This window comes from Orcinus orca, chromosome 9, assembly GCF_937001465.1.
Source record: "Orcinus orca chromosome 9, mOrcOrc1.1, whole genome shotgun sequence".
Taxonomy (NCBI): domain Eukaryota; kingdom Metazoa; phylum Chordata; class Mammalia; order Artiodactyla; family Delphinidae; genus Orcinus; species Orcinus orca.
The window spans coordinates 2,857,370-3,000,865 of NC_064567.1; the positions used below are offsets into that span (position 1 = coordinate 2,857,370).

Here is a 143,496-nt window from a genome sequence, read left to right on the forward strand (position 1 = left end):
TGCTGGGCACTGTTCCAAGCACTGGAGTTATAACAGTGAACCAGCACATGATAACCTTGTTTACACTCTAGCGGGGAACGCCACTCTGACCCTTGTCCATATTCTGATTGCCTGCAGCCCATGTGACCACGGTGTCTGTGTCTAGTTTAAGGAGTCTCTGTTCCTATTTTTGGTTTCCCTCTGGTAGATGAGATAACCCCAAGGTTATGGTTTAACTGCGCCATCAGCCTTTAACCATCTTGTGACACTTTCGTATAATAAGACAGCCCTCTAGAGTAAGGCTGGCAAACTTCTTCTAAAGGGCCAGATAGTAAATATTAAAGGCTTCATGGACCAAGGGGCAAAACTGAGAGTACTGGGTAGGTACCTACAGAAGCCTGTAAGGTGTGAACATTTACAAATGGAAAAGCCATCGTTGGCTCATAGCCCGTGTGACAAGCAGCAGGCTCTGGAGGGTCCCTTGCCGGAAAGTGTATCTGGCGGATCGAGTAACAGTTTACAGTCCTTCTCTCATCTTCGGTCTGAGAATGAGGTGGGCTCTTGTGAGCTGCCTCGCTGCCACAGGGAAGCAGTTCCTGGACCTGGTGCTCTGGCCGCCCTTGGGCATGAGGTCTCTCCATCAGGAATCTGTATGCAGGGCCTTCATTGTCTTCATCTGCATTATGCACCTTTCATTGGTGACTGCCCAAGGCTGCCTCCAGAACACAGTGAGATCTGCTGTCCTAGGCAAAGAAAGGAAGGGGATGGGAGGGAGGGAGGGAGGGAGGAAGAGTATTAAGCATAACTGGGGTTGTACCATATGACTTAGTGAGCTGATCAAAATTAATACTTTGTCATTTGGTTGTCATTAATTAATACGTTTTCTTCATCAGTGGGGCAGTTCAGTAGCTGCCTTTAAGCATCTTTGTCCTATAACAGAACTTTCATTTTGGGGTAACTTTTAATAATATTCATTTGCATGTTTTCCCCTTGGACATTAAAAATAAGTGAAAACTTTGCCCAACGAGTAGACAAAGATCATTGACTACATTAATTGAAGTTCAGAGTTTTGTCTGTGACTTCAGAGGCATCAACTGAAGGCAGATTAAAAGGTTTAAAATGAATGTTTCAAACTCAATTGAATTTTTGAGTCTAAAACTCCAATACCACTCAGTGGTAAGCGAAAAGTGTTGCCTTTATATACTCTTACCATAATTGCATATGTAATTAATCACCTTCAAAATAACCTGGGATAGAAGCAAAGGATTAAAACACCATTAAAACATCTCCTCTTTATATTCATCAATTCAGAGCTGCTCCATAGGACAGTCCAGTCTCATAAAAGGAAGTCCTGTCAACACTTTTTTGTATTCTTATGTCATGAATATTCCAGTGTTTTAAAAAGTCTTAGCTAAAAGTAGTTTGCTATCAGCTAGGGCTGAGTAGTCCTCTGCCTTTCCCCCCGTTTTATCTACTAAGGTCCTCTGTAAAATGCGTCATTCCTACCATGGGCTGATGTGCTGGCCTCCCGCTCGTCTGTACTGCGGACCTGTCCTCCTCACACCTTTCACCCTGGAATGCCTTCCCCTCCCTCACCCTGGGAGCCTGGCATAAATCTCATTTCACTCTCTTTTTCTAATCTCTTCAGCACACAGAAATTCCTACCTCCTCAATTGCCATCACTTACCTCCAGGTTGAGATTTTGCGGTTTTGGGGGCAGGGGGCACTGATTTATAAGCTCTCATTTATTCCACAACCAGTAACATCTACTTAGACACCTGTTAGGTTTAACTGGAATTCATTGCTATGCCTTTTCCAAATCCTTCAGTGCTCATGTTCTCATTCAAATATTTGAAGATGAACCATGTGCTGGATGTTAGCAAGATGGAGGGAGCAGAGGCTGCCTCTCTTAAAAAAACTTACAGTCGGGCTTCCCTGGCGGCGCAGTGGCTGAGGGTCCGCCTGCCGATGCAGGGGACGCGGGTTCATGCCCCGGTCCGGGAAGATCCCACATGCCGTGGAGCGGCTGGGCCCGTGAGCCATGGCCGCTGAGCCTGCGCGTCCGGAGCCTGTGCTCCTCAACGGGAGAGGCCACAACAGTGAGAGGCCCGTGTACCGCAAAAAAAAAAAAAAAACAAAAAACTCACAGTCTGCTGAGATGAGTGTTATGAGAGAGACTTGCCAGTGTTCAGAGGCGTGGAGAAGGGTCCCAGAGAGGAGCTTATGTGGACTGTCATGGTCCATGGCTGCAGGTGACTCCTCAGTGGTCTTGCGGGGTGCAGACCTCATATCCAGGGCCTCACATCCAGCCTAGTGTGTTCTCATCGCTGTAGAGCCCAGGTGTGTTTCCTCGCCTGTGTGTCACAGGACGAACTGGTCCACTGAGAAGCTCTGCGAGGGAAGGGCGGAGTTACCTCTCAGTACGTTTAGGCCGGTGTTTCTCAACCTCAGCACCGTTTACCTTTGGGGCCCAATAATTCCTTGTTGGGGGTGGTCCTGCACATTGTAGAATGCCACCAGCGTCCTGAACTCTGCCCACTAGGTGTCAGTAGAGCACCCCTTCCCCCCACAAGCCCCCATTTTTAATGAAAAAGCTGTCTCCAGACGTTCCAAATGTCCCCTAGGGGAGAAATCCCTTACAGAATCTCAGAAGTTCACAGTGTAGGCTTCCACAGGTTTGGTTTTTTTTTTCTAGAAACTTAAAAGTGTCATTTTACTCAATATTTCCTAAACTTATTTGGCTATAGATGCGGAACACTTCTGTTCGCATAGCAGCTATTAACATTCCTTGGAATTAGGGTTTTATTAAACACCTTGAAAAAGGGCTGGTTTCTTCCATCTGTAAGGGTTATGATGGAAGGTCATATGCTGAGGAACAGTATTGCTAAGTGCTACTCGGAGAGCATCCATCAGAGGACTTTCCTGAAGCAGCTGCTGCAAGGAGCATGTCTCATCTACCCTAAGCTTACTTTCCTTCAAACTGTTCCTTGGAAACCCCTTCTCCTTCTGCAGGTGGGCACACTGACATCAGGACAATTTGCATTCTCTTCCTGGGGAGGAAAAGTGTGGGAGGAGGTAGTCTTATCAGTGTCCTACTGGGACTCCAGTGCCCCATGCAACAGCCAGATGCTCTCCTCTAACTGCAAACCCCTCTGGGGACACTTTCTTCTCCTTTATCTTCTTAGAAGTCTTCAACTGTTGTCTTAAAGGCCATATTTCACTATATAATAATGTTGTGGGGAGATTTCCCCTTCCCACCCCAAACCCTAAGAACAGCCTTGAATCTGCTAAGGGGAGCATGGCTGAAATTGTTTGTTAGCATCATCTTATCCAGGTGAAATCCTGCACGGGTACTCACACACTGATGTGTCTCAGCTGGACTTTCATGTGAAGTGTCAGAAGATTCTCTTCTCCTGCAGATCTTGGGCCCAGGCAAGAAGAGATTTGGGGTTGACAAGTTGTTTTACTCCATGAAAAAGTACTTTTTCTGCCCTACATAGAGCATTAGGGAAACCAGATGTATCCCCTTGAATATTTATGGTTGCACAGCTTCTGCCATGAATAATTCATCACACATAGTACTGTCTACCCATCAACAAGGCTGCACAGGCGAGGATAAGGAACAGAAAAAGCTCCCTCCTCCCCCTTTCCCTGGAAGCCCCAGTGCCCGAAGCAGACAGATGGCGAGCCACATGCCTTGCTTGGATCACCCTGTGAAAGAAAATAAAACACACTTCGTTGGAATTTTCTACAACAAGCCTTTATTACTTCAGTAAATCACGGGGGGCAATCGTCAGGAAAAAAGCATTGCTTTTCCAGCCAAACTTCTAAGAGGAACATTTGGCTTCTTTTCTTATTATGGGGCCAGATATCGTTGCTAAATCAGTCTATTTCAAATACATAAGGAAGCTTTCTGCCTCATAGAAGTGAGCTCTGTCTCCAGCTTATATAGCTCTTAAAATTACAGACATCTTTGTTTCTGATTGTAATCACTGCAAGAGTGTTAGAAGATATTTTAAAAGTTAAGATAAAAAGTCACCTGTAACCCTAACACATAAAGATAAGTACCCTTTATGTCTTGTTCTGTAACTTTCTAGGATATACAACCCTACTTATATAAATATGTGCTTAAAAACAAAAGTATTTTTTAATACATCTTTATTGGAGTATAATTGCTCCACAATGCTGTGTTAGTTTCTGTTGTACAACAAAGTGAATCAGCCATATGCATGCATACATCCCCATATTCCCTCCCTCTTGAGCCTCCCTCCCACCCTCCCTATCCCACCCCTCTAGGTCATCGCAGAGCACCGAGCTGATCTCCCTGTGCTATGCGGCTGCTTCCCACTAGCTATTTCACATTTGGTAGCGTATATATGTCCATGCCACTCTCTCTCTTTGTCCCAGCTTACCCTTCCCCCTCCCCGTGTCCTCAAGTCCATTCTCTACGTCTGCATCTCTATTCCTGTCCTGCCCCTGGGTTCTTCAGAACCTGTTTTTTCTTAGATTCCATATATATGTGTTAGCGTACGGTATTTGTTTTTCTCTTTCTGGCTTTCTTCACTCTGTATGACAGTGTCTAGGTCCATCCACCTCACTACAAATAACTCAAATTTCTTTTTATGGCTGAGTAATATTCCATTGTATATATGTGCCACATCTTTATCCATTCATCTGTCGATGGACACTTAGGTTGCTTCCGTGTCCTGGCTATTGTAAATAGTGCTGCAACGAACATTGTGGTACATGACTCTTTTTGAATTATGGTTTTCTCAGGGTATGTGCCCAGTAGTGGGATTGCTGGGTCACATGGTAGTTCTGTTTTTAGTTTTGTAAGGAACCTCCATACTGTTTTCCATAGTGGTTGTATCAATTTACATTCCCACCAACAGTGCAGGAGGGTTCCCTTTTCACCACACCCTTTCCAGCATTTATTGTTTCTAGATTTTTTGATAATGGCCATTCTGACTGGCGTGAGGGGAAACCCCATTGTAGTCTTGATTTGCATTTCTCTAATAATTAGTCATGTTGAGCATCTTTTCATGTGCCTCTTGGTCATCTGTATGTCTTCCTTGGTGAAATGTCTATTTAGGTCTCCCGCCGATTTTTTAACTGGGTTGTTTGCTTTTTTGATATTGAGCTCCATGAGCTGTTTGTATATTTTGGAGATTAATCCTTTGTCTGTTGTTTCATTTGCAAATATTTTCTCCCATTCTGAGGGTTGTCCTTTTGTCTTGTTTATGGTTTTCTTTGCTGTGCAAAAGGTTTTAAGTTTAATTAAGTCCCATTTGTTTATTTTTGTTTTTATTTCTGTTACTCTCGGAGGTGGGTCAGAAAAGATCTTGGCTGTGGTTCATGTCAAAGGGTGTTTTTCCTTTGTTTTCCTTTAAGAAAAGTGTCTGGTCTTACATTTAGGTCTTTAATCCATTTAGAGTTTTTGTGTGTGTGTGTGTATGGTGTTAGGTAGTGTGCTAATTTCGTTCTTTTACATGTAGCTGTCCAGTTTTCCCAGCACCACTTACTAAAGAGGCTGTCTTTTCTCCATTGTATGTTCCTGCCTCCTTTGTCATAAATTAGGTGCCCATATGTACGTGGGTTATCTCTGGGCATTCTATCCTATACCATTGGTCTATATTTCTGTTTTTGTGCCAGTACCATACTGTCTGGATTACTGTAGCTTTGTGGTATAGTTTGAAGTCAGGGACCCTGATTCCTCCAACTCCATTTTTCTTTCTCAAGATTGCTTTGGCTATTCAGGGTCTTTTGTGTTTCCATACGAATTGTAAATTTTTTTAGTCTAATTCTGTGAAGAATGCTATTGGTAGTTTGATAGGGATTGCAATGAGTCTGTAGATTGCTTTGGGTGGTATAGTCATTTTCACAATATTGATTCTTCCAGTCAAAGAACATGGTATATCTCTCCATCTGTTTATGTCATCTTTGATTTCTTTCATCAGTGTTTTGTAGTTTTCTGAGTACAAGTCTTTCGCCTCCTTAGGCAGGTTTATTCCTAGATATTTTATTCTTTTTGTTGCAGTGGTAAATGGGAGTGTTTCCTTAATTTCTCTTTCTGATTTTTTGTTGTTGGTGTATAGGAATGCCAGAGATTTCTGTGCATTAATTTTGTATCCTGCAACTTTACCAAATTAATTGATTAGTTCTAGTAGTTTTCTGGCGGCATCTTTAGGATTTTCTGTGTATAGTGTCATGTCATTGGCAAATAGTGACAATGTTACTTCTTCTTTTCCAATTTGTATTCCTTTTGTTTCTTTTTCTTCTCTGATTATGGTGGCTAGGACTTCCAAAACTATGTTGAATAAGAGTGGAGAGAGTGCACATCCTTGTCTTGTTTCTGATCTTAGTGGAAATGCTTTCAGTTTTTCACCATTGAGTATGATGCTTGTTGTGCGTTTGTCATATATGGCCTTTATTATGTTGAGGTAGGTTCCCTCTGTGCCCATTTTCCTGGAGAGTTTTTTATCATAAATGGGTGTTGAATTTTGTCAAAAGCTTTCTCTGCATCTATTGAGATGATCATATGGTTTTTGTTCCTTAATTTGTTAATGTGTTTTGTCACACTGATTGATTTCCGTATGTTGAAGAATCCTTGCATCCCTGGGATAAATCCCACTTGATCATGGTGTATGATCCTTTTAATGTTCTGTTGGATGCTGTTTGCTAGTATTTTGTTGAGGATTTTTGCATCTATGTTGATCAGTGATATTGGTCTATAATTTTCTTTCTTTGTGATATCTTTTTCTGGTTTTGGTATCAGGGTGATGGTGGCTTCGTAGAATGAATTTGGGAGTGTTTCTCCCTCTGCAATTTTTTGGAAGAGTTTGAGAAGGATCGGTGTTAGCTCTTCTCTAAATGTTTGACAGAATTCGCCTGTGAAGCCATCTCGTCCTGGACTTGTTTGTTGGAAGATTTTAAATTATGGTTTCAATTTCATTACTTGTGATAGGTCTGTTTATATTTTCTAATTCTTCCTGGTTCAGTCTTGGATAATTGTACCTTTCCAAGAATTTGTCCATTTCTTCATGGTTGTCCATTTTATTGGCATATAGTTGTTTGTAGTAGTCTCTTATAATCCTTTGTATTTCTGCAGTGTCAGTTGTGATTTCTCCTTTTTCATTTCTAATTTTATTGATTTGCATCCTCTCCCTGTTTTTCTTGATAAGTCTGGCTAAGGGTTTATCAATTTTGTTTATCTTCTCAAAGAACCAGCTTTTAGTTTTATTGATCTTGCTATCATTTTCTTCATTTCTATTTCATTTATTTCTGCTCTGATCTTTATGATTTCTTTCCTTCTACTGACTTTGGGTTTTCTTTGTTCTTCTTTCTCTAGTTGTTTTAAGTGTAGAGTTAGATTGTGTATTTGAGATTTTTCTTGTTTCTTGAGGTGAGATTGAATTGCTATAAACTTCCCTCTTAGAACTGCTTTTGCTGTGTCCCATAAGTTTTGGGTCATCATGCTTTCATTGTCATTTGTTTCTATGTATTTTTTTAATTTCTTCTTTGATTTCTTCAGTGATCTCTTGGTTATTTAGTAGCGCTCTGTTTAGCCTCCATGTATTTGTGTTTTTTACAGTTTTTTTCCTGTAATTGATTTCCAGTCTCAAGTGTTGTGGTCAGAAAAAATGCTTGATATGATTTCAATTTTCTTAAATTTTCCGAGGCTTGATTTGTAACCCAAGATGTGGTCTATCCTGGAGAATGTTTGGTGTGCACTTGAGAAGAAAGTGTATTCTGCCACTTTTGGGTGGAATGTTGTATAAATATCAATTAAATCTATCTGGTCTATTGTGTCATTTAAAGGTTGTGTTTCCTTATTTATTTTCTGTTTGGATGATCTGTCCATTGGTGTAAGTGGGGTGTTAAAGTCCCCTACTCTTACTGTGTTACTGTCGATTTCCCCTTTCATGGTCGTTAGCATTTGCCTTATGTATTGAGGTGCTTGTATGTTGGGTACATAAACATTTATAATTGTTATATCTTCTGCTTGGATTGATCCCTTGATCATTATGTAGTGTCCTTCTTTATCTCTTGTAACAGTCTTTATTTTAAAGTCTTTTTTATCTGATACGAGTATTGCTACTCCAGCTTTCTTTTGATTTCCATTTGCATGGAATATCTTTTTCCATCCCTTCACTTTCAGTCTGTATGTGTCCTTAGGTCTGAAGTGGGTCTCTTGTAGACAGCATATATATGGCTCTTGTTTTTGTATCCATTCAGCCAGTCTGTGTCTTTTGGTTGGGGCATTTAATCCATTTACATTCAAGGTTATTATCAACATGTATGTTCCTATTGCCATTTTATTAATTTTGGGGGGTTTGTTTTTGTGGGTCTTTTTTTTCTCTAGTGTTTCCTGCCTAGAGAAGTCCCTTTAGCATTTGTTGTAAAGCTGGTTTGGTGGTGTTGAATTCTCTTAGCTTTTGCTTGTGTGAAAAGTTTTTGACTTCTCCATCAAATCTGAATGCGGTCCTTGCTGGGTAGAGTAATCTTCGTTGTAGGTTTTTCTCTTTCATCACTTTAAGTATATCCTGCCACTCCTTTCTGGCCTGAAGCATTTCCACTGAAAAAATAAGCTGATAACCTTATGGGGATTCCTTTGTAAGTTATTTTTTGTTTTTACCTTGCTGATATTAATATTTTTTCGTTGAATTTAATTTTTGTTAGTTTGATTAGTATGTGTCTTGGTGTGTTTTTCCTAGGGTTTATCCTGCATGGGACTCTCTGTGCTTCCTGGACTTGGGTGACTATTTCCTTTCCCATGTTAGGGAAGTTTTCAACTATAATCTCTTCAAATATTTTCTCAGACCCTTTCTTTTTGTCTTCTTCTTCTGGGACCCCTGTAATTCGAATGTTGGTGTGTTTAGTGTTGTCCCAGAGCTCTCTGAGACTGTCCTCAGTTCTTTTCAGTCTTTTTTCTTTATTCTGCTCCTCGGCAGTTATTCCCACCATCTTGTCTTCCAGCTCACTTATTCTTTCTTCTGCCTCAGTTATTCTGTTATTGATTCCTTCTAGATATTTTTCATTTCCGTTATTGTGTTGTTCATCTCTGTTTGTGTGTTCTTTAGTTCTTCTAGATCTTTGTTAAATATTTCTTGTATTTTCTCAATCCATGGCTCCATTCTATTTCCGAGAGTCTGGATCATCTTTACTAGCATTACTCTGAATTCTTTTTCAGGTAGACTGCCTATTTCCTCTTCATTTATTTGGTCTTGTAGGTTTTTACCTTGCTCCTTCATCTGTGACATATTTTTTTGCCCTCTCTTTTTTTTTTTCATGAGTGGGATTGTGTTCTGGTCTTACTGGATGTTTGGCGCTGAGATGAGGAACTCCGTGTGACCTCACTCCGATGAATATTCCCTGGGGTCTGAGGTCCTCTGTTAGTCCAGTGGTTCAGACTGGGAGCTCCCACCACAGGAGCTTTGGCCCAACCCCCGGCTCGTGAACCAAGTTCCCCCAAGCCACGCAGGGTGGCAAAGAAAAAAAAAAGAACGATAACAAAGTAAAAAATAAAATTAGACCAGGAAACTAACAGGTATGTTAGAAAGAATATAAAAATAAAAGTGTAGATGAATCAACATGTGCAGGGTACAGTATCACAATAGTAAAAAAGAGGAGGAGAGAAAAGATAGATAAATAAATTAATTAAAAGGGGGGGAAAAGGCCTAATAAGCAAGCGTGAGGTTTGGGTGGTGGGCAGGGCCTATGCTCAGGACCCACAGGGCTGGAAAAGGCCCTGGGGGCTGTGGGGGGCGGGGCTTAGGCTCAAGGAGCAGAAGGGCCCAGGCCTGCCCCCCCACCCCTGGCCTCAGAGTGCGGGGACCTCTCCTGGGAGCCCAGCAGACTTCCTGTGCCCGAGTGGGCGGGGCAAACGCCCACCGCTCCTCTCCGGTCCTGGAGGGCCCCTCCCGCCTGCCTCTCCTGAACTCCCCCGCCTCAGGGGCGCCAATCCTGTCTGTCCCCCACTTCTCCCCACCCTCAGTTCTCCACGTCCTACCGGTTCACCTTGGGGTTCTTCCTGTTTCCTCGGGCGTCAGAGTCCCCCACCAGCGCCGGCAGGCGCCCTAGTTGTGGGGAGACACTAACTCCGTGTCCTCCCACAGCGCCATCTTGACTCCTCCGAGCTTACGGGTTTTATTACAACAGTTATCTTATTGTCTGGTTTTCTTACAAGCTGCCTCAAAATGTTCCAAGGACCAAGGAAGGAATTTTTTTTTTTTGGCTAACTTAACACTTCAAGTAAAGCACAGAAGCATAGCTAGGATAGGAAGTGGTGAATGAAATGTTTATTATTTTTTAAAGTAGTCAGCCTTCACCAGGGAGGAATTACTAGTTCAGGCTAGTTCTTCTCCTCCCAAGGTGTTTATATTAGAAGCCTACTTTCTTTTGTATCTAGAGAGAGAAAATTCATAATTTTTAGGACGTCATCACCTCAGAAAAGTCTGCATTGGGATTGTGGCCACACGGAGCAGAGAAATACTGCCTCAGTATTCGTGAGGCAGTAACTAAGCCAGCATGCTTTATGGCTCCTTGTTATCCAGTGATGGGAGAGAGGAAACCCGTCTGAGCACAGTGTCTAGTTTCTTCTATTAAGACTCTTGCAGAGAAGGTATGCACTTGATGGAAGGGTCCTATTGCTAAACCAGTTTGAAAGCCAGTCACTTGAGCTGTTGATCTCTGCCTAGAGGGGTCACACCAAAATCATCCCTAAAATGAAAGCCAGCTGCCCTGGGATGGGAGCCCACCTCACCGGCTTATCCTTCCACACCTCGCTCGGCCTGGGCTTTAAGACAAAGCTGGGGTTGGGCCCTGTGGGTCAGAGAAGACGTCTCCTTCAGTATATTCTTCACTTCTTGCTCCCTTCAAATCACAGACAGGGTAAAATTGTAGGGGGTCTTCTTTTAAATGGCTTTTCTTTTTCTATGTGTGTAAACAGGTAGAGCTCTGGCTCCCGTTCCCAGTCTGAGCCTTTCGGGAAGGTTCTCCCTAAGCATCAAGGCTCCATTTATCTTCTAAAACCAGGCTCCAGATTCTCTTGAATAATCCCCCAAGAGTGAAGTCTCAACGTTCCTTGCTTCTCCTCCCCTGATGGAAAACCCTGAGGCCCAGCATCCCAGGAGCGGTCCGTGCAGGGTGGCCCTGATCAGTGGGGAGTATGATTTGAACAGCCACTGGCAAGGTGGCATATTTTGGGTGATGTGGGTATTGCCCACCACCCACAGTTGCTGGGAAATGCTACAGCCAACTTCTCAAAAGGAACTGCCCTGCTGATTTCTAAATAAGTTCAGTCTGGGTTGTCTGTGCCATAAGCCACGTGTTAAGCCCCACATCCTACTGCTTGCTGTGGAACTTGGTGCTGACTGAGGGGTCAGAATGGCCATCAGTAACAGGTGAAAATCCTTATAAGTGCTGTGTGATGGAGCAAGGCCTGCTGGGAGGAGGGGCTGTGTAATTCTGGCTTCTACTGCCAATGCAGTGACCTTTTCATGGGCTTAATCTTGGAGTCAATTCAAGTTTCCTAATGGCCTACCATGAACTTCCGAAGAATTCATGGGAAAGGAAGGTGGCTGCTAAAGGAAGATGAACCCCTGTTCCAGCATCTGCTGTGAGTCAGGAGCAGGAAAGTGACAGGTAGACATGCTTTTCTTGCTCCAAGTAGCAACACTCAAACTTTGACTTAAATATGAAGGGAAATGTATGATCTCTCAACACAAATTTGAGGGGCAGCTGGGCTTCAGGCATGAAAATTACAGTTTTGTTCCTTCCATCTGTGGAGAGAGAATAAGCCGGCCCCCTCTTTGTGAAAGGAAAGCCGCTCAGGTTCTCTAGAGGTAATGCTTACTGAGGGCTCGGGTTTGAAGACTAGCTCTGCCTCATTGAGACTTACCCGTTAGTAATCGTTATTCAGGGTTCACAAGGCTCCCCACCTCAGCTGAGGGCACGTCATAAAGATGACAGTCTTCTTAAGTCAGTTTAAGCATGCGGGCATTTTTTAATGCAATCCTCATTAAAAATGCCGACAGCATTTTATCTGGAGCCAGACAAGTTGATAGTAAGGTCCAGCTGGAAAATAGTATTTAACGATAATGGGAAAACCGTGACCATGAAAAACAATAAGAACAATACCTTGATACCTACCGGGAATCCTAAGAAACCCTGAAGGCTGTGTGGGCAAAGAGCCTGGCACCGGTGCAGGAGGAGAGGAGTGGCCCAGCGGAGGAGAAACTAGCGCCCGGGAAGAGAGAGTGTTAGGCTTCACGGCTGGAGCCGACGGCTCAGGGCTGCAGGTGTTGAAGCCGCTCTGCTGCACGGAGGGCTTCGGCGTGTTCTGCTTCTTGTTTGTGTTGAAGCTCACACAGCCTGGGGCCCTCTTCCTGGCTGTTAAACTTTGCAGCCTTGTACGTTCTCTGTAAATCACACGTGTGTTTGCGTGCGTGCGTGCGCACGCGCACACACACACGAGTCATCTTCACATTCACCGTATTTTCAGTGACCTTAAGAAACCGTTGGCCCACTTCTCTCTCATATACACCTGCTGGCCTTACTTAGTACCACAACTTAATGGACAGAAGAGCTGGGCTGTTATTTGTGTTCCTCCAGCGTGGCTTTGGGCTAACCGACGGCACTTTTCTCCAGCTGCACTTGTGAAACGTCCTGCGCGTGGCAGGAGTTATTTCCCTAGGTCCTTCCTTTCTTTGAACTGATCAGAACATTAGATTGGTCCTAAAATACAGAAAGAAATTTCAGCTCATAAGATAAACGGCGCATTGTCAAAAGGATTCTAAAAGACTATATTTAAACTGGTCCTGTCAAAAGGCTTCCTTGAGAAGGAATCGTGTTAATTAATGGCGTGGCTTCTTGCTGACCCTAGACCAGCAGGGTGGTTATAAACGTTGTCTGTTTGTCTTACCTGTCCTGCGGCCCCCGTAGTCCAGCCATAGGAATAACTAAATGTCCTGGGGAAAACCCTACCCACCTCGAGGAGCAGGAAAGAGGGGGAAAGCCAAGTGAGAGACGGCCCCTCCTACTCACCTCTGCCCCCTCATGCTGCAGCCCACCTTCTCCAATCTGGGGCCAGGACCTCCCTCGCATCTTAAGGTGCCTGGTCAAGACAGAGGCACCCTTGGTGGGAGACAGGCAGCCTGCCTGAGGCCAAACAGGAGGCCTTGGTGAGCCAGACCCGCTTCTCCTTCAGCTCACGGTGAAACTCCGACTTGTGGGACTCCGACCTGCCCTCCTTGCAAGTGAGGATACACCCCCTGCAGGAGTGTGCCCGGGCTGCCTCAGCAAAGCGCCACAGACCTAGCAGTTTAAACAAAAGAACTTCATTCTCTCGCACTTCTGGAGGCTAGAAGTCAAGGTCAAGGTGTGGGCAGGGCCAGTTCCTCCTGAGGCCTCTCTCGGCACACGGACTCCATCCTCCCCATGTCCTCACAGGGTGTCCCTCTGTGAGTGTCTTTGTCCTGATCTCCTCTTATAAGGACACCAGTCTTATAGGATCAGGGCCCCACCCATATGACCTCATTTACCTTAGTCACCCCTTTAGAGGCCCATCTCCAAGTACAGTTAGATTCTGAGGAACTGGGTGTTAGCACTTCAACATATGAATTCTGGGGGCACATAACTCAGCCCTGGCAACCCCCAAGCTTCGTTTCCAGCAGAGCCGACTGGAGAGAAGGTGAAGACGGGAAGATTGAAGTGACCATGTTAGGCCACCACTCTCAAGGCCTCCCGTGGATGTCAGGGACTCGGCACTCTTCACTCCTGTAAACAGAAGCATCCAGAATACAGCCAGAGGCAACGTCTCTGCCCAGAATACACGCAGGAAGTGTGAGCCGCTCTGCAGCCAAAGGGCACGACAAAGCAGTGCTTCCGTGCTGCTGGGACAGAGCCTGCAGCAGCCAGACACGGGTCACCCGGGAAGGACACAGCCCTCGTCAGGGCCGAAGGGCTCCCGAGACCGTGCAGGCCCAGCCTGCGAGCTGCGCATGGCCCTGTCCCCTGTGTCACTCAGAGGCTGGCTGGGACAGAGGGAACTCAATATGAAGAATTGTGCATCAGGTAGCAGAGAGCCGAAGGGGCCAAAGGCTCGTGTCAGTATCACAGAGGCAGTGACTAGAGGATCAGCTCATCTCAGGGCTGTGGGGAAACAGGACGAGCTGAGAGGAGAGCCCAGGCGAGCCACCGCTGAAGCCTGCGAGGAGGGCCGCACGATGGCTCACTATAGAGAGACCCGTGGAAAAGGGTGCTGCCCCCTGGAGCTTGGGGGGCCTCTGCAGAGCTGGGATTAAGACCTCTGAGAGGAGCTGCGGCTGGCCGGTGCTGGCATCTTCGAGGGAATCCCACGAGGCTAGGAAAAACAGCAGCGTGGAACCCACCGCTGATGGCATCACCCCGTTGCTGCTGGGGTGAAGAAGCACGCTGTGGCGATGCCGGCAGGGCAAGAAGTCCTCCTTCCCCTCCAGTCTCGCAGCTGCTCTCCGGTCCTCCCCAGGGCAGAGTGTGACGCATGGGGGGGCTGGTGAAGCAGGAACGTCGTCCGCAGAATCTGAGCTCCGGCCGCTCAGAGCAGAGCTGCTCCTGCCACCAGCAGCGTGTTTGCAGAGTGAACAACAATCTAGAGAAGCTTATTATGAGGCGTCAGGGAGAATCTCCAGCCTATCATTTCATAGAAGATGGGAAGGGCAACACAGCACACTTCGCCGAAAGTCATGTGGTTTAGGCATTTGTGGTACAGAAGTTAACCTCAAGTATCCTTGCGTATCAGCACAAGGGGGCCGGGTCACTTTATTGACGTGATCTACAGCAGCTGAAATAAAGGGCGCAGGAGAAGTTCGTCTTAGATACCTGTTTGAGGACTTGCTAGAAATCCGCCCACTTCTCTGAGTACTTCATCCAGTAGAAGTGGTTATGACATCATGGCACAAGGAGTAGGGGCTGAGCTTTTCACGTTACCTACTGTTTATGATTCACACTGTTTACCTGATAAGACACTAGCAGTCAAAAGTAAGTGACAGTGTTTCACAAATACTGGAATCTCACCCTGGACACCCAAGCTCAGTCACCATTTGCACCTTGTAATATTTCCTACCCAGACATAAAGAATTTTTGGTATTGAAATAGAAGCAAAATAACTCAGTAATTGCCACTTCCTCCTTCTTATGTTTCTTGCTCTGGGTCGCACATTTGGAGTGTGTTTTATACGACGTATGCGTTAAGTAACACCTGGGAGGTGCTAAATATATATTGAACAGCAATAGTAAAGGGACTTAACTCATCTTATGGAAATACTAGTAACCTCAGTGGGAGATTGAAATTGATATTAATAACATATGTCTCCAACGAAGTGTACAGAATCCTGGAGAAGTCAAGGAGTATTAGAAGCCACCAGACAATGTGGCACATCCTCCTAAAGCTTCACTTTAGTAAAAAGTTTGAAGGAAATAAAGCTTTTTTTAAAACAGTAAGCATAGGTCAGACACTGAAATTATAGAGTAAGATGAAAAATTTCATGTGGACTTTCAGATAGAATAGACTTGAAAAAATTTTACCCTTGATTCTGATGTCGTATCTCCAGGTCCTCATGTCTGAGTTTATTCTTCTCTGCTGTGGGGGACTTAATGAAGTTTTGGAAGTGGGGAAGGAAACTTGAATAAGTGAACAGTTTGTATTTTAAAATATTTGTGGGTTTAGTGCTTCAAGTGATACATACAGAAAGAAGGAAAAATCTAAGGATTTTTCCAAGTAAATTCTTCAAGGAATTGCTCCAATGTGTAGATAAGATATCTGCATTTAGCACTGTCAGCCACTATCAGACTTCACAAGTGGTGTAACATTTCCTTATCTGATCACATTCTTTGAATAAAAGCCATCTTTGCAGTAAATGCAAGACTAAACTTCAAAGCAAGACCACAGATGGACATAAATTTCTTATTTTTAATATCTTAATTGATATAGCTTAGTATGTACAAAATGATACATATAATAATATATATGTGTTGTAATAATTCAAAGACTTATAATACATAATTTTTAAATCCATGCATTCAGAGAATCAGGAACATAGCAGACCACAAGCGGTTTTATTGTCCAAGGTCTTTTTAAAGTTCTGTATAGTGGCTAGGGTTTTGTAAGATCATATAAACACTGCATCTTCATTTAATTGTCTTGCCTCATGGTTATATAAAAGTGTTAATTTGCAGAGGACTGAGGCCACCTTTTACCATTTTCCTGCTTTCTCATTAGTTACCAGTGTTGGCCTCACAGCAGGTATTTACCTACCAATGAATAATAGCAGCTATAGCCAGTTAATCAGCGATCTCCCTGCAGTGCACGTGTTTGCTGAACATGCCTTCATAGTCCTTGGGTACGAAACTATATTTAAGAATTCAACAACTTCGTGACAGTTGTGTTACTCTAATTTCATGATCTGAGGATAAAAGTCTTTGTTCAGCAACATTTGAATAAATTCCACACAAATGGAACCCATAGTAAGTAAGCAAGTTTGACAGATTCTGCGGAACTAGTAGATATTTCTGTGTTGTGAACAGTTGCTTTAAAATAGAAGGAGGTATTTGATTTGACTTTTAGTTCCTGTTCCAAGTTGATGGCTTGCATTTTAGAATAAACTCGCCAATTGGAACATTTGTCTCCTCAGTAGGTTTGGTGTGTGTGTGTGTGGTTGCCATAAATAAAACCATAAAGCCGTATTGCTTGGTCTTGCAGGTGCGGCTGTGTACTTTAGTATGTCTGGAGACAATCCTTTGTGGCCAAATATTGGGACACACACAGTAAGTATTAGGGTATACTTCCTAGGACTGTAGGATGGAATACTCGAAATGGGGGCTCTTCCCCGAAACTTGCAATTATGGTTTCCTGTTCCCCAGATGTCCCCATTGTGACTTCTTATTCATTGTTTCCTGTCTGTTCTCAACCTGCCTATATAGATTTATCTCCTCCCTCTCATTTGCCTGGTTGGACTTCCCTGGGACCAGGACAGTAAGCACGCTGGAGTGGGTTTTGTAAAGAAAGGGCACTTTGTGGGCCAAGTCCGTGGCTGTTCGGTGAGGAGTGAGGAATAGCAGATAAATTGGATAAACGGGGTCCCCAGTACTGCCTGTGGAGACTCGCGTTCCTGCCCGGAGTGCAGAAGTGAGGTGCTCAGCTCCGAGGACCACCCTGGGGAACTTGAAGGCTTGTCTCTTCCAGGTGGTGCCGGGTGGGGATGGGGAAGTAGATGGAGCTCGGGGAGACTTCCTGCCTGTGCCGGCCTCACAGTCACTGGTGCCTGGAGCAGAAGTTCTTGAAGGCGCTGTTGTAGTTCTTGTTGAAGGCCGTGTAGATCAGGGGGTTGAAGAAAGAGTTGGAGTAGCCGAGCCACAGGAAGACGCTCTTCCAGGTGGCGGGGATGTCACAGGAGCACAGGGGGCTGATGAGCTCCGTGGTGAAGAAGGGGATCCAGCAGAGCACAAACACCCCAATGAGGATGCCCACCATTAGGGCGGCTCTCTGCTCCTTCTGTTCTCTCCACGTGGCCCCTTCTGTCTGGAAGGTGACAGTGGCGTGGCGGACGGTGAACACCATCTCGGGCTGCCGAGTGGAGGCCTTCACCTGGAAAAGGTAAGCAGAGGCTTCAGGAAGAGCCGCCTCTTCACGCCTGCTGGGTCTGGGCGGGCTGAACCTAGATGCGGGTGGGCGTGAGCCCCGCACATCCACTTCAAGAGAACGTCCTCAGTTGTCCGGTGCAGGGACCGGGCAGCATGTGGGGACCACCCTCGGCTATGAAAACGTGCTGACAGAGCTGGGTGTTTGCTTACATCTTAGAAATGGAGGGAAAATAGGAACGTCTGCAATAATGCAACGACGATGGAGTCCCTGTTGCCGTCTGTTTAACAGGGAACAACAGAAGTAAGCAGGTCATGCGGTGTCTACAGTTTACGACCGCGGAACACTAGTAATCAGGAGCCCGCTAAATCCTTATCAAACCCCGTACACGCAGGACCCAGTATTCCAAAATCTAGAACTTTCTGAGTTGCTGTGAATCCCCTCTAAAAAGTTAGAATTTTCTAGAACTTTTCTTCTGGTATAAGGTTCCTACTGCTGTGCTTCCAGAACATATTCTACTGTTTGGGACAGTTCACTCACCAGGATGTTTATCTCCCTGTTTATTCTGTGTTCCGCCCCCTCCCCCGACTTTTATGGAAAACAGAGGCTCTAAACTCAGAGTCCCTCCCCGTAGGTTCTCTCAAGTCCTCTGGAAGGCAGGTTCCCACTGAACTACGTTCTCCAGCTTCACACCCCTTCTCTAAGGGGGTGGAATTCCTGGGAAAGGAAGCTCTTTCTTCCATTCCAGCCCTATTTTTTAGATCTTTGGGGAACTGGAATAAGGGGTGTCTGATGATGAGGCCCCCTAAATATAAGGAAATTGCAGTGGGCTGATTTGCTAAGTGAGCAAATTAGTTGCTCCAGTCACAATGTGGGACAGTTTCTGGGTCGATCAGTCATTCACTACTGGTGAGACTACTCTGACATTAAATCCTCTTCTTCCCAACTCCAGCCTTCTGTGACCCCCGTACGCTTGAAAAGGAGAATTACCCAGCTCGCGCCCCAGCAGCTTCCCTATCGTATAGAGTAAGTGAGCTGAAAATAGGAACACTATAGTCAAGGGAATGTTAGCTCATGTATGAATTATTAAATTTACGTGATAGCCTTCCTGTCATCTGTTTGAAAAACAGTGAAACCCCAAGCATTATACAATTAAACAGAAGATCGTGAATATTGAAACAAATAGTTCCTTTCTCTGCAACCCTTAAAAGCACATATAAAATAAGAAGTGAAAATTTCTCTCTCCCAGTCTCACCCCTGGTTGGAACCATAGTTACCTTTCTTATTTATTAGTGTATATCTGGGAATGCATTTCATGGAGTTAATTTATAGAAATGCAAACACAGTTTTAGTTTCAATTTTCAGCATAAAGAAAATAGGGAAAACTACCCATTTCTTTAATAAAACTCAATCCCAAAATGGCATCAAGGCAGCCATTTCCCAAAGATGGCAATGGAAGAATAATTCTGGTCCTGACTCTTAAATCCCTAAGAAATTCTCCTTCCTTTCAGACATTTTCGCTGCTAAGACTGGCCACTCAGGGTTGTGACGCCATTGTGACCACCCGTTAATTCTCTATAGCACACCTGGTGTAAAAGTGGAACATTTAAACCAGACTCAAAGGCCCTGGGGTAACAGGAGAAATAAATACAGCAACACATAACTAGATATTCTGCCTTTTGAGCTATGACACACTCTAGGGAATCTCTCCACCCCTCCCGTCCCCGCTCCCTGTCTGCCTTCCCTGTGGTCAGTGCCTTTTCAGGTTGACTCCAGAAGCCCATGCTTAGTCCTTTAGATACTCAAATTCCAGTGGCAAGACACAGTGAGCCCCACGATTGGACTACCAGTGTATGACCAGTCTTCTATGAAGGGTGAGATACACCCCCAGTGCTACATGTTCTATTAGTAGGAGTTTGCTCTTGCATAATGGAAAAAGCTGCAAAGTTTCCATTCTGAGGAGCCGTCTTCTCTCCTAATGATTGACACTGAGAATGTCTGCCTCTTTTGAGACTCTGCTGGTACCTTCAGACACAGTCCTGACCTGTATCCAAAGGGGCTGCCGTATCAGAATGTAGCACAGTACCTCATCATTCGTCCGAGAGACACAGGATCACAGGGTTGTTTGTTTTCCAGATGTAGCGTAGGATATGAATATTTCTATAGCCCAAGTATTATAAGTCTGTTTTATGGAAACCCATCACTTCCAATCTTGGTCCTCGTAAGGGAATGTTAAGTGCCGTTAAGTGTGGGCCTGCTTGTGTGGGTATTTGGCAGCTGTACTATGAAATCCTGGATTCTTCCAGTATAAAGTGCCCGGGTTCTTATGAGCTGTTGCCAAACATAGCATGCATTCATTGTATCTACAAGAATTTTCCACTGTGTGATAGTTCTAATGTTGCATAAGTGTACTCTTAAAGACTTCCCAGTTACTTTATTCCTAAGCTTGTCTTCAGGATGATTTCTCTCTGTCAGTAGGACCCACAGGCATTCTACCCACCGTCCTTTTCACTGAGTTCTTAGCACAACACTCTGGGAGCACATTCGCGGGGCCCCTTTCCAGCAAAGAATCTAAATTCATTTTTAACAGTTCTTTTAATGTCCCATGGGGTCTTCTCCCACTTCTTAGAATTCTATTTTGAATTCCAATTAAACTTTTTTCCCTAAATACATTGTTTTTATGGTTTGCTTTGAGTAAGGAATTTTCCTAGGTTAGAGAACTCCATGTTTCTCAGAAAAGCACACTCTCTATGACCTTGGTGAGAAACGTTGAGCATTTTATGGGTCCCTCTCTTGTGTGTGTGACATTCAATACCAGCTCCCTCGGTGAGAGTGTCATTGGTCTGAAGTGGCTCTTCCGGGACAGCAGAGGCTCAGCTGCGGGAGGTGCTTTGCTGTTGGGGAGTTTCGGGCTCCCGATGCTGGCAGGTGGTTGACTTGGCTGCTCACCCTATGGCTCTCTGACTTACAGACTCCTTAGCTCTTTGCTCATCGACGACTGCAATAAGGCACTTAATCAAGTCTGGAGAATAGACTCTATTGATTACTCTGTCAATTACTCATCATGGTCATTAGTAGATTTGCAGAAAGAGAGGTAACGGGGCAAAAAAAGGTGAACATTCAAGCCGAATTGCACCTTTCCCATCTATCTTCGAAGTGCTATATCATTTAAAGCACAAACCTCACAATTTAAGATTCACATGAAAAAATTTTCTAAGTGAACACTTAGCCTCACATCTCCAAATAAGTGAATTTTGGTGGGGGGACACGTACCTATGAGTTAGACTTCTCATTCTTCCAAAATGGTTATGTGTTAAATAACTATTTACTGGTTAATCATAAATCTAGCATGTTCTTTTATTTCCTCAAACTATTCTGCTTCACCTCCCTATTAATATCGCAGATAATCAATAGATTATCATCAGTAGTGCGTATTGAAATTAAGGGGTGAAGACTCTTACCTTGGAAGTGTGGCTTCAGGTGACTTGCAGGTGAGATCAGGTCACTGTCACGATGTAAGATGTACTGATGAGTCAGGATGTTCAAGCTAGAAATGATCTTACCCATTTAAGGAGGGCTCCACGAGGGGCAGAATAAGAACGTCCCCACAAACTCAGCAAAAGACCAACTATTCTGTAGCTGTGGCAACAAAGAGCCTTGCTACTTGCTTAAACCCCTTCAGTGGATCAAGGACAATGCAGCTCTGTGAATATACACCTGCAAACCAACCAGTCGGTGTCAGCCCTCACTTCTGAACGTCAGCCAGTTAGGGCAGGACTCACCCCAATAAGTGCATCTCTGAGCTGCAGTCAACCAACAGCAGTCTCACGCAGTAACCCCACTCTGGGGGTGTCAGCTCACTGCTCCCCTCCATGTCCTCCAGTCCCTGAACTCAACGCTGTCCCCAGTCCCCATAGATGATGGGCATTCTGCTCTGTCAGACAGTGCCTGACAAGTGTAGCTTTCTCTTACTATATAGTAAGGAGTATTTTTATTTCAGATACTGTGTGGTGGTTGTATCATCCTTGGACATTCTAGAGAGTCTACCGAGATCATTTTGTGGATCCTCCCCAGGATCCTCGGACTGCAGGTGCATTCACTGTACCCCCGACTCCAGTTGCCTTTGGATCTGCAGATGCGCGTCATTCTCAGTGAGCTGAGTTCCAGCCAGCTCCACCGGGCTCTTCTCACTCTGTGTGTTTTGTTATACAAGGATTGTAACCAAGTGTCTTTGAATAAGATCATTCAGCTTAGGTCTTTGTATCAAGTAACTAGACCTTTGTTTGAGAGGTGCACCATTTGGTAATTGACTTACGTTTTTTGTGTAAGGCTATTAGATCTCTTGTCTTGGAGGTATACCATTTAGTGAAAATTTTTATGACATAACCTACTTACTATATTGTTGTTTTCTTTGTTTTTGCTGTTGTTTGTCTAAATATGCAAAGCTTTGTTTTCATAGGTTGGTTGGTTTGTTTGTTTTTTGTGCTGGAATACCTTTTTTTTTTCTGTTGAATATAAAAAGGATTGTTCTGTAAGGCATTGGCTTGATAAGCTCTAATCCATTCCAAGGCAGATCTGAAGGCTAATGATTTGGGGACTGTTAGACTTATGACCAATTTGTGAAAAAGCAGTTGATCAAACTTTGCTTTGGGTTCTTCACAAAACTTAGTGAGAGCACTTGCTATCATGTCAATTTATGAAAAAAATGGCACCTTGTCTAGTTGGTATTCCAGCTCATTGGACTGGTGGTCATATGGCCCCCTCTTGGCCTGTGGTCAAGGATTTGAGACACCATTCACAAGCACAAACTGTTGGCCAACTGTAGTGGCCTTTTTCTTGTGTGTCATGGTTTGTCTAAGTCAAAGTCGCAAACTTCTCCTTTGTGAACTTCTATTTCCTATTTTAAATTGCACTATAATGCTAATTCTTGCATTTCTCTTGATAAATGTGAAAGAAAATTTTTTTACTTAATGAGGAATTTCTGAAAGTCAAAATCAATAAATTAACATATTTAAGATCAACTCTAGAAAAATTAGAAGACAAACACTAAACAGTTGAGAGTCAGCTTCTTTAGTTCTGCTAAGACCTTAAAACAAAACTCTAACTCTAAGTTAGTCTCAAAGATTTTGTAACTTTCTAAAACCTCCCCACCTTGCACATCTACATCTCCCATATTTCTACTCAGCTTTACCTGACCTCCTAAATGAACTATCCTTTCTTCAGGGATTTTCTCAGGAAAAACAAAATCACATTGTAAAATTGCCAGACAAGAAGTCAAATCTGTAGAATTTCAGTTAAAACCTTGGTCTAGAGCTAAGATATAGGCTATAATTAAGAATTTTTCTAAACTTCAGGGAGAAGGGCAAAAAATTGCTGTAGAATTTAGACTTCCTCTCCCGCTGCGGAGCACAGGCTCCGGACGCGCAGGCTCAGCGCCCACGGCCCACGGGCCCAGCTGCTCCGCGGCATGTGAGATCTTCCCGGACCGGGGCACAAACCCGTGTCCCCTGCATCGGCAGGCGGACTCTCAACCACTGCGCCACCAGGGAAGCCCGAATTTAGACTTTTTTAAAGAGTATTGAACAAAATTCTTATTGTCCTGGACTACAGATCAGCAGCAACTAGTTAATTAAAATCTCCCTCAGATGAGGAAAAGTATTTAAAACTAGAAGGATAGAAAAGAGAAGAGCTATATAACCCAGCTGTGGAAATTTAAAATACATAAAGCAAGTTCAGAAGGCTTTTTTTAAGAGAAGATTAAATAAGGATTCAAAATTATAAACTAAGTATAGAAAATAGACTTCAGAAAACTTTCAAGCAGTATTCTGATGTAAACCCAACAGCTGAAGTATAATCTTGTTCTGTCTTTCTATAAATGGGCTCAAACCTGAATTAGGGAATTTAATAAGAAAAAATAAATTTAAATGTGAAATTGCCAATTTAGAAAATATCCAATATGGGGCTAGACATTGCCATATATCCTTAGAAAGTAAATAATACAAGATATGGCTCTCTAGATAAAACATTCAAAAGCACCTCTGTTTTCAAAGATTTGGGAGCCTAGACAAGAACACCTGTAAATATTGTCAGCAGAAGAATCCTTGAAAGAATCAATGTCCCCTATTGGCTAAAAATCAAAATGACAACTATCTAAAAATCTGTCCAGTGAAGTCACTCCAAGGGAGATATTATCACCCAACAACTTCCTGTCCTTCTAAACTTCTAAGGGGAATTGCCTATAATTACAGATGTACAACAGTACAGCTTTCTTGTTTATATGGGTGTCACCATAACTACCATTATCCCCACAATTATAAAACAATAGATCCTTCAGCCTAAAATTTTAAAGTCATCTGAAAAGGAAACATGCAAATTAACTTGTAATAAGTTTTAAAAAATTGAAAACAATGATTGGTTGTACAGATGCTTAAATAAGACCATGAGAGACAGGTTTATGGTGTGGCTATTTAAAGGGCTTAAGGGAAAGTAGACCTTAGTTAATACAAAAATTCAAGCAGTGAAAATCTTTAACAATCCTGTGTGCCAACTTGTAACTGATATTTCAGGATCATTATCAGAATACTTTAGTTTCTGTAACACAACTGCAAATTTAATAAGTAGAACCCGCTTCCAGATAAAATGTACTGCTGTCCTTACACATTATGAGATTATAGCTGGTCTGTACCTGAAAATGTGTACACTGTATATAATTCAAGACATTACTGAAGAAATAGCAATGATCCTGGAGTCCTTATGGACAAAAGACACCACAGACAGAAAGATTAATTAGACCAGAATGCATGAGAGTCCAGATTGATTCTTCCTAGGTTATCATGAATGTGCCTTTTTGTACCAATGTGAAAAGGCTGGGCCGTACTCCAGGTGGATTAATTCAACCACATGACACCTGTCTAAGAACTATTGCCTACTGAAGCCCACCCCTTAATTCAGTAATTAAGGCTTTGACTCCTTGCCTCAGAGAAATTACAGGCATCAATTAAACTAGTGTCAGCACATCTTCAGAACTTATATTAAGCCTTTGAATCTTATGTTACCATATGTAGTAAATCCCCATTGCTAACTGAAACCAGCCAACATTTTTCTACTGATCGGTTCACTGTGATTCAGTATCTGTTGTCCAGAGCTTTAAAGGCTTCTGCACAGCGCTGTTCTGACAGACGGATATGTTGATTGCTGTGCAGTCTGAACATCAGGTCTCCACAGATGAAACTTCATCTTCAAGGAGAAGCAACAACAGTGGTGACGATCTGGACAGTCCTTGATGGTCTCTCTTGAAGCTTTGGCTGAATGAGGACCCAGATCAGGGGGATGAAAACTAAACTTAGGGCGAGTCTGCGTGTTCTGCAGCCTGGGTCCAGTCTTGAACGTACTCTGTTGGTCAAGGGCAGTTCCTCTCAGGGGACTTGGTCTTGCAAGCCGTGCCAGTCCCTCACTTCTGAAATTCAGGCATCCACGGACGGACTCGCTCCAATAAACTCCCACTGGAGTAACGCCCAACAAACAAAGCTGCTCATACAGGTGATGTCAACCCACTCAGACCTCGAAAGTGCCGCAGTCCCTTACACTAGCAAGGCACAAATCCAGCTCTGTCTTCACATCAGCTCTTCAGTAGTGGCTTCATCAGACTTTATCAAGGGTGCAAGGCCTGCCTCTCTTGTGTTTCCTGTTTTCATCTTGGTATCTGACAAGGGTTAGGCTTTCAGTATGTATTTGAATAAAACTCTGAAGATACAGAACAGGGAAGAAGGGTTGTGTTTCCCTAGGTAACATAGCTAGTTGGTGGTAAAACTGTATTTAGAAACGTTGGCACCTGCTACCACCGAGAAGTCAGGAAGCCTGGTTTTTAATTAACCCTTCACAGTAACATGAGGACAGAGGCAGTGCCGCATTTTATGCAGAGCCCTGGATCACTTAGAGGCTTTGCAAAGCCAAGGGACCCATTTTTGAAAGTTATCCGGCAGAGAAGGAACATGAAACAATGCTTTGCTTCTGCTCTCTCCAAAGCTGAGCAGTGAAAACCCCTCTTCCTTCCACACTAAGCCCTCTGAGACAGAAGTATAATTGCTTTTCCCTTCTAAAGCTGTTTGGTATTAATTATAAATTGTGTTTACCTGGATAAGCGCCCTGGCAGAAGAGGATCTGTGTAAGGAGGGCCTTGGTGGGCAGCCAGCCTCCTGTTCCTGACCTGGAGTCGGGGTGGATGCACACACATGGGCACTCCAGGCAGTTTGGCGGCACTCTTACCCATCAGCACTCTGTGTCCAGTTTAGAAATCTAACAGGTCAGGGTTTCCCAAATTTGGCACTATTAACATTTTGGTCTGAATAGTTCTTTGTTGTTCAGGGTGTCCTGTGTGTTGTACCACGTTTAGCAGCATCCCTGCTCTCTACACGCTAGATGCCATTAGTACCCTGTCCCCAAGTCTTGGTAATCAAAAACATCTCCAGACATTCCAGATGTTCCCTGGGGTAGGGGAGGGTAATTTGGGTGAGACTTTTGTTCTAGATAAAAGGACAGGTGCCCTCTGACCCCTTTTTCCTTCTTGTTTCTAGAATGATGCCCTCCCCTTTCTCCCATACCTACACCTCTGGTTCCTCTAAGCTTGACTGACTGGTTATACTTGGAATTAGCTACTGACTCGAAAAATACAATCATATTGCAATGTTCACAATGCATGTCTCTCTCACTAGACCAGACTCTTCATAGGCAAAGATGATGTCTTTATCATTCCTTGACCCCTTGCAGCAAGCCTGTAGTATGTGCTCAGTGTGCTTAATTGAATTTCCTTTTTTGTCCCAGAACCAGTAACAGAAATGGGTGCTGCATACTATTCTGATCTAACGTAAATGTGTGAAGCAGGTTCAAGGGATCACCCTTGGCAATGAGTGCGGTAGGGGGTGGGCAGCCTGCACAGCCGGTGGATTCATGTGAACTCTTATGGTCCCTGAATCTTGAATCATAGGGTCAGATTACCAAGAGTGAACAAAAAACAGGAAAGCGTGGATGGAGAGAAGATGAGAAAAGAGCCCTCACGGGTGCTGTAGCAGTTGCCGTACCTTAAATGCCACTTGTAAAGAGCTGGGGAAGTGTCTGCCTTAGCGTTTTAATTTCCTCCTGCAGCTTTACTCATGTCCCGGGAGGCAAGCAAGTGGTCCTCAGCTGTATGGACAGTCTGATCAGGGGTGGGGACAGGCCCAGAAAGCAGCACCACAGGCAGTGTGTGCATATAACAAGGGCAGAGGCTCTGAGACAGGTGTAAACAGTATCTTTAACCTTGCGTGAGGACAGGAGGATGCTGGGCACGACAGTAACCCAGGAGATACCACACTTCGCAAAATTAATTGGCAGAGAAAATAGACTGGGTTGAAACACTAACCTGCTTTGCCTGATGTATGGCAGTCTTCCTGCCAAGTCAGATGACCGTCCCTCCCTTCCCACCTCCTCAAACACCCCCCACTGTAAATGCAGGAAGCTGCACTTTTCTCTAGTGCAGCCCCAGACACCAACTTCCTCAGGCGTTCTAAAGGATGTTATAGATCCATAGAATTTTCAAGCCTAGTGGGACCCTGTAGAATTATGTAGTCCAGATCCCTCGTTTTATATATAGGGAAAGAACCCATGAGAGATGACCTGCTCTGTGAATCTGAGCATGTCAGAGCAGAGTCTGTGATGCTTTCTTTCTCTCTCCCAGTCTACCTCCGTCCCTTCCCCACCAGCCCCCACCAAAATACTAAGAAGTCCCACTTTCTACGGATGTGTGGGGAGATGTGCTGGGGATGAGGCCTGTGCAAATGCAAGCAAAGTTTTTAAAGGATCACGTTAACACCCACCTCCACAGCTTCGGAAACGGGGGAGACGCTGTTGGCCTTCCAGGGGCCCACGCGGAACTTGGCCGCCTTGTAGATCTTCCAGTATACGAAGAGCACCACGCAGAGCGGCAGGTAGAAGGCGCCCACGGTGGAGAACACGGTGTAGGAGGGCTCGCGGCTCACCTGGCACTCCTCGCTGCCCTCAGAGTAGGTCTCGCCCCAGCCGAAGAGCAGCGGGGCTAGGGAGATGACTGCGGAGAGCGCCCAGGTGAGCGTGATCATTACGTTGGAGATGCGCTTGCGGGCACGGAGCGTGTATTCCAGGTGACGGGTGATGGACCAGTAGCGGTCCAGCGCGATGGCCGTCACATTCCAGATGCTGGCCGTGCAGCAGAGCACGTCGCATGCGATCCAAAGCTGGCACAGCCGCCGGCCCAACTGCCAGCGGCGCCCGGACAGCTCGTGCACCAGGCTCAGCGGCATGACCAGAGCAGCCACCAGCACGTCCGAGATGGCCATGGATGCCACCAGGTTGTGCGGAACGCGATGGAACGTGCGCACGCGGAGAATGGTCGCCAGCACCAGCAGGTTCCAGGCGAGCGTCGCGGCCACCAGGAAGCCCAGCAAGGTGAGGACGAGCACGCCGAAGACGGAGACCAGGGGCAGACTGGCGCGCGGGTCTTCGGCGTCGAAGCTGCGGTTGGTCTCCAGAGGGGCGGGGGTGGGGAGGATAAAGTAGGTGAGGTTCGGCGGCAGATCCATGTCTGGGCCAGGAGACGGGCTCGCCGGTGTGCGGAGAAGGGGCGCTCGGGAGGAGGGGTGGTGACCACTGTGTCGGAAGCCACTCCGGATGTTTGTCACCTCTGGCCAGTGGCAGGGTTTCTGGAGAGTGTCTTGGAGTTTGCCCCGACCCCCCGCCAGCGAGCCTCCGTGGGAGACGGTGTGTCGGAGAGGAGAGGAGGGCGCTGGGCTGCGAGCCGCGGCGGGTCTGAATCCCTCAGGCGCTGGGAGAGCAGAGGCGAGGGGCTGTGTCTCGCAGCCGGGGCCCGTCTAAGCTGTCACATGACCAGGGCTCTTCGCCTCGGCGGAGACAGCAGTCTGGTCGCCCAGAGTCGGGCATCTCCCAAATGGAGGAGGAGCTGGGCGCCCCCGGAGCGTGTGGGCGCCGAGAGACGGGCTGGTGCGTCAGAGCGGCAGTTCTCGCCGCGCGGCCTCCCTTCCCGCCCCTCTCGCCCGCGGCGGCAGCGGGCTGCAACCTCAGCTCCGTGCTGGGAAAGCCAAGCAGGGACCTGCTTTCTAGGTCCTGCCTTCTGCTGTTCGCCCGCCCCTTCCCCGCCCCGTCTGGGGCTGCGGCTGCGGCTCCGGCTCCGGAGAGCGAATGCTGGCGCGCCCACCCAGACCTGGCTTACCGAGCTGGGGATCCAGCCTACGTAAGGCATCAGCTGATAAGACCGCCTCGCGCCCGGGGTTCGCGGCGCCAGCGCTGGCGCTGTCCCCGGTGCTGTCCCCGCCCCAGCGCGCTAGGCTTGGTGCTGTCCATGGTGCTGTCGCTTCTCCCCGAAATGAGTTCCCCCGGTGGAACAAGTTTACCAAAGAACTTTCTTTGAAACGTTCCTCTAGCCACCGCCTACCCACGTCCTTCTAGGGGCGGTCTGGATACCTTGAGCGGGTTCTTAGCTTTCCACAGGTCTTAACCTTTGCTACGTGTGTTCCCAGTTAAGGGTCTAAGATGATTTCGCTGGCTTTTTTTGCTCTGGATGAGTTCAGTGCATGATTGCGTTCTTACACAACACCTGGTTCTTCCCTTCAAGGGTTGTTTTCTTTCCAGGAGAAAAAGCAAGATAGCAGTTGCTGCTGCCCTAGAGGTGGCTGAGGTATTGGAGCTAGAACGTTTAACCCATTTCCTCCGAGTCACAGAGAAGGTGCACAGTCTCCGGTGCGTTCTGTCACGTTTGCTTTTTGCAAAGGGAAAAGCTGGATACAAGTTGCTATGAAAGCTCCATCTCACTCGCAGAAAGAGAGGGCGCGCGTAACTTTTCCCCACACACAGTCACATGACCATACCCGTATCCACAGCAACTGAGAAAATATCAAAAGTTCCTACCCAGAAGCTGTGACGAAAAATAGACACATGATATAGCAAGATATAATAAATTAAAATCAGGAAAGTGAGATGACAGAAAGGAAAGTAAGGTGGCGTTAAGCTTTCTTTTTTTAAAAGTACATACAATGGGTGTCATGGAATCCTGTACATTTACAAGTGGTTGGCCACAAATTTGGTTGGAAGCTTTTTAGCTATTTGAACATGAGAAAAATATTTTGTTACAAGATTCCGTTTCTAACAGAGTAAAACAAGCATCAGGAGACTGCGCTGAGAAGAGAGAAGCTCCTCCACTGGAACCCAGAGGAGAGGACCCTGTTAGGAAATGTTGAAGAGAACGTTATTCATTAAATAAAGATTGTTCGCAGAGCCGCTTCACCAAATATCTCGTAAAAACAGCTGACAGTGGCTGCTTTGCGCACTGCTACTCTGTGTGGCTCTAGTCAGGGGGCCGACATGCTCATTTAGAGCACATCCCCTTTTTGGAGTCACAGAACTAATTAGAATGAGTTGTAAATGATTGATCCCCTTCTTTCGGGGAAAAAAAAAGGTCTGAACAATTCTGCATTCCGTTTCCAGGGCCCATGACCAGGAGGAGTGGATGAGCTGCATTTCTGGTAGTCAGGCCTTGATGATGATACCTCTCAATACAGAGCTTGGAAGGCATCATGGGCTTGAAATTATATCCCATGCCCGCCCCCTCCCGCAGCACTGCCTGGCACAGCTGTCTGTACTGATAGTGAAGTGAGTAGCTGTCCAATAAGGGACCGAGCCGGGGATAACTGAGTATACTGTGTGCAGATCAGAGCATCATAAACTTAAGAACTGAATGGAACGTTCTAACAAAGAAGAGATCCATTGGTGTATTTCCAGAAGAACCAAATTCTGTTGAGAAATTCTGGTTTATCTTCTTATACAGACACAAAGGAAAAATCAGAGCATTTCAGCTTTTTAATCCTAAAGCATGGTCACACTTACAGCTTGAGAAAATGCAAACTCCCATCTGCCATAAAGCACCTCTGAAATGCCAGTTTTGAGGAAAACACTTTCTTTTTTACCACCTATAGGCTGAACTGTATCCCTTCTCTCTTAAAACTCACGTGTTGAAGTCCTAATCTCCAGTACCTCAGAATGTGACTGTATTTGGAAATAAGACCTTTAAAAAGATGATTAAGATAAAATGAGGCTGTTAGAGTAGCTCTAATTGAATCTGACTGGTGTTCTTACAGGAAGAGGAAATTGGACACAAAGAGACACCAAGGATGTGCGCGCACAGAGGAGACAACGTGAGGGCACAGCAAAAAGGTGGCCATCTAGAGCCAAGGGGGAGGCCTCGGGAAGCCGCCCTTGCTGACACCTTGCTTTTGGACTTACAGCCTCCTGAACTGTGAAACTGAAAGGAAATTTCTGTGGCTTAAGCCACTGCATGGTATTTTGATATGGCTGCTCTGGCAGATGAATACACCATCCAGCAAAAGATACTTGCAAAAGGGCTTCCCTGGTGGCGCAGTGGTTGAGAGTCCAACTGCCGATGCAGGGGACACGGGTTCGTGCCCCGGTCCAGGAAGATCCCACATGCCGCGGAGCGGCTGGGCCCATGAGCCATGGCCGCTGAGCCTGCGCGTCCGGAGCCTGTTGCTCCGCAACGGGAGAGGCCACAGCGGTGAGAGGCCCGCGTACCGCAAAAAAACACACAAAAAACAAAAACAACAAAAGATACTTGCAAAAGATGCAACCAGATTACTAAATAAGTAAGGTGACATGCTGTGTGGTGGTTTTACAGACATGTTAACAAATTACAGGACACCTACTAAAACATGTCTTTATAAAACATACTCTGTGGCCATTCTAGCAATAATTAGATTGCAGGCTCAATTGCCTATTGAAGTTACTTACAGTTTGTGATTAAGCCAAATAAGCACATAGAAAACTGCTTATTTTACGTTTTCTCGTTTTCTTAGTGGGAAAGTATGCATCTGTTTCATTCAAGTAGGAGCTGATTCTGAACTAAAAGTTTGAAAGTAAGAAAAAACTGGAAACACAGAACAGAACCTTATTCTACCCCACTTGCAAGGATCTGATGGGTAAGATTATTCCTACCACAATTTTATGAAATCAATAATTCGTTAAAAGGTCACTCTTAGTATATAAAATCTATATTATATACCAGGCATTAAATAAGTGTCCCTGTATGATCATACCACAAAAATTTTGTGAGAAATTGTTATCCCTATTTTATAATTGAGGAAACTGAACCTTGGAGATAAAGTAACTTGCCCCCAAATCACATAGTATTTGAACCTGAGTGTGACTACAAGCCTGTGCTCTTTTTTTTTTTTCTCATCACCAACCATTTATATTGTGTATTCCATCTCTTTTCATAAGTGTCAAAGGGAAAAAAACAACAATACCACCAAATGCTAGCAAACTCTCATCCTTAACCCTTCAGATAGAGGGAAACGCTATCACTAATAAAAATAGTAAGTGTATTGTTCACATAACCATTACATGGAAATGTCTGTTCTCTCATAACTTGGATGTTTAAGGTTGGATTATGGAAGCTCAAAGTGTTCATTAACATTACAAACACAGGGCTGTGGCAGTAGGCCTGGTGCATAATCACATGGATAAACTCCTTTCACTTATAGGATCAGGAGAACTCACGTTTCCATCTTCACATAACAATACAGACCTGTGCTTCATTTTATAATCACAGTATGATGACCGTCTCTGAATACAGAAGAATCATAAGGTGTAGAATGTCAGTATTTCCTGGGTCTTGGGCTCATTATACCTCTGAGGGCATACCAGAATGAAACGGCTTGGTGGACCAAACATTACAACATTTTAGGAACAAGCTGAAGTAAGACAAATAACTTCAAAAATTCAGTTGAGAAACAAAGCTCTATAAGACCAACATCAGCAAATTAGCTGATGATAAAGCAATATTGCCATTCCACCAAAGAAGCTTCTTTATAGAACCTTGTACCAGCCACATTCTGGGGTGATTTTTTTTTTTTTTTAACATCTTAGTTGGAGTATAATAGCTTTACAATGGTGTGTTAGTTACTGCTTTATAACAAAGTGAATCAGTTATACATATACATATGTTCCCATATCTCTTCCCTCTTGCGTCTCCCTCCCTCCCACCCTCCCTATCCCACCCCTCTAGGTGGTCACAAAGCACCAAGCTGATCTCTCTGTGCTATGCGGCTGCTTCCCACTAGCTATCTATTTTACGTTTGGTAGTGTATACATGTCCATGCCACTCTCTCACTTTGTCACAGCTCACCCTTCCCCCTCCCCATATCCTCAAGTCCGTTCTCAAGTAGGTCTGTGTCTTTATTCCTGTCTTACACCTAGGTTCTTCATGAAATTTTTTTCCCTTAAATTCCATATATATGTGTTAGCATACGGTATTTGTCTTTCTCTTTCTGACTTACTTCACTCTGTATGACAGACTCTAGGTCCATCCACCTCATTACAAATAGCTCAATTTCATTTCTTTTTATGGCTGAGTAATATTCCATTGTATATATGTGCCACATCTTCTTTATCCATTCATCCGATGATGGACATTTAGGCTGTTTCCATCTCCGGGCTATCGTAAATAGAGCTGCATGAACATTTTGGTACATGACTCTTTTTGAATTATGGTTTTCTCAGGGTATGTGCCCAGTAGTGGGATTGCTGGGTCATAGGGTAGTTCTATTTGTAGTTTTTTAAGAAACCTCCATACTGTTCTCCGTAGTGGCTGTACCAATTCACATTCCCACAAGCAGTGCAAGAGTGTTCCCTTTTCTCCACACCCTCTCCAGCATTTATTGTTTCTAGATATTTTGATGATGGCCATTCTGACTGGTGTGAGATGATATTTCATTGTAGTTTTGATCTGCATTTCTTTAATGATTAATGATGTTGAGCATTCTTTCATGTGCTTGTTGGCAGTCTGTTTATTTTCTTTGGAGAAATGTCTATTTAGGTCTTCTGCCCATTTTTGGATTGGGTTGTTTGTTTTTTTGTTACGGAGCTGCATGAGCTGCTTATAAATTTTGGAGATTAATCCTTTGTCGGTTGCTTCATTTGCAAATATTTTCTCCCATTCTGAGGGTTGTCTTTTGGTCTTGTTTATGGTTTCCTTTGCTGTCCAAAAGCTTTGAAGTTTCATTAGGTCCCATTTGTTTATTTTTGTTTTTATTTCCATTTCTCTAGGAGGTGGGTCAAAAAGGATCTTGCTGTGATTTATGTCATAGAGTGTTCTGCCTAGGTTTCCCTCTAAGAGTTTGATAGTTTCTGGCCTTACATTTAGGTCTTTAATCCATTTTGAGTTTATTTTTGTGTATGGTGTTAGGGAGTGATCTAATCTCATACTTTTACATGTACCTGTCCAGTTTGCCCAGCACCACTTATTGAAGAGGCTGTCCTTTCTCCACTGTACATTCCTGCCTCCTTTATCAAAGATAAGGTGACCATATGTGCGTGGGTGTATCTCTGGGTTTTCTATCCTGTTCCATTGATCTGTCTTTATGTTTTTGTGCCAGTACCATAGACTATCTTGATTACTGTAGCTTTGTAGTATAGTCTGAAGTCAGGGAGCCTGATTCCTCCAGCTCCGTTTTTCGTTCTCAAGATTGCTTTGGCTATTCGGGGTCTTTTGTGTTTCCATACAAATTGTGAAATTTTTTGTTCTAGTTCTGTGAAAAATGCCAGTGGTAGTTTGACAGGGATTGCATTGAATCTGTAGATTGCTTTGGATAGTAGAGTCATTTTCACAATGTTGATTCTTCCAATCCAAGAACATGGTATATCTCTCCATCTATTTGTATCACCTTTAATTTCTTTCATCAGTGTCTTATAGTTTTCTGCATACAGGTCTTTTGTCTCCTTCGGTAGGTTTATTCCTAGATATTTTATTCTTTTTGTTGCAATGGTAAATGGGAGTGTTTTCTTGATTTCACTTACAGATTTTTCATCATTAGTGTATAGGAATGCCAGAGATTTCTGTGCATTAATTTTGTATCCTGCTACTTTACCAAATTCATTGATTAGCTCTAGTAGTTTTCTGGTAGCATCTTTAGGATTCTCTATGTATAGTATCATGTCATCTGCAAACAGTGACAGCTTTACTTCTGATTTGCATTCCTTTTATTTCCCTTTCTTCTCTGATTCCTGTGGCTAAAATTTCCAAAACTATGTTGAATAAGAGTGGTGAGAGTGGGCAACCTTGTCTTATTCCTGATGTTAGTGGAAATGCTTTCAGTTTTTCACCATTGAGGACGTTGTTAGCTGTGGGTTTGTCATATATGGTCTTTATTATGTTGAGGAAAGTTCCCTCTATGCCTACTTTCTGCAGGGTTTTCATCATAAATGGGTGTTGAATTTTGTCGAAAGCTTTCTCTGCATCTGTTGAGATGATCATATGGTTTTTCTCTTTCAATTTGTTAATATGGTGTATCATGTTGATTGATTTGCGTATATTGAAGAATCCTTGCATTCCTGGAATAAACCCCACTTGATCATGGTGTATGATCCTTTTAATGTGCTGTTGGATTCTGTTTGCTAGTATTTTGTTGAGGATTTTTGCATCTATGTTCATCAGTGATATTGGCCTGTAGTTTTCTTTCTTTGTGACATCCTTGTCTGGTTTTGGTATCAAGGTGATGGTGGCCTCGTAGAAGGAGTTTGGGAGTGTTCCTCGCTCTGCTATATTTTGGAAGAGTTTGAGAAGGATAGGTGTTAGCTCTTCTCTAAATGTTTGATAGAATTCGCCTGTGAAGCCATCTGGTCCTGGGCTTTTGTTTGTTGGAAGATTTTTAATCAGTTTCAATTTCAGTGCTTGTGATTGGTCTGTTCATAGTTTCTATTTCTTCCTGATTCAGTCTTGGCAGTTGTGCATTTCTAAGAATTTGTCCATTTCTTCCAGGTTGTCCATTTTATTGGCATAGAGTTGCTTGTAGTAATCTCTCATGATCCTTTGTATTTCTGCAGTGTCAGTTGTTACTTCTCCTTTTTCATTTCTAATTCTATTGATTTGTGTCTCCTCCCTTTTTTTCTTGATGAGTCTGGCTAATGGTTTATCAATTTTGTTTATCTTCTCAAAGAACCAGCTTTTAGTCTTATTGATCTTTGCTATCGTTTCCTTCATTTCTTTTTCATTTATTTCTGATCTGATTTTTATGATTTCTTTCCTTCTGCTAACTTTGGGGTTTTTTTGTTCTTCTTTCTCTAATTGCTTTAGGTGCAAGGTTAGGTTGTTTATTCGAGATGTTTCCTGTTTCTTAAGGTAGGATTGTATTGCTATAAACTTCCCTCTTAGAAGTGCTTTTGCTGCATCCCATAGGTTTTGGGTCATCATATCTCCATTGTCATTTGTTTCTAGGTATTTTTTTATTTCCTCTTTGATTTCTTCAGTTATCACTTCGTTATTAAGTAGTGTATTGTTTAGCTTCCATGTGTTTGTATTTTTTACGGATCTTTTCCTATAATTGATATCTAGTCTCATAGTATTGTGGTCAGAAAAGATACTTGATACAATTTCAATTTTCTTAAATTTACCAAGGCTTGATTTGTGACCCAAGATATGATCTATCCTGGAGAATGTTCCATGAGCACTTGAGAAAAATGTGTATTCTGTTGTTTTCGCATGGAATGTCCTATAAATATCAATTAAGTCCATCTTGCTTAATGTATCGTTTAAAGCTTGTGTTTCCTTATTTATTTTCATTTTGGATGATCTGTCCATTGGTGAAAGTGGGGTGTTAAAGTCCCCTACCATGATTATGTTACTGTCGATTTCCCCTTTTATGGATGTTAGTATTTGCCTTATGTATTGAGGCGCTCCTATGTTGGGTGCATAAATATTTACAATTGTTATATCTTCTTCTTGGATTGATCCCTTGATCATTATGTTGTGTCCTTCTTTGTCTCTTCTAATAGTCTTTATTTTAAAGTCTATTTTGTCTGATATGAGAATTGCTACTCCAGCTTTCTTTTGGCTTCCATTTGCATGGAATATCTTTTTCCATCCCCTTACTTTCAGTCTGTATGTGTCTCTAGGTCTGAAGTGGGTCTCTTGTAGACAGCATATATATGGGTCTTGTTTTTGTATCCATTCAGCCAATCTGTGTCTTTTGGTGGGAGCATTTAGTCCGTTTACATTTAAGGTAATTATCAATACGTATATTCCTATTCCCATTTTCTTAATTGTTTTGGGTTCGTTGTTGTAGGTCTTTTCCTTCTCTTGTGTTTCTTGCCTAGAGAAGTTCCTTTAGCATTTGTTGTAAAGCTGTTTGGTGGTGCTGAAATCTCTCAGCTTTTGCTTGTCTCTAAAGGTTTTAATTTCTCCATCAAATCTGAATGAGATCCTTGCTGGGTAGAGTAATCTTGGTTGCAGGTTTTTCTCCTTCATCACTTTAAATATGTCCTGCCAGTCCCTTCTGGCGTGCAGAGTTTCTGCTGAAAGATCAGCTGTTAAGCTTATGGGGATTCCCTTGTGTGTTATGTGGTGTTTTTCCCTTGCTGCTTTTAATATGTTTTCTTTGTATTTAATTTTTCACAGTTTGATTAATATGTGTCTTGGCATGTTTCTCCTTGGATTTATCCATTTATCCTGTATGGGACTCTCTGTGCTTCCTGGACTTGATTAACTATTTCCTTTCCCATATTAGGGAAGTGTTCAACTATAATCTCTTCAAATATTTTCTCAGTCCCTTTCTTTTTCTCTTCTTCTTCTGGAACCCCCTATAATTCGAATGTTGGTGCCTTTAATGTTGTCCCAGAGGTCTCTGAGACTGTCCTTAGTTCTTTTCCTTCTTTTTTCTTTATTCTGCTCTGCAGTAGTTATTTCCACTATTTTATCTTCCAGGTCACTTATCCGTTCTTCTGCCTCAGTTATTCTGCTATTGATCCCACCTAGAGTATTTTTTAATTTCATTTATTGTGTTGTTCATCGTTGTTTGTTTCATCTTTAGTTCTTCTAGGTCCTTGTTAAATGTTTCTTGCATTTTGTCTAGTCTATTTCCAAGATTTTGGATCATCTTTACTATCATTATTCTGAATTCTTTTTCAGGTAGACTATTTCCTCTTCATTTGTTAGGTCTGGTGGGTTTTTATCTTGCTCCTTCATCTGCTGTGTGTTTCTCTGTCTTCTCATTTTGCATAACTTACTGTGTTTGGGGTCTCCTTTAAGTAGCCTGCAGATTCGTAGTTTCCATTGTTTTTGGTGTCTGCCCCCAGTGGCTAAGGTTGGTTCAGTGGGTTGTGTAGGCTTCCTGGTGGAGGGGACTAGTGGCTGTGTTCTGGTGGATGAGGCTGGATGTTGTCTTTCTGGTGGGCAGGTCCACGTCTGGTGGTGTGTTTTGGGGTGTCTGTGGACTTATTATGATTTTATGCAGCCTCTCTGCTAATGGGTGGGGTTGTGTTCCTGTCTTGCTAGTTGTTTAGCATAGGGTGTCCAGCACTGTAGCTTGCTGGTCGTTGAGTGAAGCTGGGTGCTGGTGTTGAGATGGAGCTCTCTGGGAGGTTTTCACCATTTGATATTATGTGGAGCTGGGAGGTCTCTTGTGGACCAGTGTCCTGAAGTTGGCTCTCCCACCTCAGAGGCACAGCACTGACTCCTGGCTGCAGCTCCAAGAGCCTTTCATCAAAAAGAGGAAAAGGGGAAAAAATAATATATCTTGCTCTCAAAGTCCACCCCCTCAATTTGGGATGGTTCGTTGTCTATTCATGTATTCCACAGATGCAGGTACGTCATGTTGATTGTGGAGCTTTAATCCGCTGCCCCTGAGGCTGCTGGGAGAGATTTCCCTTTCTCTTCTTTGTTCCCACAGCTCCCGGAGCTCAGCTTTGGATGTGGCCCCGCCTCTGCGTGTAGGTCGCCGGAGGGCGTCTGTTCTTCGCTCAGACAGGACGGGGTTAAAGGAGCCGCTGATTCGGGGCCTCTGGCTCACTCAGGCCGGGGGGGGAGGGTGGGGCACGATGCGGGGCGGGCCTGCGGCAGCACAGGCTGGCGTGACGTTGCATCAGCCTGAGGCCCGCCGTGCGTTCTCCCAGGTGAGTTGTCCCTGGATCCCGGGACCCTGGCAGTGGCGGGCTGCACAGGCTCCGGAAGGGGGGTGTGGAGAGTGACCTGTGCTCGCACACAGGCTTCTTGGTGGCGGCAGCAGCAGCAGCCTTAGCGTCTCATGCCCGTCTCTGGGGTCCGCGCTTTTAGCCGCGGCTCGCGCCCGTCTCTGGAGCTCCTTTAAGCGGCGCTCTGAATCCCCTCTCCTCGTGCACCAGGAAACAAAGAGGGAAGAAAAAGTCTCCTGCCTCTTCGGCAGGTCCAGACTTTTTCCCGGACTCCCTCCCAGCCAGCCGTGGCACACTAACCCCCTGCAGGCTGTGTTCACGCCGCCAACCCCAGTCCCCTCCCTGCGCTCCGACCGAAGCCTGAGCCTCAGCTCCCAGCCCCGCCCGCCGCGGCAGGTGAGCAGACAAGCCTCTCGGGCTGGTGAGTGCCGGTCGGCCCTGATCCTCTGTGCGGGAATCTCCCCGCTTTGCCCTCCGCACCCTGTGGCTGCGCTCTCCTCCGCGGCTCCAAAGCTTCCCCCTCCGCCACCCGCAGTCTCCACCTGTGAAGGGGCTTCTAGTGTGTGGAAACCTTTCCTCCTTCATGGCTCCCTCCCGCTGGTGCAGGTCCCGTCCCTATCCTTTTGTCTCTGTTTTTTCTTTTGCCCTACCCAGGTACATGGGGAGTTTCTTGCCTTTTGGGAGGTCTGAGGTCTTCTGCCAGCGTTCAGTAGGTGTTCTGTAGGAGTTGTTCCACGTGTAGATGTATTTCTAGTGTATCTGTGCGGAGGAAGGTGATCTCCGCGTCTTACTCTTCCGCCATCTTCCCCTCGTCCCAAGCCTGTGCTCTTAATCAGTATGTTTTACTAAACTAATTAAAAATCAGGATTTCAAAATAGTTGTAAGCTAAACCCTTGTCTTAGTTGGTTCAGGCTGCTGTAACAAAATACCTTTGGGGCTTAAAGAACAGGAATTTATTTGCTCATAGTTCTAGAGTATGGACATTTGAGACCAGCCTGGTGAGATTCTGATGAGAGAGGTTCTGGTGAGAGAGAGAGAGAGAGCGAGAAAGATCTTCCTCTGATAAGGCCACAGTCCTACTGGATAAGGGCCCCGCACTTATGACGTCCTTTAATCTTCAAAGTATTCTATCTCCAGATAACAGCCACATTGGGGGTTAAGGCTTCAACATAAGAATTTTGATGTGTAAGGGGGTACAGTTCAGTCCATTTGCAGCCCTAAAAGGCCAGTTACTGATAAGGGAATGAGCCAAACAATTTACAGAACTTAAGGTTATTTTCCCAAAGGTGATAGAAGATAAGAATAGCTGGAGAAGCCTTTCCTAATGTTGATCTTTTCTATATGCCAAACAATGGCCAGAAAAATCCAGGCTTGCTGTTTTGTCAGGAAGAAAACAGAATTGTATTATGGATGGAATGACTAGTGTGCATTCAAGCTACAACTTGAGACATGGTGGTCCCCACGCTGTCTTAAAAAGTTGCTTACCCCTATTTATATATAAAAAGGCTGTTTTCTTGTTCATTTAACTCATTTCAGAGTAGAAAACAACCGTATGTCACAGTATACTGAAAGGTAAAGAAGGGGAGCATACTGTCACCTGGCGGGGAATCCTACTTTCATTGAGGATATCTTAAGCTCTATACACACTGTGTGAGTAACACGGAACAGTGTGCTAGTCACAGTCTAGATTAAATGCGATAAAGTGGCATTTTTTCCTTTTTTCAAAGGATGAAAATAGAAGTTATTTTCAGCTGAAACCCCCATTGAGTGCCTTGCCCACACCTGCGCACATGTCCTAGTTTGGGACTCTGTGGCTCCTACGCAGGGACCTGGTTAGAGTGAGCGCAGTGTGGCCAGGGGTCATCATTCAGCACAGCTCCAGGGTAGTAAATCCCCTGCTGCACTGTCTCAGCTTGAGCACACAGTGTGGGCCCCTAAGTCCATGTCTTCCTGAATCTGCAGAACGGTTTTTGACTGCGTGAACTGGTCAGATGATCCCAGCCAGCCGTAGGCAATTCATTAGGCTAAACAATTTCTCGGTCGGAAAACTTTCCTTGTTATTTTCCTATCACACTCAGCAAAGAGCCTTAAATACATTAGACTCCATAAATATTTGCTGAAAGACCAAGAAAAGTTTTTTTAATTATCTCTTGAGTAAACTACTGATTTTGGCTTAAACATGGGCAGGATATCTGAGCAGAAGCGTTGTAATATAGAAATTAAGTGGGAACCTCAGAACAGTGATGCTTTACATTTTTAAAACAGTTGTTACAAGGAAGGTGAAATGTTAGGAATGAGTAGATGCTAACTTTTACTGAAATCCTATAAAATAAGGTTAGGACATGGTTATGGAAATTGCACCTCTTGGGTTATATGATGTTCCTCCCATAATTATGGCAACAAGTCACAAGAGCAGAGTGGCAGCCAGAAGCCAATTCACAGAGAGTTATGGAGGTGGTAAAAAGAGCACAGTGACCTGAGAGGCTGGATAGATGGGCCATTGGCAAGAGCATGGCTCTTAACTTAAGCACTCAAAACAAATCACATGTGGATGGTTAGGAGGCCTGAAGTATTTAGCCTAATAAAGAAGCCACAACCCCCTGCCCCGTTGTCAGACCTAAACCACTTCTCAGGCCCAGAACCCGTTGACCGAAGGAGAGGCCATGTGCCTGTGATGAATGATCCTGCAACACAGTACTAGGTGTAGTCACTAGAAATACCCTCAGTCCTTCCCCCAGAGAACTTATGGCTGTGTTCAGTTTACTGTGCGTGGAGGAGAGGAAACATCCATCCTTAGAGGACTGATAGGCACAAAATCTGAGCTGACACTAATACTCAGGAATCCAGAGTGCCGCTAAGGTCTCCCTGTTGGAGCAGTGGCAGTTGGAGGCCAGCTTATAAATGGAGGCTGGTCAGGGTCCGGCTCAGAGTGGATGCATTGGGTCAGTTAACCTCCCCCCCCCCCACCTGGGGTTATTTCTCCATCCCAAGTATATAATTGGAACGCACTTAATGGTAGTTGGGAGACCTCCACATTGGTTCCTTGACCGGTGGGGTAAAAGATGTTTTTTTAAGGAAGGCCAAGAGGAAGTCTCCAAAACATCTTCCCCAACCTGGCAGGCAAGACAGCAAACAACAAAAACAGCAGCAACACAGGGAGGGGAAATGGCAGAGGTTATCGCCTCCCTGTCTTATCCACATGCAATCCACTAGTTGGTCCCTACAACACCAGTTGGGTCCTGGCAGATGACAGTGATGTACCACAGGCTCAGTCGCGTATTAGCACAGTTGCACAGGTTGTGCAGGGCTGGTAGAATTGCATATTTGCTAGAGTCGGGGAGCATAGCCTTCAGTACTTGGTATGCAGTCACTGCTCTGGCTACTGAGCTCTTTCCGTTCCCATCAGACAGGAGAATCAAAGCAGCTGCAGCTCACCCGGAACAGCCAACGGCAGCCATTTATGTTCCTGTTCCGGGGCTGGGTTAACTTGACCTCCCTCTGTCATAACATGATCTGAAGGACCCTGGATCGTCTAGGTCAGTGGTTTTCAAAGCGTGGTGCACAAACCCCAAGGAGCCCCTGAAGGCCCTTTCAGTGGGTCTGCAAGCTCCAGACTGTTTTCACAATAATAGATAGATACTGTTTGCTCTTTTCGCGGTGTTGACATTTTCATCGAGGGTGCAGACGTGATGAGGAAACCTGTGGGCACCTGAGCACAGATCAGAGCAGCGGTATGAAATTGCAGCAGTGATCACTGGCGTTCCTCACTGCCCTGCTCACAGGAAGAAAAGAAAAAGCTGCCAGTTTCACTTAAGGATGTCCTGAGGAAGCAGTAAAGTTATTAACTATATTATCCTGACCTTTGAACACACATCTTTTTAATACTCTGGTAACAAACTGGGGTGTGCACACAGCATTTCCAGTGTGCTCTGAAAGAAGGTGGTTTTCTTGAGGAAAAGCACTTGTGTGATTGTCTAGGTTTGAGCAGTAGTTGCAGCTTTTTTTTTTTTCTGTCTGAAACACCTTTTTTACTTGACAGAACTACCAACAGAGAGTAACTGTCATTATCCAGTCTTCGGTACTTGGCAGATACTTTCTTAAGAAATGAATAAAGTGAGCCTTCACTTCAAGGAAAATGACAGACAGCACTCACTGCCCGTAATAAAATGTGAGCTTTCAAGTGAAAACGAGGATTTTGGAAAACTCATATCCACCATGGTGAACCACTTCCCAGTACTTTAAGAGTTTTCTGATGAGTTTGGTGGTGATACTAACAAAAGTGACTTTCTGATATTATATAATGAAAGGTGTCAGTATCTGGAAGATCTGGGTAACTCAGTGAGCCTTTATTATCCAAATGACCGGTTCATGATGCTTACAGAATCACAAGAGGGTGAAATATCCATTTCATAGAGCAAAACAGATCAGTGGATTTTAATCTAACAGAGTACGAAAGGTGCATGATATGGTTTCAGATTCCACATAGCAATAAACCTTTAATAAACCACCACTTACTGAGTTTTGATGTACCGTCACAGAAAAATATCTATAATTGTCTGAAAAGACTATTAATATAGTCCATTTTTCTGCTATGTATTTCTATGAGCCTGAATTTTCCTTATAAACTTAAACCAGAATAACATACCACGACAGATGGAATGCAGAAACAGATATGTGATTCCAGCTGTCTTGAAAAGATTTGCAAAAATGTTAAACAGTGCCGCTCATAACTTTTTTGTTTTGGAAAATATAATTCTTTTCCTAAAGACATCATTTATGTAAACATTTAACGGGTTTATTCTTTTATTTTAATGAATTAATACACAAAAATATTTTAAAATCTCCATTTAAATTTATATTCCACCAAATATAAATAGATGTTACCCACGTAAACAAAAGCTCTTTGGGGTAATCCATAATTTTGAAGAATGTAAGGGGGGCCTGAGACCAAAATGTTTGAGGACCGCAGTTCTAGGCATTCATCAGAACCTCACGTTGGTCCGCTGTTTTGATGCAGAGTGTTAAAGCCCGAGGTGAATACGTGTCCTACAAAGGGTGGGAATGAGCCATTTGAAGATTCAGGCATCTGCAAGGTGAAGTAAATATGCTGGGATTGAGTGGTCTGGGGCATGCAGGACATTCTTTCTAATGTGAAGGAAAATGGATGCACTTCTCGCCACTAAAAGGAAAGCTTTTCTTGGGGCCAAGAGCAGGAAAGGGCTCCACCAGAGGTCCTTCTGCTTGGGCCTGGAGACTCGGCAAACCTGTGGTTCTATATGCATCTGTAATGGGAAAAGACTGCACGCGGATTTGATGGTGAGCACTAATAAGAGAGTCACGGGGTCGGGCTGTGTGTCTGCTTCTAAGTGTAAAGAGATGGATGCGGCTGGCATGGCTTGGAAGGAGCTTGGTGACCAGTGGATCAGTCTCTCAGGGATGAGGGCTTACCTGGCGGGGTACCTCTGACATCCAGATCAACAGAGGTGCAAGCAGAGGTTCAGGGGACGAAGAATAGTAGTGGAGGAGACGTATGAAGAGGAGCCTCCGTGAAGCCTGGAGACCGGCTGCAGTGGGGGCAGGGGGCTGGACCTCGGCTAGGAAGAACTTACTGAGAAGAACCCTGGAGCGCAGCGGTGGACACCACGCTGTTTCTCCAGCTCCCTCCCTCTGCTCCAGGGCTGCCTTCCCCCGGGGGTGGGGTGTCAGCTCCTGATGGCCTCACTGGGACTGCTCTCTGCTGCAGGAAACTGCCCTGCCCAAGCTTGCATACCATCCCAGTGGGTGGCCCTCAGCCATTTTCCATCCGATGCAAGGAGACAGAGTCCCAGGCCCCTTGCCTCAATTTGGGCCAACTCCAGCAGGCAGCTCCCGCAGGCTTGCCTGAGGCCTCATTTACAAGCACACGGTGGTCAGCTCTTTCTCCCTCAGCCCTGCTTTCCTCACTTCCTCGTGGGTGTACCTCCTAAGAGTGTTCCCAGTAAACCTACAGGAGACCCTCTGTCTCAAAATCTGTTTCCAGGGAACATGATCCAAGAGCAGCACTTCACACAGAGTTCCTTCAGGAAAGAGTATTATTTTGTTAAAAGATGGGTCCCTAACACTGTCAACGCCTATCACAGTACTTGGCAAGCGCAAATGCTTCGATGAACATAAGCACTGGAGAGGCACTTTTCTGGAGAACAAAATCTTGATACTTTTTTCTTTTTCTGCTGGCTGAAGTTGCTCACTGGCCGAAAGCTAACGAACTAAAGCGAATGATTGTGACGAGACGTTTGAACTGGCTTATGTAGAAGAACAGAACAGTTCTTACTTGTTTCAGCCTTGAAGTTTCCTGTGATATAAGGGGCTGAGCATGAATGCTCAAATTGTCATTACATTTGTAAAGTTAAGTTACCTGTCTTGGGAGGCCTCTAAGAGTGGGATGAGTAACATTTCCTGTAAACAAGCAAGTATGTTTGACACCTGGAGCAGGTGCAGAAAACACAGATAGTTTTAGTTTACCTTCCCCAGCCCCCTGTGTGTTCCTCAAGTATCTGAAAAGTGAGAAAACAGTACCACCTGGGGAGAGGGTAGAATAAGCCGCATCCTTTTCCTCCTGCCTGTAGCAGGTGATTAATTGCTTTGTTGGTTGACCAGGTATATTTCAGGAAGCTGCTTTAAAAACAGGCATTTGCCCTGTTTGGCAGTGGGGAAAGCAGCAACAACCTGGCATTGGTGAGGCCGTGTCTGTTCTCAGTTACTAGAGCCCTCTGGCTTTTTGGACCATGTTTTAAAGTCTTTATTGAATTTGTTACAATATTGCTTCTGTTTTATGTTTTTGGTTTTTTGTCCCCCGAGGCATGTGGGATCTTAGCTCCCCGACCAGGGATCGAGCCCGCACCCCCGGCATTGGAAGGCGGAGTCTTAACCACTGGGCCGCCAGGGAAGTTCCCCCCTCCCCGCATCTGGCATTTTGGAGGATGGCCTCGAAACTCAAATGGCTGAGTGCACTGTTGGGGAAAATCCATGCAGACAAACGTTCTTCAGCACAGCCTCCTTTGCACAGAAAAGGACGTGGGTCCTTGAGAATCCCTGAAGCCCAGAGCTCACAGATGTCACCTTTCTCAAGCCAGTCTCTGTAATGACCAACCCCACCCCGGCCAGGCCTGGGCAGGAGGCGGGCGGGGGGTGGGGACAGTTCCACATGCCTTCACTCCGCCCTTCCTTCCCATCCTGGTTTGTACTTTGTGGATCAAGGAGTTGACGTGGATATTCTGCGACTTGCTGGCTTCTCCATTCTGACTGATCATTTGGAAACTGTGTCTCATACTCGCCGGACCCCTGCTGTGAGGGACTGGGGCTCAGGTTTTATCGCCTGGCCTCTGTAATCCCCACTCTGGCTGGTGGACCCTGACGGTGTGTGGAGGCCCCAGAGAGCCACGTCAGTGAGGATACAGTTTCTTATCTGAGTTGCGCCCACAACAAAACTGAGATGGGGCCTTGGTACAGGTAATTTTGGGGGAGTTGATCTCAGAAAGCAGGGGTGAGGGAGCAGGGAGAGGGGACAGGGAGAGAGCTGGCTCCCTGCAGACATCCAGGGCTCCACCCGCCTGGAGATGAAGAGAGCCCTTAAGGTTGGGTTCACTGAACGACAGGTGTCAAATATTCATCCCCTGACTCTCAGACCCCATTGGTTGAAGTTTGCCCCAGGGGTGTCAACTTCACCACCACCCCTACTTCTGGGCAGGCTTCTGTGTGCAGACCAGGTAAGTACCCCCGGTTGTAAGAAAGCCCCAGGGCAGGAGAGTGGGGAGCAGCTCACACGGCCATGCTGTCAGCGGTCAGTGTGCACAGGTTTTGTCCACCCATCTGCAGCTGAGACCACAGCTGGACCCAAGGGGCTTTGCAGCAGCGAGAGCTAGCACTTCCTGTAGAGTCTGAGGGTTTTCCTTGCACCCTGTTAAAGGGCCCCAGGTCCCTTTGAAGAGGCCTGAAGGAAAAGTTGTAGTGTACGTGTGTGGCCACATTGCAGGGATTCCTCAAAGGGGCCCAGCCTGCTCCTTGGTCAAGAGGCTCTGGTCTGCCTGTGATCAGGCTTGGGTCTGGGTACCGTATCAGGGGCTCTGAAGCTTCACCACGGCAATTGGAGTCAAATCTCGCCTACCAGACCTGGACTGTTTTCTGATGAAAGTAACACCTTATTGGGTTGCCCTTGTATTTATTTCTAGGGACCCCGTGATCGATCAGCTACCACCTGGGATCCTGTCGGTTAAAACACTTTGATGGGCTGTCTGTCCTCATGGTCTGTTAGATAAATGTTGTCAACCATGTCTCTGCCAAGTGTTTCCCTTTTGGGACCCCATTTTTTCAATTCAAAGCAGGGAGCTCATTTCCATATGCCATTTTCCTTTCGCCCTCTATCTCACAGAACTTCTCAAGGATGTCTGTGCTTCCTTTAACAATGCATTTCTGATTCCGTAAAATTTTCTGTTATGGAAATTTATTTTTAAGATTTTTTTGATGTGGACCATTTTTAAAGTCTTTATTGAAGACTTTAAAGACTTTGTTACAATATTGCTTCTGTTTTGTGTTTGGCCGTGAGGCAGGTGGGATCTTAGCTCCCTGACCAGGGATTGAACCCCAACCCCTGCATTGGAAGTCGAGGTCTTAACCACTGGACCACCAGGCAAGTCTCTTCTGTTGTGGAAAAGGTTAAACATACTTAAAACTAAAGAGTTTAGTATAACAAACTCCCACATACCATCATTCCACTTCAGCACATCAATTCCCGGCCACTTGTGCCTAGCTCTACCCCCATGTGCTTTCTCCCCTGTACCCGTACACTCACTGAGTTATCTGGAAGCAAACCCCAGCATATTATTACATCCATAAATATGTTCGTATGTATCTCCAAGATAAGGACTGTTTTAAAAAACATAATCACATGCATTATCACACCTAAAAAGATGAACACCAGTCCCTTAATATAAGTTTAGTGAACATCCATCATCTCATATACATACAAAATAAGAGAGAACAGTTTCTCCTGTGATGAGAACTCTTAGGGTTTACTCTCTTAATGGCTTTCATATGTTAACCCACAGTGTGTGTTAAATAGTTAAATGCATCTATCACATTGCGCATCACATCGCTAGTACTTACTTGTCTTGTAACCGGAAGTTTGTACCTTTTGACGGCCTTCATCCAGTTCCCCTCCCCCACCCCAGCTTTGATAACCGCAAATCTGATCTCTTTTTCTATGAGTTTGTTATTGAAGTATTACTGATATACAATACTATGTTAGTTTCTGGTGTACAACACAGTGATTCAATATTTCTCTACATTTCGAAGTGACCGCCACCATAAGTCAAGTTACCATCTGTCACCCTATAAATATATCAAATTATTATTGACTATTCTCCACACTGTACACTTCATACCTGTGACTCATTTATTTTGTAACTGTAAGTTTGTACCTCCTAATGCCCCTCACCTATTCCTCTCGTATCCCTACCCACCTCTCCCCTGACTTATTTCCCTTAGCATAATATTCTCTAGGTTCATCCATGTTGTCACAAATGGCAAGATTTCATTCTTTTTTATTGCTGAGTAAAATTCCCATGTATGTATCTTGTATATATCACATCTTCTTTATCCATTTGTCTACCAGTGGGTGCTTAGGGTGCTTCCATATCTTGGCTATTGTAAATAATGCTTCAATGAACATAGGGGTGCATATATCTTTTTGAATTAGTATTTTCATTTTATTCAGATAAATATCCAGGAGTGGAATTGATGGATCATATGGTGGTTCTGTTGTTAATTTTTTTAGGAGCCCTCATACTGTTCTCCATAGGGGCTGCATCAATTTACATTCCAACCAACAGTGCAGGAGGGTTCCCTTTTCTCCACATCCTCACTAACACTTGTTTTTTGTTGTCTTTTTGATAATACCTGTTCTGACATCTGTGAGGCATTATCTCATTGTGGTTTTGATTTGCCTTTCTCCAGTGATTAGTGATGTTGAGATCTTCTCATGTGCCTGTTGGCAATCTGTATGTCTTCTTTGAAAAATGTTTATTCAGGTCCTCTGCCCATTTTTTAATTGGGTGGTTTGTTTTTTGGTGTTGAGTTGTATGAGTATTATATATACAAATATATTCTTTGTATATTTTGCATATTAATCTCAATCAGATATATCATTTACAAGTATCTTGTCTGACTCAGTAGGCAGCCTTTTTGTTTTGTTGATAGTTTCCTTCACTGTGCAAAAGCTTTTTAGTTTGATGTAGAACCATTTATTTATTTTTGCCTTTGTTTCCCTTACCTGATGAGACATAACCAAAAAACTTTACTAAGACCAATGTCAAAGAGCATAGTGCTTATGGTTTCTTCTAGAAGTTTTATGGTTTCAGGTATTACATTTAAGTCTTTAATCCATTTTGAATTTATTTTGTGCATGGTGTGAGAGAGTAGTCCAGTTTGATTCTTTTGCATGTAGCTGTCCAGTTTTCCCAGCACCATTTATTGAAGAGGCTGTCTTTTCCCTATTGTATATTCTTGCTTCCTTTGTCATAGATTAATTGCCCAGATAAGTGTGGGTTCATTTCTGGGCTCTCTATTCTGTTCCATTGATCTATGTGTGTCTTTTTGTGCCATTACCATACTGTTTTGATTACTGTAGCTTTGAAATCATGGAGCATGATATTTCCAGCTTACTTCTTCTTTCTTCAGATTGTTTTGGCTATTCAGGGTCTTTTTGTTTCCATACAAATTTTAGAATTATTTGTTCTAATTCTGTGAAAAATGCCATTGATCTTTTTTTTTTTTTTTTTTTTTGTGGTACGTGGGCCTCTCACTGTTGTGGCCTCTCCCGTTGCGGAGCACAGGCTCCGGATGCGCAGGCTCAGCAGCCATGGCTCACGGGCCCAGCCGCTCTGCGGCATGTGAGATCTTCCCAGTCCAGGGCACAAACCCGTGTCCCCTGCATTGGCAGGCGGACTCTCAACCACTGCGCCACCAGGGAAGCCTGCCATTGATCTTCTGTTGGCGATTGTACTGAATCTGTAGATTGTCTTGGGTAGTATGATCATTTTAACAATACTAACTCTTCCAATCCATGAGGTAAGTATATGTTTTCTTCTGTGTCATCTTCAATTTGTTTCATCAGTGTCTTACACTTTACTGAGTATAAGGTCTTTTATGTCCTTAGTTAGATTTATTCTGAGGTATTTTATTCTGTTAGATGCAGTTGCAAGTGGGGTGTTTTCTTAATTTCTCTTTCTGATAGTTCATTGTTGTGTATAGGAATGCAACAGATTTCTGCATATTGATTTTGTATCCTGAAACTTTACTGAATTCATTGATGAGCTCTAGTAGTTTTTTGGTGGCATATTGAGGATTTTCTATGTATCATGTCATCTACAAATAGTGACAGTTTTACTTCTTCCTTTCCAATTTGAATTCCTTTTATTTATTTTTCTTGTCTGATTGCTGTGGCTAGGACTGCCAGTACTATGTTAAATAAAAGTGGCAAGAGTGGGCATTCTTGTCTTGTTCCTGATTTTAGAGGAAATATTTTCATCTTTTCACTGTTGAGATGATGTTAGCTGTGGGCTTGTTTTATATGACCTTTATTATGTTGAGGTATATTCTGTCTATACCCACTTTGTTGAGAGTTTTTCACAAATAGATGTTAAATTTTGTCAAAAGCTCTCTCTGCATCTATTGAAATGACACAGGATCTTTTTCTGGGGGGTACGGGGTGCGTGCCATGTGGCATGCAGAACTTCCCTGACCAGGGATCAAACCCATGCCCCCTGCATTGGAAGCACGGAGTATTCTCTGGACCACCAGAGAAGTCTGAGCACAGGATCCTTATTCTTAAATGTGTTAATGCAGTGTATCACACCGATTGATTCGTGGATATTGAAGCATCCGTGCAGCCCTGGGATAAATCCCACTTGATCACAGTGTATGACCCTTTTAACGTATTGTTGAATTTTGATTTACTCTTGGGAGATTGTACACTTCTAGGAATTCATCCTTTTCTTCTGTGTTGTCCATTTTATTGCATGTAGTTGTTCATCGTAATATCTTATGATCCTTTGTAATTCTGTGGTGTTGGTTGTAACTTTTCTTTTATCATTTCTGATTTTATTTATTTGGGCCCTCTCTTTTTCTTGATGAGTCTGACTCAAGGTTTATCAATTTTTTTTATCATTTCAAAGAACCAGCTCTTAGTTTCATTGATCTTTTCTATTGTTTTTTTAGTCTCTATTTTATTTCATTTATTTCTGCTCTGATCTTTATTATTTCTTTCCTTTTACTAATTTTAGGTTTTGTTTTTTCTTTTTTTTCTAATTCCTTTAGGTGTAAGGTTAGGTTGCTTGTGTGAGATTTTTCTTGGTTCCTGAGGTAGGCTTGTATTGCTCTAAACTTCCCTCTTGGAACTGCTTTTGCTGCGTCCCATAGATTTTGGATCGTCATGTTTTTATCTTCATTTATCTCCAGGTATTTTTAAAACTTCTTCTTTGATTTCTTCAGTGATCCATTGGATGTTTAGTAGCATATTATTTAACCTGCATGTATTTGTGGCTTTTTTGGTAAGAATACTTTCTGGATTGTGTTATAAGAGACACACAGTAAATTGTAATAAGATTAATCAGGGTTCAGGTGTTGTCAGCCTGATCAATCCATTATAATGGTCCCCCTCAGCTTTTCACTTATCAGTTTATTTTGGCCATTAATAATCATCACCTTGATCTGTTATTTCACTTTAGGTTGCAAAATGGTAATATTCTATCATTCCTTCTTCAATTAGTAGCTGGAATCTTTTTGTATAAAAAGATTTTTTCTATCAACTGTTTATTTATCTTGAAGTACAGTTAACATAGCAAGGTAGGGTAAGTGCTTTATTCTTTCTCTTTATTTATTTATTTCTGGCTATTGAACACTTGAAATGTGGCTAGCCCTAATTAAGATGGGCTATAAGTATAAAATACACACCAAATTTCAGACTTAGTGTGAAAAAAGAATGCCTAATATCCCATTAATTATTTTTTATGCTGACTAGAAGTTGAAGTGATAATATTTTGAATATATTGAGTTTAATTAAATTTCACCTGTTTCTCTGTACTTTTTTAAAAAATGTAGCTATAGAAAAATTTTAAGTTACACAGTGGCTCACATTTGTGGTTCACATACTATTTAAGTTGAACAGTTCAGTTCCAGAGTATGTCAGGGAATGTCCAACATCTGCACCTCATGGAAGCCAATCAAGGGAACTAGGAGCCATTCCCCATGGCTCCAGTGAACCCTGAGTCCTGTGAGAGGATACCTGCATGAACAAAGTCACCGGCAATCCAATCATGTATTTTATCTTTCTTAGTCTGGCACCTGGAATACATTTCCACAAATCCTGTCCTGGTTCCCGCCAATACAAATTACCTAGACCCTGAAATTCTTTTCCCATAAGAATGTCTTTTCCAGGAGCCAAGTTGGAGTTCTGTGTAAGATCTTGTTTTAAAAATAATTTAACACCATTTTCTTTGATAATCTCTTGGGTCTCTCCCTGATTCAAAGTCCTCCAGTCCCATTATCTCGACCTCATTAATACCAAGCATTCCCCAACGATGCTCACTGGCAGGGACCACAGTTCTGATGCTGACTGTGTGCTAACAACCTCGGGCAGCCATCACCGATTTGGGAAGGATTGTTCTGCAAAACCGGAGACCTAACCATAACCACGGGAACAGTTTCCTCAGCAAAAGCAAGCATTTGCTGCACACGCCAAATGAGGGTCCAACTGGTGCTTCGTCTTTTGAATTGGTTGGAAAATCTAATAAAACGAGAAAGAAACTAAGTATAGTTGGTGTCATGGCTACCACAGGCAACGTTTGAAATTTTTGCCCCACCAAGACTTGGCCCACACGAGGGAGAGAGGGTTACTAAACTTCCATCTAGTGGAGTGTTTCTCGACATGTAACTCATGCCCTCATCTGATAAAAGTCTCACGTCTGGGCTTCCCTGGTTGCGCAGTGGTTGAGAGTCCGCCTGCCAATGCAGGGGACACAGGTTCGAGCCCTGGTCTGGGAGGATCTCACGTGCCACGGAGCAGCTGGGCCTGTGTGCCACAACTACAGAGCCTGCGCTCTAGAGCCCGCGAGCCACAACTACTGAGGCCTGCATGCCTAGAGCCCATGCTCTGCAACGGGAGAAGCCACCACAGTGAGAGGCCCGCGCACCACAACGAGGAGTGGCCCCCACTCGCCACAATTAGAGAAAGCCCACACGCAGCAATGAAGACCCAACGCAGCCAAAAATAAATAAGTTAAAAAAAAGAAAAGTCTCACATTTGTGCCTGTTTCCCATCCTCATCTGAATATGAGCACCTGCCCCCTTCCTCAGTAAACGAGCAATGCGTGAGTCCCCGACTCTTGGACCAAAGAAAGACGTTGCATCTGTATCGAATGTCCTGGTCTTAATTTTGTCTCTTTTCATCTTAGGCCATCTTCTCACTGTCCCACTAAGACTCCCACCCTCTGATTCAGAGCGAGAACTGCACCACAATCAGAATGCCTCCTTGTTTTCAGGCTCAAAAGGTCCGCTTTCCTTCCAGCTCTTCCAGGAGGAAACAAGCTATGAGTACATTCTTTGAGGCCCATGGACCAGTGGCTAATGCTCATCTGAGTAGAAGATGAAGTGAAACCATGAAAATGGGTCAAGTTCTTATACTCCACACGTGAGACTTATTAGATCTCTCCAAGGTTAAGCTCAGTCATACCAGGAGGGGATCTATAGGCATAGTTAAGTAAGTGCTGTATATGTTTTGAATATATTCATATATATGCATAGCATATGTAAATATGCATAAAATATTTAAGAAATCGAATTTTCAAGTCTTTGGGCTCAGATTCTCCAAAGCTGACAAAACTAATATATTTCTCTCTCACATTAGTATTCAAAAATCACTTTTCACAGGGAAAACATTTCAGATTTCCATAGTTCTTTTAAAGAATTTAATGTACTTCACCCAGGAAAAGAAATCTCTATAAATGAAAGAGGTGGCATGACTATTAGAACATGATGTCTCGAAGCTTTAAATTCCAAACACTTCATGTTTTCCTTACTAGTTTTATACTGCACTTCATTGTAAAAGGGGGGAAATACTTTGCGTAAAAAGTATAGTTTCCAACAAAATTATATTTGATCAGAAATCAGTAAAGAGATGTCTAAAACTAACTTTTAACAACTTTAACCAAAATGTTGTACCGGGGATAACAGTTCTGAAACATCTATTGACGTATTTCCCTCCTCAGTAAGTATCCAGAGGGCCCAAGTAGACACGAGCGTTCCAAGAGAACTTGCGGGTCATAGTAAGGATTCCACAGAAGATGGCAGAGCCTGGGACTGCAGCAGCAGTGGACAGGACTCCCAGGGTCACGGCCAGGCTAGTCACAAGGAAAGACAAAGCTTCATCCCAGTGCCATGAAGCTATGGGGTGGGGAGCGGGTGCAGAATTTTAAAAACATGAGTAAAAATACAACAGACGCCTTATATATGAAAATAGCCAAATGGCCAGTAAACACTAAACAAAGTCCTCAACCTTATTAATAAAGGAAATGAAAATTAAAACGGTAACGTAGCACCACTTCTCACCCACCAGAATGGCCAAAATGCGAAAGACAGCACAAGCTTCGGCAGGAAGGAAATGGTACAGCCACTTCGGGAAACTGGTTGGCAGCATCTGTTACACATAACACATGCACATTCTACAACCTAGCAATTCCACTGCCAGATTATATGTGTAGCCAACGTAAACACATACGTCTAACCACCAGATGGCACGTATGGAAATGCTCATAGTCGCATGTTTGTAATAATGAGAAACTGAAAGCTGCCTAAATGCCCAGGGATAGTTACATGGCTAAACTGTGGTGCGTTCACCACGGGTCACTACACAGCAGTGTGGATGAAGAGCCCGTAATGACGTGAAGTAATGCGGATGGCCCTCACAGACGTAATTCTGAGCAAAAGACAGACAGCATGTGGTTCCAATACATAAATTTAATAACCGGAAAATGGCTATAAGGTGTCAGAAATCAGGACAGGTAGCTGTGCTCTGGGGGTGGAGTAGGAGATGCTGGCAGTGTGCTAGTTCTTGCTGGTTACACAGGTGTAACCACCTTGTGAAATGCTTTGAGCTCCACGTGTACGGCTTGTGCACATTGCCGTATGTCCATGTGATGCTTAGGTTCTGCTTTAATAAAATCTTCAACAGGAAGAGCGGCCTGCGTCTTGCAGGGTATTACCCCCTCCAGCACTGCTCCCTGCCGCAGGATGAGCACTCGTGACTATTATGAAACCACTTACTTAAAAGTATTGAGAGTGTCAACGTATCGCACTCCCCTTGGCAATATTGTTTTACCCTACTTCAGTAGTTATAATAAAAATTTTAAGTCACGATGCCATGCGCCTACCAGAACCACCTGCTGCTTTATGTGTTATTTGGTGGCCACTGTAAAACCACTGTAGAGAACCAAGAATGCACTTGGCCACGAGTAACAGGGCGCCTGACGAGCAGTGACTCCAAGTTGGATTATCCCGTGGCAGTGGTCTAGGGTCGGAGCCGTGACTTGGTGATATCCTCGGGACGCAGCTCTTTCTGTCCTCGCGCCCTCCCCTCTGCAGGCTGGCTTAACGCTCCCAGCTGCACGTAGGCTCTGCACATCTGAGCAATTCGTCCACTCCCAGGAAGAGAGGAAAGGATGATAACGAGGGCAGCGCTCTCCTCAGCTTGTGTGTGCCTCCCCCCTCAAAATCAGGGGTGCACATCCCCAGAATGCCTCCTGAGGAGTCTTCTATTTATAGTTCGTTGGCAAGAACGTTATTACGTGGCAAGGAAATTTAGTAGTTAGCTTTCTCGTCTGTACAGTAGAGGAAGGAGAGGACACAGAAGGTTGGAAGTGACAGTGAAGTGAGCCAGCTTGCAGTGCTTGCTACTGTACCATGCAGTTTCCTCCTGCTTTTTAAAAATTTAATATTATATTATATATCTTTCTTTTACTATACCCAGCACTGATCAACTCTAGAACTCTTAACAGCTTGACCCCTAAGATCCAAAAAGTGGTCCTGGCAAGGTGACCCCTCTTTCAGGGGACAGCACCGCAATCCACTCACGAAAGAAGCATTGCCATTGGATTTTCACAGGCAAGGCATCCATCCTGCGGAGAAGCCAGATGGCACCTTCCCCAAGAGCTGGAGCTGGAACCGCAGGTTCATCAGCTTCAGGCCTGTGCTTCTGACCGTAGTCTGTGCTCGGTAGATAATCACGCATCCTTTGTTTAGGAACCAAGAACCAATGTCATAGTGGAACTGCATCGGCTGCCGCTGCCTTTGTCATTGCGGCCTTGGCCTCCTAGCCCTCTCTGCACCTCATTAAGCTTTATGTGCTGAAGGAGTATTTAACTAGTCAATAAATTAGACCTGAGCCTGCTGTGGTTCCCACCACTCATCACTGCCAACGACACTTGTTTGTTCGACTCTAACGCTATCTGTCTGGACCAGTTTGTATCCAGTCACGCTAATCTCAAATTAGTGACCACAAGGACAGCTTTGAAGAATAGCTACTGAGCTTTTCGTGGTAAAATAAGAGAAAAGTAGATCTTCCCGTAAAAAGCATTTTTTGAGGCCCATAATGATGTTATAAGTAAAAATTCTTGTTTTAAATATTTTTCTTCAGGTCATAAAACTTCTCTCTTTGGGTGGCCCTTTCCCTAGATGTGTAAATGTCCTTTCAAAAATCTGTCTGAAGCCCATTTTGATTAACATATTCGTGAAAACCACTCCCTAACAGTTTATCCAGACTCTGAGATCTCATGGCTTTAATGCAAGTCTGGCCTTGGGTGGTGGGAGCTGTCTGCCCACCCTGAAGTGACAATCTCACTTTAGGACAGCAGTAGCAATCCTTGGGCCACCTACTCAGTTAGGAACTTTGATTGGCTGCTCCTTCGCAGTGCCATGGAGGTGGCAGAGACTCTCTCCTCTGCCAAGCTTTACATTAGTCCTGTGTTTGGCCTGCCCAGCCCAATCTGAGCAAGAATCATGCTAAGTCACCCCTTCACCCTTGACATCTGACCACCCTGTCACCTGATCAGGTTTCTCGTCCCCACTTTTGATGTCTGAGTCTTGGCCTGTCTTTAGCAAGAATCCTGTTAGGTCAGTTTAGCAGCCCCCTCCCCCCTTCATGTCTCCTCTTAGTAATTTTCCATCCCCTGACCCTTCCCTCTGCTCCTTGGCAAACCCCCAGCTGTCTTTGCTGTATTCGGAGCTGAGCCCCATCTCTCTCCTAGATTGCAATAGTCTTGAATAAAGTCTTCCCTGCCGTTTTAACAAGTGTTAGAATAATTTTCTCTTTAACAGAGATTGAATAGGCAGTTTTTAGAGTGACCAAGCATCTCAGTTTGCTCTGGCCTGCGGGGTCTCCCAGGATGCAGGACTTTTAGTTGTAAAACCAGGGCAGTTCCAGGCAAATCTGGACTCTAGGCCAGGAGCTTATGCTCAATGAGTGTAACCTGTATCTGACACCACTTTGCCCGGGTCCCCCAAGCAAGTCATAAGGAGAGGCCCGGCTCCCAGAGAAGACATGCTAAGCTTTGGCCATCTGCATGAACTTAGCCCATGGGTGGCATTGGAAGGCAGGAGAAAACCAAAGGCTGAGACACTGCACAGATCAGGGGCCAGGAAGGCTGGAAGCTGAAAATGAGGGGACACATACGGTGATGGACAACGAAGTCCGGCAGCCTGTGTCTAAGTCTCGGAAAACCCAGAGGCATGAGAGATACCACGCTTGAGACTGGAGAGACCACCTTTCTCCCACAATTCATTCTGAAAAACGTTCAGTCATAACATGGAGCACTGATTGAAACATTTTGCTACATTGTCTTTCACACAAACGGGTATATGCATGTATACATCCATATAATTTCACTTTTTCATTCACAGGACACATACACACGTGCCAAGAAATATATCTTACCAGTATTGAATTTGCAAGGCATTCCTGTTAGAGGACTTGAGTTGAAAATTAGCGTTAACTGGTATGCTAAAAGCAAATTAATACAGGAAAGATGCTGAACCTCACTTGCAGATAGGGAAATGCTATAGTTTACTTACTTTTTTTTTTTTTTGCGGTACGAGGGCCTCTCACTGCTGTGGCCTCTCCCATCGTGGAGCACAGGCTCTGGATGCGCAGGCTCAGCGGCCACGGCTCATGGGCCCAGCCACTCCGCGGCACGTGGGATCCTCCCGGACCGGGGCACGAACCCGTGTCCCCTGCATCGGCAGGCGGACTCTCAACCACTGCGCCACCAAGGAAGCCCCCAATTTAACTTCTAAAAATCTTTTTCATTTTCCTAATTTGATGGGTGAAAAACAGTATAACATCCAAAGTTGGTGAGGGTGTAGGGAAATGATCTATCTCATACGTTGCCAAGAATAATAAACATTTCTGGTGGAAATATAAATTAATTTGAGGAGGAGATAATCTAGCAGGATCTATTAAGACCAACAATACTTCTGTGATTTCAGCAATCCTTCTCAGAGGCCTAGAATTTGATCCTACAGAAGTAAAAGCCCCAGTTCTCAACTGCAGCACAGAGCTGTTTATTGCGGCATTGTGATGGCAAAAAACTAGCGCTATCTCTATATATAAGTGAGCATTCGGGTTGTGGTTCTAGTGATCATGGTAGAAGCACAATACGGAATATATAAAATTTTTTTAAGTGAGGTACACACCCATATTGAGTCACGCCATGACATATTAAGAGGGAACTAGCTGTATAGTTACATTTTTTAAATAAAAGGGAACAGAAATCTTCACGATTATGTTTTGCATATCTGTATACGCAAGCAGAGAAAGGCATAGAAGATACACTAGTTTGTTTGCTGTTGCCACAATAATCCACTTCTCCTTCCTAAGAGGAAACCTCAATTATTTGGGAATAATTGCCGTCCTCCACTGTAGATAGTTGTTAGGGAAACAAGAAATTGAGACACCTGCCTAAACTAAAGGTGCTGAAAGACTCAAAGCCTCCCTCTGATGCCCGTGGTCCAACCAGGATAGCACTGAGCCAGGTCTGCTGAGTTAGATGCTCTCTCCAAGGACTGGATCTTGGGAGAAAGGTGGGGATGTGGGAGCAGTGGTTGTCTGTCATTTATCCCGGTGGGTGGGTCTGCTTGGATGCTGGCGGGACTGTCCTCAGTTACTGTTACGGCGGCTGAGAGCTGGCTTGATTCCGGGCCACCCTTACACTCGCGTCTCCAGGCGTCCCTTTAAGGCCAGACCCTACTGCAGCAGCGCTGGCCTCTCCCCGGCTGACAACCTTTTCTGACCCTCACGCTGCTTCTATCATGAGCTGCTCTTGTGGTCGCTCAGAATCCACGCCCTTGTAAAGTGGGAAAGTTTAAAGCCTGAGCCTATTTCAAAGCTTCTCGGAGGACCCAGTAAAGAGGCTGCACATACAGGGGAGACGAGGGATACCTGATAAGTTCCTGAGGACGTTGGCAGACGGGAAAGGCTCCAGGCTGCAGGGGCTCAGGACAGTTTCTCTGTGGTAGCAGAGCAGAGGACAGGAAGCTGCATATGCAGGTGAAGGTGTGTGTCACAGACGCCGAATCTAGTGCAATCAGAGAGGCAGCAACCAGGAGGCGTATCAGGAACTTATTCTGGCGACTGAACCTTACACCACAGTGGAGCTGATAAAACTGTCGCGGTGAGGCAGTCATTGCTGTGTCTGGGCCGGCCTCTGAGGCCTGCAGGGCTGGCAGTCGGGAAGTGACACAGGAGAGGCAAGGACAGACCAGAACGCGCACGGCTGGGCCCCTCACTGCCGGGGTGGCCTCAGCGAGACGCTGCAGGACTGAGATACACCCCAGGCCCAGGGGGCGGCAGAGCTGAGGGAGGACCCAGCTGCCACTTGTGCCCGCCCGGTGAGCACCAGAATGCTGCGGCGACAGCGCTTTCACGCTCTGGGGCAAGAAAAGGAAACGGCTGCTGGTGTGACACTGCCTGCCAGGCCTTGAGCAGAGCCTCCTGTGGCCTCTGCTAACCCCAAACCATGCAGGGAAGACAGTTCTGGGAGGCGTGGTTCCCACTTAGCTAAAACGACATAATACAGATTCCAGCACAGTCCGTCCTTTGCCAGCTTGGCAAAGACAGACTCCACCTTTAACCACACTGGACTTCCAATAAGGACTGTAGCAAACCTGCTTCTACCATGTTCGTGTCAGGCAGTTATCCTTCACCGAAGAAAGACACGCTGATTCTTCCCCCCCCAAAACTGGGTATAAAGACCCTTATTCAACTTTAGATGATGATGATTCCTCTCCTAATTGATTCTTCACCTTTGATATCCTGTAAACTAGACACTGAGATATGAATTTAACTATACATCTTATGTTAGATAATATGAGGCTGGAAGGGAGGAGGGAAGAAACTCAGCTAATATATACATAAATATGGTCATATCACAATAAGGAAGAGATACGCATAGCTACGACGATCTTTGTTTCTACAGCCGGTCATGTGGTCATAGCTGGGATTGACAGGTGCTTTCTCCTGCTGCCCAGTCCACAGTTCCTTTGCCCTTAGCAAGCACCTTGGCTGGCCATGGGCTGTGTAGCTTTCCACTGGCTTTAATCACAAGGCCTGGGAGCACTGAGAGTCCCCTGCATTCCGAGTGGAAATGTGGAGTTGTAGGGCAAGGGGTAAACAGGTCAGCTGTAGGCAGCAGTAGATGGCCCAAGACGATTATCGGCCGGAATGCGAGAAAAACACGTCTGGGAACTTGATGAAAGTTAATAGAGACCCTCGAGGAACTTGATAAGGGGCAGTACAGATAAGCAACAAATGTCAGCTAACGCTTAATTATTACGAGCCAAGTTAGTATAGATAAGCAACAAATGTCAGCAAACGCTTAATTATTACGAGCCAAGTTAGTATTGCAGTGTACAAGGTGATAGCGGTTAAATTCCCCTGATTTAAACCTTCCTTGAGCACGTTTTACTTTACCAACTCCCAGCTTCTCCAAGTTTCCCATCTTAGCAATAAAGACATGAAGAGGAAGGATGATATTGAATCAAGCAAGACAGAAGAGAGGGTCGGAGGGAGAGAGCCAAGGACAAAAGTGTGGAGAGAGGGAGGAAAGAAAAATCCTAACACGGGTCAGTGCAAGTCCCTGACAAAGTCTCTTCTTTTTTTTTTTTTTGAAATTTTGGATCTTTATTTAGAATTAGGAAGGCTGGAATTAATAATTTTATATCTGAAAATACCTGATGCACAATAAAGCAACTGCTCCTAGGATGGGTTCCAAGAAAGGACTGCCTAGAATAGCAAGCTACTGGCAAACATGGATGGGTTGGGTTTCAAGTGTGCTCTTTCTGATGACTCTATGGAAATAACACTGGTAAAGAAAGGATCACTGAAGCTTCTTTCTCTCATTCTAATGAACATGTTGTAGATAAATGGAGTGAAATACATAAATCATAAAGCCTAAAATAAAATGAAAGTTTCCATTTATGATCATACTATACACATATCCTCCAAGACATTGAAACTTTCTATAGGAAAGGAACATGGAACTTAACACTCTCTGCATACTTCTCTGCTTTTTTAAAAAATGCTTTTGTGAAAGTTCTCATAGCTGCCAGACATAGGCAAATAGATTGAGTAAATCCTCCGCCTTAGAGACATATTAGAATTATCCAGAACTCTATTAAATCATTTAATGCTTGAAACGCCTGCCTGTGCGAAGAGCTGTAAAAAGAGATTGCTTTCGTGTTCAGTGAGGTGCTTCTTTACTTTCCATAGTCTCACCTTCCTTTCTCTGCACAGGCACAGAGCAGATGCTGTCTTCCATGTGAGTAACGCAGAAGCGGAAGGAGCGCCGATATCCTTGACATTCACCCCAGGAGCTTTTCTCATATTATGATAGAAACAGCAGAAAGTCGATGACACCCAAGGAAAGCACACTGGTGCTTTCTTTTCTTTGATTTTCTGTTTGATTCTTCCTATGGCTTCCTCATCCCTGACCACGAATACTCTCATCCTTGTCTCTTTCTTTATAAGGAGTAGTGTTTTAAGTGAGGAAAATGACTGGTTTACAACCGAGGAAAGGATTACTTTGAACCCTAGTCAGGAAATAGAGTACCGCATTAGAACTTTGGTGTAGCTGGGTTTTTAATATCTCAAAAATTTATCTTCAGAATTGGCTGGAAATAGAATATTAATAAACAGAGTGACACTTTTAATTCATAGCCCCTAAATTTGTTCTAAGCTTAAAGCTCAAAATTCTTGGTCATGTTAGAAGACCAGAAAAAGTATTTTAACTAATTTAAGGAACCACATACCTAATTTTGCAACCAGTTTCTTTTTGGGAACAAATATTCATAAAAATGGTTATCTCATGTTGAAATGTCTGCCCTTTTTGTAGTGAAAATGATTTTTATTAATATCTTGGGACAGTGTTCCTAAAACCCCTATATTTATCTTGATAGACACGGAATTATTTTAACTTCTTTTAGATTTTTAGTACTATTCCTTTTATCCATGAACTTCACTGCACAGTAGGCATCTGCATTGGATATATTCTGAATAAATCTCACTGACTTTATTCATTTTCACCTGTGCTGTGCTAATAAGTCTCAAACGGCTCCATCCAGTCTCAGCAGCTGGCGTTGTGCCCCACTGAGTATCACAAACTGTACAAGGATTATTTGGGGAGGCTTCATAATTATACTAAGATGAAAATGTTGGCAGCCAGGAGATACCTATTTTTCAAGATTTGAGAGAAAATTTAATGAAAGTGCCACAGATATATTACTTAGGATGATAGTTTGCACTTAATATGAGGCCCTTTTCTCTCTGGACTTCAAAGTCTGGACTAATTAATTCGCCCTAATTCCCCTGTTTTCCTGATGGTCAAGCACTCAGACAGACCTCCCGAGACCACAGAGCACAGCCAAGCAGAAGTGCCGGCTGGGGGTCGGGACACCTGTGAGCTAGTTCACACCTGTTGGCTGTTGGTCTTTGGGACTGGGTTTGTGACCTTGGATGCCCCAGCCCAGAGGCGGCAAGCCAAGGCCCACAGGCTCAGTGTGGCCGGCCGCCTGCCTTTGTGAATAGAGTTCCACTGGAACCAGCCCCGCTTGCTGGCACGTGTCCTCTATAGCTGCTTTCGTGCTGCAGTGGCAGGGTTGAGAAGTCAAAACAGAGACTTCACGGGCCATGATGTCTGAAATGTTTTCTGTCTGGCCTGTTGCAGAAAAAGTTCGCTGACCCCAGACCTAATCTCTCTGGACTTGTCTCCCCGTCTGTAAAATAAAATGCAATAGTCAAGGGCTTCCCTGGTGGCGCAGTGGTTGAGAGTCCACCTGCCGATGCAGGGGACAGGGGTTCGTGCCCCGGTCCGGGAGGATCCCACATGCCGTGGAGCGGCTGGGCCCGTGAGTCATGGCCGCTGAGCCTGCGCGTCCGGAGCCTGTGCTCCGCAACGGGAGAGGCCACAACAGTGAGAGGCCCTCGTACCGCAAAAAAAAAGTGCAATAGTCAATAGCATAGCAACTTCCATTAGAAGAGGCAAGTTTCAATTTTGCCCAACTGTGACTGTCTGATGGTGCCTTAAAACCAAGGTGAAGAATCCCTAGCAGTGATGTTAATTCATTCAAAATGCACCCATCTACTCTTTAAGTTATTTACCCATCATCCACTTGGCATCAGGCACCACACTATAAACACCTGAGGATATACTTGCTAAGAGCAGTTAAGACCCATTTCAGTTAGTAGAGAAAGGACTGTGTGGGTGTGCGATGGGGATGCTGTGTGAGATGGCCAAGAATTTTAAAATCAAGTCTTTTGCTATTTTAAATGTAAGGGTTGGGAGGAGGGCAAGCTCCCGCATTGGAGGTCCTCTGCCCTGAAAATGGTTTACAGACGCGTCAAGCAGCCATTACACTGAGCTGAGATAAGCTTGCGCACCCTGGTCGGCTTAGTCAGCCTTGATCCAGCCAGAGAGCCCCCAGTTATATAACTTCTTCATAATCACAAATAGAAGGGACCAAAGAAATTCTTTCTCAAGGCACCAGAGATGTTTCATGGAGTGGGACGTTTGAGCGTGGACATAGGAAAAAGAGGTATGGTCTGCACAGGTGCGTACGTGGAGGGTTGTTTCAGGTGGAGAGGTCCAGAGTCGACAAAGCCAAGGACGTGAGAAGTTCTGGATGTGTCTGAGGAAAGGCGAGTAGCCCAGGTTGGTGGGAAGAGGCCTGAGTAAAGGGGAGGGGAGCAGGAGAGAAGCCTGGGAGCCCGGGTTCTGGAGCGGGTAGGTGGGCGTATGCTGAAGGTCATGGGCGACTGTGCAGGTCGCGGACGGCGGGCTAGAAGGACTGAACTTCGCTCCGCGAGCAGTGGGAAGCTGCCGGAAGTTTTGGGACAAGAGCAGGAAGGGCTGTCTGGAGAGTACTGTTCTGAGTGTTGTGGAACTCGCAGTACTGCTTTGCCTGCTCTGAACGGGAGCAGGCATTTTCCAAATGGGATCAAATGAAAGACCCGCTTCTACTGCCTCCGTTTCAGCCCCTACATTTTTGGATAGGGATTCCTGATAGATGGACCCTGCTCGAGAGAAACGTGGGCAGTTACTGTTTCTTCGCACATGGTTTTGCCCTGAAGGTCTGCAGCCTACTTCTTTGCAGTGTCTTCTCAGCTCCGCCCGTCGGGGGTCTGTGCCTGGTCTGCCGCCTGACGTTCATTCCAGGCCGGGCCTCTGCTCAGGCTGCTCCCCCACATGAGGGTTGGTCCCCTCCGCCCCCTCCCCTCCCCCTCCCCCAGAGCCCTCTCACAGCACACCTCCTCAGAGAGGCCCTCCGTATTCATCGCCGTCCCCGTGGTATCTCCCTGCTTTAAATTGCACTGCCTTATACACTCATGCTGGCATGTAACATGCTGCTTCCAGACTGGAACTCAGTCATCCCGTGGGCGCGTCTTGCTAAGCCTGGCTTCTTAAGCCAGGCCTCCTTGCAGGGCACCTAAGTGCTACGTCAGTGTCTGTTCAACTGAAGTGAATTCCTGGTAACCAGACTGCTTCATTTTACTAAATATGTTCGGTCTGTGCTTACAGTTGTACCACCGCCCGAGCCTTCCTCATGTAACTCTCGGTGGACCTGGGCTTCTCCCGGGGAGCGGTGGTGTTCTGGACGAGTGGCAGTGAAGAGGTGTGGGTACGGAAGCGACTGAGCCCAGCAGCCCCGCCCTGCAGAGGGCTGACTGCTGACACCCACACTAGAAGGCACTTGACGAGCTGGGGAAAAGAACAACTCGGCCATTTTGTGATACTGCCTCATTTTCTCTACAAAGTAATTATTTAATCTTTTTGGTGTTTCGCTACATTAGAACATAGTTATCCACAATTGTTTATATTTCTACATCTATAAATATGAAAGAACAGGCCTATTTGATTTCCATAAATCATACAGATATTAGACTTATGATTTTACTATGACTTCCCCAAATGTCGTTCGTTTAGCGCATTGACAAATCTGAGGAAAAACAATATTTTAATATGCCATTATACCACATGATAATGTCAGAGAGTCTCCTTTTAATTAGAATTACTTAGCGTTATTCAATGATTCATGATTGTTTTACTGTCTATAATAACTAAAATCATGTGGTAGGGCTATTTCTTATAAAATCCTATGTTCTAGGATATTTTAACCTTAAATAAAGGATACATCCACTGAGTTCTAATTTGATAGAAATTATTGAATCCTAACTCATGTTTTTACCTGTACCATGTCTCAGAACAAGTGGGGAATAGCCTTTGCATGTATCCTATATCTCACCGAAAATTCCCTTCAATCTGTCCTATTCCTGCCACTGATCATAAAGCAGTAAGTCTAGAACGTGGCAGTATTCCCTCTTGTCATAGCTTTCCAATTATTGAAAATTAAGTAACTCCCTATAGAGGAGAAATCATTAAATATATAGTAAATAATGAGGTTAATTAATTTAACCCCTTCTAATTAGGAAACTAATTAAATCAGAAAATTAAAACTGACACAAGACATTAAAATAGGGAAACCCTGAACTTAGATCTAACAATCATCTCTTCGTCCTCAACCAGTTCCAAAAGAGGAATGAATATATATTAGCTACAAAAATATAAATCAGTGGACTATTTTCAACCTATATCAAGTTAAACTTTCCATACCACAAATACTATTTTTAGAGTTTACCTTTTTTCTACTTCTGTTATACGTGAAATTAAATCTTGTTTCTTTCAATTTTTTAAAAGAATGAATTAGAGTAAGTAAAAAAAGATGGACTTAGCCCCAAATCTGCTAGTAACTCTCATCATGAACAACTCACTTAAACTCTCTAGGCCTTAGTTTTCTCATCCTCAGTATATTCTAGTAAAAAGTGAGAGTGATTCACAGTGTCTTGGAGATGGAAATACATCTGAATAGGAGGAACAGATTAAGAAGCTAGAATCCGAGAAGATTGTTAAAATCTTTGTCAGTGTGTTACAGTAGAGAACCAGGTCCTAGCCTAGGATCTTCATGAATTAATTGGTGAACAATCTGAGATAAAACTAAGGATACATTTTCAAAGGAGCCCAACTCTCTCCACAACCTGAAAGTGTCATGCCCATCAACATGATCTTTGGATATAATTTCTAACCTCCAGGAAGAGTCTCAGAATAACAACAGAATTAGATTCAAGTCGTGGTGCTTAGTGCCATTGGCAATGGTGTTTCCAAGCTTAAAAATATCTAAGCAGGTAACCTGCTGGAAGTTTTTGGACTCTCCATCATTTTGACGTTGTTCTCACGCTCCACGCAATTGACAAGGACATGGAGCCTCGTGGTCCAGGCCCTTTTTTGGGATCCACTCTGGGAAGGTAATACGGATTCCTCAAAGCCAGCAGCAAAGATCATTGACACAGAAGGAATCTCTGATAGACACTTGATCTACAGGAAAGTGAGTGGCCCCAGTTTGTAGGGAACCTCCCAAGTTTCAAGGCTCTCACTGCAGCACCTGGTGCCTGTGAACACAGCCAGAGATTACATGCAGCCAATGTGGGCTTGGTGGTTGGTATAAACCACTGATGGGGAACAGTTTCTTCCGCCAAATTTGAATACTTCATTCATTCCTTTAACTACTATAAACAAATGTGTTCTAATTCCTTGGCATGTCAATGCTGCTGGGTGCTTGACATCGAATGGCCAATACAATTCGTAATGACTATTTTTACACACTTCAAAGGCCATAAATGAAGCAATGGTTAATTCGATAGCCAGCCTGCTACAAAGCAGTTAACCTTCAATAGCCAGTAAGCTGCTTTTTTTTTCTCCTATTACCAGAGCTACAGGATTATTCTACACCCCAAATTCAACCACCTGCTCTGGTGGAACTCCAGGATCTTCATATACTTGGCATTTATTTTGCATTATTCCCCATTTCCCCCTTGTATCAAATAGCCAATTACTTAATCTCTAAAACGTGCAACTTTTTATTCAGCAACACCAGCATTCTAACCTCACACCTCTTGTCTGTGGCCTCCTCCCCTCCAAGAATTGCTCCCTTCTCATCTGCCCCATCTACGAAGTTTGCCTCAGCTATCCTGGCATACAGGGACCTGTTGTCTAAATCTTTGCTGCATTTATTATTATTAATAATTCCACTAGTGTTAGGCTTGTGTATCCAAGTATTTGTTAGTTTTATGAGGGCAAACATACCATTTTACTTGAAAGAAAAAAATTTCTCAGTGTCCTACCAGGTTTTCATGTGCATTATATAATTAGGGTCACAAGTGAAGCAGCACGTTCAAATTAGGATCATCTGAGAAAGCTGATTTATAAAGGGATTGCTACACAGGTGTAGGCAGGATGTGTGGATGGTGAGGGAACCTAGGTCCAAAGGGATGAGAGGAAGGAAAGATGACCAGAGCCTGGAAGGAGAGAGTTGTATAGAACAGATGACTTTGCCATCTCTAGGCAACCTGACCAGGAGCCTGGGAAATAAACACTCTAGTCCCACTCTCCTCCCCTCTTGGGTCTCTGCTGGGGTTCCTCATTCAGCAGATTCAACTGGCAACCAGAGTACGAGGGAGCCTATTTTTATTTTTTTTTTTTGCTGTACACGGGCCTCTCACTGTTGTAGCCTCTCCCGTTGCGGAGCACAGGCTCCGGACGCGCAGGCTCAGCAGCCATGGCTCACGGGCCCAGCCGCTCCGTACTTAAGTACTCCGTAGCTTAAGTACTTAAGCTCCGTAGCTTAAGTACTCCCTTTTGTGGAAAGGTTAAATGTTGTAGTCTATAAACCCAAACTAAAGGTTTACTAAACATTGATAATATCTAACTTCAAGGGGTATGTGATTAGCTGAACGTAATGAGAGCAAGACTGAGATTGTTGTATACAATAGAGATGCATTTTTTAAAAGCCATTTGGAAATACTTATCTAAATAACTGCCTCAAGTTCCCACCAGTAAGTACAATTTGAGTTAAATATTCCCAAGTTTACTTTTCCATTTTTTAATTTCACATTTAACTTTTACTTTTTCTAGCTTCGTTATCTAATTTTGCAAAATAAAAAATGAGAAATGTATTACCCTATTTATCAAATTAGTATTAAACAGGCTGTTTATTCTCTGAAGGTTATCAACAAAATGATCATGCTTTGAACTTGATTGGGAGAACTGTAAATATAGTAATGCTCAGTGTCGTGTTCGGGGTCATACATGTGTCAGTTAAAGAAATACAGAGTTTTTGTTAAATGAACTGATACTTCCTCAGAACATCCATTATCCACGTGAAGTTAGATTTCATCTAAAGATGTTTCTTGTACATTACTGGCAAAGCAGCAGTGTTTGATACACTCTACCCGAATGTTTTCTTTGTAGGCCATTGACCCAGGGCCTTCCTGATGCTGGTGTGATAAGGCCCACATATGTGTACAACACTGACCTTGCATAATTTCATGTTTTACAATCTCTAGACAGGTTGATGAGATTTTAAATAACAGGTTTCTTAGTCCCATAATCTGCCTTCTTGACTATCAGAAGTCACAGTAGGGTAAACTTGCCCTGCTGAAATGTTACAAGTTTTCTAACTTACAAAATAAAATACCCGGTTGAGGTATGTTTCAAGTCTTTTAATATAACAGTAGATGCTTAAGGCTTCCCTGGTGGTGCAGTGGTTGAGAGTCCGCCTGCCGATGCAGGGGACACGGGTTCGTGACCTCGCCCGGGAAGATCCCACATGCCGTGGAGCGGCTGGGCCCGTGAGCCATGGCCGCTGAGCCTGCGCGTCCGGAGCCTGTGCTCCGCAACGGGAGAGGCCGCAACAGTGAGAGGCCCGTGTACCGCAAAAAAAAAAAAAAAAAAGTACATGCTTAGTTCCCGTTTAACCAAGGAAGAAAAAATCTATCAATAAATAAGTTCTCTCACACAGGTAAATAAAAGGGCATGCTAATTTTGATTTGGTATTTAGAACTAATTTATCCCTCCTACATTTTCTTAACATGGAAGGTAAAATGTTACAATGGTCAATACCAAATATATGCTTGGGTATTCAAAGGAAAGACAGTACATTCTTATTCATTCAGGCAAGTACTGAATGTTTTTATTATTTGTATAAAAAAATTGTTAGCTTTAGAATAGGGCTGTTTCAGAATGTTCAAAAGACAAATGAAAAAAGCAAAAAGCAGGATATTTAAAAGGCTTAATGTGTGCTTACTTTCTGCCCATACAAAATCACTTATTACATACGTGCGTGCAATCAAAACCGTATTCGCCGATTAAAAAGAGCCAGTGTCCATTGTATTGCATCCTGGTCAATGAACCAACCACGTCAACTGTCACTTTCAGAACTCCTGTTATCGCAGAATAGAAGTAATACAAGGGCCTCAAATATGAGTTAATGTTATAGGAGGCTGCCGCAATAATTTTGCAAGGTTTCTCTCTCGACCAATTTCACTAACATTTACTTAAAAATGTCTTTCCGCTTAGCAGTTAAGAAGTAGGCCTGATGCACGTCCCTTTCGATTCTCAGGCTTCTCAGGACTAGGACAAAGCCTGCTCCCCGGAAGGCTGGGGTCGGGCCGGCTGCACCGCCCCCCTTCCCCCTCCCCCGCGCAGGTGAGCCGGCAGCAGCGAGCGGAGATCAGGTGCGCGCAGACCCCCGTGCTCCTCGCGCCGCGGCGCCGCCGGATGACGTCAGAGCGCGGGTACACGTGGCGGCGGTCTGGCGTCAGCGGTGCCGGGAGGGAGGAGAGCGGGGCTGGTTCCGACGGCCCAGGTCAAGACCGGAGCGGGTTCGGGCGATGGGGAGAAGCCCACTGGCCGCGTCCGGGAGGCTGGCGCGCCTCGGCCGGTCTGCAGCGCTCCGTCCCCGACTCGGCCCAGCGCCCCCGCCCTTCAGCTGGGACCCGGGACCCGAGCTCCAGGGCCTGAGGCGTCACCTCGGGTCCCGTCTGGCAGCAGCCGGCGACGCTCCGCTCCCCTGCGCCCGAGGCCAGTGACCCGCTCCCGCCGCCACCGCTGGCAGCCTGCGACCCCGCGGGCCCGCCCCTCGCCGCGCGCCCGCCCCTCGCCGCGCGCATGCGCCGCCCCTGCGGCCGCGCGTGCTGTCGGGAGGGGCCTCCGCGTTCCCTTCTTTCCCGGGACCGGCCCACTCCGGTCCCACCGAGGGGGGTGCGTTTCCCCTCGACCCCCGGGCTTCCTCCTGAGGGGGCGGCGGCGGCCACGGGCCCCCGTCTCTGGAGCGGACTGCTCGGTGCCAATGTCCGCGGGGCCGCGGGCTGCAGCAGAGGCGCTGGGCGGCGCCGGCCGACCGCCCGTCCCTCGGCTCCCCCTCGGCGGCGGGCGGGATGGTGCGGCCCGCAGGGCTCGCGCGGCTCCCGCGCTTGGGCGGCCCGGCGCGGGCGGGGGCGCCGAGGGCGGGGGAGCGGGCCCGACTCGCAGGACCGGGCCGGGGCCGCGCGGGCCGCGCCGTTCGGGAGCGAGCCCCGCTGGCGGGCTTGGCGGGGCGGGAGCCGCCGCGGAGCCTTCGGGCCGCCGCGACCATGTCGGACCAGGCGCCCAAAGTTCCCGAGGAGATGTTCAGGGAGGTCAAGTACTACGCGGTGGGCGACATCGACCCACAGGTACCGTGTCGCCCCCGCCCCTACCCCCGCGTCCCCGGCCCGTCCTCGCTCCGGCCGCGCGCCAGGGCGCACAACGTCGGGGCCCCGCCGCCGGTTGCCCGCCGGCGTGGCTGCACGGAGGCTGGGCCGCCTGGCGCCGAGCAGGCCGGTAGCGGGGCCGGAGGGGAGGGAGGGGAGAGGGAGCTGGTCTGTGGGCCCCGCGGTCGGGGAGGGAGGAAACTTGGGAGGGGTGCTGACCCCTGTAACAGGGGGAGGGGACCTGGGGGCCTGAGGGATCCGCGGCAGGAAGGGGTTGTGTCCGGACTGGGGGAGGAGGGCATTGGGAGGTGGGTCTGCCCTGGAGCCCTGCGCCGATTGTCCCCGTCCCCGCGCGGTGGGGGACCGGGGTGCTGTCTCGTGGCCGCCTCGCCAGCTTCCCACTCCGCTCCTTTCTGGGCGGAGTTCGGACCGGGCCGCACTTCCCGCGGCAGCCTCGGCGGTCTGGGCTCCCCTGACGCCCAGACGGTGGGTCCGAGCGTGGCGGGAGCTTCGGCCGGTGGAGCTGGTAGGGACGTGGGTCCCGGACTGCTGAGCGGACGGCTAGTCGCTCTGGTGTGGCAGCCACCCCAGGTCGCAGGTCTGCGGCTCGGTCATCTCGTGTGCGGCAGTGAACCCTCAGTTTACCACCAGCGGTTGCGTGTTCCTTGATTTCCCTAATTGGGTGAATTACACAGTAATGGAAAAATACCCTGGTAACGCCGTCACACTGAACATTGGACTTTTTTTTGTCGTTCGGGCTCATGCCAAAGGATATCGTGGCTTTTCCTAAGTAGAACATGTGTTTGTGTTTGAACGTTAGAATGTTGTTTTTCCATTGTGGGAATTAACCGCAGCTGAGTCTGCAGGTGATTCTTAACACTGTTCTTTTTCCTAAAGCTTATCTTTACAGTTTTATCACCTGGGTGTCTCATTGGCCCTGAGTGCTAAGCTTGGAGACCTGTGGTCTGGGCCTCCTGAGTGGAGACCGATACTTAACAAGTAAAACTTGGGTGGCCTAAAAGGCTCTGTGGAAGGCTGATGGGCCTTGGCCTTCCAGAGGCTTGCCTGTCGGTATCTTAGTAACCAAACTCCCTTGGATCACCACCTAGATGGTCCTTTCTCCACTGTAACTCTAAAGAGGCTTTGAATTCAAAGGTAAACAGGTGCTGAGCTCAGAGGGCTGAAGTTCCTGTAAGGTGCGGCTTCTCCCTTCCAGGGTTTCCGTTTCTTCACTGTCCACTGTTCTTCCCCTCTCTCATCCCGCCCCCTATTTCATTTTAGGACTTTGGCTCTTAAGAGTGACCTGAACCATGTGTTACTTAAAACCTGGAGCAGGCTGCACTGGAACCATGTTTACTCAACTGTGAATCAAGTTTAAGGGCTTAAAAAATGTCCTTGCAAACCACTTTGATCTGAAACAGTATATTTTCTGAAAAGTTTAGAGTCAGGGATATTCGATTCTCTGAATCTTATAAATGTGGGTTCAGAGAGTTCACGTGCGTTGGATGAACATCTAGTTCACTTCCACGTGTGGGGTGCACTCGGCTGCTCTGAGCGTGAAGCGTGCTCCTGGCGTCCGGCTCCTGGCCTCCACCCTCCCCACAGCCTCCACTGCTGGCCGTGGCCTCTCTTCCCTTCCCGCTGCGGCATCTCATTCACTCCCAAAGCTTTGCCCTGTCTCTGTAGTGGACTGAGGGCTCCACTCAGGCGGGACCCAGGTCTCATCCTCGATGCGCTGGGTGTCTTCCTCGTTCTTAGAGGGGCACCAAAGAAGGCCATGCCCTAAACTGAGACTTTTGTCTTCCCCCCGCACCCGCTCTTAGACGTGGTCCTCGGGAGCAGTGTGCTGTCGTTCCCCAGTTTCTCTTCCACGTGCCCCTTTTGGTCACCAGGTCTTGCTGCTTCTCTCACATCATCTTCTTGTCCCTGATGACCTTTTTCCAGTTAAGTTACCTGCCTCTTTCGCATGAATTATTGCAGTTGTTTCTTAACAGGTGTCACAGCTCCAGTCCTGCAGTGTAAGTGCATTCTTCTTATGCTGACGGCAGTCTTTCTGTGAAGTCTGATCATGCCTCGTCCCTACTGACCAGCCCTCAGTGTCTCTCCAGGAGACATTCTGTATTTTATTTCAGGATAAAATACAAAGGTTTCTGCACAGCATCTATGAAGCACAGTAGACGGTCTAATCCACGTTCAGCCGTCCAGCGTGTTGAACGCTGCTCTCTCCACACGATGCACGTGTTTTTGCCTTGCTGACGCCTTTAAGTTCATAAGGATTCGGCTCCTATAGCTCCTCTTCCAGAAACGTTTCCGTTTATCAGAAACTACCTGTCCCCAAGCCTTTATGTTTGAGACATGGCGTGTCGCGTGCTAGCCCAGTCTCAGCACTTACGGTGCTGTGCTCACCTTGTCTGTCAGTCCTGTGTTCAAGACGGACCCTGTGTAGTACCTGGGTCAGAGGAGCCTCCGTGCTTACCTGTCAGTGAATCAAGATTTGCTGCTTTTTGTTGTCCCCATATGTTTCATTGCATATGACTTAGTGCAAGGTTATTAATCTTATGTGGAGAACATGGTGTGCGTTTATTAGAATTTTCACTGTAATAATTTGTATAAATTGAGAATGAAATACAGCATTTTCCATTTTAATTTGTGTGGTTTTTTAAAGGTTATTCAGCTTCTAAAAGCTGGGAAAGCTAAGGAAGTGTCGTACAATGCACTCGCCTCACACATCATTTCAGAAGACGGGGACAATCCGGAGGTGGGAGAAGCTCGGGAAGTCTTTGATTTGCCTGTAGTCAAGGTTGGTAGTAAATTTAATGAATTCTGTGCGCTTCATCAAGTACCTTGCAAGCAGTGAGTTGAAGTTTCCGTGCAGCTCTTCTCACACTCTTTGCTGAGGTGCGGCTCTGGGTGGGAGATGCTCTTGGCATCTGAGGAACCATCCAGCAGAAGGCCCTCTACGTGAAATCAGGCTTCAGCAAGGTTTCTGCACGTTACCGCTTACGCACCTGCTGCGGGTGGCCCCGTTTTGTCACCGTCTGGAAGTTGTCTAAGCCAAGGAAACGTGTTGAAGGCAGTGGACGTGCTGTCTTGAAGCAGATGACGTGGGTGAATTCTGCTAAGAAAGTTTATTGATTCCAAGAGGAACTCCTGGAACAGGGCTCCCTTCCATCCCCAGTGGCCAGGGGTCCTGATTTCCAGGCAGACAAGCCTAGGGGAGCCCTGCCCTCTCTGGGCTATGGCTCTGCTCTCCGACAAGGGTCACAGTGACCCCTTGTGCCACTGTCCCTCTGGTGGCTCTCTGTTCCACTATCCAGCTTGACCTGTGGGTAGTTTATCCTAGAAAGTAGAGTCTCAGCTGGTGGGTGAATTGTTCAGTTTTGTTGATCTGCATACTGTGCTGCTCTGTTGTGGCTGCTGGTTGAACTGACTGCTGTTAAATGTGGGTTTTTAAAATTTAAGTTTATAATTTCGATCCTTCTGTTTTTTCTCATCATTTATAGTGTATATTTGTTTTAAAATGGTTCTGTTCCACTACCCTTTTTTTTCTCTTTTCTATGCTGTTACATGTGTTATCTTAAAAAAAAAATCAACATGACAGTTACTGTGGCTTAATAATGAGAGAGGTAGGAATTAAGAGAGAGTGCCGCTGAGTCCAGCTGGGCAGCGGGGTTGCCGGCTGGCCGCTGCGAGGCCTGAATGCCACCAGCATCCAGGGTCTGAAACGCTGCCCTGCAGGCTTAGAAGCCTGATTTTGGAACATAAGCCTGAAAGCAGATCTGTCTCACAAGAAGGTTCTCAGGAGGGCGCTGTGTAAGTCGGAATGACTTAACTTGCGGCGGTGAGGATGGTGGTCGTGTTTCTGGCTGGATGCTTGCTTCCGCCTGGCCAGCGGCTCACTCCGCCCGAGCCTTTTTGAAGTCTGACAGCAGGTTCCTGCCGGCTTCACCTGCAGCCGCCTCGTAGGAGGGGTGGACCTGCCACGGACACTAGGCTGTGGACCCCGGCACCGGTTCCCTGGGGCCCTGTTTCGGCCTGTGGTTTGCTTCCACTCTTTCTTGGCTTGAGGGACTGTATCTCATCCCTTCCCCTGTCTGCAAACTTTTTTCCCCTCAGACAGTAGCCTGCAGCCTGTTATCACAGTGACTTCACACGTTGTGTGGATTTCCTAGTGCACCTTGAAAGGGCAGCCTTGTTAACACGTTTGGGGCGCCCAGTCAGCTTCCGCAGACCACTTACTGCAGTGCTTCTTAAGTCCAGCGACCCCTCGAGCCCCTTTTTGTAGCAAATATTTTGTAATACCCCCTCTATTATCCTGAAATGAAATTCTTATGTACAGTAACATCGTATAACTTGAATATATATTTGTATTTATATATAAATTGCCCAAACTGAAATGTAAAAAAAGAGGAAAAAAGGAAACCAGATAACAGAAAGCCTGCATTTCATTGTGTGAATACCCTGGAGGATGGGGTGTAGCGTCACCGTGGACCTGCTCCTCTGTCCTGCAGATGCCGGTGCCAGCTGTGAGGTGACGGTGCAAAACGGTGACCCATCCTCGCTACAATTCTGGGCTAAACAGCGCTGTCTCCTTCACTTTACACTGAAGTTGTGTTCCCAGGAAGGTCCGTCTGCAATACGGCTGCATACAAGCAGCCACCACCCAGCTCCCGCCGTGGTCACCGTTCTCCCAGTCTAGCTCCCATCCTACTCCCTTTGGCTGTAGTATTTCAAAACGACTCCCAGGCATCCTGCTCTTTGATCTCTTTCAGCATTCCAGCCTGCTTTTAATTTTGTGGCAGCACCTATACTGTCCAGCGACTGCAGTGTTGCATTACAGGATGGTAGAATTTTCCAGAACCCATCCAGCAGTTTGCACTCATTCCAGATAGTGCTGGTAGACCCTCGAGTTCTTGTCTGAACCTAGTAAGTTTCCTACTGGGGGCTGCTGTTAGTAGTGTGGTCTGTGTCCAGCCGAAGGCGGAGGCCTGGTTCTCTAAGTGCATATCCCTTGGCCTTTACCTTAATGTTAAATTTGACAAATACTTTAAAAATTTAGGCTTCCTTTTGCCCAGGGACAGTTTATCTTTCTCATATTTGAATTTTATGGATGTTTAAAACTTGCTTCTTTAGGCACCAAGATTTTTAAAATAATCTTTTTTAATGGAAATACGTTCCTCAGTGGCCTTGGGCCCTCTTAATTATGCTGACTTTCAGCAGTGAATTTATTTTAATTTATTATTGTCTGCCTTTGGGATAATAGCTCCTCATTACTGTGCTCTTCTAGCTCTCTGTTCCTGTTGTATTATCATTAGTGTGTCCTCCTTCTTTGCTGCATTATCTTCTCTAGACTTACCTGGATGAGGGCCGCAGGGAGTCTGTTCTGCTTTACTGCTGCCAGCCCTGCAGTCTGTAACCGGGACGCGCGTACTCGCTGCTCCCCAGCCCCCAGGGACAGCTTTCCAGGGTGAATGCTGCATGCAGAGTCATAAGGGCTGCCTGTCCGGAGTGTGAGCTCCTCCGGTCGTGGGCGCTTCCCTCCCACTGGACGCGGGAGGAGCCGCACCCACACCATCCGAGTCGTATTGCAGTGCGTTGACCTAGGCTCTGAGAATCCTGCTGACATGAGACAAAGGGTGGCGGAGAAAACTGGTCTCAGGCAAGCCTCCCTCGTGCTCCCACGCCGCCGGGGAACAGCAGAGGGCTCTGGTGTCACTGCTGGGAATAAGGCTCGGCCCACGCGAGGGTGTCCTGAATGCAGGAGGAGTGGTGGCCAGTTCCCTCCCGTCCAGCTGGAGTCTCCCCAGGACTGCAAGAAGCAAACAGCCGCTGGAGACACTGCGCGTGGAGACGTTGCACACTCCCTTCCAGCTTGGTGGCTTCATCCGCCAAGTTAGTTACACACTTGGCAGAATTATCAAATCATCATGAAGTGATTAACCCAAGTAGAGCCAGTCTTTATTTTATAAAATGTGTAATATTTCTGTGCTTTTTCACAGACGTTACACTTACTTATAAACTTATGCTGAGAAATTGTTGATGTTCCCTGAAAAATGAGGAGGGGGTACTTTGATTTCTAAAGTTCTTTCAAGGTGTATATAATGCATGAGAAGTGGGTGTGTATTTACGTTGCAGGTGGCGAAGCTTCTGGAAGTCAGCTGGCTAAGTGGGTTATTACTGTATTTTTACATCGTAATCCTGTGAAGCAGAGCTATCAGGATAATGATTAATGTAATTTTTAAAATTAAATGTAGAAATAATGAGGTAATTTTTCAAAAATGTAAATTACCAAAAAGGTAGTAATTAGTCTAAGGTTTTATAATTAATCTGAGTTTTGCAATTCATAAAAAGATTACCAGACAAATTCTTTCTGTGATTTACAAACATTGTATCTACTTGGCTTCACTGAAAAAAACTCATGAATTCATACCTGACTGGATTCAGGACTCCAGAAGGAAACGTAGCGGGGCTGTCTGTACCTCAGATGGGGGTAGGGAGGGCTGTCAGTTCCCCGTCCCCCCAGTTGTGAGGACAGTTTCTAGCCGGCCTAGAGGCTTAAGCAGTAGAAAGTGTGTAAACCTAGAATTTAAATTTCCAGGGGCTTCCCTGGTGGCGCAGTGGTTAAGAATCCTCCTGCCAATGCAAGGGACACGGGTTTGAGCCGTGGTCTGGGAAGATCCCACATGCCGCAGAGCAGCTAAACCTGTGCGCCACAACTGCTGAGCCTGTGCTCTAGAGCCCGTGAGCCACAACTACTGAAGCCCACGTGCTGCAACTACTGAAGCCCGCGCTCTGCAACAAGAGAAGCCACCCACCGCAATGAGAAACCCGTGCACCGCAACGAAGAGTAGCCCCCGCTCGCTGCAACTAGAGAAAGCCCGCGCACAGCAACGAAGACCCAGTGCAGCCAAAAATAAATAAATAAATAAATCTCTATACATAATAATTTTTTAAGATCTGGTAGTGTTTCATTCTACAATTGGGCTTTTCACCTTGGGCACTAATAACTAACGTTCCACTCTGATGTTCTGCTACGTGAATACGCGTGACTGTGATCTGGATGCTGTGTAATCGGTTGTAACAGAGCCTTTACTTTTCTAGGAGCTTCACTAGTAACGTGACGACATGTTGAGTATGAACTGGAACTGTGCTTTGACGTGCGTTAATGTTTTCTTTTTCAGCCTTCTTGGGTGATTCTGTCCGTTCAGTGTGGAGCTCTTCTGCCGTATCCTTTGTGGGGAAGTGGGGCGGGAGGGGTTTAGTACTGGAGTGGTCTTCGCTTACTGAGCTGGCTCATTAGTTAGGGGAGGTGGTGTTGTGTTCACTCTGTCCCTGCTCTTTCCATCCTGTATCCAGGTGTGTGTACCTGATCCTTGTCATTACCCCTGGGGGGCCGGGGCGGGGTGGGGGGACCAGCTGTGTAGAAGCAGCTCTAGGCTGGGACCCAAGGCCCAAGTTCTAGTTCTTCTGCGACTTGGCTTTAGGATCTCGGCTGGTCTGGACCTCAGTTCTGTTATCTTTGAAATAGATGGTTTTTGTGGTGTCTAGTTAGATGGGCTATTTCTAAAATTCTAAGTCTGTGTGAACCAAATCATGAATTGTTTGAAGAATAAATTGGAGAAGAGAACATCAGGACATTTTTAGTTTTATATCACGCATCATTATTCTTTTTAATTCCATTGGTTTATTAATTCAGGACCCATGTTGACCACCTGCTGTGGGCCTGGTTCTGAAAACAGAGGGGTCGACAGGGCCTCATTCCTGCCCCCAAGGAGCTGCCCCGCACTACGTGTTGGTTCATTCAGCGTTTCCTGAGTGTGGCCCTGGAACTACCCAGCCCACATACACACTGACACACACTGTGCTGGAAGCAGGAGTGAGCCCTCTGCAGCCTGCTGTTCTGTGCTCTAGGCCTCAGAGTCCCTGTTTTCGCCCTGGAAGTGTGAAGCTTCCCTGCAGGGTCATTCCAGGCATAATCTGATTTTGGAGGTCACTTCTGTTAAGGTACCTGATACTATGCGGTCATGATGTCCTAGTGTTAGACCCGGGCAGAGGTGATGTTATTTACCGTGTTGTGTGGCTCTGCCAGGCATTTACTACTGAATCGATGTGGGTGGAGGGAATCTTCATGTATTAAATATGTATAGGAGACCTCACATAAACAGAGAAAATACCTCCTTCCACGCAGTTCTTAGAGGACGTGCACAACTTTTAGCAGCTCCAGCTCAAACATTCTAAGATTTCTCTTCCACAGTCTGAAGAGTTAACGGAAATTGGTTCCTGGTTTGTTTTTGGCCTTGGTTTTTTAGGACTTTGAGTTGTGTTTGTTTGTTTTCTTTACAAGCACAGGTGAAAGAAGACTGGGAGGGAAAGGGTGTTTTTGAGGATAAGAGGCTAGTTTTTCCTGGCCTGGATCGTGCACTCGCTACGCAAGGATTTCCTGAGAAGTTGTCACTTTGTTTGAGCACTAACTGCCTGTTTTCCCAAGGAAGGTTAAAGGAGCAGAAAGAACTCCTGAGACTCGGTTAGGCAGCACACTCTTAGCCTCTGTTCACGTTTCCCCAGGTCTTTGGAAGTAGACAGTCCCTGAACTAAGGTAGGAGGATGGAGACAGAGCTTGGATGATGGGGCTGAAGGCGTGATGTTGGGGTCTGAGGAGCTCAGGGCAGCCAGGAGGCCCGAATCTCTGTGCGGTTTTCTCAGACCTGGGTAGGAGACTTCCAAACTGCTAGAAAATTTTCAGTCTGATCTTTTTTCTTAATTCACCTATCTCAGGAGGTGTACTTTTCTCCTGTAGGGAAAGAGAAGTAATACTTTAACCCATTTGAATTCTAGACACTCCAGATTCTTAAAAAAGTCATGTTTGCTTTGAATAGACCGTAAAGTACAGGCACCTAGAGGTCATGTCTGCTTATGGAGAGCCCTGTGCCCAGTGTCTGCACTCTGTAAGCTCTCAGAAAACGTGTTGAATGAATTTGAAAGTCAGAGCTTTAGAATTGGGGAGAATCTTGGGAGTTATATATACTAACTTTTGTTTTAACAAAGGGAAAACTGAAGCTCAGGGTTGTCTTGCCCAAATTCAGAGAGTTCGTGATGGTAATAAAACTAGAAGTCAAGTTCTTTTATGAAAGACTTTGCTGTGTGACAGAAGTAATCATGTTAAAGTAAACTTAAGACCCTCAATTTGCTTTTAAAATAATCACTATGCCATATGTGGTTGTGTACATGTATAGGCATGTGTGTGTTTATATATGTGTATATAGTTAGATGTTTTTTTCCATGAGTATGTTATGCCCATTTTATTGATGATATAAGTGGAGAGATTGGATTTGAAAATGCACTTTATGGAAAACCTCTCAGTTCTTTCTGTGCTGTCAACTTCTCTTTTTTCCAGTCTGCCCTGCACTCTTCTTTGGTCAACTTAAGTCTGTCTCTTTCCTAAATGGATTGAATGGGAAGCAGAGGGTGGGCAATGTCCAAACGGGCCAATAGGAAATGTCTCTTAGTGAAACAGAGCTTGCACTAATCTCATTTCATTGGTATCTTAATAACTGTAAAACAGAGTAAATGGCTTTTCTCCAGAGTCATGTCAGATTTTCTTTGGAATCACTGCCTGCCTCTCTCAGGTAAGCATAGTACAATTAGTTTTGTGTTATTTACACATAACAGTTCTGAGTTTTTATATGATTGGATTTATGATGTATTTGTAAACCAGTGTTACTTACTAAACTGCATATTCAGTATGACCTTATGACACACTTAAAATGATTTAAATATTCATACTTAGTCTTAAGACTTAGAGCTTTAATGGGTGAAAGTGGTCTTTCTAAAGGATTACAAAGATTTAAAACTTGAATATGAAAACATAGTAAAAATGAAATTGAAAGATGACAAGGAAAATTCATTCAGAAATAAAGGCAGAGAATTTTATTAATAAATAAGGGGCTCATGCAGATCAATAAAAGAAAAAAATAAGACCTCAGTAAACATAAACAAGGCAGAAAACTGAATTTACAGCTTTATAAAGAGGAATTACAAATGAGCATAGCAAAACCTTTGATACACTTTATAAACAAAGACGTGAACGCCTTAATAGCGCTGAGATAAGATTTTCTGCTTATCAAATTTGTAAGAGTATATTCGGTGCTGGTGGAGCTGCAGACAAGCTTCCCCTCTCCCGGCAGGAGTGCAGTTCAGTGCAGCGGTTTTCTAGAAAAGTTGAGCCAGGTCAGAGCCATAAAATAGTCTTTCTGCTTCCCCTGCAGTTCTCTTATGTTTAGAAGTTCATCCCAAATTGATAGAAATGAGGGCAGATTGATGCATAAAGGTGTTCAGCGCAGCTTTATTTATAAGAGGGTAAATTTGGAAACAGATGATCCACGATTTGGAAATGTTTAAGAAACCTGTTCTGTACACTTACATACTAATCTAGTTATGTAGCCAGTTGTGAATTTTGTTTTATGAATATATGTAAAGACATGGGGAATGTCTTAACTGGGGAAGAAGCCGGGTATAACAGTTATGTACAGTATTACATCAACCAAATATAATATATAGGAAATATCTGTAAGAGGGACCAAAATGTTAATGGCAGTGAATTCTGGGTAGTGTGAGAGGTGAATGTTCAATATGGTTTTACGGTATTCTGTCCTCTCAACCCCCTAGGTAAAAAACCCTCAAACGGTAAACGATTATTATGAAAAACCAAGTTGGTGTTGTTTAAACTCACTTTTTAGGTTACATGGAACAATTAGTAGCCATTGGGCAGGAAGAAGCAGTTTAAAGGGCTCCCATTTTCTCTGACCTCAGTAGGCCTCATCCCTGTCTGTAGTTCTTAAGGTGATAGTTTTGAGAAGGCGTTTAGTCTTCCATCCCCGTGGAAGCCTTTGAGAAAGGGATGTATCAAGGATGTTAGGTGAGACGAAAAGGGATTTGATCATAATCTTGCCTTTTTCTTACACCTTTGTAGTAGAGGATTATGGAACCGGGTAATATTAGCTTAATATTGTTAGATTGTCAGCCAGACTCAGCTTTTCATTCAAACGGTACCACCATGATCCCTTCTCTGTCCAAGCAATAAGTAAAATTAATTTTGTCGTGTTTTTATGTCTCGTAAATTCTGAAAGTTCTTTAAAATTATAAAATCCTCTGTTTTTGCTACATTGATTTAATAGAGATCCTTGAAAAGTTGGCTTTTTTTCCCTTAAGAACCAGAATTTTGCTGGTATTTGTATTTTTCAGCATTTTTCACATCTTTGCTATAAATGTATATTTACATGTTGATGATCTTTAAAGTTGGCTAAAATGAAAATCTTCTCACGATGGGTACTGTGGTTACACGTAATGTTTATTGTTTATACTCCTCTGTATGTTCCAAAGGTATAATAAATATCAGAAAAGTTTTAAATGAAGATACTTTATTGCTCCTTATGCATAAACACAATGTACTGTGGCAAAAGGTAAATTTTGCATTTAAGTATATTCGTATGGATTGGATTTCTGGGCTCATGATTCAGAGCCGCGAACCAGAGGGCGAGGAAGAAGCCGGGGCAGGGAGTCCTGTGGGTGTTTTCTGGGATCAAGGTCATAGTGACGTGGTACTTAGCGGACCTGACTTGGGAAACATAAAAGAACATCAAGAGCGTGTGAATTTAAAACAGGGTTTAAAGTTAGGGGTTAGACATGTTTAAATGTTAACTGGTTCTGGAGAACCTTGTAGCCTTGGAGAGAAGTAGAGCCGAGATTACATTTCACGAAGGCTCTGGCATGTGTGATAGGTTATTATGCAGTGCACTTAACACCTGCGGTTGTAGTGCGCATGGCCCACGTGCAGGCTGTACTGAATCAGGGGCACGGGTGTTGGGGTGTGAGTTTAGAGAAGGTGGCGCCGGTGTAGACTGTGGGATCAGGAAAGCCTTGGTGGAGGCGGCAAGATGTGAGGGGCCTGAAACGACGGGCGGAACTGGCGCGGAGCCGGATGGGGGCACAGAGGCTCGTGCGAGGGGACCGGCCTCAGAACAGGCCGTGTGGCTGGGAGGAGAGGAGGAGAACAAGCGCGCAGGCAGGCGGGCAGAGAATACAGGAAACTCGATAAAGTAGCCGCTGTTTCACTCTTCTTGTATATTTAATCTTGGACTGCAAACGCAGACGTTTGCATTAGAACATTTGGAAAACAGGAAAAAAGCAAGCAAATTAAAATCACTTGCAGTCTTGTAGGTGGAACTGGTCTGGGAGCTCTAAGCAGGACAGAGGGCAGGGTAAGGATGGGAATGTGGACAGGAGGGCCAGTCACAGTCTTTAGGCTTGAGATGAGGATTTGGACCCAGGTTAGCACCGTGTAGAAGACGACGGCGTGGATCTAAGGAACGGCTGGGAATCGGAAGGTCTTGGTGACTTGGGGGATGCTGTGCAAAGGGAAGAGCCGGTGCTCACAGGGGGCCTCTGCATGCAGAGCCTGTGGTGGGTGCTCCACAGGAGGCCACTAGGCAGATGACTTCCTTTTCCAAAGTAGGAACATTGCCGGACGTGGGAAACAGAGAGGACTCTGGCTTCTGAGGGAAGGTGATGAAGTCGGACTGAAGCCCCTCGCTGTCCGAGTGTCGGGCCTGGGAGATGCAGCGTGAGGGGCTGAGAGCTACTGCTTCGTTGCAGAGCGGCTAGAGAGGGGAACAGGTAGTCAGGAATAGAGCCTTGCGTAACATATGGGGTTATGGGGAGATCCGGGGAGAAAGGGGACTTGGAAGTAGACAGAGATGGTGCCGGAGGAGGGGTGTTATGCTGAGGGACTGAGAATGAAGTCAGACATAGTGGTTGGTTTTATTGCGGGGACGGAGCAGGGCCCCAGGGAGCAGTGCGGAGCGACAGTTGGTGCCCCTCCATGCTGCTCGTTGACCCGGGAGCGGGAAGACGGCAGCGCGGGGCTCTGTGTCTGGCACACAGGCTTAGGGGTCTAGGTGGACCTCGGGTTCTGGGCTGAGGAGCTACAGGTGAGGTCAGTGGAGGAGGAGAACGGGGACCCCGTGAAGGAAGCGGGGGCGTGCGGGCGTCTGGGAAGCAGCCCGGCTGCAGGTGTTTCTCCGGGTGGGGAGCGGCTGGGGCTGGAGTGGACCAAGGCGGACGCAGCGAGTGCTCGGCGGAATTTTATAGCCTTTTAAGCACATTCGTTAGGAATAACAGAGTCGGTATGACCTTTATGGGTCAGTTACTGCACTTATCCTCACAGTTCGCCACTCGTGATGGTGAAAAGAAAGCTCTGCTTTATTTGAATAAAGATCATTCAGCTAAGACTGGGGAAGGCTTTACTTGATACTAGTTCATACGAAGAAGCCCTGGTTCAGAAAAGTGCACTGGGGACACTAGTATTTTGTGGTTCCTAAAAAATGTGAATTCAGTTGTGAGACATACTAACAAACGTATGTTCAGTGTGCAGCGAAAGGACTTCGGTTCACCAAATACGTGAGGATGCTTTGTGACGGGAACAACGCCCAGGGGTGCGGATAAATGAGGATACAGTTCCCCCCCTCGGGTGAGGGCACAGTCCAGAAGGGGAATGTCACATACGCGGAGCTGAAGCGGGTACAGGGTGTGGGAGCAGTACCAGGAGGGGCGATCACGACAGTTAACCTGCACCTGGTAGGCCTCTGGAGCACCTGCACACGCGCACGTGCACACGGCAGGCAGGCAGGGCTCCAGCGCTGTGAAAGGACTGTTTGCTTGGTGGTTCTCAGTGACCTTCTGTCTTTTCCCGTCAGGGTGTTGATACAAGCTGGAGCTCTTTGTTGGAGTCTTCCAGAGCTCTCCAGGGAGAGGTAGGGAAGGGAGCTTGTGCCAGCAGAAGTTGGGAAGCACAGACATCACCTGCCTTCTTCTGAGCCGGTATTGATGCAGGCTGAGGCCTCTGTTGTAATGTGCTGGGTAGGTCGCGGGGACAGGTCATGAGTCTGATGGAGAGCCTGGCCAGGGTCCTCATTTAAATCTGGAGGACTAAAGAGATCAAAGCCTTTCCATTCTGTATCTCAATCCACAGATATTTCTTGACTGCCTACCCATGTGCCTGGTACTGTACTAGGTCCTGTCGAAGGTACCAGAGTGGAGGACGTGGTTCTCACCTAAGGCTCCAGTCAGTAGGATGGTAGCTCGCAAGCAAGACGGGACAAGGAGAGCTTGTGGGGCTGCAGCCAGGAGTGTCTGGCGGAGAGACCTGGAGAAGGAGGGCGCCCCCGGGGCACAGAGGGAAGCCCTTCCTCGAGAGGGACGCGGGTGGAGGTGTGGCCTCTGCTTGGGACAGAGGTGCACATTCAGAGGGGCAGCTTGCTGTGGGAGTGCAGGGGCCGTGGGCGCTGAGCCGAGGCTAGGGGCGGGGCACAGAGGCAGGGAGAGCAGCTCAGGTGAGGGGCCGCAGGTCAGAGCGCAGGTGTCGCAGCAGCTGGGAGCAGGAGCAGGGCTGAGGCACACACAGATCAGGAAAGCCCGAGACACCGTCTGGAAACTTCCAGATCTCAGCCATAAGGTGTTGAGGAGACATCCAGGCTTTCTTAGCTGAGACCGTAGACATGTAGTTTAGGAAGATTACTTTTTTTAAAAAAGAAAAGCACTTTTCCCCAGTTATAAAATTAATGCTCTTGAAAATTTGGAAAATACAGGAAAGTATTAAAATTAAAATGTCCCCATAATCCTGTCACCACTAGGTAACTGTCATTAACATTTTGGTGTGGAAAGAGCATTCTTAATTATGCTGATACAGATTCATTGAATGAGCTGGTTTGCGCGTTCAGTCATTTAACCCAAACGTTCGCCGATGAAGAATCTGGTTCTCAGAGGTTTTCCGAGTTGCTCTTAGCTGGAGTTTGGAGGCCCTGTGTCCATTCCAGGCCTCCCTTCTTCCCGATGTGATGTTCTTTCCACAGCAACTTCCTGTGCCCTGTTGAGACCCGGGCCAGGATCCAGGCCAGCAGGGTACAGGACTAGAGTTACTGCAGTCAGTGAAATAAAAATAATACCTAACTGATGGGTGGCCAGTCTTTGTGATAAAGCCATATCTAGATTATGGGTTTTCCTTCATTTTAAATAAAGATTATATAATGATTCATTAGAGTAATATGTATTACCGTGTAATTAAATCTCACCTCCAGAGGCTGCAGGATGTAAATGTTTTTGTGAAAGTCTCTAAGAAAAATAACATCTTCTGATCCAGTATCCTGAAATGTGACACTGACTTACTAAATTAAAGAGAGAGAAGATAATGATTTTTAAGGTGATTTTATAAAATTAGTGTGTTCTTGTTAGTATTCACAGAGTAGTATGGAATGCAAAATAATTTCTAGGAATATTTGTGAAATGGATGAGAGTAGCTATAGAATGTTAGATTTTTGGCCGGCTGAATAATGGCAGTTAACAAGGAAAAAACATGCTCTTTGTCAACACTTTAAAAAAATTAACTTGAGACAAAGTTCAGAAGTCTTAGCCATAATTCACAGTTTATAATAAGTTATCTAGAAAAAAATTGACTTAGAGGATTATCTTAGGATTAACACCTTTATTTTTCTTAAATGTTTCTTTTGTCTTTGAGACGCTAAAGTTTATTTTTTAGTAATTACGTTTGGTAGTAACCGCCCTTAGAGAAGCAGTCTAGAGCAGTGGGAAAATACAGCGTGGAGCCGGGTCTGGGTTTCCAGTTACTAGCTGTCATTTCTGTGAGTGTGCACCCCACCACCGGGTCACGGGGACTAGGGGTGGACGCGGAGCCCTTGGCACAGTTCCTGGCACATAGGAGGCAGGCAATAAATGGTAGCTGGTCGGTTGTTGTAGTGAAACCTGTTGTACCACGTGAGCCGTTACATCTGGAGTCTCCACTTCATCGCTCAGCAAGCATAAGAATTGTTCCTTTTATGCTTGCCTTATTTTCTGTGTGTTTGATACTTACGTTTTCCCCTGAGCTTACGCACCACTGTATTTTTACCTTTTATTTTATCCATTTCATAATTAGTATTTGTTATCCATTAATTATTAAGGAGTTCCTTAAATATGATTTTGATACTATTGTATGTAAACATTTTTAAAAAATGACACAGGTGGAAGATGGAGTGGTGTACTAGTTCTTTTTCCTATCATTTTTGTTATAGAACGAAATAATCCTCCATTCAATCTCTGGAGTGTGGATATAAGTATTTTTCAATTTACTTGGTGACAAGGCAAAAAAAGTGACGATTATAAAACTCACGATAGGAGTAAAAGTTTTTATTATAACAAGCAAATAGCTAGAAGCTCATCTGTTTTTCCCACTAATACCCTTAGGCTAATTTCATTCAGTAAGGGAGAAAGTAGATAAAGCAAAATTGTTATGCTGTCACAGTGTATTTTAATCATAAAGTGAGCGAGTAGGTAAGCAGAGGTGGAGCCTCCTGATGAAAGCTTGCTTTCTGGTTCCTGCCAGGTGTCCCCTGAGGACAGAAGCGCCCTGTGGGCTATGCTCACCTTCCATGGCGGGGGCTGCCAGCTGACTCTCGACAAGAAGTGCACGCACCTGGTTGTTCCAGAACCAAAGGGGGTAAGTGTCCCATGTACGTTCTCCTTTTGAATGTCATTTAAGTATTCCCGGTAATCAGATATCTTCTTTGAACTTCGTTTAAATTAACTGGATTCCGTTTTACAAAAGCTGATAACATTAGTTTATATTATTTATACACAGCTTCATTCCACAAAGGATGTGAGAGGATTATAAATTTTGTTTTGAGCCAGATGTGACTTTTAAAGACAAAGAAATTTGGGTTTATTTCATGTTGAAAATAGGATAGTTTTTTGAATCTCTAAGAGTTTCCTTTCACGTCCACTGAAACTTCAGTTCATTTTTGTGAAAATACATATTAGTCCTCTTCACAATTTTTTTAAAAGGCTTGTACTGAGGGTAATTATAAGCATGCATTTGGTGAAGTTCTCAGTGTACTGTCCTTCTTAGTAATCTGGAATATTTAAAACTGCGTTTATCTCCTTAAGCATGGGACTCTTCTCTCTAAGCACTGGAGGGCCGTAGGGCTCTGGGGGTCCCAGGTGGGGTCCCAGGTCGCCAGCATCAGCCTCCCGGGACTTGTTAGAACCGCAGTCTGTCCAGCCCGCCCCAGACCTAGTAAATCAGAACCTGCCAGGGAAGGGGGAGCCCGGGGAGCCTGAGGCACATGAAGTTTGAGAACGACCGTTGTGTGGAAATCAAGCTTTTTTCCTTCCATGAACATTTATAAATTTGAGAATTAAGTCTATTTATAGTAGGGAAAGCCTTTTGACTAGCTAACGTTTCCACGTGTCAGTCATTAGCTCCTTTTTTTGTTGCCTTCAGTCTGAGTCAGCGCTGTGTATGTTTCGCCCGAGTGCCACTGACTCACAGGAGGGGTGGGAGGCGTGTGGCCGGGCCTGGGCGCAGGGGTGTGGAAGGCTGACGCCCCCCCCTGCCAAGAGGGTCCCTTTCTAGGGCATCTGGAGCAGAGGTGGCCCATAAATGCATGCCGTTCATCATGTTCATTTCCCGACAAGAAAATAACCTGTTAGCCCATGAGTTTGCTTGTAACTTAGTAAGCTGTACAGTCCAAGGGGAGACTCTGAAAATTTGAGGTGAGTCTTAAAATCTACTTAAGTAAAAAATTATATTTTACATAACAATTTAAGAGATAAGTAGTATGCTTTGGTTAAATAGTGTAGGGTTTCTTTTTATATCAGTATTCATCTATGGCTAAAAATAAGTCATTTGATTTTAGGTAGCTAGTTTAAGGGGAATGAAGTCTTTATAACTTTTAAAACTATGAGTGAATACTTCTGAAGAGTCAAATTATAATTTGAGGCAGCATATGAATAGAGTGGATTTGTCAAACAGACTAGCTGACTACACACACAAAATAAATGGCATGTTTAAAACAAATTCTTTTTTTTGCATTTTTGGATAAATTTATGGAGAAAATATATAAATGGCATGATGAAACTATCCTTTGTATTCTTGAATTTTTAAAATGTTTTAAATTGAGAAGAATGAAGGAATTTCATAACAATCAATAGAAAACCCAAGTAAGTTGATTAGCCTTTGGAGGAGGGAGCTGGTTTCTGGGTGTAAGTCCTTCACCCCTGCTGAAGGGTGAAGGTGGGGCTGGGGAGAGACCCTGGGATCCTCCAGCCCGGCCGCCTGCCGACAGCAGGAGTGGATTTAGCGTGGGGCCCCAATTATGTGTTTTATGGAGAATTGCTGGTATCCGAGGCTTTAGAGCAGGTGGGTCAGACTCTGTCGGTTAACTGAGCCATGTTTCCAAACTTGTTTATTTTAAAGCCCTTTTATCATGTAACTCTCGTTTAAGATTCCCTGCTCATCTCCCTTTCCCTCGGGCGTTCCTTTCTTTCCGCCCTCTACCCCGCAGGAGCGCCCTCTGCCTGCCTGTCAGCGCCCCTGCCCAGTGTCCCCAGCTCACTGCTCCCACCAGACCCTGCCAGACCCTGCCGTCCAGCGAGGCCTCCCTGCCCTGTGCCCTCGGGACTTCGCGCTGGGTTTCTGTTGTATTCCTGTTGTGCATGTTTAACTTCTGTCCAGAACTAAGTCAGAAGCCTCGCTAGCAGAGAATTGTTGCGGCCTTTGTGTCTTAGGTAGAATGAGCTCGATAAACACTCGCCCACCTGACTGAGGAGCGTCCCCACGCTCCCAGGGCTGCCCATGGCCCTGAAGGTGCCCCAATCAGTGACACTTTGCACAGAGCAGCAGTCAGTGACAACCAGATTGGACAGCAGGCCGCCTGGCGTTCCTGAGAGTCTCTCGTAGGATTCCTAGCTGTGCGTAGCATTACCTGAAGTTGCCTTCGTAAAAGCGAATTCGGCAGACTTGAAGCCGACCTAAGACCATTGACACATGGTTCGTTGTGTCGCGTGTTCTCTGTCTAAAAGGGGTGTGAGCTTCTCCTCTGGGTAAAGTGGCAACAACAGGAGCTGTGTCCCTCTCCTAAAGTTCTTGCTTCGAGTGCGTACTTCTAGGAAATCTGATAAAACTTGCGGTTTTGTTTCCGTGTGTGTTTGTGCTTCGCCCGCAGGAGAAATATGAATGTGCTTTAAAGAGAGCAAGCATTAAAATCGTGACGCCCGACTGGGTCCTGGATTGCATATCTGAGAAGACTAAGAAGGACGAAGCCCTTTACCATCCTCGTCTCGTCGTTTATGAGGAGGAAGAGGAGGAGGAGAATGAGGAACCGGAGTCCCCGGAGGAGGCCAGCGCGGAGGAGAGGTTCAGCCCCGCCAGCTCTCAGGACGGCTCCCCCTCGGGTGGCCAGCAGCTCTCACCCAAGTCGAACGCTGAAAAATCCAAAGGGGAATTGATGTTTGACGATTCTTCAGATTCGTCACCTGAAAAACAAGAGAGAAATTTAAACTGGACACCCGCGGAGGTCCCGCAGTTAGCGGCAGCGAAGCGCAGGCTGCCTCCTGGCCAGGAGCCCGGGTTAATTAACTTGTGTGCCAACGTGCCGCCCGTCCCAGGGAACGTCCTGCCCCCCGAGGTCCGCGGTAATTTAATGGCTTCAGGACAAAGCCTCCAGAGTTCCGAAAGGTCAGAGATGATAGCCGCTTGGAGTCCAGCTGTGCGGACCTTGCGAAATATCACTAATAATGCTGACATTCAGCAGATCAACCGGCCGGCCAACGTAGCACACGTAAGTCACTCTTTAAAAAACAAAAGATTTAAATACTGGATTTTACAGCCTTTTCAAATATTTATTTTATTGTCTTCTGCTTCTTCAGGACAGGTAACTTACAAGCAGTATTTATTTGCCTGAGAGCACGTCCCACGGTCTTTATCTGTGTATACGTACACGTGTACGTATTTCAGTGTCATAAATGCCGTGTGCGAGAGGGTGACGGCAGGCACGTAGTTGGAGGCCTGACTGCTGAGTTGGCACCAGGACGCCAGTGGCGGGCGCCGCCCCCGGAAACGGCTTCCACGCCTGCTCGGTTTCATTAGCGGTGGCAGCAAAGAGGAGCCTGCAGGCTGCCAGCTGTTCCTTGTTTGCTTATACCGAGCTCCACGGTAGACAAGTAGCGTAACATAAATTAATTCACTCGTTGACGGAGCCTTAATCTTAATTTACAGTTTTGTGATTGGAGCCTGTTGGTATGGGATGGACCTTGAAAGTTGTCGTAAATGTTTTTCACGTGAAGACGGAGAGGAAGTCGTCCGGGTGGTGTGGGCCCGTCTGCGTATCTGGGGCCCCGGAGGCAAGATGGTGAATGAGACAGACGGGCCCTGCCCTCCTTGCAGGTGGAGCAGGCCGACAGTCAGCATAGGTGTTTAGAAGGCAGTAATAAGGGGTCGTGTACTATGAGGGCCACTGGGGGAGGAGGCCCCTTAAATTAAGTGGAGACTCAACTGCAGGCGGCCCTGGGCAGAGCTGAGGGCAGAGTTGTGGGTGAAGGGGCAGCGGCTGTGAAGACCCTGGAGTAGGCGTGACCTTGCCGTGTTCCAAGGCAGCGGTCTCCAGCCTTTCTGGCACCAGGGACCGGTTTTTCCGCGGGCGGACGGGGGTGGGGAGGGATGGTGCAGGCAGTGACCCAGGCGACGGCGGGCAGCGGGCAGCGGCAGGTGAAGCTTCGCCGCCCACCCGCCACTCACCTCCTGCTGTGCGGCCTGGTTCCTGACCGGGGGGTGGGGGACCCCTGTTCTAAGGGAGGAAAGTCATTGAGACTTGAACTTAGGTGAGTGGGTGGAGGTTGACACGTAGGGTCTTGTCTTCCATGTAAGGAGCCACTGGGGGGATCTCGTCGGGGTGGGCAAGTAGCTACTTCTTATTACGAGTCGCAGCACCACAATCACGTCTGATGGCGGGGAGGTTTTTAAGAGTCTTTATTGGTTAAAGGTGCATGAAGAGCACTCTTCCTCCCCTCCCTCGGCTTCAGCAGTGACCAGTTGATCGTGCCTGGTCCTCGAGACGCCGGAGGGGTGGCATCCCGAGAAAGGCGGGCAGGGTGTGTGGGGAGAGACGGGGCTCAGGGGCTTCGGGGACAAGGTTCCGACAGTCGACACGAGATTCTGGGAAGACGTGTTACTGCAGCCGGTTCGGAGCCAGTGTAAGTTGACGACCCCAGCTTGGGCCGTCAGCCAGTGTGAGCACAGTGGGGCCTGGCCCAGGCAGGGAGGGGGCCGCGGAGAGCAGCCCCGCGGCGACGGGTACCTGGCAGCCCAGAAGGGAAAGCAGTTTTGGGGGTGCGGTGGCTTTGGTGATAAAGGCGGAGAGTGAGGTCACGCACCAGTCACTGACGGGCCGCGTTCTGCTCAACATGTTTAGTTTGGCCCAGATAATTTAAATTTGATTTGTTTGCCCAAATCGTGAGATTCTCCGTGACGACGGGGTTTCCGGGCTGTCTTGAGAAGTGGATGGGGTCGTAGAACGGAGCTGGCATCTGAAGTCTGAACGGTGCCTGTCCTTCATGGCCGAGCAGCAGCTGTGCCCTGTGGACTGGGGCTCCATCTGTGTGCTCACTTCCCGAACTCCATCCCGTCATGCTTTGTGTTAATCCCTCTGGTCCTGGAGGTGAGTTTGAGTCTGAAGGGGGATTGGCAGCGAGAGGCTGAGGGAACGAGGACGAGGTCCCTGAGATGAGGTGGTCAGAGAATGGCAGGGCCAGGCCTCGCCCGATGGTGTCACCAAGGCTCAGGGAGAAGGTGGAGCCCAGGAAAGAGTGGGCGCATCTGTGGGCGCCTGGGCCCGCGTGTCAGCACCCAGCTCCGCAGGGGCCTCGCGGAGAGCGAGGAGGTGGTCGGAAGACGGAGCACGCGGGGTGGGCGGGATGCGCATGCCAGGCCAGAGGCAGAGCGCGGAGGGGAGATCAGAAATTGGGGGCGTGGGGAGGCTGGAGGGCCAGCCGGTCTGGAGAGGCGACCTGGGCTGTTCAGGGGGCCTGCCCTGCTGGCAGGCGGAGACCCACGTGGGCGCTGGGAGGATGGAGGAGCCAGTGTGCAAAGCCTCTTCCCCCGTCCTCAGCTGAGGAACGAGGAGCGGGAACAGGACAGAAGTGCGGAGCTGTCCATTCACTGGAGGGTAGAAAGCACTGCTGGTCAGTGACTGGGCATGTCTTCTGGATTCCGCATTTTTCAAATACAGTGGATGTTGACTTAAATCCCAAGTTCCCTCCATTTGGATGTAGAGGTAAACTCATCTCATTGGAAATGGAAATGCTGACTACACCTGGAGGCGGGGTGAGCTGGGCGTATCTCTGCCTTTGCGTCGTCCTGCAGGTCGGACCTCCGCAGAAGACGGACCTGATCTACTCAGCCGCGTGCAGAGGCGGGACCAGTTCTAGCGAGGGAATGGTTTTGATCACTAATGAGAACGCTTGCGCAGAGGTCTGAGGGTTCTTCAGCAGTGTCAGAACACTAGGCCATTTTGCTGCTAGATGTGAAGAAAATGAACCTTTGAAATGTTAGAAATAAAAGATTTGGTTTAAAATTAGATCAGGGGGTTGAGGAAACATAGCAACCATCAAACTCCTGTTTTTTTGGGGGTTTTTTTTTGTTTTTTTGCGGTACGCGGGCCTCTCACTGTTGTGGCCTCTCCCGTTGCGGAGCACAGGCTCCGGACGCACAGGCTCAGCGGCCATGGCTCACGGGCGCAGCCGCTCCGCGGCATGTGGGATCCTCCCGGACCGGGGCATGAACCCGTGTCCCCTGCATTGGCAGGCGGACTCTCAACCACTGCGCCACCAGGGAAGTCCCAAACTCCTGTTTAAATTGCAACTTTCTGGTGGTTAGGAGCCGTGTGGTGTATATCGTGCTGTTTTATGAAAATGTTGTGGCTCTCAGTATTAAGTAGTTTAAGTGAGGACTGTGGCAACTATGAGGGAAAAATTCACAGTTGACGTTCACTAAAAATGGTAGCTGGCAGTGTGGCGAATCGTGTGCCCAAGCAGTTAAGAGTTTTTCTTTGATTCTTCAGGACTAACATAGGTTCTCGGCCAGAGGCAGGTCAGAGGGTTGAACAAGCCATGTGATGAGTGTGCAAGGTGTTCTAAGGGGCACCTCACACCCCCTGGCCTGCCGGGCTGCCCGCTCCCCAGCCAGGCTGGCCAGGTGCATGCACGGCTTTCCAGGCCATTGTCCACCTCTCAGACTCTGAGAGGTGGCTGGGCTCTTGCCAGTGTCTCTGTCTGCTCTGAGTTGCCCTCCTGTTGCGTCTTGGCCTCCCCCAGCCCCTTCAGAACATGGTCACCCACGGAAGGGGCCTCCAGCTGAGTCCTGGCCCCGGGCGTTCCTGCCGGCCCACCTGACGCCACCAGGAGCTCCCCTGGCCTGGGGAGCGGCAGTCAGGTCAGCCCTGTTCGTGATGGCAGACAGGCAGGCTGTATCAAATCTACCCTAGGCTTTTACTTCTGGGGGTGAAAGAGTAACATATGTACAAAAGTTTAAATTTTAAGGGTACCACAGGCTGTAAAGTGATGGTAACTCCCTCCCACCCCTGACCCCATGACCCCTCTGCCAGACCAGTGTCCTTTGTGTGGGCTCGTGGCCCATCTGCAGATATCCAGGCAGGGTCCCCTCCCCACTCCTGCCTCTTTTTTTTTTTTTTGCGGTACGCGGGCCTCTCAGTCGTGGCCTCTCCCATTGCGGAGCACAGGCTCCGGACGCGCAGGCTCAGCGGCCATGGCTCACGGGCCCAGCTGCTCCGCGGCATGTGGGATCCTCCCGGACCGGGGCACGAACCCGCGTCCCCCGCATCGGCAGGCGGACTTCCACCAGGGAAGCCCCTGCCTGCTTTTTTATGGAAATGTTAGCGTCCCAAATGCTGTTCTGTATACTTGTGCAGGGTATGTGGTGGGGTTCATTTCTCCCTCCACTTCACTGGGTATTTTTTAACACTTGGTAGAGAAGAATTAGTTATCCTGTTGATTACAAACGTGTTGAAAACTTTTCTTCCTGCTCAGAGCTCAACTTGAGGAGTTTTCAAAGTACCCAAAGAGTCTCCTTATAGAGATGTCTTACCTATAGGCTGACTTCAAAGACAGATATACTCAAACCCTTGAGTTTAACTTATTTCAATTTTAATTTATTTCACCACTAAATCCAAAGTCTGTTACTCTTGCAAATTATATAACCTTTATGTTTTGGAGTCTGTTTTAAGTGATAAAGATATGTCAAAAACATATTTGAGATTTTTGTATAGGTTTGGTTTATGTGAAAGTTGCATTTCTGGAGTTTTATTTAAATGACAAGGATGTTTTTAATAGGGATAAATTGTATTGATTGACTTTTGGTAAAATCTGTTTGTTACTGGCTTCCTTGACTATGAGAAGTTGGCTTCCAATTTTTCTTACTTGAGCATGTTGGGAAAATTCATTGTATGACACGTTTCTTTTGTTACATCCAGCGCTGCGCAGGGTAGTAAAATGACATGGCGATCTGACGCTCAGCGAGCTGGTGTCTCCTGGTCCCGGTCCGGCCCCTTCCCGCCTTGCAGCTTGTTCGGCCCTCAGGCCGACTCCTGTCCCTGGGAGGGAGGGTGAGCTCAACCCCAGCTGGCTGGCGGCAGGTTCTCTAGCTTGAGGTGTTCTGTCCCACGTGTGGAGCTCCCGTCACCTCTGAGGAAGGCGAGTGTACCAGCTGTGCTGAGGGCCTCTCTGCTGGGGGAAGGTCGACCACGCAAGCAAAACTAGTGCTGGTGTCTCTTCCGTCCCTCGTTCGTGTGACAGAGCAGGACGACCGCAGACGGGAGGGGCCGGCGGCTGCTCTCCAGGGTCGCCTGTGTCCCGTGCCTTCACAGGTCTTTGCGTCCTCCTCTGCCGCACCCCTTGCTCCTATGGGAAGCGGCAGCTGTGGGAAGGAGGCTTGGGTCAGGCTGTCCGGCTGCCGGTGCCTTCGTGGCCGGGCAGGAGGGGGCCCCGGAGGGACAAGGCCGCGCCCTGGGGCCGGCGAGGTCATTGTGGCCGAACCCCCGTCCCTCTGCTCTAGAGCACGTCGGCCACTTGAGCTTGTGTCGGTCAGCTTTCACTCATTAGCTTGTTCCACTTCACTGAGGTTAGTTTCACATTTTGGGGAAAACGTCTCACGATATGAACTTACTTGCTTCACGGAGGCTGGTGATGCTTAGTGCACAGGAGACAACGGCAGCTGTGTTTGCACCGTCCGGCCAGCGAACGTCTGGCTGACGGCGTGTAGGGTGTGCCGTCGCCCTCCTGATGAGGGCTGGGGAGCACATGTCAGCAGCTGCTGATGACCACCTCGCCTGATTTCTGTTTCCAGATCTTACAGTCCCTCGCAGCTCCGACAAAGACCTTAGAGCCACAGGTGAACCACAGCCAGCAGAGCCATGCGAATGCAGCGCTGCTCAGCCAGGCGAAAGTGACCCCGGAGTCACATCTGTCACCACCGGCCCCGCCGTCCGTCCTGCACCTGCCGCCCCAGCAGGCCCTGCAGCTCCAGCAGCAGCCTTACCCGCCGCCGCCGCATCCGTTTCGGCCACCGCCGCAGGCCCACCAGCCTCAGTTACCCCCGCAGCAGCAGGCGCTGCAGCACCAGCTCGCACACTTGCAGCAGCTCCAGCGCCTGCACCAGCAGCAGCAGATGCAAACGCAGGCGCCCCAGGCCCCGCCGTGCCAGCCGCAGCGCCAGCTGTTCGGACACGACCCAGCAGTAGAGAGTTAGTAATGTGGCTTCTTCCTTCTTTTTCTCCCAAAAGTCCTGTACTTACTTGGAGAGTGTTTGCAGGTAGGGTAAGGATTCATGCCAAAACAACTCTTAGAAAACGGGGAACGGGGGTCTCATTACCTAACAAAGGATATAGTTAGGAGGATGGAACAGTTAGATTTCTTTGGTACTTTGGGACGCCATGCCCTGAAGTGAACAGTGGCGTCCATAGAACATCAGGCTGCCGCAGGGACCAACTCGGGATGCTCAGTGCCCAGGCAGGAACCGTTGGTTTCGTGTTCTCAGTCACTTAACGTAGACAGGTGAGCAACTATGTTTGCAGCAGTGTGCCAGAGGTCCTCACCGTACTGGTGGATACGTGATGGTCGAGCGTGACTCGCTTCACGCATTCATACTGAACTCTGCAAGATGAGCTTGTTTATGTTTTGTGCACACATTCATGCGTTTGGGACTTTAATGCGTATGATTCTATTCTAGTTCCAGAAGAAGGCTTCTTACTGGGATGTGTGTTTGCAGTTGCGGATTATCCAGAGCAGATGTCTGACAAGCAGCTGCTGGCCACGTGGAAAAGGGTAAGGTTACTGAGATGCAGATACAGATACGTATACCTACACACACACGTATAATACCTGAAGGTGTTATGGGCATTTTTATTAACACCCCCGGGACCTTGGGCAGATCCGCTGTTTGGGCTTCAGTTTTCCAAACTGTAAGTGGAAAAGGTTGGACTTTCTCATTCTTATTTTCAGTCCTGAAATTCTGAGTGGCACGGATGACTTGTATATAACCGGGGGTGTGGGAAGAAGATCGGGTTTTGGTGCTCTCGGGTCGGGACCCTGGACTTATACGTAGCTGTGTCATCTCTGTTCTCCAAAGGCGAGTGGTTGGAAGGGACCGCAGAGTCCTCTAGCCCAGGCGTGGAACTGAGTCCGTTGATTGATTTATTAGTGTGCACAGTGGCCTTTAAAGGAAAGGAGAAGCAAACACTTTCTCTCGCAGTGCCACAAATCGAATTGAGCCCAGTTTTCTTTAAAAACATGAGTTTGTGTGCTTCAGATGCATCTGCAGTGGCTTCCCTGCAAGCACTGTTGGTGTCTAAGCCCCCGCCATGTGCCAGGCAGTGTCAGACCTAGGGAACGCTGGTGACTGAACAGGAGCGAGGAAACCGTGAGACGGGTGGAGGAGCAGCCGCACGCTCAGGTGACGGTGAGCAGCACGTTGGGTGCTGGAGAGCCTGGAGAAAGGTGCTAGCCGGGCGGGTGCTTATCAAGCAGAGGACCCTGTCTGCGAGGCCGAGTAAGCGTTCAGGGGAGGGAGGGGTCCCGGTGGAGAGAGTGGCGTCGGCAGGGCCGCGGGGCTGCGGAAGGGGCGCGGCAGCGGGAGAGCACGCCCCTGGGGGCGGGGTTAGGGTTGGGGTCCGGGAGTCACGGAGGGCCGGAGACTAAGACCCGACTTACCTGGCGCGTTGTAGGAACCGGAGTTTGCTCCCCATCGTCTTGAGAGCGTGTGGAGCGTGGGCAGGTGCGCGTGTGGCCGTGAGATGTTGGGCACGGAAGGCCGGGGAGGTGGCTGGGCTGGGGCTTGGTTGGGAAGCGCTGAGCACCCGAAGGAGGGCAGCCGCCAGGGGCAGGGGAGGAGACGCCTGTCTGAGAGTTACAGCGGCAGACGTTTTGTTTTTAATTATGGAAGTGTAGGGGGTAATGATATTTAGAAAGTATCCTGAAGAAAAAAGTAGAACAAAATTCAGAGATACGAAGAGGTTTGCTTTCGGTTTTGGGGGTTTTGTTTTTGTTTGTCAGTTAAAAGGTTAGTCCGAGAGGTCCAAAATTAAATCCTGGAAGTTTGGGAACAGAGGAAATGAAGGCAAGAAAGTTGAAAGAAGGTCGCTTATAACTGAAGGGCGTTTCTGCAGATTGAAAGGAGAGAAGAGGGCGCTGTTCGGGCTGCCGTGAAGGTGCAACGTGTGAGGGATGCCTGGGCTCAGGGCTTGAGGATGCGTACCAGCGGGACCTGGGTGGGCGTCTGGCTCTCAGAGGCAGCCCATGATTCCCAGCCCGGGATGCCGTATCCAGTCCGGCAGTCAAATGGGACTGTGGGATGAAGATATTTTCAGACTCCCCCAGTCAGAAACTGTGCCTGCCGTGTGCCATGCCACCCAAGAGGAGGGTGTGGCCAAGGGTGGGGCTTGACCCAGAGATGGAAAGGGATTCCGAGGGTGAGGGTGCAGGGCAGTCCAGACAGGCGTGAGAGCTGTTGGAGAGGGACCAGCCAGCACCGGAGCGGGGGGCGGCGTCCGGGAGGGACGGCACGGGGTGGAGGAGACAGGTCGCTGGAGGGGCTGGACCGTGTTAAGCGGAGGTGACACTGCGTTCGTCTTCTGTTGCTGTGTGATGACTCCCCCGAGACTCAGTGACTTGAAACAACAGACACTTACTACCCCGTGGTTCCTGTGTGGGCTGGAAGTCCTGAAGCGGCTCGGTGGGTGGCTAGAGCCCTGGCCCCCAGGAGGCTGCATCTGAGGGCTCTGCTGGGCTGCAGGGACCGCTTAGAATGCCGCCCCCATGGCTCTTGGGGGGCCCCACCCCCCCGCCCCGGGCCTCTCCAGGGAGCGCGTCCGCTCAGCATGGCGCCGACTCCCCCGTGGCTTTGCTGAGGCCGCATGCCATCGCCCGGCGCGCTCTGTTGGTCTGGCCCATGCTCCAGGCCGAGTCCAGCCCTGGCCCCTGGAGGGAGGAGAGTCAGGTGACATGCTTTTGAGCCAGCACGTTGCATTTCTTTGAAGAGTCTGGGAAAGAAATAGTGAAAGGTACATGGAAAGCTAAGAAAAAGACAGACGAGAAGGAGGGGAATGAGGCATTTGTTAACACCAGGGAAAGCAAAAGTTGGTAGCAGAAAGGAACTTCGTCCCGGTGTGCCCTGCTAGACCAGGTAGGTGGTGAGCTGTACTGTATTAAATCCCAAAGGCTGATTGAAATAGGGACTGTGATAGAACCAGATTAGGAAGGCGCACGTGCGTGTGTGTGTGTGTGTGTGTGTGTGTGTGTGTGTGTTTTAGTTTCTGGGGGGAAGGTGGCCTCCACAGTAGGAGGTTGTAGATAACATCTAAAGCTAAAAAAGAAATTGCATAGAATGTATTAGTTAGAATATATTAATAATTACCAGAAGGAGTTAAAGAGCTGGATGTGGCAGCCTTAGGGGAGTGGAAAGTGAGTGGGGTACTAGCAAACTGCTGGTTTTGTCCTGGGCCTTATTAAACTATGTTTATGCGTCACTTTAATCAACGTAAAAATCAAATTTTAAAAGTAGTAAATGGAGAGGAGTGGGTCAGGATGGCAGAGGAGAGCAACGTGGAGCTCCACCCACTTCCACAGGTGCGTCAGAAATACGTGCACATGTGGAAACGGCTCTCACACAATATCTACTGAACGCTGGCAGAAGACCTCGGACTTCTGAAGGGGCAAGAAAATCTCCACGTAACCAGGTAGGACAAAAGAAAAAAGAAAAAAAGAGAGAGAAAGGAATCAGGATGGGACCTGTGCCCTTGGGACGGAGCTGTGAAAGAGGAAAGGTTCCTGCACCCTGGGAGGCCCCTCCCTGTCAGGGAGATCAGCGGGGACAGAAAGGGAGCTTCCAAACATACAAAGAAGAACTTAACACCAATCCTTCTCAGACTCTTCCAAAAGACTGAAGAGGAGGGAACACTCCCAAAGACCTTCTGTGAAGCCACCATCACCCTGATACCAAAGCCAGACAAAGACGCTACCAACAAAGAAAATTACAGGCCAGTATCTTTGATGAACATAGATGGATGCAGGAATGCTCAACAAAGTATTAGCAAACCTAATCCTACAAAACATAGATGATAACACCACGACCAAGTGGGAATCAGCTCACGTTCATGAGGATGGTTCAGCAGACACAGATCAATCAGTGTGATACAGCACATCAACAAAAGAAAAGACAAAAACCACATGATCATCTCAATAGATGCAGAAAAAGCATTTGACGAAATTCAACACCCATTCATGATAACTCTTACCAAAGTGGGTATAGAGGAACCAAAATATAATAAAAGCTATTTATGACAAACGCACAGCCAATACAATACTCAACAGTGAAAAGCTGAAAGCCCTCCTGCTAAAATCTGGAACAAGACAAAGATGCCCACTTCACCTCTTCTATTCAACATAGTTTTGGAAGTCCTAACCACAGCAATCAGACAAGAAATAAAAAGGTATCCGAATTGATCGGGAAGAGGTAAAATTGTCATTGTATTCATATAACATGGATACATACAGGAAACCCTTAAGACTACACACAAAAATGAATTCAGCAAGGTAGGAGGAGGATACAACATACAGAAATCGGTTGCATTTCTTTATACTAATAATGAAGTATCAAAATGGGAGTGTGAAAAAAACAATTCCTTTTAAAATCATACTCCCCAAAATAAAATACTCAGCAATAAAGCTGGCCAAGGAGGTGAAAGACGTCCAGGCTGAGAACTATAAAACATTAATAAAGGAAATTGAAGATGACTGAAAGAAATGGAAAGCTAGCCCATGCTCTTGGATGGGAAGAACTAATATTGTTAAAATGGCCATACTACCCAAAGCAATCTACAGGTTTAATGCCACACCTATCAAATTACCCATGACATTTTCCACAAGTAGAACAAGTAATCCTAAAATTTATATGGAACCATAAAAGACCCAGAATTGCCAAAGCAATCCTGAAGAAAAAGAACAAAGCAGGAGCCATGACCCTCCCAGACTTTGGACAATACTACAAAGCTACAGTAATCAAAACAGTGCATGGTACTGGCACAAAAACAGACATATGGATCAGTGGATCAATGGGCACAATAGAGTGCCCAGAAATAAACCCACACACCTACAGTCAGTTAATCTTCAACAAAGGAGGCAAGAATATACAATGGAGAAGAGACAGGCTCTTCAGCAAGTGGTGTTGGGAAAGCTGGACAGCTGCATGTAAATCAGTGAAGTTAGAACACACCCTCACACCTACACAAAAATAAACTCAAAATGGCTTAAAGACTTAAACGTGTAAGACATGACACCGTAAAACTCCTAGAAGAGAACACAGGGAAAGCATTCTCTGACTTAAGTCATACCAATGTTTTCTTAGGTCGGTCTCCCAAGGCCGTAGAAATAAAAGCAAAAACAAACAAATGGGACCTGATCAAACTTACAAGCTTTTGCACAGCAAAGGAGACCATAAACAAAATGAAAAGGCAACCTACTGACTGGGAGAAAACCTTTGCAAATGATGCAAGTGCCAAGGGCTTAATTTCCAAAATACACAAACAGCCTCACACAACTCAGCCACAAAAAAACAACCCAATCGAAGAGGACCCGAAACACATTTCTCTAAAATAGACGTAGAGATGGCCAGTAGGCCCACGAAAGGATGCTCAGTATCACGAATTATTAGAGAAATGCAAATCAGAACTACCATGGGGTACCACCTCACACAGGTCAGAATGGCCATCATTAAAAATAACAAATAACAAATGCTGGAGAGGGTGTGGAGTAAAGGGAACCCTCCTACACTGCTGGTGGGAATGTAAGTTGGTGCAGCCGCTATGGAGAACAGCATGGAGGTTCCTCAAAAAGCTAAAACTAGAACTACTGTGTGACCCAGCAGTCCCACTGCTGGGCATAAACCTAGACAAAGCTATAATTCAAAAAGACGCACCCCTGTGTTCACAGCACTATTCACAATAGCCAAGACGTGGAAGCAACCTAAATGTCCGTCGACAGATGAATGGATAAGGAAGGCGTGGCACATATCTGCAACGGAACATCACTCATCCATAAGAAGGAATGAAATAATGCCATTTGCAGCAACATGGATGGACCTAGAGATGATCATACCAAGTGAAGTAAGCCAGACAGAGAAAGACAGATACCATATGATATCACTTAGATGTGGAATCTAAAATGCTACACAAACGAATCTATCTACAAAACAGAAGCAGACTCATGAACACAGAGAACAGACTTGTGGTCGCCCAGAAGCAGCGGGTTGCGGGGCGGATAGAGTGGGAGGGAGTGTGAGGTCAGCAGGTGTAAGCGAGAGCGCAGAGAATGGACAGGCAGCAGGGTCCTGCTGTAGCGCACAGGGAGCTGCGTTCAACATCCTGTGATGAACCGTAACGGAAAAGAATATTTTAAGAAAAGGACTTGTATATGTGTACGTGTAACTGAATCACTGTGCTGTGTACCTAAAACTAACACCACATTGTAAATCAACTAGACTCCAGTTTAAAAAACATTTTTTTAATAAAAAATTTTAAAAAGTTGTAAATGAAATGGAATTGTTTCGTGGGGCAGGTCTTTTTAACATATAAAGTTCTCGCTCTTTCGGTATACAGCGTTTTAAGTTTTGACCAGTTCCCCTTAGTGCCACACAACTATGTAACCACTGCCGTCGAGGTACGGGACAGTCCCCTCACCCCAAAAAACTGAATCTGTTTTTAAAAATAATTTTCTGGTGTTCACAGACTTCATTTGACCTTTTTTTGGTTTTGTTTTTTTCCCCCTTTTAGAATAACGTTTCTTAAAAGCAGTGATTCTAGCCCCGGGGGACGATTGGCAATGTCTGAGACATTTTTCACTGTCGCAGCTAGGGGAGTGATATTGGCGTCTCAGGGGGAGAGGCCAGGGGTGCTGCCGGCCCCCTGAGATGCTCAGGATCCACCCCCGCAGCTCAGTCAGCTGGTGTAAAACGTCCGTAGTGCCCAGTTGAGAAACCCTGTTTTAGAAAGAGCATTCCACTTTTCCTTTGGAAGTTCAGATGGAATGGTGTTAACGTTCATTTTTATTGTACAGTGCAGGGTGGAAAAGTCCGTAGATATAGCTGATAACATCTTTTCTACTTTTGGGGAACTAGACGATGAAAATGTATAATGGATTCTTTTAGTAGCCGTCTTATTTGAAATTACAATTCCCTCTTCCCCTGAGCGCTGGAGGTTGACTGTGACTCTGGGTCTTGTGCGTGTCTAGATAATCCAGGCGCACGGAGGTGCTGTGGACCCCACGTTCTCGAGCCGCTGCACACACCTGCTCTGTGAGAGTCAAGTGAGCGGGCTGTTCGCACAGGTGAGTGGGGGCTCAGCTGCGATGGAACCGAGTCTGTCCCTTTCTCTGGACAGTGTTAGCGTTCTAAGTGACTCTAGTGATGATCGTGTTTGGAAAGGACTTTTTTCTACCTCTAAAAATAGAAAATTGCTTCTTACTAATTCTCCTCGATCTTTGGTGGGTTAGATAGATACCTCTGTGGCCACCAGGCCTTTCTGTCTGTGAGGAATGGAGAAGGGGACATCCCAGGTGGTGCTAGGGGAGGGTAGACGGCCTTCCGCTCCAGTCCAGGGCCACACTGAATGAAGAGCGGCCGGAAGCAGGATTTCTTAACTGTTGGGGGATTCGTATGCAGGCCTGACCTGGTCAGTCCTCCAAGCTTCTGTCCTGCAGAGCAGACGCTTCCTCCTCAGTATTACCTGCTCTCCCCTGAAAGTTCATTTCTTCTCTTTTCTTAAAAATGTTATTTGTAGACAGACGCGTGTCAGTGTGTGTGACACACGGCCTCTAAGGAACCCCTGTTAGAGTAGGTAGTGGTGCCTGTGGGGAGGTGCTCGGTGCTTACTTTTAGGTGAGCAGTTGGGTTCTTTCGTGACTTGTGTGCGGGGCCCTTTGTGTTCTCATGGGGCGGTTTTAATTTTGATGATCAGAAATGTCGTCTCCTTCCATGACTGAAGTTATTTCCAGGTTGTCAGACGTGTAGCTCTTCCCCCCCGGTTGGCTCTTGTTCTTGGGTGGCCGGTAGTGTTTTCGGGGTGTGTTAAAGTTAACCTGCGGCACCGTTGCAGTTCATGGCTTCAGTAAACTGAGTGCTGAGCTTGTGAGATTCCTTTATTTATAGGACTCCCGTTAAAGGTGGCCTTGTTAGCTGTCCAGCCTTATAGTCTGTGTTTAGCCTGCAGTGAAAGCCCCCGAGACCAGCCCGTGCTCTTGCCTTTGCAGGCGGTGAAGGAGAGGAAGAGGTGTGTCACGGCGCACTGGCTGAACGCGGTGCTGAAGAAGAAGCGGCTCGTGCCGCCCCATCGGGCCCTGCACTTCCCCGTGGCCTTCCCGCCCGGGGGGAGGCCGTGCTCCCAGCACGTAAGGCTCACCCCTCCTCCTCTGCTGGGGGGGTCGTCTGCTCCCGTGTCCTCCGTGGGCTGCGAACGGCCCGCTGGCCGGTGCCGAGCGCGATAGGCATCTTACGTCCTTCTGTTCTCCTGTAACAGTCGCGGCTTCTGCACGGAGTCACTGTTTCATTGACTCTCCTAAGTCTCTGACACCGTTTCATAAATTCCTGAAACAAAGCAAGCGACTCAAACCAGAAGTGGCTGCTGTTGGCCAGACGTTATCACTTGTGGGTTCTCCCACTCAGCTGAGCTCAAAACTGGGATCAGTAAGAAGAACTGACTAATCTTTACATGCTTAATACAATAGCTTCATTAAGATGATCTGAACGGTGTCGTAGTAACACAAAAATGGTTTTCCCACGCTTGGTAGGTTTCTTTTCCATCCCCTTGCTGGCTGTGTGTGTAACACTTTCACCATTAACAAAGTTCTGGTTTTGACATTCTTAGAGATGATGTCACTAGATGCCTCTCGTGATGCCAGAGAGGGAAGGGAGACACACGTGTCTATAAAACAAGTAAAATGTAGAAGACAGTTCTATTAACTGGGTTAAACTGTCGTTATATTTTGGCCTTCTTGCTCTTTTTCCTTAGATTATTTCTGTGACTGGATTTGTTGACAGCGACAGGGATGACCTGAAGTTAATGGCTTACTTGGCAGGTGCCAAGTACACGGGCTATCTCTGCCGCAGCAACACAGTTCTCATCTGTAAAGAGTAAGCACGGTTCTGAAGCCATCCTTAATCTTCAGTTTATACACACTGTAGTGGCTGTGTCAGCACTGCTGTATTTCTTAATATGTCATAGTTTCGTGACGGAAATTAGGGTGTGAAAACCAAAGTCTGTTAACAGGATAGCAACGATATTTATGATAATGCTAGCAGAAGAATTAAATTAGATGAATTAATGAGATGCAGTTTAGCCCAGGTAACAGCAGTAAGGTAAAGGTAGGCCTAGCGATGATCTCGTGACCCATGTGTGCGCTTCCTTACCAGCCAGGGTCGGCTCTACAGAAACATCCCTGCCACTTCTAGTGTGAGAAAATGTGGACTGGCTTTGTTGAATGTAAATATAAACTTGAACACAGAACTCTAACATTTAATAAATGTGTTTTCTCTTCAAAAAAAAGACCAACTGGTTTAAAGTACGAGAAAGCCAAGGAGTGGAGGATCCCGTGCGTGAACGCCCAGTGGCTGGGAGACATCCTCCTGGGGAACTTGGAGGCCCTGCGGCAGATTCAGTACGGCCGCTACACCACCTTCAGCCTGCAGGACCCCTTCGCCCCGGCTCCGCACTTGGTCTCAAACCTTCTGGGTAAGCGGGGCCGGTTCCGCGTTGCCGCCAGCCTGCGTACTAAGCACCACCTGTCTCGGCTTCGGCCCTCTCATCGTTCTGATTTCATTTCCCGTTTCCTCGCCACATCTTCCTCTGCACTCTGCCCAGGAGTTTTTGTTGCTGTGTGTTTTGGTTTGCGTTTTCTAAACGGACTCTCAGAGGTAGCAGGAACGTGCAGAAGCCTGCTGATCTTGTCTCAAGCCGGCTCTGGTCTGTCCAAGGCTCCCCGTGTGCCCACCTCCCCTTCAGCTGCGCAAAACTGGTGGAAGGATCACTACCCCGACTGTACACGCTACAGCACTTAACGTTACTGCATTTAGTGAACTGAACGTTACTCCAGAAAACGGGCGTTCAATTCGAACACTGCTTTAACGTGCTGTCTCTCAAAGGAGCCTGTTAAGTTCCAGTTTGAATGGCTTCAGTCACGAGAAAGCCCGTCTTCATTTTGAGCTGTGGTCTGCTTGCTCCCCTGTGACGCACCTGCTGGTGTGACGTCACCTCGTCCTCAGTGGACACGCACCCTCGGTGCTCTGCACGGTCGCCGCCCGGCGCGCTGTGGTCCTTGGTGTCAGCCCCCTCGTCGCAGTCGGTTTCTTAGAAGCCGGACTGTGTGGCTCCCAGAACTGGCCGGGGGGGACAGCACACGCGGGGCGGGCAGCCTCTGCTGTGCCCATCACTGCAGCCGCTTAGTAACAGTCCTCACATTTTCCCCTTATTAAAGGTTGTCCGCCAAGCCACCGTGTGTCCAGGATTACCCGCTCCTGAAAGGGCTTTTTGTTTTTGTTGTTGATGATACACTTCCTTTTTTTTTTTTTTTTTAATTGGAGGATAGTTGATTTACAGTGTTGTGTAAGTTTCGGGTGTACAGCAAAGTGAATCAGTTTTACATACATGTGTATCTATTCTTTTTTTTTTTTTTAAGATTCTTTCCCCATGTAGGTCATTACAGAGTATTGAGTAGAGTTCCCTGTGCTCTACAGTAGGTCCTTGTTATCTGTTTCATGTATAGTAGTGTGTGTATGTGTCATGAAAAGGCTTTTGTAACACGGCTTATCTGTTTACACAGTATATGTGAAAAGTAACCCGTTTCTCTCTTCAGATGCTTGGCGAGTTCCATTGAAAGTGTCCGCAGAGTTGCTGATGGTATGTCAAGCTAATTACCTTACTTTGGCTGTTACTGTGTATTATACACATGCAGGAGGGATACATTTGTATTTGTGAATTAAGAATTCTTTTAGTAGTTTGTCACCATAACAAATGAGGGCTGTATCTTCTCGCCTGTCGTAGCTGTTTAGTATACCCTGCATCTTTTTTTCTTAATTGATGATATTGTCAGTTATTCATATTTGTCAGTTATTCATATTTATACACATTAGGAACATTATCGCTTCTTAAAGAATCGGAGAGCTGAGTAAGTAAGACGACGTGTTTCCATAGGGTCAGGGAGGCAAGAGCTGAGGCGTTAGTGCAGTAGCCCTGGACCCACAGCTCACTCTGCAGGAGCCTGGACCTCACCGTGATGGGACTGTTCCCGCATGTCCCAGGTGGGGTTCCAGCCCGCTGGCTGAGCTCTGATAGGGTACCTTCAGGAGGGACCGTTCTGGACCTGAAGGCCAGCAGTTGGTTGTTATGAAACAAGTGGGGGGGGCATCTGCACTCTCATCTCAGATTAAGAGGTCATTGCTTCAAGTAGTAAAACAGAGAGAAAGTGTATTTGTGGACAAAGGTCTGCACAGAGGTGAGGCAAGGGTGAAGGCTGACTCGGGGGTTCCTCCAGGGGCACCGGCCTCACCCTGCCCTTCGACTCAGCGTGTCCGCAGGTCAGGGGCTCCAGCTGGTTCCAGGAACGTGGGCGCCCCGCACCTGGGGACCAGAGCGGCCTTCAGCACCTTGCCCCGCCCTCCAGAGCACTGTGACCTGATCGTCCTGAACCCTCGTGGGTGACATCTCAGTTCAGGAAGAGTCTCTTTTTGGGCATGTAGTTGCAATGAGTATGTTTTCCAAATTCCAAACTGGGACACAAGACAAAATATTTGAAGTGAAAAGTGTTCTGAAAAGTTCAAGGTTAAGGATTAAATCCGTAACGTGAACAGAGAGAGGGGTGAAGACGTTTTAAAGAACTGCTGGGTCTGGTGAATAATGAGGCCACCAGCCCAGGGCTTCCCTGGAAGGCTCGCGTGTGTCTGTCTCGGCTGGTGAGGCGTGGTGGTGGGTGCGTGTGTCTCGTACACAGTGGGGTAGGTGGAAAGCTCTCGGAAGCTACTGTGTTACTGGGGAGACTGATTAAAGTGAATCATATTTTAATCACAGGGTGTACGACTGCCTCCCAAACTGAAGCAGAATGAAGCCCCTGCTATCCAGCCCTCTTCCAAAAGAGCCAGGTAGGAAGAAGCGCCTTTTTTTCTTTTTTTTAATGGTTGATGAGCTTTTACAGGTTTGTTTTAGAAAATGGTGGCAGTTGGGAAAGTTCCCTGAAGTGTTCACAGTGAACAGGATTTGGAAGGATTTGCTGACTGCATCACAGCTTTATCGTGGCACGTCTCATTTCATTGCTGGAGATAAACAGGGAATAGCCAGTGTTTTTTCCTCTCATTAAAAAAACAGTTGAATCTTCTCCATTAACCAGAACCGCGCCAGAACCCCCGGTGAGCTGCTGTGGTGGAACGGGGGTGGGGGACTGGAACCTGCTCCAGGCGTCCTCGGTGTGGGCCCGGGAGCCTGCGTCCCGACCCCTGACCCAGCGGGTCGGCGGGGGGTGGCTGTGTGCAGACCTGCGCTGGTCTCACCTGGTAAAGAGAGGCCGGCGGCTCCATTAGAACCCAGAGGCCCTCCAGGCCGTGCTCAGCGAGGGGCCTCCTCTCTTCCCTGCCCCTCAGCGCTCCCTCCTGCCATTCCCCACATCCATACAGTCTGGGAATGATTGGATTTTTTTAGTGAAAGGCTAATTATGTGATTATATATGTCATTAAAATGCCACAAATAAGTTTTTCTTAATTGAATAGACTGTCTAAAATATAAGCTAAAAATAGGATTTGAGAAAATTGAAGGAAATGAAAAAGACTGAGGTTTAATTTAAAACGTGTGCTTGAGTCAAACAGCTTTGTTCTGTGCCGTCTGGGTTGAGACAGGGCAGGTGGAAGACACAGGACTGGAGCCTGGGGTGGGGGGCCTTCCGCTCTTCAGGACCAGCAAGGCCAGTGAGGGCGGGGGCGGGGCTGCTGGTGAAGTGGAGCGCTGATTGGCTGCTTCCCTTGGAGGTGCCACACGGAGGCCTTTTGGGGGTGCCTGTGTGTGAATGGTGGGAAAGAAAAAGAGCAGGTAAGTCATTGTATTTTCCCTTTAAGGAAAGACCACCACACACACTTAAAGCTTGTTAAAGCTATTAAAATCCCTTGTTTGCTAAAGAACATTTTTAAGTAAATAACAGGCGGTCTTTTCTATGTATATTTTATAGAATTGAAGATATACCACCTCCCACTAAGAAGCTAACACCAGAACTGACCCCTTTTGTGCTCTTCACTGGATTTGAGCCTGTTCAAGTTCAGCAGTATATTAAGGTGAGACTTCTGCATGAGGGTTTCTAGGAATGTTCCTTTCTGTTTGTTTGCTTGAGGCCAGCAGTCTAATTAAACTAACATTTAATCAGGAATATCGTATTATAAGTGTGTACAGTGTGTATCTATAAACTGTGTGTCGTCATTACCTCATCATTGACTTCCCGCCTCATTCCTGCTACTGCTTCACACTTAGATACTCGCTTTCTCATTAGGAGAAAAACGATTTAGGTGAGTAGACCGAGAACCATTTCTATAATCATGTGAACATGATTAGCAAGCCCACTCGGACATCATTTTCATAAAGACATTAGCTTAAAATAGTAGCTGTGCCTCTTCAGGTTTTCTGATTGAATCCAGTCTTTCAAGACTTGTTTTCTTGGGCAGGAGGGTAGGCCCAAGGGGTGGTGGTGTATTTGTGTATTTAGATAAATAAGCTTCTTGGAAATAACACCAGGAGGGATTATGGGATTTTGTTTTGTTATTTTGGGGACGGGGAGGGCGATGGCTAAGAGTAGGAGTTGACCTGTGTTACATGGATTCATACGTTTTACTTTTTTTTTTTTAAGGAAAAGAAACAATTATACATGCTACTATACGTTTATAGTATAATTTATTTTCTTTACTTTTAGAATTGAGTATAGTTAAAGAGATCATCTTTTATATGTTTATGTCTTCTCAGTCAATTCTTAGGTCATCATTTCTTAAAATAGAGACAGTATTTTAACGTGCCTCAGTAACACTCATTTCAGCTTAGAAAGCCTGGGCAGATTTGCTCCTTATGAAACGAGCTGCGTTGTTTTCAGAATTTTACTTATTTATAGGGATGTCTTATTTAATCCTGATCTGCACAGCACTGATTAGGGAAATGTACATTGTCAATCCTAGTTTTCTCTTTCCTCCTACAATGGCGTGGGTTTGGTTTTACCAGTTGCGCTGTTTTCCGTGGCCGAGGACTCTGTTCGTAGTCTTAGACGCGTCCCAGGCCGTGCGCGGCTCTGTAGGCCTAGCTCTCACCTCTGGTCTGTGTTTGTGACCCCCAGAAGCTCTACATTCTTGGTGGGGAGGTCGCCGAGTCTGCACAGAAGTGCACCCACCTCATCTCCAGCAAGGTGACGCGCACCGTGAAGTTCCTGACGGCCATCTCCGTGGTGAAGCACATCGTGACTCCGGAGTGGCTGGAGGAGTGTTTCAAGTGTCAGAAGTTCATTGGTGAGTAGCAGCATCTGTACCTCAGTGAACTTATTACTTCAAGAAAAAACCCTTTTAATTTGGCATTGTCTCCATTTTCATCCCAGCAAACATCTAGTTCATTTGTTAACTCTTTGTTATTTATCCATGTAAATTCATAAACTTACTCCATGTTCCAGTCATTTGATTGATATCTTTGCATTTTACCATGAAATTTGGAAGGTATTGGGGGAAGAAGAAGCTCTGCATCCCTGCCATGTTGTTTCCTGATGTGAGTGTATTTTGTTTGGAACGCTGGCTGTCGGATGAGATTCCACATGCAGTACAGCGCCCGGCGGGGAGCCCGGCAACGTCCGGGCAGGTGGGAGGGTCAGCGTGTCCCTCCCTTGCCCGTCTCCCACTGTCCAGGGCACCGAAAGTGAAATCCTGTTACTGGCAGTGACACTTAGAGATAGTTTTTTTCTTAGATGAGTCAGTACACCCAAGTGTTTTTAGAGCCTTGCTAATGAGCGCAGAGCGAATATGATTCCAAGTGACTTTTCTCTGCGGAATAGATTTGCAGCTTCGTCTCACGTGTGTTTTCCTCTGTGAGGGCACATCACAGCCCGTTGCCCTCAGGGCACTGGACAGCACTGTGCTTATAGGCCGATCAAACAGAAGCACAGAAATGTGAAGAAAAGTAGCAGTAAGTGAACCACGGAAGGACCCTTGTTCTCAGAACGAGCTGAGCCAGGGCGAGCGCCGCCGTGTCGGCCCCAGCGGGAAGCGCTGCGTGGGCAGCTCTGCCACGTCCACAGAGAACTGCAAAGCACCACAGACGCTGGTTTTGAGGTTACAAATAAATTGTACCGAGTGGGCATATTCACAAATACGAAATCCACAGATAACTAGGTTCAACTATATTATGTAGTGTTTAGAAATTTTCAGTTGAGATTTTAGAAATTTTTTTCTTAAAAGATACTAGTGAAATATAAATAACAATGCAGGCAGAAGAAGAAAAACGTAGAAACAATACCATAAACGTAGATAAGCTCTCAATTGTATGAGCTATAAAGTTCAGAATGAGGGAGTCTGTTCTTTAGCTGAAATTTGAGCTGCTTAATTTATCAAGCTTACCAGTCTGCGAAAACAAACATTTTTTATCTGTTTATGAAAGTTATAACAGTTCATATTTGATGGGCAGTTTTAGCTTTCATTTCTTTATGGCCTTATTAATGTTTGCTGTGTTGACTTCTGAGGGTTTATAAGGTGGTTCTGGTCTTATTATAAACATTTAATATTCAATATTGAATAGTCAAACACACTTCATATTTGATCCCTCATATTTCAGGATTTCTTAACTTTTCCAGATTGTCATATAGTTGGAATTGCACAGGATGCAGCCTTTTCATGTTGGCTTCTTAGTCACATGCATTTATGTTTCCTCTGTGTCTTCTTAAGCTCATTTCTTTTTAGCACCAAGACTATCCCACCGTCTGGACGGACCTGTTTGTTTATCCTCTCACCTACTGAAGGGCATCTTGGTTGCTTCCAGGTTTTGGCAATTACAAGTAAAGCTGTGTTCTGTGTGCAGCTTTTGTGTGGATGTAAGTTTTCAACTCGTTTGGCTAAATACCAAGCAATGAATCATATGAGAGTAGGTTTAGTTTTGTAAGAAACCATCAAACCGTCTCCCGAAGCGCTGGTACCAGTTTGCGTTCCATCAGCAGACTTCCTGTTGCCCCACATCCTCGCCAGCATTCGGTGTTGTCAGTTTTTCTGACCGTTTTAAGAGTTGTGTGGTGGTACCTCATTTTTGTTTTAATTTGCATTTCCCTGATGACATACCATGTTAAGCGTCTTCTCATGTGTTTATTTGCTATCTGTATATCTTCTGTGGTCATGCATCTGTTCAGATCTTTTGTCCATTTTCTAACTGGGTTCCCTTATTGTTGAGTTTTGAGAGTTCTTTGTATATTTTGGGTAACGAACAGTCATTATCAGATGCATCTTTTGCGAATATTTTCTCCCAGTCTGTGGCCTGTCTTCTCATTGTCTTTGACAGAGTGGAAGTGGTCGACGTTAATGAAGTCCAGGTTGTCAGTTATGTCTTCCGTGGATCACGCCTTTGGCTTTGTATCTAGTCATTGCTGTGCCCAAAGCCATCTTGGCTTTCTCTTGTTACCTTTCTAGGAGTTTTAGTTTTGTGTTGCACATTTAGATCTGTGATTTGTTTTCAGTTACTTTTTGTGAAGGTGTAAGGTCTGTGTCTAGATTCAGTGTGTGTGTGTGGACGTCCACTTGTCCCCTTGCTGCCTGTGCTCATAGGCAGAGTGGGGGTCTGCACTGAGCTCTTGTTGTGTCCATCCATCTGCCCTTTCACCCAGAGCTTTACAGTGCGTCTGGAAGTCTGGTCCTCAGTCTTCCGGCTTTGCTCTTCTTGAGTTGGCTGTGCTGTGTCTTTTGTGTTGTCGTATGATATCCACTAGTCATTTACTTCTTTTTTGTTGTTTTTTTTTTTGCGGTACGCGGGCCTCTCCCGTCGCGGAGCACAGGCTCCGGGGCACGTGGGATCTTCCCCGACCGGGGCACGAACCCGTGTCCCCTGCATCGGCAGGCAGACTCTCAACCACTGTGCCGCCAGGGAAGCCCCTAGTCATTTACTTTTAATACAGACTTGAGACATTTTGTTTTGCCAAAAGTTTACATTTTGAGGTTGTTCCTGAAATTTCTCAAGAAGAATACTAACCCTAGGTTATTAGTTCTGGCAGTATCTGAAATTTTGCATTCTGATTCATTTCTTACTTTTTTCCATCTTTTAACGTTTTATGGATATTTTTAAAACCCATTTGGCTTTTGAATTAAATTTTTTTGAAACGATCAGTCACCCAGTTGCCTATATAGTACAGACATAGCTTCTTTTTCCTGATCCATTAGAGTCCGTTGCCCAAATAATGCTCTGTTATCCCCAGCACCTCAGTGTGTTTCCTACAGACAGACAAGGACGTTCTCGTGGATGGCGCAACACGGCCACAGTCAGGAAATCAACATCGATCCATCGCTGCTGCCTCGTCCCCATTCACATCCGCCCGTTGTCTCAGCATCGCCCCTAGAGCAGAAGGACCTAGTTCTGAATCACACGTTGCGTGTAGTCTCCTTGAGTCTGGGAAGGGCCTGTCTGTCCTTGTCACTTGAAGATGTCTGGTCAGTTAGGTCTGTCACTGTACAGAATGCCCTCCGTCTGGTGTGTGTACTGTCTCCTCCCGAGGGGGGTGGGCAGGTGGCGTCTGTGGCGGGACCATCACATGGCTGCGGTCTCCTTCACCTCGCATCCTGCCAGGGGCTGCACAGTGCAGGTCCCTCGACACAGGTGCAAGCCGGCCAGGCTTCTTGACGAGTCATTTATGGGAAGCACTTTGAAACTTTGCAGATACTGCTGTTCCTGTCAGACTTCTGATTTATTCCCTTATTTCCCCACACGGGCTCCTTTCTGTCTCCTTGTTACCGTCTTGTTGTCACCGACCCTCACATCGTCCCCACTCTGACCAGGGATTGCCACTCAGGCTGGCTTCTGTGTCCTGTCCACCTCTCCTGTCCGGTTGACCACGTGGTAGCTTTTGGCAAAACAAGAATGTTCTGGGCTCATCTTAATGCTTCTCTGCCCTGGTTCCACACCAGCGTTTTCCCAAGGATCCCCGAGTCCTTTCAGTGTAAACCTGGGAGCGGACGGACGGCGCTCGTGGCCCTCGGGTGCTGCTCCTGAACCCTCTTCCCACTTCCTGTGTCTGTCTGTCCGATGCCAGTCTACCACGCGGTTCGTCCTCATTTCCTCCCTCCCTTTGTCTGTAATCCTTTCTCCAACAACAGTGAGAAGCCCGGCTTCCAGTGTCCTGGTAACTTACTTGCTAAGCTGCACTGTGTGTGGTCAGTAGCACGTGGACCACCACTGCCCCTGCAGTGCAGCCCCTCTCACTGGGCTCTGACGCCCTCGGGCCTGACAGCTTTAAACTTGGATTGTTCAAGAAGTGGTAGGGGATAATTTTGGAATTTTGTATTTAATTTATAAAATTGGTGTCTCAAACTATATAATCTCTTTCTGGAAGATGCATGTCCTCTGTGCTGCTGTGAAAAGTTTAATTTTCAGGTTGACTGTTTCTATGGATTCTTAGCAAGTTAATGTAACTCTCCTGCTGCTTTTAGAAAACCAAAATGTCAGCATCTCCTCTGGGACAGGATTGTTTTAGCTACTTCGTTATATTTCAGTGTCATGGTCTCTTATCATAAATATTAACTACTTCTTGGCTCCCTCATAGCTCTGCAGAAGGCATAGCAACCTTGATTCTGCCGTGGACACTTACATTTCAAATGTAGCACTTCAGGGACTTCCCTGGTGGTCCAGTGGTTAAGACTCCGTGCTCCCAATGCAGGGGGCCCAGGCGCGATCCCTACAAAAAAAAAAAAAGATCCCGCATGCTGCAGCTAAGAAAATATATCACTTCATGCATGACAGTACATTTTTTGTGCATTTTTTAATTCATCATTTTTTTAGAAATTCTTATCATCTTCCACCTAAACCAGTCTAGTGCCTTATCTGCTGATGGCTGATCCGTTTTGTATTTCTAGCAGTTGTTAAATTTCAGCGTTTCTTTAGTGACATGATTGCTCTTGCCCAGTGGTCCTTGAGCTCAGAATGGTTTTTACATTTTTAAGGCATTGTTTCAAAAACAGAAGGGCATGTCTCAAAAGTATATGGCCTACAACGTGTGTCATCTGACTGACCCTGCTAGACTCTCCCTGCTTTGGGCTGTGTTACACAGTTTGGTTATTATGATGAAATGAAGAAGAAATGATTTTCTGAACGAGATGTATTTCATAAGAAGGTAAAAATATTTTGTGATCTTTACCTTTTGACAAATTAGATATTTCTTAAAAATTCTTAAATCTTCAAAATTTGGTAAAACTATTCTTTATAAATTGCTGTACATATTCATAGATTTAAAAGGAACGTGTTTATGGTAAATCTCAGCTAATTGAGTCTAATGGCTCTGGAGTCACTGTGGTCCCTACACACACACACGACGACAGTTCGCGGCTCTCCCTCCGGGACTGGAGCTCTTCCCCTGGGCCTGTGGGCGCCCTGGGACGGTGAGATTACAGCTGAGGGGTGTGGAGGGGACAGAGCTCTCTGTGCAGTTTTTTCCAAACGCTAAGAAACACTGACCAAGGAGGGACAGTGTCTTCGGCCTGGCTGTTTTCAGGAGAAAAGTAACTGACAAGTATAACAGGTGAGGCTTTTGTTCACAGGTAAATGTGAGCCGTGGATCACACGCACCTGACCAGGGGCAGCCTGGAGCAGATGGCACGGTGCACCCCGGGCGCCGTGCACCGGTGGACTGTGTGCACTGGTGGACGGTGTGCTGTTCTCTTTTCCAGATGAGCAGAGCTACGTTCTCCGAGACGCCGAGGCCGAGGTGCTTTTCTCCTTCAGTCTGGAGGAGTCCCTGAGGAGGGCACGCGTGTCTCCGCTCTTTAAGGTACGCTTGGGAGGGAAGTCAGATAAGGCCCCTGGACGCGACAGCCGCTACAGCTGAGGGCGACAGCAGGGGCCTCCCTGGAGCCGCCCCCCCTCCACCTACCGTCCCCACCACATGGGCGGCCCTCCTCGGGCAGGGTGCTTCTGGGGGTCCGGCACCTGCAGAGTCCTGCTGTTTCCCATAGCTAAGAGAATCCACACACAGTTAAACAGATTAGAGAGATGCATTACAGATACCCGGTTCTGTAAAGAGTTACGTGTATGAATAGGTAGGAGACATTTAAATTGATTTTTTTGCTTTTAACAACTTACATTACTTACTACTATTCTCATTAAATGTATATATATACTCAGCTAGAGAATGGAGAACATCCTTGGGAACATATTAATAAAGCTAATCATTTTTTTTACCCTTCAGGAGCCAATTTAGGAATCAGAAATGATTTGCAATACTGAGTTAAGAGTATTCTACCTAAGATAGTCTGATTTTTCTAAATATTCGAATTTAAAACAAAATAGTATTTTTGGTACACTTAGAAAAATTTAACCAGCAAAACCATTTCCTATTGAGCTTACAGTTTATAGAAATTGAGAAGAGTGTTCCTATTCTTGTTCTTATTGCTTTTCGCAGAGTACTTCATGTCTTTTAGGAATATAAGTTCTAGTTGCTGTTAATAAGTATAGGTCATACCTAACATAGGAAAGTGCTGAAGTTACTTCCGAATTGACACACCTGGATTCCCCCAGGCCCACTTCAGACTGGGGACTAGCCGGGGCTAGTACGTGTATCCCCCTGAAATTAGACATTTTGTCAAAAATCTCAGGGTAGAGTGAGAAATTATGTACACTAAAAATTCCATTTAAAAAACATAATACACATATTTTCATTTTATTTTTAGGCGAAATATTTTTACATCACTCCTGGAATCTGCCCAAGTCTTTCAACTATGAAAGCGATTGTGGAATGTGCAGGAGGGAAAGTACTGTCTAAACAACCGTCTTTCCGGAAGCTCATGGAACATACGCAAAATAAGGTGGACAGAAGCAAAATACGCTATTGAATTCATCATTGTCGTGTACAAGAGCCATTGTTTAGTAACCAATAATTTTCTTTTCATTAGAGTTTGTCAGAAATAATTTTAATATCCTGTGAAAATGACCTTCACTTGTGTCGAGAATATTTTGCCAGAGGAATAGGTATGGTTTATTCCTTTCCTCCTGCTCTGTATTAAGCGTGTGTAGGTGCACGCACGGCAGTGCATTCATTTAACGGCTCTTGTTTTCGTTCCTTTCAGATGTTCATAACGCAGAGTTTGTTCTAACTGGCGTGCTCACACAAACACTGGACTATGAATCATATCCTTTTGAAAGATGTGTGTGCAGAAACCCTCTCAGCACTAATATCTGAGCTGTGTGTGTTCCGTATCTCCAGAGTTGGCGATAAAAATGATAAAAGACCCCTTACATTTTGGGAGATTTTGTTTCTATACAATATGTGCTCTTACTCTCCGGGTTTTTTTTCCTACCTTTGGGTGATTGGTGGGTGTCATCTCAGGGCCCCCTTTCTTGCGTCTGTAGCCTGCAAGGAGCCTGCGTCATTCTGCCCCAGGACGGTTGGAGCCCCGGGTGGATGGTGCAGTCGCAGGGGTTGGCGAGGGCTCGGGCGCCTGAAGCGCACCACCTCGGCGTGCGGCCTGTGTCGGATGCTGTCACTAGTTTGCATCGTGTTTGTTCGGCAGTTGATTTCCTCAACAAGCTTACATATAAATTTAACTGACGCACCTGCGCTGGTGACTGGAGCCCGGCGCACGGGTCTGGCTGTGTCAGCTGCCGGATGGAGCAGCCCCTGCGCCCTGGAGACGCCCTTGTTTTCCAGCTGCTTTCTTCGGGGACAAGCATTTTAAAGCAGGAAGACAAATATATTAAATATACTGCATCTTATTAAGATGTGCAATTTTATTCTGAGGAAACATAAATTATGTTTTGTATTATAGGACTTTAAGAGCCCACGTTAGGTTTTCATTTGCCGGGTTTTTAAATGTTTTCACAACACTGTTAATGGAACTTTAGCTGCAAATGAAATGGTGTAAATAAAGACCTTGCTATCTCTAAATTATGGATGTTAAAGATTTGAAATGTTTTGTACTTATTTTTATTTCTTACACTCTTTTCTTTTATATTGATATCTTGCCCACATTTTAAATAAATGTACTTTTGAACTTAGACTTGAGTGGTCCCTTGTTATTACACATTTTTTTGTACAATTTATATGATTTGCATTAAACTGGATCACATTTTAAGTAATTTCCAGGCAAAATATTTTCTAGTAAATTTTCTCCCAAAGAAATAATTTCTGGAAGGTAGCCATTTCTGTCAAGGTAATGAATAAATTCCTGGGCAGAGGCATATTCAGAATATTTAGCAATTACTACAAACAGGCAGGCACCAAGCAGCCAGAATCGTTAATACCACAAAAACCCATATATATATATATATCCCGCTTCTATTCCAGGCATGGTTCTAATACACGTCCTGTGGGGCTGTAGGTAAGAAGCATACTGGAGACTACCACCTTATCAGTAATCACTAACATGAATATATACTACAATTATTAATATATTCAAGAACGATACTGTCACAGAGGTTCAGCACTGCCCTCACATCACGGCTCGTCAGGTGTGTTCCTGAAACACTGGATTTGCCTCCATAGCAATGTCTGAGATGTCTTCCTAGAAGGAGTTGTGATCTACTCCCAAGTCTACTCACCAATTGCACAGTCTCTACAGTTTAATTCTTAAACACAGTTTAAGTGGAGCATGTGTATTAAGAAAGTTAGTGAACTCCCCATCCCAGGAATTCTCAGCATTCCCGCAAGGCTCTGACGTTGGTTATACACACTGAAGACATCATTACTTCAGGTGTTCTCCCAACTCATGGTGGAACCACATGGAGTTACTCCTACCAATGGGATGGAAATCGCCCACGACTTCACGATTTTAAAGTGAGGCTCAACACCTTCAACCTGACCTGTGCCGTCTCAAAAGCCTTGACCTGTGGCAACTTCCCAGTGACCCAGTCGCTGCCATGTGGGTACACCTTCACTCTCTCTCAACACGAGTGATTGATACGCTGATTGTCCACTAGAAACATTCATCTGTTGAGCTCCTTAAAATACACCCGAACAGCAGTTTTGTTCAGATGTACCACATGCCGGCACGCACTTGCATTTTTACAAACCGTATCTCAAACTGTGTGTACATTTTAGCTCATACTTCTGTGCCTAAGCAAACTTAGGGATACTTACCTGTAGAACTGACCTTTTCTCCTCACGTACAACAGGTGGAATGAGTGCTGATATGAAATAATTTCGAATCTGTAAAATCCCAGAAGTACAGAAGAGTTTCATAAGTTGGAACAAAATCTTGATCGCAGAGTATTCAGAATATGGCCCTCCTTCTTACACCCTTGAAGAAAAGTGAAGATAATGATGGAATAAGGGCCTTCTGGGTAGAGTATATGCACCTGTTCAGTCTTCAGTGGAGGCGGGGTTTGTTTAACCAACATGCAAGTATGACTGACTTGATTAACCTTTCAATGGGTGTTTTTCTCAAAACCTGCCAAGAATAATCCTTAAAGACCCCAGGAGCTGTCTGCGGCCAACTGGCTGGCACAGCTGCTAAGCACTGATTGGTGGCTCAGAGGAAGTTCCATGTGAACATTTAAGAATAAAGTAAATCAACTTCTTGGAGAAGCTGATTAGGTTAGAAAATTATTTCTCCTAGGAAAAGAAGTCTTTCACTTAGTCCTGTTGTTTTTGTCTGGCTCAAGGTTTTTTAATAGAAATGCAAACCACATACGTAATTTTAAAGTTTCTGGTAGCCACAGTAAAAAGCTTTTAGATTTAGTTTCTAAAGTTTTATTTAATATATCTAAAATATTGTTTCATTTACAAGTAATATTTTATTTTTTCTTTTTTTATATTTCATACCACTTACAGTTTAAAAAGATATATATACCCAAGTTATTCTAAGGGTAAGGTGTTTTCCAGTAACTGAGTTAGTGCCAACCTTTTAAAATTAATTTTTATTGGAGTGTAGTTGATTTACAATGTCGTGTTAGTTTCAGGTGTACAGCAAAGTGAATCAGTTATACATATATCCACTCTTTTTTAGATTCTTTTCCCATATAGGTCATTACAGAGTACTGAACAGAGTTCTCTGTGCTGTACAGTAGGTTCTTATTATCTATTTTATATATAGTAGTGTGTGTATGTCAATCCCAATCTCCCAATTTATCCCTCCCCCACCGGTGTTCATTTTAAGTTAAAATTCACAAAACTGAGATGGACAGCGCAGCTCCTCACTCGCGCCAGGCACGTTTCCAGTGCTTGGTGACCGGGCGCAGCTGGTCACCTGTGAGGAGTGTGACCCGTGTGTATCCTGTCTCACTTTGCAAGTAAGGGTGGAAGAAATGTGAACGCCACTGAAGACAACAACATACACGCTGCATCCAGGTTAAGCCCAGGATCGTGACTCTGTGCAGACAAAGCCTAGAAAGACATGGAGCTCGCCCCCTCCCACAAATACATCAGAAGTACATCTACACGTGGAGCAGCTCTCACAGAGCACCTGCCGAGCCCTGGCAGAGAACCTCAGACACCCAGAAGTGCAAGGAAGATCTCCACGTAACCCCGTAGGATGAAGGGAAAAAAGGGAGCAGGACGGGACCTGCACCCCTGGGAGGGAGCTGCGAAAGAGGAAAGGTTCCCGCACACTGGGAAGACCCTCGCTCACGGGGAGATCAGCCGGGACAGAAAGGGGGCTTCAGAGGCTCAGAGGAGAGCGAGGCAGCCGGTGTGCGGCAGGCAGAAGAGAGAGAGACCAGCACAGAGGGCCTGTGCTACCTCCCTGCAGTCCCCAGCCTGAAACACACGCCTGCTGGTACGTGCGGGGTTTGGGGGCTGAAACTCAGGCTTCAGAGGACAGACCAGGGGAGAGGACTGGAGTCGGCTGCACGGACACAGCCTGAAGGGGCTGGAGTGCAGTATGGGCTGCGCGGAAGAAGCCCAACCCGCCATAGAAGCGAAGCGCCGTTGTTAAGGGGCACGTGAAGGGAAAGGTGGGGCCCGCCAGAGCAGCCTCACTCTGCGTGCTCACAGCCAGCTCGCGCCGCCGTTGGAACCCATTGTTAACGTGCGCAAAGGGAGGGCTGGGCCCCCCAGAGCGGCCTCTTTCTCCGCACTCTCAGCTGACACGGCGCTGCCTTCACCAGCTCTGGGAGCACGCACAAGAGCCAGTGGGCTGTCTACACGCCGAGGCGGGGCTGAAATCAGAGCCCTCTCCCTGTAGCTGTACAATCCACAGACTTGTGCCATTGCCGCCAGCTTTGCAAAGTCAGTGCTGGGTGGACAACGGGTGCTTCCATGGCTGGGACAGGCCCGGCCTTAGCAGCTGTGGGCTCTGTGTGGGTGCACACATGGGGCGGGGCCGGGGTCTGGGCTGCTTCCGTAGCTCCCACAGCAGGTCTAGGTGTGTAACTGCTGCAGTCCTGGTACCTGACTTCAGTGGACCTGCACTGGTGGTTTTGTGAACACAGTACCTGAGGGACACCAAGGCCAACTGCCTGCATCCCCACCATGGAGGTGAGGCCAAGAGGAGTGCCAACAACAGTGCATTCTGGGAGCCCACGCAATGGGTGACAGGTGACACCAGGCAGTGTGCTCTGCACGTGGGGACTGCTCCAGCAGGGCAATACTCAGTGGCTCCTCTCCCAGTGGGACCACTCCAATCCTGCCTACCCCACACTGCAGCTTGAAAACGAATCCAGGGGCTTCTGCTGCAACAGCTGCGGAGCAGACCCTGCCCCCAACAGGGCAGTGACAACCACAGAGCAAGGAGGAGGCCCCGCTCAACAACTGGGCAGGCTCTGGTCACCACAACACCAGTTACACCCCCTTTCAGGGGGATGACGGCCAGGACACACTGAGGAAAGAGGCGGCAGGCATCCGTACTCAAAACAGCCCTAGCACCAAAAATATTAAACCTATGCAAGCTACACAGGGAAACTCCCGCATAAAGATAGCCCTCCAAGACCACAGTAGATGATTGTTTCTCCTAAACTCATAGAGAAGCATAAATAAAATGAAGAAGCAGAGGAATCGCTCCCAGTTAAAAGGTCAAGAGAATTCCCCTGAAAGAACAATGAAACAGACCTCTTCAGTCTAATAGACACCAAATTCAAAAAGGAGATAATGAAAATACTGAAGGAATTAAGAAGGGCTGTTGATAGAGATGCAGATTACTGTTATCAAGGAACGAGAAACTATAAAGAGGAACCAAAAAAAAATTAGAAAACTCATTTGCCAAGACGAAAGCTAAGCTTAAGGCAATAAAAGGCAGATTGAATAATGAATAACGAATAAGTGATCTGGAAGACAGAATAATGGAAATCACCTAATCAGAACAGCAGACAGAAAGCCAAATGAAAAAAAAAATGAGAGCAATATAAGAGACCTATGGGATAATAGAAAGCGTGCCAATCCACACAGAATAGGGATCCCAGAAGGAGAAGAAAGAGAAAAGGGGACCGAAAATGTATTTGAAGAAATTATGGCTGAAAACTTCCCAAACCTAAAGAACGAAACAGATATCCACATACAGGAAGCACAGAGTGTCCCAAACAGACCTACACCAAGACATAATTAAAATGGCAAAAGTTAAAGAAAGGTCTCTGAAGGCAGCAAGAGAAAAACAAAGAGTTAATGACAAGGGAACCCCATAAGGCTATCAGCTGATTTCTCTACAGAAACATTACAGGCCAGAAGGGAGAAGGAAGATATATACAAAGTCCTGAAAGGGAAAAATCTGCAACTTACGATACTCTACCCAGCAAGATCATCATTCAGAATAGGAGAGAGAAAGAATTTCTCAGACAAGCAAAAAAACTAAAAGAACACAGCAATACTAAACCTGTCCTAAAGGAAATATTGAAAGGTCTTCTCTAAATAGAAGAGAAGCAAGAATCTATAGGAAAGAAAAAATCACAATTGGAAAGTAAATCACTTAAATAAGCCAATACACAGATTTTAAAAAAATTAAAAAATACGATTTCTGTGAAAGCAATGACAACCACAATGAACAGCAAAAGCATAGGCATGCAGATGTAGAAGAGGACATCAAAATCATAAAATGTGGGGAAGGAGAGTAAGAAAATGTATATATATATTTTTCAGAATGTGTTTGAGCCTATATGACTACCAGTCTAAAGCAAATAGATATTGGAAGGGGTTAACATACTTGAAAAACAGGGTAGCCACAAATCAAAAACATATAATAGAGTCACAAAAACCAAAGAGAACACAAGCATAATATAAAAGAAGATCGAACTCAAAAGGAAAAGAAGAAGAAATACAAAATCAATTCGAAAACAAGGTTTAAAATGGCAATAAATACATAACAATAATTACCTTAAATGTCAATGGACTAAATGCTCCAATCAAAAGACACAGTGGCAGACTGGATAAAAAAAAAAAAACATGAGCCTACAATATGCTGCCTACAAGAGACCCACTATAGGGCAAAGGACACAGATTGAAAGTGAGGGGCTGGAAAAAGATGTCTTGTCATGGCATGAAATGGCAAGAAAGCAAGGGTAGCCGTACTCACATCAGACAAAACAGACTTTAAAACAAAGGCAATAAAGAAAGATAAAGAAGGACACTATATAATGATAAAAAGGATCAATACAAGAAGAGGATATTACACTCATCAACATATATGCACCTAATACGGGAGCACCCAAATACATAAAACAAATACTAACAAAGGGTGAAATTGACAGGAATACAATAATAGCAGGAGAATTTAACACCCCATCACATCAATGGGCAGATCTTCTAGACAGAAAATCAGTAAGGCAACAGAGATCCTAAATGATACAATAGAACAGTTAGACTAATGATATTTTCAGGACATTAGATTTTAAAAAAACACAAAGAACAACAACAAAAAAACCCAGAATACACATTCTTTTCAAGTGCACGTGGAACATTCTCTAGGACTGACCACATACTAGGGCACAAAACAAGCCTCAACAAATTAAGAGTATAGAGATTATTTCAGCATCTTTTCTGACCACAGTTGCATGAAACTAGAAATCAACCACAGAAAAACAAGAAAAAAAAAAAACGATTACATGGAGACTAAGTAATATGTTACTAAAAAACCAATGGGTCAATGATGAAATCAAGAAGTAAATCAGGGCTTCCCTGGTGGCACAGTGGTTGAGAATCTGCCTGCTAATGCAGGGGAAACGGGTTCAAGCCCTGGTCTGGGAGGATCCCACATGGTGCAGAGCAACTAGGCCCATGAGCCACAACTACTGAGCCTGCGTGTCTGGAGCCTGTGCTCCGCAACAAGAGAGGCCGCCATAGTGAGAGGCCCGTGCACCGCGATGAAGAGTGGCCCCCGCTCGCCGCAAATAAAGCCCTCGCACAGAAACGAAGACGCAGCACAGCAAAAATAAATTAAAAAAATCCTACCCCCAACATCTTCTTTAAAACAAACAAAAAACAATGCATGTGCCCTTTTTAAAAAAAAAGTAAATTAATAAATACCTTGAGACAAATGACAATGAAAACACAACCATACAAAATCTATGGGATGCAGCAAAAGCAGTTCTTGGAAGTTCATAGCAATACAGACTCTCTTCAAGAAACAACAAAAATCTTAGACTTCCCTGGTGGCACAGTGGTTGAGAATCTGCCTGCCAATGCAGGGGACACAGGTTCGAGCCCTGGTCCAGGAAGATCCCACATGCCGCGGAGCAACTAAGCCACAGCTCACCACAACTACTGAGCCTGTGTTCTAGAGCCCACGAGCCACAACTACTGAAGCCCACGGGCCTAGAGCCCATGGTCCACAACAAGAGAAGCCACCGCAATGAGAAGCCCACGCACTGCAATGAAGGGTAGCCCCCTGCTCACCGCAACGAGAGAAAAGCCCGCATGCAGCAATGAAGAGCCAATGCAGCCAAAAACAACTAAATAAATTTATTTTAAAAATTAAAAAAATTTTTAAAAGAAACAAGAAAAATCTCAAATAAAAAACCTAACCTACCACCTAGCAGAATTAGAAAAAGAAAAGACAAAACCTAAAGTCAGCAGAAGGAAGGAAACAACAGAGATCAGAGAGGAAGTAGAGATTAAAAAGCAATAGAAAAAAAATCAATAAAACCAAGAGCTGGTTCTTTGAAAGGGTAAACAAAATTGACAAACCTCTGGCCAGGCTCACCAAGAAAAGAGAGAGGACCCAAATACAATAAATAAAAGAGGAGAAATTACAACTGATACCACAGAAAACCATACGAAACCATGAGAAAATACTATGAACAATTATATACCAACAAACTAGACAACTTAGAAAAAATGGACAAGTTTCTAGAAACACACAGCCCACCAAAACTGAATCAAGAAGATAATTTGAACAGATAAGAAGATAATCTGAACAGACCTATTACTGGAAGTGAAATAGAATCTGTAATAATAATAATGATAATAACAACTCTCTACAAAAGTCCAAGACCAGATGGCTTCACAGGCAAATTCTACCCAGCACACAAAGAAAAACTTAAACCAATCATTCTCAAACTCTTCCAAAAGACTGAAGAGGAGGGAACACTCCCAAAGACATTCTATGAAGCCACCATCACCCCAATACCAAAACCAGACAAGGACACTACCAAAAAAGAAAATTACAGGCCAATATGTTTGCATATAGATGCAAAAATTCTCAACAAAACATTAGCAAACCGAATCCAACAACATATAAAAGAAGATCATACCCATGACCAAGCTGGATCCATCCCAGGGTCACAAGGATGGTTCAACATATGCAAAAATCAATGTAATACACCACATCACCAAAACACAAAAACCACGTGATCATCTCAATAGATGCAGAAAAAGCATTTGATAAAATTCAACATCCATTCATGATTAAAAAAATGCTTACAAAAGTGGGTATAGAGGGAACATTTCAACATAACAAAAGCTATTTATGACAAACCAACAGCCAACATAATACTCAACGGTGAAAACCTAAAAGCATTCTTGCTAAGATCTGGAACAAGACAAGGATGCCCGCTCTCACCACTGCTATTCAAAAGAGTATTGGAAGTCCTAACCACAGCAATCAGACAACAAATAAAAAGGTATCCAATTGGTAGGTAAGAGGTAAAACTGTCATTATATTCATATAACATGATACATATAGAAAACCCTAAAGACTCCATGCAGAAACTACTGGAACTGATAAATGAGTTCAGCAAGGTAGCAGGATACAAGATTAACATACAGAAGTGGGCTGCATTTTTTTTACATTAACAATGAAATATCAGAAAGGGAATGTAAAAAACGATCCTGTTTAAAATCACATCAAAAAGTACTTAGGAATAAATCTGACCAATGAGGTGAAAGACTTATGGGCTGAGAACTATAAAACATTAATGAAGGAAACTGAAGAGGATTCAAAGAAATGGAAGGATATTCCATGTTCTTGCACTGGAAGAATTAACATTGTCAAAATGGTTGTACTACCCAATCTATAGATTTAATGCAATCCCTATCAAATTACCCATGACATTTTTCACAGAACTAGAATAATCCTAAAATTTACATGGAACCATAAAAGACCCAAAATATTACCAAAGCAATCCTGAGGAAAAAGAACAAAGCAGGAGATGTAACCCTCCCAGACTTCAGACAACACTACAAAGCTACAGTAATCAAAACAGCGCATGGTACTTGGCACAAAAACAGATATATGGACCAATGGAACACAACAGAGATCCCAGAAATAAACCCACACACCTAGTCAATTAATCTTCGACAAGGAGGCAAGAATTTACAATGAGAAAAAGAGAGTTGGGAACGTTGGACAGCCGCATGTAAATCAATGAAGTTAGAACACACCCTCACACCATACACAAAAATAAACTCAAAATGGCTTAAAGACTTAAACGTAAGACATGACACCATAAAACTCCTAGAAGAGAACACAGGGAAAACATTCTCTGACATAAAAGGTACCAATGTTTTCTTAGGTCAGCCTCCCAAGGCAGCAGAAATAAAAGCAAAAACAAACAAATGGGACCTAATCAAACATAAGCTTTTGCACAGCAAAGGAAACTGTAAACAAAAAGACAACCTACTGACTGGGAGAAAATATTTGCAAACGATGCAACTGACAAGGGATTAATGTCCAAAATACAGAAACAGCTCATACAACTCAATATCAAAAAAAAAAATGGGGGAAGATGGCGGAAGAGTAAGACGCGGAGATCACCTTCCTCCCCACAGATACACCAGAAATACACCTACACGTGGAACAACTCCTACAGAACACCTACTGAACGCTGGCAGAAGACATCAGACCTCCCAAAAGGCAAGAAACTCCCCACGTACCGGGTAGGGCAAAAGAAAAAAAAAAAAGAAAAAACAGAGACAAAAGAATAGGGATGGCACCTGCACCAGTGGGAGGGAGCTGTGAAGGAGGAAAAGTTTCCACACACCAGGAAGCCCCTTCGCGGGCGGAGACTGCGGGAGGCGGAGGGGGGAGCTTCGAAGCCGCGGAGGAGAGCACAGCAACGGGTGCAGAGGGCAAAGCGGGGAGATTCCCGCACAGAGGATCGGTGCCGACCGGCACTCACCAGCCCGAGAGGCTTGTCTGCTCACCCGCCGGGGCGGGCGGGGCTGGGAGCTGAGGCTCGGGCTTCGGTCGGAGCGCAGGGAGAGGACTGGGGTTGGCGGCGTGAACACAGCCTGCAGAGGGTTAGTGCGCCACGGCTGGCCGGGAGGGAGTGCGGGGAAAAGTCTGGAGCTGCCGAAGAGGCAGGAGACTTTTTCTTCCCTCTTTGTTTCCTGGTGCGCGAGGAGAGGGGATTAAGAGCACTGCTTAAAGGAGCTCCAGAGACGGGCGCGAGCCGCGGCTAAAAGCGCGGACCCCAGAGACGGGCATAAGACGCTAAGGCTGCTGCTGCCGCCACCAAGGGGCCTGTGTGCGAGCACAGGTCACTCTCCACATCCCCCTTCCGGGGAGCCTGTGCAGCCCGCCACTGCCAGGGTCCCGGGATCCAGGGACAACTCCCCCGGGAGAACGCACGGCGCGCCTCAGGCTGCAACGTCACGCCGGCCTCTGCCGCCGCAGGCCCGCCCCGCACGCCGTGCCCCTCCCCCCCCGCCCCGCCTGAGTGAGGCAGAGCCCCCGAATCAGCGGCTCCCTTAACCCCATCCTGTCTCAGCGAAGAACAGACGCCCTCAGGCGACCTACACGCAGAGGCGGGGCCAAATCCAAAGCTGAGCCCCGGGAGCTGTGAGAACAAAGAAGAGAAAGGGAAATCTCTCCCAGCAGCCTCAGGGGCAGCGGATTAAAGCTCCACAATCAACTTGATGTACCTGCATCTGTGGAATACATGAATAGACAACCAATCATCCCAAATTAAGGAAGTGGACTTTAGGAGCAAGATCTATGATTTTTTTCCCTTTTCCTCTTTTTGTGAATGTGTATGTGTATGCTTCTGTGTGAGATCTTGTCTGTATAGTCTTGCTTCCACCATTTGTGCTAGGGTTCTATCCGTCCATGGTTTTTTTTTAAATTTTTTTCTTAATAATCAATTTTAATTTTAATAACGTTATTATACTTTACCTTCGTTCTTTCTTTCCTTCCTTCCTTCCCTCCTTTAGACAACGAATCATCCGAAATTGAGGAGGTGGTCTCTGACAGCAAGATTTATGATTTTTCCCCCTTTACCTCTTTTAGTGAGGGTGTATGTGTATGCTTCTGTGTAAGATTTTGTCTGTATAGCTTTGCTTCCAACATTTGTCCTAAGGTTCTATCCGTCCCTTTGTTTTTTCTAAATAAGAATTTTTTAATTCAATAACTTTATTATACTTTATTTTATTTTTACTGTATCTTCTTTCTTTCTGTCTTTTTTCCTTCTGTCCCTCCTTCCTCCATCCCTCCCTCCCTCCTTTCTTTCCTTCTTGCCTTCTTTCCTTCTTTGCTTCTTTCTTTCTTTCTTCCTTCCTTCCTTCCTTTCCTCCTTTCCTTCTTTCTTTCCTCATACTTCTACTAATTCCCTCTACTTTTTCTCCCTTTTATTCTGAGCCGTGTGGATGAAAGGCTCTTGGTGCTCCAGCCAGGAGTCAGGGCTCTGCCTCTGAGGTAGGAGAGCCAACTTCAGGACACTGGTCAACAAGAGACCTTCCAGCTCCACATAATATCAAACGGCGAAAATCTCCCAGAGACCTCCATCTTAACACCAGCACCCAGCTTCACTCAACGACCAGCAAGCCACAGTGCTGGACAACCTATGCCAAACAACTAGCAAAACAGGAACACAACCCCACCCATTAGCAGAGAGGCTGCCTAAAATCATAAGGCCACAGACACCCCAAAACACAACACCAGACGTGAACCTGCCCACTATAGAGACAAGATCCAGCCTCATCCACCAGAACACAGCCACTAGTCCCCTCCACCAGGAAGCCTACACAACCCACTGAACCAACCTTAGCCACTGGGGACAGATGCCAAAACAAACAGGAACTATGAACCTGCAGCCTGCAAAAAGGAGACCCCAAACACAGTAAGATAAGCAAAATGAGAAGACAGAAAAACACACAGCAGATAAAGGAGCAAGATAAAAATGCACCAGACCTAACAAATGAAGAGGAAATAGCCAGTCTACCTGAAAAAGAATTCAGAATAATGATAGTAAAGATGATCCGAAAACTTGGAAATAGAATGGACAAAATGCAAGAAACATTTAACAAGGACCTAGAAGAAATAAAGATGAAACAAGCAATGATGAACAACAAAATAAATAAAATTAAACGTACTCTAGATGGGATCAATAGCAGAATAACTGAGGCAGAAGAACGGATAAGTGACCTGGAAGATAAAATAGTGGAAATAACTACTGCAGAGCAGAATAAAGAAAAAAGAATGAAAAGAACTGAGGACAGTCTCAGAGACCTCTGGGACAACATTAAACGCAACAACATTCGAATTATAGGGGTTCCAGAAGAAGAAGAGAAAAAGAAAGGGACTGAGAAAATATTTGAAGACATTATAGTTGAAAACTTCCCTAATATGGGAAAGGAAATACTTAATCAAGTCCAGGAAGCACAGAGAGTCCCATACAGGATAAATCCAAGGAGAAACATGCCAAGACACATTTTAATCAAACTGTCAAAAATTAAATACAAAGAAAGCATATTAAAAGCAGCAAGGGAAAAACAACAAATAACACATAAGGGAATCCCCATAAGGTTAACAGCTGATCTCTCAGCAGAAACCCTACAAGCCAGAAGGGAGTGGCAGGACATACTGAAAGTGATGAAGGAGAAAAACCTGCAGCCAAGACTACTCTACCCAGCAAGGATCTCATTCAGATTTGATGGAGAAATTAAAACCTTTACAGACAAGCAAAAGCTGAGAGAGTTCAGCACCACCAAACCAGCTTTACAACAAATGCTAAAGGATTTTCTCTAGGCAAGAAACACAAGAGAAGGAAAAGACCTATAATAACGAACCCAAAACAATTTAGAAAATGGGAATAGGAACATACATATCGATAATTACCTTAAATGTAAATGGACTAAATGCTCCCACCAAAAGACACAGATTAGCTGAATGGATACAAAAACAAGACCCTTATATTTGCTGTCTACAAGAGACCCACTTCAGACCTAGAGACACATACAGACTGAAAGTAAGGGGATGGAAAAAGATATTCCATGCAAATGGAAACCAAAAGAAACCTGGACATATCAGACAAAATAGACTTTAAAATAAGGACTATTAAAAGAGACAAAGAAGGACACTACATAATGATCAAGGGATCGACCCAAGAAGAAGGTATAACAATTGTAAATATTTATGCACCCAACATAGGAGCACCTTAATACATAAGGCAAATACTAACAGCCATAAAAGGGGAAATCAACAGTAACACATTCATAGTAGGGACTTAAACACCCCACTTTCACCCATGGACAGATCATCCAAAATGAAAATCAATAAGGAAACACAAGCTTTAAATGATACATTAAACAAGATGGACTTAATTGATATTTATAGGACACTCCATCCAAAAACAACAGAATACACATTTTTCTCAAGTGCTCATGGAACATTCTCCAGGATAGATCATATCTTGGGTCACAAATCAAGCCTTGGTAAATTTAAGAAAATTGAAATTGTATCAAGTATCTTTTCTGACCACAACGCCATGAGACTAGATATCAATTACAGGAAAAGATCTGTAAAAAATACAAACACATGGAGGCTAAACAATACACTACTTAATAATGAAGTGATCACTGAAGAAATCAAAGAGGAAATAAAAAAATACCTAGAAACAAATGACAATGGAGACACAACGACCCAAAACCTATGGGATGCAGCAAAAGCAGCTGTAAGAGGGAACTTTATAGCAATACAAGCCCATCTTAAGAAACAGGAAACATCTCGAATAAACAACCTAACCTTGCACCTCAAGCAATTAGAGAAAGAAGAACAAAAAAACCCCAAAGCTAGCAGAAGGAAAGAAATCATAAAAATCAGATCAGAAATAAATGAAAAAGAAATGAAGGAAACAATAGCAAAGATCAATAAAACTAAAAGCTGGTTCTTTGAGAAGATAAACAAAATAGATAAACCACTAGCCAGACTCATCAAGAAAAAAAGGGAGGAGACACAAATCAATAGAATTAGAAATGAAAAAGGAAAGGTAACAACTGACACTGCAGAAATACAAAAGATCATGAGAGATTACTACAAGCAACTCTATGCCAATAAAATGGACAACCTGCAAGAAATGGACAAATTCTTAGAAATGCACAACCTGCCAAGACTGAATCAGGAAGAAATAGAAACTATGAACAGACCAATCACAAGCACTGAAATTGAAACTGTGATTAAAAATCTTCCAACAAACAAAAGCCCAGGACCAGATGGCTTCACAGGCGAATTCTATCAAACATTTAGAGAAGAGCTAACACCTATCCTTCTCAAACTCTTCCAAAATATAGCAGAGGGAGGAACACTCCCAAATTCCTTCTACGAGGCCACCATCACCTTGATACCAAAACCAGACAAGGATGTCACAAAGAAGGAAAACTACAGGCCAATATCACTGAGGAACATAGATGCAAAAATCCTCAACAAAATACTAGCAAACAGAATCCAACAGCACATTAAAAGGATCATACACCATGATCAAGTGGGGTTTATTCCAGGAATGCAAGGATTCTTCAATCTATGCAAATCTATCAATGTGATAAACCATATTAACAAATTGAAGGAGAAAAACCATATGATCTTCTCAATAGATGCAGAGAGAGCTTTTGACAAAATTCAACACCCATTTATGATTAAAACCCTGCAGAAAGTAGGCATAGAGGGAACTTTCCTCAACAGAATAAAGGCCATATATGACAAGCTCACAGCAAACATCATCCTCAATGGTGAAAAACTGAAAGCATTTCCAGTAAGATCAGGAACAAGACAAGGTTGCCCACTCTCACCACTCTTATTCAACAGTTTTGGAAGTTTTAGCCACAGCAATCAGAGAAGAAAAGGAAATAAAAGGAATCCAAATAGGAAAAGAAGAAGTAAAGCTGTCACTGTTTGCAGATGACATGATCCTACACATAGAGAATCCTAAAGATGCTACCAGAAAACTACTAGAGCTAATCAATGAATTTGGTAAAGTGGCAGGATACAAAATTAATGCACAGAAATCTCTGGCATTCCTATACACTAATGATGAAAAATCTGAAAGTGAAATCAAGAAAACACTCCCATTTACCATTGCAACAAAAAGAATAAAATATTTAGGAATAAACCTACCTAAGGAGACAAAAGACCTGTATGCAGAAAATTATAAGACACTGATGAAAGAAATTAAAGATGATACAAATAGATGGAGAGATATACCATTGATTGGAAGAATCAACATTGTGAAAATGACTCTACTACCCAAAGCAATCTATAGATTCAATGCAATCCCTATCAAACTACCACTGGCATTTTTCACAGAACTAGAACAAAAAATTTTGCAATTTGTATGGAAACACAAAAGACCACGAATAGCCAAAGCAATCTTGAGAACGAAAAAAGGAACTGGAGGAATCAGGCTCCCTGACTTCAGACTATACTACAAAGCTACAGTTATCAAGACAGTATGGTACTGGCACAAAAACAGAAAGATAGATCAATGGAACAGGATAGAAAGCCCAGAGATAAAGCCATGCACATATGGTCACCTTATCTTTGATAAAGGAGGCAGGAATGTACAGTGGAGAAAGGACAGCCTCTTCAATAAGTGGTGCTGGGAAAACTGGACAGGTACTTTTAAAAGTATGAGATTAGATCACTCCCTAACACCATACACAAAAATAAACTCAAAATGGATTAAAGACCTAAATGTAAGGGCAGACACTATCAAACTCTTAGAGGAAAACATAGGCAGAACACTCTATGACATAAATCACAGCAAGATCCTTTTTGACCCACCTCCTAGAGAAATGGAAATAAAAACAAAAATAAACAAATGGGACCTAATGAAACTTCAAAGCTTTTGGACAGCAAAGGAAACCATAAACAAGACCAAAAGACAACCCTCAGAATGGGAGAAAATATTTGCAAATGAAGCAACCGACAAAGGATTAATCTCCAAAATTTACAAGCAGCTCATGCAGCTCGGTAACAAAAAAACAAACAACCCAATCCAAAAATGGGCAGAAGACCTAAATGGACATTTCTCCAAAGAAGATATACAGACTGCCAACAAACACATGAAAGAATGCTCAACATCATTAATCATTAGAGAAATGCAAATCAAAACTACAATGAGATATCATCTCACACCAGTCAGAATGGCCATCAAAAAATCTAGAAACAATAAATGCTGGAGAGGGTGTGGAGAAAAGGGAACACTCTTGCACTGCTGGTGGGAATGTGAATTGGTTCAGCCACTATGGAGAACAGTATGGAGGTTCCTTAAACTACAAATAGAACTACCATATGACCCAGCAATCCCACTACTGGGCATATACCCTGAGAAAACCATAATGCAAAAAGAGTCATGTACCAAAATGTTCATTGCAGCTCTATTTACGATAGCCCGGAGATGGAAACAACCTAAGTGCCCATCGTCGGATGAATGGATAAAGAAGATGTGGCACATATATACAATGGAATATTACTCAGCCATAAAAAGAAACGAAATTGAGCTATTTGTAATGAGGTGGATGGACCTAGAGTCTGTCATACAGAGTGAAGTAAGTCAGAAAGAAAAAGACAAATACCATATGCTAACACATATATATGGAATTTAAGAAAAAAAATGTCATGAAGAACCTAGGGGTAAGGCAGGAATAAAGACGCAGACCTACTAGAGAATGGATTTGAGGTTATGGGGAGGGGGAAGGGTGAGCTGTGACAGGACGAGAGAGAGTCATGGACATATACACACTAACAAACGTAGTAAGGTAGATAGCTAGTGGGAAGCAGCCGCATGGCACAGGGATATTGGCTCGGTGCTTTGTGACAGCCTGGAGGGGTGGGATAGGGAGGGTGGGAGGGAGGGAGACGCAAGAGGGAAGACATATGGGAACATATGTTTATGTATGACTGATTCACTTTGTTATAAAGCAGAAACTAACACACCATTGTAAAGCAATTTTACCCCAATAAAGATGTTAAAAAAAGAAAAGGGAAGATCTAAATAGACATTTCTCTAAAGTAGACACACAAACGGCCAACAGGCACATGAAAAGATGCTCAGCATCGCTAGTTATCAGAAAAATGCAAATCAAAACTACGAGGTACCACCTCACACAGATCAGAATGGCCATCATGAAAAAGTGTATAAATAACAAATGCTGCAGAGGGTGTGGAGTAAAGGGAGCCCTCCTACACTGTCGGTGGGAATGTAAATTGGTGCAGCCACTATGGAGAACAGTATGGAGGTGCCTCAAAAAACTGAAAATAGAGCCACCATAGGATGCAGCAATCCCATTCCTGGGCATATATACAGAGACAACTCTAATTCGAGAAGATACATGCTCCCCAGTGTTCACTGCAGCACTATTTGCAATAGCCAGGGCATGGAAGGAACCTAAGTGTCCATCGACAGATGAATGGATAGAGAAGATGTGCCATATATACACAGTGGAATACTACGCAGCAATAAAAACGAAGGAAATAATGCCATTTGCAGCAACACAGATGGACCTTGAGATTATCATACTAAGTGAAGTCAGTCAGGCAGAGGAAGTACAAATACCATATGATATCCCTTATACGTGGAATCTAAAATACAGCACAAATGAGCTTATCTGTGAAACAGAAACAGACTCACAGACATAGGGAACAGACTCGTGGTTGCCAAGGGTCAGGGAGGTGGGGAGGGATGCACTGGGAGGTGGGATTAGCAGATATAAGCTATTATATATAGAATGGATAAACAAGGTCCTACTGTACAGCACAGGGAACTGTATTCCATATCCTGTGATAAACCATGATGGAAAAGAATGTGAAAAAGAATGTATTTATGTGTATAACTGAATCACTCTGCTGTACAGCAAAAATTAACACAACATCGTAAATCAACTATTTTCCATAATTTTTTTTTTTTAAAAGTACGTTTCCCCTCGTACGTGACAGATCATCTGTGGCGGGACTAGGCACTGAGAAGAAACATGTAAGAAATAACGAGTATCCTCGCCCTCCAGGGGTGTTACAGCCTCATCAGGAAAAGTTAACATGTCTTAATCCTGAAAATATTTAGTAATTAAGAAAAATACTTGGATTCATAGGAAGATGGCGGAAGAGTAAGAGAAGATCACCTTCCTCCCCACAGATACACCAGAAATACATCTACACGTGGAACAACTCCTACAGAACACCTACAGAACACCTACTGAACGCTGGCAGAAGACCTCAGACCTCCCAAAAGGCAAGAAACTCCCCATGTACCTGGGTAGGGCAAAAGAAAAAAGAATAAACAGATAAAAGGATAGGGACGGGACCTGCACCAGTGGGAGGGAGCCGTGAAGGAGGAAAGGTGTCCACACACTAGGAGCCCCTTCGCGGGCGGAGACTGCGGGTGGCGGAGGGGGGAAGCTTCGGGGCCGCAGAAGAGAGCGCAGCCACAGGGGTGCGGGGGGCAAAGCAGGGAGATTCCCGCACAGACGATCGGTGCCGCTCACCAGCCCGAGAGGCTCGTCTGCTCACCCGCCGGGGCGGGCGGGTCTGGGAGCTGAGGCTGGGGCTTCGGTCGGAGCACAGGGAGAGGACTGGGGTTGGCGGCGTGACCACAGCCTGCAGGGGGTTAGTGCGCCACGACTGGCCGGGAGGGAGTCCGGGGAAAAGTCTGGAGCTGCCGAAGAGGCAGGAGACTTTTTCTTCCCTCTTTGTTTCCTGGTGCGCGAGGAGAGGGGATTAAGAGTGCTGCTTAAAGGAGCTCCAGAGACGGGCGCGAGCCACGGCTAAAAGCGCGGACCCCAGACACGGGCATGAGACGCTAAGGCTGCTGCTGCCGCCACCAAGAAGCCTGTGTGCGAGCACAGGTCACTATCCACACCCCCCTTCCGGAGCCTGTGCAGCCCGCCACTGCCAGGGTCCCGGGATCCAGGGACAACTCCCCCGGGAGAACGCACGGCGCACCTCAGGCTGGTGCAACGTCACGGCGGCCTCTGCCGCGGCAGCCCCGCCCCGCATCGTGCCCCACCCTCCCCACGGCCTGAGTGAGCCAGAGGCCCCGAATCAGCGGCTCCTTTAACCCCGTCCTGTCTGAGCGAAGAACAGACGCCCTCCGGTGACCTACACGCAGAGGCGGGGCCACATCCAAAGCTGAGCCCCGGGAGCTGTGAGAACAAAGAAGAGAAAGGGAAATCTCTCCCAGCAGCCTCAGGGGCAGCGGATTAAAGCTCCACAATCAACTTGATGTACCTGCATCTGTGGAATACCTGAATAGACAACGAGTCATCCCAAATCGAGGAGGTGGACTTTGGGAGCAAGATTTATGATTTTTTCCCCTTTTCCTCTTTGTGTGAGTGTGTATGTGTATGCTTCTGTGTGAGATTTTGTCTGTATAGCTTTGCTTCCACCATTTGTCCTAAGGTTCTATCCGTCCGTTTTTTTAAAAAAAACTTTTTTCTTATTATTTTTTAATTTAATAACTTTATTATATTTTACTTTATTTTCCTTTATCTTCTTTCTGTTTTTCTTCCTTCCCTCCTTCCTTCCTTCCTCCCACCGTCCATCCCTCCCTCCCTCCCTCCTTTCTTTCTTTCCTTTTCTTCTTTCTTTCTTCCTTCCTTCCCTCCTTTCTTTCTTTCTTTCCTTCTTCCTATTTCTACTAATTCTTTCTCTCTACGTTTTCTCCCTTTTATTCTGAGCCGTGTAGATGAAAGGCTCTTGGTGCTGCAGACAGGAGTCAGTCCTGTGCCTCTAAGGTGGGAGAGCCAACTTCAGGACACTGGTCCACAAGAGACCTCCCAGCTCCACATAATATCAAATGGCAAAAATCTCCCAGAGATCTCCATCTCAACACCAGCACCCAGCTTCACTCAACGACCAGCAAGCTACAGTGCTGGACACCCTATGCCAAACAACTAGCAAGACAGGAACACAACCCCACCCATTAGCAGAGAGGCTGCCTAAAATCATAAGGCCATAGACACCCCAAAACACACCACCAGACATGGACCTGCCCACCAGAAAGACAAGATCCAGCCTCATCCACCAGAACACAGCCACTAGTCCCCTCCACCAGGAAGCCTACACAACCCACTGAACCAACCTTAGCCACTGGGGACAGACACCAAAACAAACGGGAACTACGAACCTGCAGCCTGCAAAAAGGAGACCCCAAACACAGTAAGATAAGCAAAATGGGAAGACAGAAAAACACACAGCAGATGAAGGAGCAAGATAAAAATGCACCAGACCTAACAAATGAAGAGGAAATAGGCAGTTTACCTGAAAAAGAATTCAGAATAATGATAGTAAAGATGATCCAAAAATCTTGGAAATAGACTAGACAAAATGCAGGAAACATTTAACAAGGACCTAGAAGAAACAAACAACGATGAACAACACAATAAATGAAATGAAAAACACTCTAGATGGGATCAATAGCAGAATAACTGAGGCAGAAGAACAGATAAGTGACCTGGAAGATAAAATAGTGGAAATAATTACTGCAGAGCAGAATAAAGAAAAAAGAAGGAAAAGAACTGAGGACAGTCTCAGAGAACTCTGGGACAACATTAAACGCAACAACATTCGAATTATAGGGGGTTCCAGAAGAAGAAGAGAAAAAGAAAAGGACTGAGAAAATATTTGAAGACATTATAGTTGAAAACTTTCCTAATATGGGAAAGGAAATATTTAATCAAGTCCAGGAAGCACAGAGAGTCCCATACAGGACAAATCCAAGGAGAAACATGCCAAGACACATATTAATCAAACTGTCAAAAATTAAATACAAAGAAAGCATATTAAAAGCAGCAAGGGAAAAACAACAAATAACACACAAGGGAATCCCCATAAGGTTAACAGCTGATCTCTCAGCAGAAACCCTGCAAGCCAGAAGGGAGTGGCAGGACATACTGAAAGTGATGAAGGAGAAAAACCTGCAGCCAAGATTACTCTACCCAGCAAGGATCTCATTCAGATTTGATGGGGAAATTAAAACCTTTACAGACAAGCAAAGTTGAGAGAGTTCAGCACCACCAAACCAACTTTACAACAAATGCTAAAGGAACTTATCTAGGCAAGAAACACAAGAGAAGGAAAAGACCTACAAGAACAAACCCAAAGCAATTTAGAAAATGGGAATAGGAACATTCATATCGATAATTACCTTAAATGTAAATGGATTAAATGCTCCCACCAAAAGACACAGATTGGCTGAATGGATACAAAAACAAGACCCATATATATGCTGTCTACAAGAGACCCACTTCAGACCTAGAGACACATAGAGACTGAAAGTAAGGGGATGGAAAAAGATATTCCATGCTAATGGAAACCAAAAGAAAGCTGGAGTAGCAATTCTCATATCAGACAAAATAGACTTTAAAATAAAGACTATTAGAAGAGATAAAGAAGGACACTACATAATGATCAAGGGATCGATCCAAGAAGAAGATATAACAATTGTAAATATTTATGCACCCAACATAGGAGCACCTCAATACATAAGGCAAATACTAACAGCTATAAAAGGGGAAATCGACAGTAACACATTCATAGTAGGGGACTTTAACACCCCACTTTCACCCATGGACAGATCATCCAAAATGAAAATCAATAAGGAAACACAAGCTTTAAATGAGACATTAAACAAGATGGACTTAATTGATATTTATAGGACACTCCATCCAAAAACAACAGAATACACATTTTTCTCAAGTGCTCATGGAACATTCTCCAGGATAGATCATATCTTGGGTCACAAATCAAGCCTTGGTAAATTTAAGAAAATTGAAATTGTATCAAGTATCTTTTCTGACCATAAAGCCATGAGACTAGATATCAATTACAGGAAAAGATCTGTAAAAAATACAAACACATGGAGGCTAAACAATACACTACTTAATAACGAAGTGATCACTGAAGAAATCAAAGAGGAAATTAAAAAATACCTAGAAACAAATGACAATGGAGACACGACGACCCAAAACCTATGGGATGCAGCAAAAGCAGCTGTAAGAGGGAACTTTATAGCAATACAAGCCCACCTTAAGAAACAGGAAACATCTCGAATAAACAACCTAACCTTGCACCTAAAGCAATTAGAGAAAGAAGAACAAAAAAACCCCAAAGCTAGCAGAAGGAAAGAAATCATAAAAATCAGATCAGAAATAAATGAGAAAGAAATGAAGGAAACAATAGCAAAGATCAATAAAACTAAAAGCTGGTTCTTTGAGAAGATAAACAAAATAGATAAACCATTAGCCAGACTCATCAAGAAAAAAAGGGAGAAGACTCAAATCAATAGAATTAGAAATGAAAAAGGAGAAGTAACAACTGACACTGCAGAAATACAAAAGATCATGAGAGATTACTACAAGCAACTCTATGCCAATAAAATGGACAACCTGCAAGAAATGGACAAATTCTTAGAAATGCACAACCTGCCAAGACTGAATAAGGAAGAAATAGAGAATATGAACAGACCAATCACAAGCACTGAAATTGAAACTGTGATTAAAAATCTTCCAACAAACAAAAGCCCAGGACCAGATGGCTTCACAGGCGAATTCTATCAAACATTTAGAGAAGAGCTAACACCTATCCTTCCCAAACTCTTCCAAAATATAGCAGTGAGAGGAACACTCCCAAATTCATTCTACAAGGCCACCATCACCTTGATACCAAAACCAGACAAGGATGTCACAAAGAAAGAAAACTACAGGCCAATATCACTGAGGAACATAGATGCAAAAATCCTCAACAAAATACTAGCAAACAGAATCCAACAGCACATTAAAAGGATCATACACCATGGTCAAGTGGGGTTATTCCAGGAATGCAAGGATTCTTCAATATATGCAAATCAATCAAGGTGATAAACCTTATTAACAAATTGAAGGAGAAAAACCATATGATCATCTCAATAGATGCAGAGAAAGCTTTTGACAAAATGCAACACCCATTTATGATAAAAACCCTGCAGAAAGTAGGCATAGAGGGAACTTTCCTCAACATAATAAAGGCCATATATGACAAACCCACAGCCAACATCATCCTCAATGGTGAAAAACTGAAAGCATTTCCAGTAAGATCAGGAACAAGACAAGGTTGCCCACTCTCACCACTCTTATTCAATATAGTTTTGGAAGTTTTAGCTACAGCAATAAAAGGAATCCAAAGCGGAAAAGAAGAAGTAAAGCTGTCACTGTTTGCAGATGACATGATACTACACATAGAGAATCCTAAAGATGCTACCAGAAAACTACTAGAGCTAATCAATGAATTTGGTAAAGTGGCAGGATACAAAATTAATGCACAGAAATCTCTGGCATTCCTATACACTAATGATGAAAAATCTGAAAGTGAAATCAAGAAAACACTCCCATTTACCACTGCAACAAAAAGAATAAAATATCTAGGAATAAACCTACCTAAGGAGACAAAAGACCTGTATGCAGAAAATTATAAGACACTGATGAAAGAAATTAAAGATGATACAAATAGATGGAGAGATATACCACGTTCTTGGATTGGAAGAATCAACATTGTGAAAATGAGTCTACTACCCAAAGCAATCTACAGATTCAATGCAATCCGTATCAAACTACCACTGGCATTTTTCACAGAACTAGAACAAAAAATTTTGCAATTTGTATGGAAACACAAAAGACCCCGAATAGCCAAAGCAATCTTGAGAACGAAAAACGGAGCTGGAGGAATCAGGCTCCCTGACTTCAGACTATACCACAAAGCTACAGTAATCAAGACAGTATGGTACTGGCACAAAAACAGAAAGATAGATCAATGGAACAGGATAGAAAGCCCAGAGATAAAGCCATGCACATATGGTCACCTTATCTTTGATAAAGGAGGCAGGAATGTACAGTGGAGAAAGGACAGCCTCTTCAATAAGTGGTGCTGGGAAAACTGGACAGGTACTTTTAAAAGTATGAGATTAGATCACTCCCTAACACCATACACAAAAATAAACTCAAAATGGATTAAAGACCTAAATGTAAGGGCAGACACTATCAAACTCTTAGAGGAAAACATAGGCAGAACACTCTATGACATAAATCACAGCAAGATCCTTTTTGACCCACCTCCTAGAGAAATGGAAATAAAAACAAAAATAAACAAATGGGACCTAATGAAACTTCAAAGCTTTTGGACAGCAAAGGAAACCATAAACAAGACCAAAAGACAACCCTCAGAATGGGAGAAAATATTTGCAAATGAAGCAACCGACAAAGGATTAATCTCCAAAATTTACAAGCAGCTCATGCAGCTCGGTAACAAAAAAACAAACAACCCAATCCAAAAATGGGCAGAAGACCTAAATGGACATTTCTCCAAAGAAGATATACAGACTGCCAACAAACACATGAAAGAATGCTCAACATCATTAATCATTAGAGAAATGCAAATCAAAACTACAATGAGATATCATCTCACACCAGTCAGAATGGCCATCAAAAAATCTAGAAACAATAAATGCTGGAGAGGGTGTGGAGAAAAGGGAACACTCTTGCACTGCTGGTGGGAATGTGAATTGGTTCAGCCACTATGGAGAACAGTATGGAGGTTCCTTAAACTACAAATAGAACTACCATATGACCCAGCAATCCCACTACTGGGCATATACCCTGAGAAAACCATAATTCAAAAAGAGTCATGTACCATAATGTTCATTGCAGCTCTATTTACGATAGCCCGGAGATGGAAACAACCTAAGTGCCCATCGTCGGATGAATGGATAAAGAAGATGTGGCACATATATACAATGGAATATTACTCAGCCATAAAAAGAAACGAAATTGAGCTATTTGTAATGAGGTGGATAGACCTAGAGTCTGTCATACAGAGTGAAGTAAGTCAGAAAGAAAAAGACAAATACCGTATGCTAACACATATATATGGAATTTAAGAAAAAAAATGTCACGAAAAACCTAGGGGTAAGGCAGGAATAAAGACGCAGACCTCGTAGAGAACGGACTTGAGGTTATGGGGAGGGGGAAGGGTGAGCTGTGACAGGACGAGAGAGAGTCATGGACATATACACACTAACAAACGTAGTAAGGTAGATAGCTAGTGGGAAGCAGCCGCATGGCACAGGGATATTGGCTCGGTGCTTTGTGACAGCCTGGAGGGGTGGGATAGGGAGGGTGGGAGGGAGGGAGACGCAAGAGGGAAGACATATGGGAACATATGTTTATGTATGACTGATTCACTTTGTTATAAAGCAGAAACTAACACACCATTGTAAAGCAATTATACCCCAATAAAGATGTTAAAAAAAAAAAAAAACCAAACAAACCAAAAAAAAAAAGAAAAAAAGAGTTCTTGGAATTTAGAAGTAATAATTGAGTTTCATCTTAACGAAAATATCCCCCACAGTGAATAATATATATCTAAATTTTTGTTCATTGACAATTACTCTATAATTTCTGAAATATATCCTTTGTATGAAAGTATGAGAAAC

At 45.4% G+C, this 143,496-nt stretch overlaps 2 protein-coding genes and 1 long non-coding RNA gene across 13 annotated transcripts; 1 reads left to right on the forward strand and 2 right to left on the reverse strand.

Moving 5' to 3' along the window:
* Positions 1-15,913: 15,913 nt before the first annotated feature.
* On the reverse strand, positions 15,914-28,927 carry HTR5A (5-hydroxytryptamine receptor 5A). Its single transcript, XM_004281226.3, has 2 exons — positions 27,447-28,927; positions 15,914-17,601 (listed from the first exon to the last, which is right to left on the reverse strand). Exons 1-2 carry the CDS (start codon positions 28,185-28,187, stop codon positions 17,269-17,271), a joined length of 1,074 nt encoding a protein of 357 aa, XP_004281274.1. The 5' UTR covers positions 28,188-28,927; the 3' UTR covers positions 15,914-17,268.
* Positions 28,928-69,859: 40,932 nt separating this feature from the next.
* Positions 69,860-118,464, forward strand: PAXIP1 (PAX interacting protein 1). Of its 9 annotated transcripts, XM_049714621.1 has the most exons (21): positions 69,860-70,774; positions 73,458-73,592; positions 77,974-78,017; positions 80,355-80,418; positions 87,225-87,338; positions 89,845-90,459; positions 96,036-96,432; positions 96,918-97,012; positions 103,469-103,564; positions 104,486-104,623; positions 105,244-105,365; positions 105,779-105,963; positions 107,084-107,127; positions 108,295-108,365; positions 109,439-109,541; positions 110,582-110,750; positions 116,142-116,242; positions 117,141-117,275; positions 117,363-117,438; positions 117,537-117,596; positions 118,002-118,464. In XM_049714621.1, exons 1-21 carry the CDS (start codon positions 70,499-70,501, stop codon positions 118,016-118,018), a joined length of 3,057 nt encoding a protein of 1,018 aa, XP_049570578.1. In that variant the 5' UTR covers positions 69,860-70,498; the 3' UTR covers positions 118,019-118,464. The 9 variants fall into 9 exon arrangements, with proteins under 9 accessions (XP_049570578.1, XP_004281296.2, XP_033264237.2 ...); XM_004281248.3 differs by having other exon boundaries at positions 117,537-118,464; XM_033408347.2 differs by lacking the exons at positions 69,860-70,774; positions 73,458-73,592 and adding an exon at positions 84,544-84,706 and having other exon boundaries at positions 77,968-78,017; positions 117,537-118,464.
* LOC117197194 (uncharacterized) lies at positions 91,299-117,908 on the reverse strand. 3 transcript variants are annotated; one of them, XR_007479116.1, is made up of 5 exons: positions 116,933-117,141; positions 116,345-116,426; positions 116,041-116,247; positions 115,067-115,153; positions 91,299-109,269 (listed from the first exon to the last, which is right to left on the reverse strand). It is a non-coding gene; the product is annotated as an uncharacterized LOC117197194 (long non-coding RNA). The 3 variants fall into 3 exon arrangements; XR_004477726.2 differs by lacking the exon at positions 91,299-109,269 and adding an exon at positions 117,768-117,908 and having other exon boundaries at positions 113,201-115,153; positions 116,933-117,034; XR_007479115.1 differs by lacking the exon at positions 91,299-109,269 and having other exon boundaries at positions 113,201-115,153.
* Positions 118,465-143,496: the final 25,032 nt, after the last annotated feature.

What these genes read in the sequence shown, in the direction of transcription:
- PAXIP1 (XM_004281248.3), top strand. Translation starts at nt 70,499, where the DNA reads ATGGTGCGGCCCGCAGGGCTCGCGCGGCTCCCGCGCTTGGGCGGCCCG. An exon ending in TCACTGCCTGCCTCTCTCAG is followed by an intron (nt 80,419 to 87,224) that starts GTAAGCATAGTA and finishes GGTTCCTGCCAG; the next exon opens with GTGTCCCCTGAGGACAGAAG. An exon ending in GCGTGTCTCCGCTCTTTAAG is followed by an intron (nt 116,243 to 117,140) that starts GTACGCTTGGGA and finishes TTTTATTTTTAG; the next exon opens with GCGAAATATTTTTACATCAC.
- HTR5A (XM_004281226.3), bottom strand. Translation starts at nt 28,187, where the DNA reads ATGGATCTGCCGCCGAACCTCACCTACTTTATCCTCCCCACCCCCGCC. An exon ending in CCGTTTCCGAAGCTGTGGAG is followed by an intron (nt 17,602 to 27,446) that starts GTGGGTGTTAAC and finishes TACCTTTTCCAG; the next exon opens with GTGAAGGCCTCCACTCGGCA.